Source organism: Pan troglodytes, chromosome 20 (assembly GCF_028858775.2).
Source record: "Pan troglodytes isolate AG18354 chromosome 20, NHGRI_mPanTro3-v2.0_pri, whole genome shotgun sequence".
Classification (NCBI taxonomy): Eukaryota; Metazoa; Chordata; class Mammalia; order Primates; family Hominidae; genus Pan; species Pan troglodytes.
In genome coordinates this window covers 8765139-8902941 of record NC_072418.2, presented here as the reverse complement: position 1 = coordinate 8902941, position 137803 = coordinate 8765139, and the positions used below count along the sequence as shown (strand labels likewise).

Sequence of the window (137803 nt, the reverse complement as noted above, 5' to 3'; positions counted from 1 at the left end):
ACTGCACTCCAGCCTGGGTGACGGAGGGAAACTCTGTCTCAAAAACAAAAAAAGTAAAATAAATGCACCTGGGTTGAATAGTGAGTTGAAGAGTGTCCCCACAAAATTCATGTCCTTCCTAAAATTTCAGAATATGACCTTATTTGGAAATAGCATCTTTGCCAATGTAATAAATGCATGATGACTGGGACTAGTAACATCAATAAATGCATATATGGTTATTGTTGCTATTATTGTAGAATTTCAGTTGCACGCATAGTCTTGGCTCTTGGGAACATCCTAGAACATTGTGGAGTCCAAGCATCCTTGCTGTGAGGCACACCCAGGCCCCACATAACCCCAAAAGCAGGGCAATCACTTGAAAGCCAAAGCCACCTGAGGGGACACTGAGGGACTTGAAGGCCTGAATGCTTAGGGGTTCTTGTCTTAGAGGTTATTTGGCTACAAATTTGGAACAAAATCCACCCCAGAAGAAAATTCATGGGAACACACTCAGACGTTTCATGGCCCCCAACATAATACTAGGCTGAGATGAACAGTGGTTCCTCACTATTTTTGCCCTTCTTGGAATTTCAGAATATGACTGTATTAGTCTGTTTTCACACTGCTATAAAGAACTACCTGAGACTGGGTAATTTACAAAGAAAAGAAGTTTGGCTGGGTGCAGTGATTCACACCTGTAATCCCAGCACTTTGGGAGGCCGAGGCGGGCAGATCACAAAGTCAGGAGATTAAGACCATCCTGGCTAACACAGTGAAACCCCAACTCTACTAAAAATACAAAAATTAGCCAGGCACAGTGGCGGGTGCCTGTAGTTCCAGCTACTTGGAGGCTGAGGCAGGAGAATGGCATGAACCTGGGAGGCAGAGCTTGCAGTGAGCCAAGATCGTGCCACTGCACTCCAGCCTGGGTGACAGAGCGAGACTCCGTCTCAAAAAAAAAAAAGAGTTTTAATGGACTCACAGTTCCATATGGCTGGGGAGGCCTCAGGAAACTTACAATCATGGCAGAAAATGAAGGGGAAGCAAGGCACATCTTACAAGGCAACAAGAAGGAAAGAGCAAAGGGGGAAGTGCCACACTTTAAAACCATCAGCTGTGAGGTGCGGTGGCTTATGCCTGTAATCCCAGCACTTTGGGAGGCCAAGACAGGAGGATCCCTTGAGGTCAGGAGTTCAAGATCAGCGTGGGCAACATGAGGAGACCCCGTCTTTACAAAATTAAATTAAATTAAATTAAAAACAAAGCCTCTAGAAGTTGGAAAAACAAGGAAAGCAATTCTCCTCTAGAGCCTCCAGAAGGAAAGCAATCCTTCAGTCACCTTGATTTTAGCTTAGGGGAGCTCAGAACCCCAAGGGGGCCAGGCACGGTGGCTCACGTCTGTAATCCCAGCACTTTGGGAGGCCAAGGCAGGCAGATCACTTGAGGTCAGGAGTTCGAGGCCAGCCTGGCCAACATGGCAAAACCCCAGCTCCACTAAAAATACAAAAAAAATAGCCAAGAGTGGTGGCCTGTACCTGTAATCCCAGCTACTCAGGGGGCTGAGGCAGGAGAATCCCTCAAACCCAAGAGGCAGAGGTTGCAGTGAGCCAAGACTGCGCCACTACACACCAGCCTGGGCAACAGATGAGAGTCTTTCTCAAAAAAAAAAAAGAAAAAAAAAAGGAGGTGTGGACACAGAGCCAAACTATATTAATGACCTTCTTTGGAAATAGGGTCTTTGCAGATGTAATTATTTAAATTAAGATGAGGTCATATTGGAAGAGGATGGGCCCTGAATCCAGCATGACTGGTGTCCTTATAAAAAGGGGAGATTTCGGGCCTGGTGCCTTACACCTGTAATCCTGGCACTTTGGGAGTCTGAGGCAGGAGGGTTGCTCGGAGTTCAAGACCAGCCTAGGCAACATAGCAAGACCCTGTCTCTACAAAAAAATCCAATACATAAAAAGGAAGAGGCCGGGCATAGAGGCTCATGCTTGTAATCCCAGCACTTCGGTAGGCCAAGGCGGGTGGATTGCTTGAGGTCAGGAGAAGTTCAAGACCAGCCTGGCCAACATGGTGAAACCCGGTCTCTACTAAAAATAGAAAAATTAGCTGGGTGTGGTGGCATGCGCCTGTAATCCCAGCTATTCGGGAGACTGAGGCAGGAGAATTGATTGAACCTGGGAGGTGGAGGTTGCAGTGAGCCGAGATGGCGCCACTGCACTCCAGCCTGGGTGACAGAGTGAGACTCCTTCCATCTCAAAGAAAAAAAAGAGGAAGAAGAGACAAAGAAATGGAGTCACACAGAAAGAACACAGCCATGTGACCAACAGAGGCAGAGATTGGAGGATTGCTGGCAACCACCAGAACTTAGGAGGAGGCAACGAAGGCCTTTTCCCTGGAGCCTTTGAGAATGAGCATGGCCCTGTCAACACCTTGACTTTGGACTCTGGCCTCCAGAACCGAGCGAGAACAAATCTCGTTTGCTTTAAGCCACCCACTTTACGGTACTTTCTTATGGCAGCCCTAGAAAACTATTAGGTTGAGGCAAAAATTATTGCAGTTTTGCCATTAAAATGGCAACCCATGTCACCAGCAAGAGGCAAGGAAATCAAAGTAGCTCTGGTGTCTCTCTGGAACTCTGTGGTCACACCTGAGTCTTTGCACAACTTCCTCTTCTCCACTCTCTAGCCTCTGTGGTCCAGCCCACCCACATTTCTGGGGAGACCTGATTGGCCCAGCTCAAGTCACGTGTCGAACCTGACCCAATCAGCTGGGAAGAAAGAATTGAATCACCTGTTGCCAGGGGTCTTATTCAAAACAGGCAAACAACCCGGTAACAGACAGGCGGTGACCAATCAGATTTGACTAATCAGATTTGACACTGGCTCCTGGACCAGAGTTGGGGGGACCATCCTCCTCTCCCCACAAATCACATGTTAAGCCCTGGGTTGCAGAATCACAGGGCTATCTTAGCCAGCCAGAGGATGTGTCTAGTTATAGGGGTGGCCGTGAAAGATCTGTATGGTGGGGAAACTATGGGGCTGAAGAAACTGGCCAGCTCTGTAGAGCAGAGACGGACAGCGTGTGCTGGTAATTTAACAACCAACTCTCCAGAGGGAGGAAAAATGAGTGTTTATTATAAATTGTACTGGCATGTAAACAACCTTGGCAACATAGCAATACCGTCTCCGCAAAAAAATTAAAAAGTTAGCCAAGGGTGGTGGCACACAACTGTGGTCCCAGCTACTCGAGAGGCTGAGATGGGAGGATCACCTGAGCCTCGGGAGGTCGAGGCTGGAGGCTGCATTGACTCATGATTGCACCACTGCATTCTAGCCTGGTCAACAGAACAAGACCATCTCAAAAGAAAGAAAGAAAGAAAAAAGCTAGCCCCCAAGTATCACACAGGAGGTGGAGGCTGGGGATGAGTCTTTAAATTCCTCACGTATTACCATAACTCAGATTTTCTTTCAGTCTATTTCTGGATGTTTCTATAGCCCCCTAGCCTGGGCACAATGTTGGCACATTACAGATGCTCAATACACACAAATAAGCAAATAAGTACAATGAATTAATAGAAAGGATGAATCCCAGTTGCTTGGGAGGCTGAGGCAGGAGGATCGTCTAAGTCCAGGAGTTCAAGACCAGCCTCGGCAATGTCGAAGACCCCCCCCCCCACAAAACAACTCCTCTAAAAAAGTCCATTCACAAACTCAGGATCCTCTTTAAATAGAAATATATATATATATATAATATATATAATATATTATCTGAGCTCAAGCTCAGAATAAATATCAAGGTCCAACTTGGGGAAGGAGTGGGTGAGGAGGGTCCTCAAGGGGAGGTCAGCAGCAGGGACCCCTGCCAAGCCCCTTGAGGTAGAGAAAGCAGCAGGGACCCAGCACCAGGGGTCTCCATGAAGGATGGAGTAGGATTCGGACTCTGTCCAGGTGGGCTGCACCCAGGCTGGGCGTTATTCCGACCTCGGTGAGGGGAGTCCGGCTGGAATTTCGGGGGTCACCCGGAAGAGGCCCAAGACTGTGGCGCCCTGGGTAAGCTGCCAGGCATGGCGTGCCCTGGCCTCAGTGTGCAGATGGACGCCCAGGCGCTGGCCGGCACTCAGGTGCAGCAAGCGGCCCTGGAAACCGAAGGCCGAGTTCCGAGCCTCGGAGGAGGCGGGTGGCAGGTCCACGGTCAAAGCCAGGGCGGCGGCCCCAGCAGCAGAGCGCAGTGGCTGCAGGTGCAGCGCAAGTGAAACGGAGCCTGAGCCCTCGCCGGCCACCACGCGCTGCAGCTCTAGTTGAAAGAAGACATAGTAGACTCCAGCCTTGGCCACCACCAGCTCCTTCGTGTCCTCTTTGTAGCTCAGGCCCCCCGCCAGGGACACGCCTGCCAGGCCTGGGTCACTGTACCAGCTCAGGGGCCCATCGATCAGCAGAACTGTGGGAGGAAAGCATGCACTTAGCTTAGCTGAGCATGTCCCCGCACAGCTGAGCGTGGCTGAGCACCGAGCATGTCAGCGCAGCCCTGGGAGAAAAGAACGGGTCAGGGGCAGGGGGGCGGGGAATGGCGGGGAATGGGGGGGCAGGGAGCGGGACAGAGGAGCAGAGGGGGGAGCCTGGGCGGGGGGTGCTGATTGAAGAGAACTGAGGTTGTGGGGGGCGGGACTCTGAGCAGGGGTAGAGCTAGGGGAGGAAAAGACGGGGATAGAACAGAGGAAGGGAATCCAGGGAGAAGGACAAGAGTCAGGACAGGGCAGAACTCCAAGAGGTTGGGTGGGGAAGGAGTGATGCGGGTGCGGGGAAAGACATGCAGGAAGAGGAAGAGGGGGTGAAAAGCAAAAGGCCAGGCGAGTCTGGCTGGAAGAGGCCTCGGGGAGGGGTAAGGGGACTCCTGGAGAGGGCGGTGAGGGGGTTGGAGGGAGCAGCAGATCTCGGGCAGGATGGAGATGGGGGGAGGAGAAGGGAGAGAAGGAAGGAAAGGGGAGAGGAGAGGTGGACAGGGAGCTAGGAGGGAGAGGGAAGGCTGTTAGGAAAGGAGGAAGTTCTAGAGGAAGGATCCATCAGGGAATCAAGGGAACTTTAAGAGGGGTGGACAGGGGACCTGGTAAGAGAGGACTTCGAAGAAAGGCAAAGGGAGCAGGAAGGGGTGGGGGAGGGGTTAGGGAGAAGGAAGCACCAAGGAGAGAAGATGGCAGGGAGAGGAGTCTTAGGCAGGGGGAGGGAAGGGGGAAGGGGTCTCTGGAGGGGGAGAAGGGAGAAGGTGTCTCTGGAGGGGGAGGGGGAAGGGGGAAGGGGCCTCTGGAGGGGAAGGGGACTCTGGAGGGGGCAGGGAAGGGGGAAGGGGTCTCTGGAGAGGGAGGGGAAGGAGGAAGGGGTCTTTGGAGGGGGAAGGGGAAGGGGTCTCTGGAAGGGGAGGGAAGGGGAAAGGGGTCTCTGGAGGGGGAAGGAAGAGGGAAGGGGTCTTTGGAGGGGGAAGGGGTCTCTGGAGGGGAGAGGGAAGGGGGAAGGGGTTTCTGGAGGGGGAGGGGAAAGGGGGAAGTGATCTCTAGATGGAGAGGGGAAAGGGGAAGGGGGTCTCTGGCAGGGGAAGGGGGAAGAGGTCTCGAGTGGAGAGGGAGTCTCTGGACGGGGAGGGAAGGTGCTGGGAGGAGTGTCTTGGAAACTGGGAGAGCATGGGGCTGGGGAGGGTTTGGGGAAGGGGCGGGGAGGAGGGTCTAGGGGAAGGGAAGGGGACAGGAGGAGGGCCTGGGTATGGGAAGAGAATGGGAGTAAGGAGGAGGCTCTGGGCGAGGGTAAGAGGTAGGGAAGAGAGGCTGGGGGAGTGGGGAAGGGGCAGGAAAGAGGGAAGAAAAGCAGCGAGGAAGAGGGTTTCGAAAAGAAGGAGGCCAGAGACACAAAACCAGGCTGGGGGTTGGGGGTGTCAAGCCCCAGCTCTGAGAGGGCAGGGGTCCCAGGTGGGCCCAGATGGGGGTCTGATGGGGAGGCCATGGCATCCAGAGAGTCAGAGCAAGTCAGAAAGAGGGATCGGTGGCGTTCAAAGAGGGGAAGTAGCAGCTTTCACAGACAGCAGCGGTCAAGGGTCAAAGCCAGTGTGCGGCAGAGCCTCACTCTCCAGGTTCCCCCTTCTTCGTATCCCGGGGTGGGGATGGTGGGGGGCCAGGGACCGGAAGTGGCGGAGGATACTTACCATTTTGGGCCACCAGCTGCGCAAACATGCCCTGTTAAAAGTAGAAAGGAGGAAAGTGGATGGGGGTTCCCCTAGAAAATGGAGGTTCTGTCCCCACTCACTTCAGCTGTCAGGGTCCCAGAGTCTGTGCCGACCTGAAGCCTACGCTTCCCTTCCCTCCCAACTAAAGAACAGAGAACGCGCACACACACACACAAACACACACACACAAACACACGAACACAAACACACACACGAACACACAAACACACACGAACACAAACACACACACGAACACACAAACACACACGAACACCCACATTAACAGACACACGAACAAACACGAACACACACACGAACGCAAACACAAACACACACACACCCACACGAACACACACACACGAACACAAATATCCAAACACACCCACATGAACACACACAAACACCCACACGAACGCACAAACACAAACACCCACACACACCCACACGAACACACACACACACGAACACAAATATCCAAACACACCCACATGAACACACACAAACACCCACACGAACGCACAAACACCCACACACACCCACACGAACACAAACACACACGCACCCCCACACGAACACACACACACCCACACGAACACAAACACCCACACGAACACACACACACACACACACACACGAAGCTGGTGGCTCAACCTGCCCCAAGGACAGATCTCCGAGAATTCAGGAAGGAAAAGAGATCCCTCTTCTTTCCAGCCCCCTTGGGGGTATTCCCCTGGGGGTCTTGAAAGGGAGAGGGGTACCTCAGATGTTGGGGATAAGGCTCTTTGGGAGTTAGCAAAGGAACTGGGGGTCTCCTTGGCGGTCCCAGATAAAGAGGAAGTGCCCCCCTCGGATCGGGGATGGAAAAAAGGTTCCCCCCAGAGATGCAGAGCTTGTGGGGGTGCGGGGTAAAAAGAGGTGCCCTCAATGTCCTAAGTCCTACATAGAGAAAGGAAGCCGTCGAGGGTTGGAGAACCGCGGAGGGTCCCCCGTCCAGGGTGCAGATGGGGTGCCTTGGGAATGCGGAATGAAGAGGGGTGCCCCCACCCACTGCCACATGGAGGGAAGCCAGCCTTTCTCCGACCCGGGGTGCAGAAGACGTATCCCTGGGGGGTTGAGGACTGTGGGGGTCTCCTCCTCCTGGCCTGGGGTGCTGATGGGGTCTCGGGATGCGGAATGAAAGGGGTGCCCTCCCGTGCAAGACGGAGAAGGAGAGCCCTTGGAGGTCCAAAAAGAACTTGTGGGGGTCTCCTCTCCCCCTCCCGGGATACAGATAGGGTCTCGTAGCCGGCGCAGGATGAAAGGGGTGCCCCCCGGACTAGAAGAAGGAGACCCTTGGGGGGTCCAAAAAGAACTGTTGGGCGGTCTCCTCCCCGCCCCTGGCCTGGGGTACAGATGAGGTGTCGTAGGGGTGCGGGATGAAAGGTGTGCCCCCCCCCGGCCTCGGTGCTAGATGGAGAATGGGAGCCCCGGTGGGTCTCCTCTCCCCGGCCGGGAGTGTAGAACAGGTGTCCCTGGGGGTGCGGGAGGGAGAAGGGAGTCCCAGAGGGGCGGTAGGGGTCTCCCACGAGACCAGCTACCGAGGGTCGGGGCACGTCTCACCTGCCGCAGGTCCAAGAGGCCGGCGGGATCGTCGGGCGAAAGCTCGGGACCCTCGCGGAGTCTCGGGCTGGCCGCGGAGCCGGGCGAGGCGCGAGCCCCGGACACGGCCCAGGGGCAGGCGAGGAAGACGGCGCAGGCGGCAGCGAGCAGCAGCAGCAGCAGCCCCGCGACCAGGGCCCAAGGCAGTACGCGGCAGGCGCGAGCGCGGGGCGCGGGAGGCCACGGGGCTTCGGGGTCCAGTGCAGCGTCAGAGGCGTATTCCATGACGAGAGACTGCGGGAAGACACAGCGCGCCGCTTTTTATAGCTGCTTGGCTATAAAAGGAGGCCACGCCCCTCCGCCCGCGGCCACGCCCCTCCGCCCGCGGCCACGCCCCTTCCCAGCCCAGAGCCTTTCCCCTTGTCCCCGTGACTCTGCGGAATTTTCTCCACTCGGATCTCTCTCCGCTTTTCGCTCTCCTTTCCGTTTCCGGCCTTCCAAGCTCGGCTCCAGGTTCCTTTCTCCCTGCTGTCTCTCCATCGCCCTGGTTCTCCCTCTCTGCCGCTCTTTCCCGGTATCTCTGTGGGTCTCTTGCTGACTCAGTCTCCTTTGCTCTGTGTGTCTCCCCGTTAACGTCTTTCTCTGTCTCTGTTGATTGTCTCTGCAGTGAGTGGAAGGAGATCTTTCTCTCTGCCAATTTATGTCTATGCGTGCCTCTGTGCCTGTATTATCTCTGTCTCTGTCTCTCTCTATCTCTGTCTCTAATTCTCTCTCCCTGTCTCTGGCTCTGTTATCTCTGTCTCTGTATCTCTGTGTCTAACTCTGTCTCTGGCTGTTATCTCTGTCTCTCATTGTATCTCTCTCTGACTCTCTCTCCCTGTCTCTGGCTCTGTTATCACTGCCTCTGTCTCTCTATCTCTCTTCTCTATCTCTCTGCCTCTGACTCTCTCTCCCCATGTCTGGCTCTGTTATCTCTGTCTATATATCTCTCTCTGTCTCTGACTCTCTCTCCCTATCTCTGGCTCTGTTATCTCTGTCTCTGTCTCTGTCTCTGGCTCTGTTATCTCTGTCTGTCTATCTCTGTCTCTGACTCTCTGTCTCTGGCTCTGTTATCTTTCTTCCTCTCTCTGCTTCTGTTATCTCTGTCGCTGTCTCTGGCTGTGACTCTCTCTCTCTCTGTCTCTGTCTCTGGCTCTCTCTGTCTCTGTCTCTGACTCTATCTCTGTCTCTGACTCTGTCTCTGGCTCTGTTATCTCTGTCCCTATGTCTCTGTCTCTGTGTCTCTCTCCCTGTCTCTGGCTCTTTTATCTATGTCTGTCTGTCTCTTTCTGTCTGTCTCTGACTCTCCCTATCTCTGGCTCTGTTATCTCTGTGTCTGTCTCTGACACTCTCTCCCTGTCTCTGGCTCTGTTATCTCTGTCTCTGTATCTCTCTTTGTCTCTGCCTTTCCCTGTCTCTGGCTCTTTTATCTATGTCTGTCTGTGTGTCTCTTTCTCTCTGTCTCTGACTCTCCCTATCTCTGGCTCTGTTATCTCTATCTCTGACTCCCTGTCTCTGGCTCTGTTATCTCTGTCTCTCTGTGTCTCTGACTCCCTCTCTTTATGCATCTCTGTGTCTCTCCCTGTCTCTGTATGTCTCTGGCTCTCACTCTTTCTGTCTCTCTCCCTGTTTCTCTCTGTCTCTGATTCCCTCTGTCTCTCTCTGACTCTCTGTCTCTCCCTGTCTCTCTCCTTTTCCTTCTTAGTCTCTCTTTGTCTCCTTCCCCTCCTCTCAGCACCCCCTAGCCCCCCATCACTAGGACTCCCCCAGGTTCCCCCACATCCAGCACTTCCCAAGAAGGGTCAGGCTTCAGCCAAGCCTCAACCACCCTCACTCCTGGAGCATCTGCCCCCCGATCCCCAACCCCCCAGTGGAACCCTGAGTGTCATGCTCAGCCCTCCTGGCCACCTTCCCCGGGACCCCTGGGCCTTCCCTGGCCTGCCCCCACCCACCCACTGGATGGTTCCCGGCAGGAGCCCCTCGGGACCCTACAAGCAGAAGCTCGGAGAGTCCAGGTGGAGAAATTCCCCTTGCAAGAAAGGGACAGTGTTGAGCGAGTTGGAGGAAACACATTTCCCATCTGCTCTGGCCTGCTGGAGGCGGCCAATCCGGGGCTGGGAGGATGGGCCAAGAAGCGGTGAAAACTTGGCCCCAAAAGAGGAAGCACTCCCAGATGGAGAGGGACGTGACCTGGGGAAAGCCCTTGGCTGGTGTTGAAGTCCTGGTCTGCCCAGACCAGTGTGGGTCCACAATGGCCAACTCCCTTCCCATCTCCCAGCCCCATGGGAGATGGGAGGGTAGACCACGCCTTTCATCCCTCTGCTAGCAGAAGTCAACAGCCCATAAAATAAAGGGACTTTTGTTTTGCTTTCAGATACAAGGTCTTGCTCTGTTGCCCAAGCTGGAGTGCAGTGGCACGATCATAGCCCACTGCAGCCTCCAATCCTGGGTTCAAGCCATCCTCCTGTCTTAGACTCCTGAATAGCTGGAACTACAGGCACATACCACCATGCCTACCAATTTTTTTTTAATTTTTTACTTTTTATAGAGACAGGGTCTTGCTATGTTGCTCAGCTGGTCTCAAACTCCTGGACTCAAGCAATGCTCCTGTCTTGGCCTCTCAGCACTGTGATGCCAGTCATGCGTTACCGTGCCCAGTCATAAGGTAGACTTCTCATTCAACAGAACAAGTGTCTTCCAGGTCAGCACTGTGTCTGATCCTGTATTGGGCCTCCCTGGGGGATTACAGAGAAAACAGTAATGTTACTGGCTAGTGTTGAAGGGGCGTTACCAAATGCTAAACACTTCCTATATACGGTTTGGGTACTCCACGTGTGAGGCCCGACCCAGCAACAGGGCCACTATCAATTAGCTATGCAAATTCTAGCACCCCGCCTAAACCTCCGGAAACTCTCAGAGGGGGTGTCCTCCAGAAGATTCCGACGGCCCCGCAAGTTTGAGAATGCCACTTGTGCCCACGTTTTTCCTTCGCATCTGCTATTCCTCGGCCTGGAACATTCTTTCCCCAGAACTGCAACTGCCAGACACTTTCTCACCACTCATGTCTCCCTTTACACCATCCCTTCCGGGTCAAGATGACAAACTCAACCAGCCTCTGTTTTCACTGTCTCCTGAAACTTCACTGTAGTGACACTTGAGCAATCGTTCGCAAACCAAAAAAAAAAAATTACAAGCCAGCAGAATGGAAAGGTGAGTTTCCTTAGATTTCCACCACCGCTAAGACCTACTCATTGGTGAATCCCCTCAACTATGAATAATGTGGTGGATGGCGGCTAAAATACAGAAGTTTGCCATAGATAAATTTGCAGAAGAAGGCCGGGCGCGGTGGCTCACGCCTGTAATCCCAGCACTCTGGGAGGCTGAGGCAGGTGGATCACCTGAGGTCAGGAGTTCAAGACCAGCCTGACTAACATGGTGAACCCCATCTCTACTAAAAATACTAAAATTAGCCAGACGCTAATTAGTGTGATGGCAGACGCCTGTAATCCCAGTTACTCGGGAGGTTGAGGCAAGAGAATCCTTGAACCCAGGAGGCGGAGGTTGCAGTGAGCCAAGATCGTGCCACTGCACTCCAGCCTGGGTGACAAAGTGAGACTCTATCTCAAAAAAAAAAAAAAAAAAAAAATTACAGAAGGGACACCAACTCCTCTCCACTTTCCATAAGAGAGAATCAGAGAAGCAATTTTTTGTTTTAAGATAGCTTCTCAGCCCAGCATGGTGGCTCACGTCTGTAATCCCAGCACGTTGGGAGGCTGAGGCAGGTGGATCACTTAAGTTCAGGAGTTCAAAACCAGCCTGGGCAACATGGTGAAGCCCTGTCTCTACTAAAAAAAAAAAAAAAAAAAAACTACAAAAATTAGCCAGGCGTGGTGGCGCTAGCTTGTAGTTCCAGCTACTTGGGAGGCTGAGGCGGGAGGATCACTTGAATCTGGGAGGTGGAGGTCACAGTGAGCCAAGATTGTACCACTGCACTGCAGCCTGGGTGACAGAGCAAGACTCCGTCTCAAAAAAAAAAAAATAGACAGCATCTCACTCTGTTGCCCAGGCTGGAGTGCAGTGGTGTCATCATGGTTCATTGCAACCTCGAACTCCTGGGCTTAAGTGACTCTCCCACCTCAGACTCCCCAAAGTGCTGGGACTACAGGTATGAGCCACCTCACCTGGCCCTTTCTAAATAACTTTTATTTTTTTGAGGCAGGATTTCACACTGTCACCGAGGCTGGAGTGCAGTGGGTAATGACAGCTTATAGCAACCTCAACCGCCAGGCTCAAGCAATCCTCTCACCTCAGCTTCCCGAGTAGCTAGGACTATAGGCATGCACCACGATGCTCAGCTAATTTAGTATTATTTGAAGAGATGGGGTTTCACCATATTGCCCAGTCCACCTCCTTGGCTCAAGTGATCCGCTCACCTCCTTGGCTCAAGTGATCCGTGAGCTACCTCGGTGGGCTACTGAGTCACCAGGCCCTTTTTCATTCTTATTTTTTATTTTATTTTATTGTATTTTTTCCTAAGTGAATGCACACAGGATATTTTATTTTATATTTTAATTGAAACGGAGTCTCTCCATGTTGCCCTGGCTGGTCTCTAACTCCTGGGCTGAATGGATCCTCCTGCCCTGGCCTCCGAAAGTACTGAGATTACAGGTGTGAGCCACCACGTGCAGCCTTTTTTTTTTTTTTTTTTTCCTTAAGAGAAAGGAATGGCCAGGGGCGGTGGCTCATGCCTGTAATCCCAGCACTTTGGGAGGCCAAGGCGGGTGGATCACAAGGTCAAGAGATCGAGACCATCCTGGCCAACATGGTGAAACCCGTCTCTACTAAAAATACAAAAAATTACATGGGCGTGGTGGTGCGCACTGTAGTCCCAGCCACTCGGGAGGCTGAAGCAGGAGAATCGCTGGAATCCAGGAGGCGGAGGTTGCAGTAAGCCGAGATCACCCCACTGCACTCCAGCCTGGCGACAGAGCAAGACTCCGTTTCAAAAAAAAAAAAAAGCAGAAAGGAAAACGGGCTGGGCGCAGTGGCTCACACCTGTAATCCCAGCACTTTGGGAGGCCGAGGTGAGTGAATCACCTGAGGTTAGGAGTTCAAGACCAGCCTGGCCAACATGGTGAAACCCCGCCTCTACTAAAAATACAAAAAAAAATTAGCCAGCGTGGTGGCACATACCTGTAATCCCAGCTACTCAGGAGGCTGAGGCAGGAGAATTGCTTGAACCCGGGAGGCAGAGGTTGCAGTGAGCCAAGATCGCACCTTTGCACTCCAACCTGGGCGACAAGAGTGAAACTCCATCTCAAAAAAAAGCAAAAAAAAAAAAAAAAAAAAAGAGAGAGAGAGAGAGAAAGGAAAATGGCAGAGTTTCTGGAAAGAGAAAAAAAAATGGCAGGTAGTGGGAAACAGGAGTGTTCATTGAACCTGGAATGTGAATGTTGAAATTAAGACACACACATGCCCTCAGCGCTTGCCTCTACTCCCTCCACATCCAGGATCCAGAAGATGCATAGGTAGAAGGTCGCTCTCCAAGGAAGCTGACCAACCAGGAATAAAGATTTTTTTTTTTCTTGAGACAGTTTTGCTCCGTCATCCAGGCCAGAGTGCAGTGGCACCATCTCGGCTCACTGCAACCTCTGCCTCCTTTTAGTAGAGACAAGGTTTCTCCATGTTGGCCAGGCTGGTCTTGAACTCCTAACCTCAAGTGACCCACCCGCCTCAGCCTCCCAAAATGCTGGGATTACACACATGAGCCACTGCGCCAGGCCAGGAATAAAGATTTAAAGATACTGATGCCGCTGAGCATGGTGCCTCATGCCTGTATTCCCAGCTACTCAAGAGGCTGAGGTGGGAGGACTACTTGAGCCCAGGAGGTCAAGGCTGCAGTGAGGTATGATTGTCCCACTGCACTCCAGCCTGGGCAACAGAGCGAGATCCTATCTTTAAAAAATAAATAAAATAAATTAAAAAAGGAAAAGAGAAAGAAATATAGCATAAAGGTTAAGAGCACTCTAGGCCGGGCGTGATGGCTCACGCGTGTAATCCCTACACATTGGGAGGCTGAGGCAGGAGGATCACTTAAGGCCAGGAGTTCGAGAGCAGCCTGGCCAACATGGTGAAACCCCGTCTCTACTAAAAATACAAAAATTAGATGGGCGTGGTGGTGCATGCCTGTAATCCCAGCTACTCGGGAGGCTGAGGCAGGAGAATCGCTTGAACCTGGGAGGCGGAGGTTGCGGTGAGCCGAGATCACACCACTGCTCACCAGCCTGGGCAACAGAGCAAGGCTCTGTCTCAAAAAAAAAAAAAAAACACTTAATTAATTTTAAAAAGATTTAAAGATCCTGATGCCACTGGGCATGGTGGCTCATGCCTGTAGTCCCAGCTACTTAGGAGGCTGAGTTGGAAGATCACTTGAAACCAGAAGGTTGCGGCTGCAGTGAGCTAGGATCGCACCACTGCACTCCAGCCTGGGTGACAGAGTGAGACCCTATCTCAAAAAAAAAAAAAAAAAATGAAAAGAGAAATAATTATAGCATAAAGGTTAAGAACACTCCAGAGCCAGGATCAGCAAACTCCAGCCAAAAGCTAAATATGGCCCACTGCCAGTTTTTGTACAGCCTTGCAAATGAAGATCCTTTCACTTAATTGTTTTTGTTTTTGAATGTCTGGAAAAATGTCAAAAGAAAAATAACATTTCCTGACATGTGCAAATGATATGAATTTCCCATTTACTGTCCATAAATAAAGTGTGCCTGGCACACAGCCACACTCATTCATTCCATATTGTCTTTTCTGGTTTTGTTTTTGTTTTTGTTTTGAGATGGAGTCTCGCCCTGTCGCCCAGGCTGGAGTGCCATGGCATGATCTCGGCTCACTGAAAACTCTGCCTCCCAGGTTCAAGCAATTCTCTGCCTTAGCCTCCTGAGTAGCTGGGATTACAGGCACCCGCATCCATGCCTAATTTTTATGTTTTTAGTAGAGACAGGGTTTACACCGTCTTTGCCAGGCCGGTTTTGATCTCCTGACCTCCTGATCCACCTCTATTGGCCTCCCAAAGTGCTGGGATTACAGGCCTGAGCCACCGCACCTGGCCTTCATTCATTCGAACTCCCAGGCTCAAGTGATCCTCCCTTCATTCCGTATTGTCTATGGTGGCTTTCCTGACACTATGGTGGAGTTGAAGAGTTGTGACAAGGGACCGACTAGCTCACAAAGCCCAAAATATTTACTGTCTGGTCCTTTCCAGAAAAATGTTTGCTGCCTCTGGAGTCTTCAATTCCAGCTCTTCAGAGTTCTGGCTGTGTGGGATGGGCACAGTGGCTCATGCCTGTAATCCGAACACTTTGGGAATCCAAGGTAGGAGGATCGCTTGAACCCAGGAGTTCAAGACCAGCCTGGGCAGTATAGCAAGATCCCATCTCTACAAGAAAAAAAAAACAAGGCCGGGCCAACATACTGAAACCCCGTCTCTACTAAAAATACAAAAATCAGCCAGGCATGGTGGCACACACCTGTAGTCCCAGCTACTTGGCGGACTAAGGCAGGAGAATCTCCTGAACCCGGGAGGCGGAGGTTGTGGTGAGCCAAGATCACGCCACTGCACTCCAGCCTGGGCAACAGAGGGAGACTCCATCTCAAAAAAAAAGAAAAGAAAAGTAATTAGCCAGGTGTCATGGCACACACCTGTGGTCCCAGCTACTCAGAGAGGCTGAGGTGGGAGGATCGCTTGACCTGGGGAGGCAGAGGTTCCAGTGAGCTGTGGTCATACCACTGCACTCCAGCCTGGGCAAAAAAGAGCAAAACCTTGTCTTTAAAATAAAAACAAAAATAAAAAAAGAAAGACAGGCTGGGCATGGTGGCTCATGCCTGTAATCCCAGCACTTTGGGAGGCCAAGGCAGGTGGATCACCTGAGATCGGGAGTTCGAGACCAGCCTGATTAACATGGTGAAATTCCGTCTCTACTAAAAATACAAAAAATTAGTTGGGCATGGTGGCACATGCCTGTAATCCCAGTTACTCGGGGGGCTGAGGCAGGAGAATCGCTTGAATGTGGGAGGCAGAGGTTGCAGTGAGCGGGGATTGTGCCACTGCACTCCAGCCTGGACAACAGAGCAAGACTCTGTCTCAAAAAAAAAAAAGAAAAAAGAAAAAGAGAGAGAGAAAGAGTGGGAGTTTTTGCTCTGTGATCTTGGGCAAGCTGCTTCACTTCTCTGATTCAGCTCATTGTTCAGATGTGTTAAATGGGAATCATAGTGGATCTCAAAGAATGGTGGAAAGCTTGCTCTGAGCACCGTGCCGAGCACATAGTAAATGTTCAATAAAGGCAACCTGTCATTGTGATGGTCACTGACGTTTCTCTACAGCTCTGTGGTACAACATCATCCCTAAAACGTGGGCACAGAAATTAAAACTCCAGAAAGTGAGGTCTCTTGGCCGAGGTCTCACTGTGACTGGTCTGAACTCCTATCTGTGCTGGGGGGCTTGGCAGAGCTCTGAACATGCCCCCCAGGGAAGGGAAACAAGACCTCAACGCCTGGGGAAGACTCAGGCCGCAGTCAGGGAGCGCCGTGACGCACTGTGGTCGGGACATCTGAGCCAGGCGGCCCCGCCCACCGTGGAGCACTCAACGTCACCCTCTTAGCACCTCACGTTTGCTGGAGTCACACCTCTGTGCTCAGCTGTCTCCTCGAAGTAAGCGTGGGCCCTGGTTTTCCTCACCCACTGGGGAAGGGCCTCACTCTCCACCCTCACCATCACAGGCCTTGAGGGAGGGATTGCACAGGAAGTAGTTGGAAGGGACAGCACCCCAGGCTGTGCCAGGGGGGCCCTCCTTCTTCTGCCTCTGAGGTTGAGTGAAAGACTCCTCCCCCAGGAAGTCCACCTTGATTGTTTCCCAGCAACAATCTTCTCCTCTCAGGGTCCTTGTAGTTTGTCTCCCATCACGTAGCCAGTGACCTCTTCGAGTGTTAACTTTTACCTGGCCTGGGCCCTCTATCTACCCCAGGGCAGAGTGAAGCCTCACAGAGCATTAGTGGTGTGAGCGGAGCAATTTGCATGAGTCAGACAGCTACGGAGTGAGCTAGGGGCCAGATGGAACTGAAGAAAAGAGGAAAGGAAAGTGTGGAGTGAAGTGCATCTTATTGTTTTTTGAGACAGGGTCTCGCTCTATTGGCCAGGCTGGAGTGCAGTGGCATAATCATGACTCACTGCAGCCCTTGAACTCCCAGGCTCAAGTGATCCTCCCACCTCAGTCTCCTGAGTAGCTGGGACTACAGGCACGTGCCACCACACTCAGCTATTTTATTATTCTTATTATTATTTCTTGTAGAGATGGGGTCTCACTATGTTGCCCAGGCTGGTCTGGAACTCCTGGGCTCAACCAATCCTCCTGCCCCAGCCTCCCATGTATTAATAGCTGGGACTATAGGTGCACACTACACACCCTGCTATTTTTTTTTTTTTTTTTGAGATGGAGTCTCGCACTGTCGCCCAGGCTGGAGTGCAGTGGCGTGATCTCAAGTCGCTGCAACCTCCGCCTCCCAGCTTCAAACAATTGTCCTGCCTCAGCCTCCCAAGCAGCTGGGATTACAGGCACCCACCACCACACCCAGCTAATTTTTTGTATTTTTAGTAGAGACAGGGATCCCCTATGTTAGCCAGGCTGGTCTCAAACTCCTGACCTCGTGATCTTCCCGCCTCGGCCTCCAAAGTGCTGGGATTACAGGCATGAGCCACAGCACCAGGCCTTTTTTTTTTTTTTTTTTTTTTTTTAAAGATGGGGTCTCGCTATATTCCCCAGGCTGGTCTCCAACTCCTGAACTCAAGTGATCCTCCTGCCTTGGCCTCCCAAAAATGCTGGGATTACAGGCATGAACACCCAGCCTGAGATTGATCTAGAGCCATAAAGGAGTGTTTACACATGTTGAAGGAGAAAAGAGACACAGAGAGGGGAATTACATCATCCAAATGAGTCGAGTAGCTGGAAAAGCTACATCCAGGTCTCCAGAAAACACGGACTGGCACCCGAGTGTGTGCACCTGAGGTTTTGTGTAAGAGTTGCAAGGTACAGGCCAGGCATGGTGGCTCACGCCTGTAATCCCAGCACTTTGGGAGGCCTAGGCAGGCAGATCACCTGAGGTCAGGAGTTCGAGACTGGCCTGGCCAACATGGTGAAACCCCCGTCTCTACTAAAAATACAAAAAAATTAGCTGGGCACAGTGGCGGGCGCCTGTCATCCCAGCTACTTGGGAGGCTGAGGCAGGAGAATCACTTGAACCCACGAGGCGGAGGTTGCAGTGAGCCGAGATTGTGCCACTGCACTCCAGCCTGGGCATCAGAGCAAAACTCCGTCTCAAAAAAAAAAAAAAAAAGAGTTGCAAGGTACAATCTCGCTTAGACTGGTCTGGAACTCCTGAAGTTGAGGAAACGACCACAACATTTCCTCAAGAGATCCTCCCGTCTCAGCCTCCCAGGGTGCTGGGATTAGAGGCAGGAACCACCACTCCCAGCTTGCAAGGTATGATTGTGCAAAGCAATTGAGCTTTGTGAAGTTGAGGCACACATCCTGCTACTCTGGGACTGAGTGTCTCTGATGTGATACTGTGTACTCAGGAGGATGCATGCGGGCATTGATGTGTTTCCAGTTGAGCAGCAGCATAGCATAGGATTTGACTCACTTGGCTTCAAATCCCAGCTCTGCCTCTGCTAGCTACATGACCTTGAAATCTCTCCATCTCTCTGTGCCTCAGTTTCCCCATATATGAAATGAGACTAACACCAGTGACCACCTTGTGGGACTGTTGTCCAGAATCAGGGAGCCAGAATAGTGCCTGGCATACAGCAGGTGCTCAATAGGACCAGCCATCATTGCTGCCAGTGGGCTGAGAGTGCGGTGCCTCCACGTGACTGTGTACACGGGTTGATCTTGTTTGGGCAAAAAGGCAGGCACGGCCGGGGGCTCACGCCTGTAATCCCAGCACTTTGGGAGGCTGAGGGGGGCGAATCACTTGAGCTCAGGAGTTCAAAACTAGCCTGGGCAATATAGTGAGACCCCGTCTCTACTAAAAATACAAAAATTAGCCAGGCGTGGTGGTCCACACCTGTAATGCCAGTTACTCGGGAGTCTGAGGCAGGAGAATCCCTTAAACCCGGAAGGTGGAAGTTGCAGTGAGCCGAGGTCACGCCATTGCACTCCAGCCTGGGTGACAGGGCAAGACTTGTCTAAAAAAAAGGCCAGGTGCAGTGGGTCATGCCAGCCTGGCTAACATGGTGAAACCTTGTCTCTACTAAAAATACAACAAAAATTAGCTGGGCGTGGTGGTGGGCGCCTGTAATCCCAGCTACTCGGGAGGCTGAGGCACGAGAATCGCTTGAACCCGGGAGGCAGAGGTTGCAGTGAGCTGAGATCATGCCACTGCACTCCAGCCTGGGTGACAGAGAGAGACTCAGTCTCAAAACAAAACAAAACAAACAAAAAAACAAATAAATAAATAAAAACAACAGGCAGGCAGGAATATGTGGTGCAAAATTGTTGAAGATGAAAATAACTGCATTGGTCATCAGAAGGAAAAGTGCCAGGTTATTACTCACAGAATCGGTTTAAAAATTAAAAACATGTCTGAGTCATCTCTTGATAGAGATCTCCAAGGGCTAAGAGAACAAGGCACTCAGACTTTGCCTCCTCTGCTCTTTCAAAGATTAAGGTTTTTAGTGTGAAATGGGCCTTACCCATCAGGTTAAGTCTCTGTCCCGTTTGAACTTTAGGTTGAAAATTTGGCGTGATTATTCTATGTAATTGCTTTTTTGGGCAGATGGTTTACAAAACCTTTAAAGGGGCCTAGGCGGCCAGGCGCGGTGCTTCACGCCTGTAATCCCAGCACTTCGGGAGGCGGGGGCGGGCAGATACGAAGTCAAGAGATCGAGACCATCCTGGCCAACATAATGAAACCCCGTCTCCACTAAAAATACAAAAATTAGCTGGGCATGGTGTCGGGCCCCTGTAGTCCCAGCTACTCGGGAGGCTGCGGCAGGAGAATCGCTTAAACCGGGGAGGTGGAGGTTGCAGTAAGCCGAGATCACACCACTGCCCTCCAGCCTGACAACAGAGTGAGACTCCATCTCAAAAAAAAAAAAAAAGAGGCTGGGCATGGTGGCTCACGCCTGTAATCCCTGCACTTTGGGAGGTCCAGGCAGGTGGATCACGAGGTCAGGAGTTCGAAACCAGCCTGGCCAACATGGGGAAACCCCATCTCTACTAAAAATACAAAAATTAGTCAGGTGTGGTGGCGCATGCCTGTAATCCCAGCTACTCAGGAGGCTGAGGCAGGAGAATCACTTGAACCCAGGAGGCAGAGGTTGCAGTGAGCCGAGATCATCATGCCACTGCACTCCAGCCCAGGCAACAGAGTGAGATTCTGTCCCGGGGAAAAAAAAAAAAAAACCTTTAAAAGAATAACCAAGTGAGGAAAAAAAGAAACGAAAGCAAGGTGCAGGCTGCTATGTGCAGAATGCACGCTTTGGGTTTCAGAGCAGAAATAGGTTTGTATAAAACATTTCAGAAAGATGTGCAAAAATTGAGGGTATTGGGGTGAGAAGATGTGGATGTTTCATGGTGTATGATTTTGCATGCTTGCATTTTCCATGGGTTCGTTTTGTTTGCTTTGTTTTATTCTTTTTGTTTTAACATTAAGCACAGAATCATGGCCAGCTTTCACACACGCAGAAAGAAACCAGTGGCCAGAGCCACTTGGAGGAAGGAAACTTTTTGTACCTAGTGACATCAAAGGCAGGAAATGGTGTTTCCCTGTTGAGGGCAGTGGAAGGAGGAGTCAGGGTTGGGGAAGACCCAGGCAGACTTGGGGCAGACCCAGCGACCCCTTCCAAGAGCATGAAGAGGCAGCTCACGGTGCTGGGAAGTCAACCCGCTTTGGAAAGGGAATCCCAGCAGGGTAACTACCTGGAAAGGACTTTCCAACTCCCCTGGGGGAGGGACACAATTAGACACACACAGACACCAGAATACAAAGGGCACAACCATTCTGGACATATACAATCACACAAAACAAGACAGACATACAGACACACCATGCAGACATACACACAATCACACACACACACACACCTGGACACACAATCATAGATACACAACAACCATCAAAGCTAGCCACAGACCGGGTGCAGTGTCTCACGCCTGTAATCCCAGCACCTTGGGATGCCACGGCAGGCGGATCACTTGAGGTCAGGAGTCCGAGACCAACCTGGCCAACATGGTGAAACCCTGTCTCTACCAAAAATACAAAAAAAAAAAAAAAAAAAATAGCCGGGCGTGGTGGTGAGTGCCTGTAGTCCCAGCTACTAAGGAGGCTGAGATGGGAGACTCACTTGGATCCGGGAGGCAGAGGTTGCAGTGAGCCAAGATGGCGCCGCTGTACTCCAGCCTGGATGACAGAGTAAGATTCTGCCTCAAAAAAAAAAAAAAAAGCTAGCAACAGACACACACAAGGACACAAGAGACATATATTCAGGGCATATAACCAAACACACCGAGACTAGAACACACCAACACAGACACACCATCACACACATACCAAAAGAGACATGGAGGTACACAACACACACGTACACGATTACACACTGAGACAGACACCCAAAGACACAATCGTAGATACACATGGCAGGCACCATGGCTAGTCATAGACATAACGCAAGAACACACGTTATGGGCATGCACAATCACACACACAGAGGTCCAGGTCCAATCCTACGACCATCCAAGGTCTGCCCCTCTCCCAGAGGAGTCCCCAGGGACTACCCCTCAGAACACCCAAGTTCCACCGTCTACCCACAGAGGACCACCCAAGATCCACTCCCGCCAGGGAACCCAGGACTCACCCCTCAGACCACCTAGGATCCATCCCCCAAGAGGAAACTCAGGCCCTTCCCTCTGGGGACCTCCCCCTCCCTCCCCTGAGGAATAATCACTCTGGGCCCCTTTTCTCCGCAGCGATACCCAGCTTGGGCAGCGGGCGCCCCCTGGTGGACCTGGAGCCCTAGTCCAGGACTGCACGGAGCTGGGGCCCAAGAGCCAAGGCGCGCGGGGAGTTCCGGTGCTCTCGGACTTGGGAACATTCACGGCAGAGCCGGGGAAGGAAAGAGCGTGGAGACGCGGGAAGGGGAGATGGGAGGCCGGAACTGGATCGGGCAGGGCATCGAGCGCGGGAACAGAACGTCGGAAGCAGGAATGGGTTGGAGGGGGTTGGACCGAAGACCTCCTACTCCCGCACCCCAGCCAGCCCCGCGTCTCCACCCAGCAGGTGCGGCTCCTGGACCGCGGAAGACCCCGGAGGCGGATTCCCAACGAGGCACAGCGAGGGCAGGGTCGGGGAGGTTAGAGTGCTGAGGGTGGGAGGTCTTCGGTCCCACGGCCGAAGCTCGCCTAGTCATGGCTCTCAGCCTGGAAGTAACGCCAAGAAATCGCCCGAGACTGGGAATGCCCAGCGCTCAGCCTGGATGATCACCAGCACCAACGTGGCTTTGGCTCGCGGGTTCAAGAGAAAGATGGGCCCGCGTCTTCCACGACTGATCCCTGTCAGTCTACCGAAGCCCCATTCCGCTGTCATCCGCCTCCCACCTCCCTAGCTTCTCCCCAGGCCCCGCCCTCGTACCCATCCGTTTGCCTCTCAGGCTCTGCCCACTCCTCAGTCCTTCCCACTTTCCTGTCATTCTCTCGAGGACCGTCCACTTCCCCAGCAGACTCCCAGGCCCAGCCCACTCCTCAGTTCCCCTACCCCACTGTCATTCTCCCTAGACTCCGCCCACTTCATAGTCATTTGTCTCCCAGCCCTTGCTAACTCCTTAGTCCCTCCCACTTCCCTGTCATTCTCCCCAGGCCCCGCCCACTTCCCCTGCTGTCCGCTCCAGGCCCTTCCCACGCCACAGTTCCCCCAATATTATCTCCGGGCCCCGCCCACTTCCCCTGTTATCAGCCTCCCAGACCCTGCCCACTCCTCAGTCCCTCACACCTCCCTGTCATTCTCCCAGGCCCCGCCCATTTCCCAATCATTAGTGACCTGGGAATAGGGCCTGGAGACTCTTGCTGCCCCACTCTGTTTTCTGCTTTTTTTTTTTTTTTTTTTTTGGAGACGGAGTTTTGCTCTTGTCGTCCAGGCTGCAGTGCAATGGTGCGATCTCGGCTCACTGCAACCTCCGACTGCCGGGTTCAAGTGATCCTCCTGCCTCAGGCTCCCGTGTAGCTGGGATTACAGGCATGCACCACCACACCCGTCTAATTTTTTTTTTTTTTTTTTTTTTTTGTATTATTAGTAAGGACAGGGTTTCACCATGTTGGTCAGGCTGGTCTCGAACTCCTGACCTCAGGTGATTCACTCACCTTGGCCTCCCAAAGTTGTGGGATTACAGGTGTGAGCCACCGCGCCTGGCACTTTTCTGCTTTTCTTAGTCCATACCACCCTCTCCTCAGGCTCGGCACCTCTCCCCCTTTGAGGTTTTGTCCTGTCTCAACCCCTAGCCCCTTTTCTGGGTTCTGCCTTTCCGGAGTCCTGCACCCTCTTCCCACTCCAGGTTTTCAAGCCATGCTCATCCCTCACCAATTTCGCTGGGACTTGCAGCCGCCCTTTGATTCCTTTAGGCCTTGCCCCATTCGTTCTGCCCTCCAAACATGCAGGCTCTGCCCTCACCCATAATCCGAATGTACATCCACCAAGACCCCACCCCAGACTTGCCACGCCCCTGGTGTGGGGTGGGGGCTGTGTCTTAAATCACTAACAGGAGCTACGGAGGCCTTGGTTTCTCCGCCCCACCCTTCCTCCATGAGGCCTGGTCTGAGTGGGTGAACCCATCCCAAAGCCCTCTGCTCCCCTGACGTGGAAGAGGTCACCACGTGGGGTGATGGCCCCACCCCAGCAGGAATCCTTTCTCAGCGCCAGTGGCCTGGGGACTCGCACAGAATGCCCCCCAGCCACTCCACTGTCACCAGAACTCCGGCACCACCAAGATGTTGGATGCAGCTGGACACAGTGGCTCACGCCTGTAATCCAAGCACTTTTGGAGGCCAAGGTGGATCACCTGAGGTCAGGAGTTCCAGACCAGCCTGGCTAACGTGGTGAAAACTGTCTCTACTAGAACTACAAAAAAGTTAGCTGGGCGTGGTGGCACATGCCTGTAATCCCAGCAACTCAGGAGGCTGAGGCAGAAGAATCGAACCCGGGAGGCAGAGGTTGCAGTGAGCCAAGGTCACGCCATTGTACACCAGCCTGGGCAGCAAAAGTGAAAATCCATCTCAAAAAAAGAAAAGAAAAAAGGCCGGGCGCAGTGGCTCACACCTGTAATCCCAGCATTCTGGGAGGCTGAGGCAGGCAGATCGCCTGAGGTCAGGAGTTCGAGACCAGCCTGGCCAACATGGTAAAACCTCGTCTGTACTAAAAATGTGAAAAAATTAGTCAGGCATGGTGGCCAGCACCTGTAATCCCAACTACTCTGGAGGCAGGAGAATTGCTTGAACCCAGGAGGTGGAGGTTGCAGTGAGCCGAGATGGTGCCACTGCATTCCAGCCTGGGCAACACAGCGAGACTCTGTCTCAAAAAAAAAATGTTGGATGCTTCTGACTTTTTCTATCTGATGCTGGGTAAGCCCCTCCATACCAGCCTTGAGCACCCCCAGCCTGAAATTCAAGGGCCCATGTTGGGGTCTGTCTGCTTGTCTGTCTTTATCTGAGGGTCGCTAGACTTGGGGGATGGCAGTCTGCCCTGGCTTGTGGACTGCGGTCGTGTGTATGTCCATCCCTGTGTGTCCTTGTGTGGGGGCGTCTGGGTCAATGTGTGTTTGAGTGAATGAGAGAAAAAACTCCCTACAGTGTGGCTTTTGTGTCCAAAGCACCCAGCGTGTATGCCCATGTGTTGCCAGCTCCCTGGGTCTGCGTGCTGGCTTTTTTTTTTTTTTTTTTTTTTTTGAGTTGTGTATCCAGGTCTGTCTGTAGGGCTGTGCAGGTGCATTGCATATCTCTGCGTATGTTTGATTGCATGTATGTAGTATATGTGTACCCAAGTCTGTATTGTGTTTTTTGTTTTTTGGGGTTTTTTATGGAGACAGAGTCTTGCTCTGTCACCCAGGCTGGAGTGCAATGGCACAATCTTGGCTCACTGCAACCTCCGCTTCCTGGGTTCAAGTGATTCTCCTGCCTCCGCCTCCTGAGTAGCTGGGATTACAGGCGCGCACCACCACCCCCGGCTAATTTTTGTATTTTTAGTAGAGACAGGGTTTCACCATATTGGCCAGGCTGGTCTCGAACTCCTGACCTCAGGTGATCCACTCACCTTGGCCTCCCAAAGTGCTGGGATTACAGTCGTGAGCTACCACGCCCGACATGTGTTGTGTTTATAACCATGTATAATAGTCTGGCTATGTCTTAGGAGACTCCATTTTGTTCTGTACTAAGAAAAATTCTTCTGCCTTGGGATGCTGTTAATCTATAACCTTACCCCAACCCCGTGCTCTCTGAAACATGTGCTGTGTCCACTCAAGGTTAAATGGATTAAGGGTGGTGCAAGATGTGCTTTGTTAAACAGATGCTTGAAGGCAGCATGCTCCTTAAGAGTCGTCACCACTCCCTAATCTCAAGTACCCAGGGACACAAACACTGCGGAAGGCCTCAGGGTCCTCTGCCTAGGAAAACCAGAGACCTTTGTTCACATGTTTATCTGCTGACCTTCCCTCCACTATTGTCCTATGACCCTGCCAAATCCCCCTCTCCGAGAAACACCCAAAAATGATCAATAAATACTAAAAAAATAAAAATAGTCTGGCTATGTCTGTCCTGGGGTCTGATTCTAGGGCTATGTATCTGTGTGTATCTCATTTGTGTGTGTGTGTGTGTGTGTGTGTGTGTGTGTCTTTTTTTTTTTTTTTTTTGAGACGGAATCTCGCTCTATCACCCAGGCTGGAGTGCAGTGGTGCCATCTGGGCTCACTGCCAGCTCCGCCTCCCGGGTTCATGCCATTCTCCTGCCTCAGCCTCCCCAGCAGCTGGGACTACAGGCGCATGCCGCCATGCCTGGCTAATTTTTTTTTTTTTTTTGTATTTTTATTTTTAGTAGAGAGGGGGTTTCACCGTGTTAGCTAGGATGGTCTCGATCTCCTGACCTTGTGAACTGCCCGCCTCGGCCTCCCAAAGTGCTGGGATTACAGGCGTGAGCCACTGCACCCATCTGCTCTCTCTCTCTTTTTTTTTTATTTAAAAAAAAAAAAAGGAGTCTCACTCAGGCTGGAGTGCAGTGGCACAATCTCGGCTCGCTGCAACCTCCACCTCCTGGGTTCAAGTGATTCTCATGCCTCAGCCTCCAGAGTAGCGGGACCACAGACATAAGCCACACACGCTACCTAGGAGGCTGAGGTGGGAGGATCACTTAAGCCAGGGAGTTGGAGTCTGCAGTAACCTATGATCCTGCCACTGCACTCCAGCCTGGGCAATAGAGCAAGAACTTAACTCAAGATAGATGGATAGATACATTAATTAATTAATTAAAATAAAACTCCAGTCTCCCGTTCATCCAGCTCTGCATGAATTAAACTCTTTGTTGCAGTTCTCCTGTCTTGATACATCCATTCTATCTGGGCAGGGGACAAAGTGAACCCACTGGGCAGTTACAGAGCCCTGCAGATCAGCCTGGGAGAGATGATTCATGTCCATGTGAACCCCAAATATCAGAGGCGGGTCTCAGTGAATTTCGTTTTTTATTTTTTACTTTTTTTTTTTTGAGACAGAGTCTCACTCTATTGCCCAGGCTAGAGTGCAGTGGCGCGATCTCAGCTCACTGCAACCTCCGCCTCTTGAATTCAAGCAATTCTCCTGCCTCAGCCTCCTGAGCAGATGGGATTACAGGCATGTGCCACCACGCCTGGCTAATTTTTGTATTTTTAGTAGAGATGAGGTTTTGCCATGTTGGCCAGGCTGGTCTCTAACCCCTGACCTCAGGTGATTCACCCGCCTCAGCCTCCCAAAGTGCTGGGATTACAGGCGTGAGCCACTGCGCCCGGCCATCAGTTAATTCAGAAAGTTTATTTTGCCAAGGTTGAGAACACGTATATGTGACACAGTCTCAGGAGATCCTGATGACATATGCCCAGGGTGGTCAGAGCACAGCTTGGTTTTATACATTTTAGGGAGACGTGAGACATCGATCAACATATGCAAGCTGAACATTGGTTCGGTCTGGAAAGGAGGGACAACTGGAAACAGGGAAGGGTCTTCCAGGTCATAGGTAGATAAGAGACAAATGCTTGAATTCTTTTGAGTTTCTGATTAGCCTCTCCAAAGGAGCCAATCAGATATGCAGGTATCTCAGTGAGCAGGTGGGGACTTTGTTCTTGTTGTTTTTTGTTTTTTGTAGGGTTTTTTTTTTTTTTTTGAGACGGAGTCTTACTCTGTCGCCCAGGCTGGAGTGCAGTGGCGTGATCTCTGCTCACTGCAAGCTCCGCCTCCTGGGTTCACGCCATTCTCTTGCCTCAGCCTCCCAAGTAGCTGGGACTACAGGCGCCCGCCACCACGCCTGGCTAATTTTTTTGTACTTTTAGTAGAGACGGGGTTTCACCATGTTGGCCAAGATGATCTCAATCTCCTGACCTCATGATCTGCCCACCTCGGCCTCCCAAAGTGCTAGGATTATAGGCATGAGCCACCACGCCCGGCCCTTGTTTTTTGTTTTTTGAGAGGGACTTTCCCTCTTGTCACCCAGGCTGGAGTGTAATGGCATGATCTTGGCTCACTGCAGCCTCCACCTCCCGGGTTCAAGTGATTCTCCTGCCTCAGCCTCCCAAGTAGCTGAGATTACAGGCATGCACCACCAGGCCCGGCTAACCACCAGCCTCAGCCTCCCAAAGTGCTGGGATTACAGGCATGAGCCACTACGCTGCCTGGCCAGAGGGGTGACTTTGAATAGAATGGGAGGCAGGTTTGCCCTAAGCAGTTCCCAACTTGACTTTTTCCTTTAGTTTAGTGATTTAGGAGCCCCAAGATTGATTTTTTCTTTCACAATCAGAACCTGCAGCGGAGCTTGCCGGCCTTCAAGGGCAAAATCTACAGGGTCATGGTTTACGAGCAGTGGGGCACCTTCATCTCTGGTGACATGGCCAGCTCCTCCCTGACCAGAATCTCCAAGATGACCATGGATAGCCTGCAGCTCCACTTTCTGACCATGTGCCTGCCACATCCGGCCTCCTTAAACTGTGAGAGCAGCTGCACACCAGCTACACCTGCACCGGGTGCCCAGACGAGGTCCTCACTGCCAGGCAATGGGGTGGGTAGGGAAGAGGAGTTCAGGAAGTGTCCCCTCCCCATTCCAGCCCCAGCCCTAGCTGATCTCAACACTCCTCCCTCCCCATCTCCCAGGAAATCCTTCTATTATTATTTCTTTTCTTTTTCTTTTTCTTTTGAGATGGAGTCTTGCTCTGTCTCCCAAGCTGGAGTGCAGTGGTGCAATCTTGGCTCACTACAACTTCCCCTGCCTGGGTCCAAGTGATTCTCAAGCCTCAGCCTCCCAAGTACCTGGGACTACAGGTGCCTGCCACCATGCCCAGCTAATTTTTTGCATTTTTAGTAGAGACGGGGTTTCACTGTGTTGGCCAAGCTGGTCTCGAACTCCTGACCTCAGGTGATCCGCCCACTTCGCCCTCCCAAAGTGCTGGGATTACAGGTGTGAGCCACGGCACCTGGCCCTATTTTTTTATGGTTTTTGTTGTTGTTGTTGTTGTTTGTTTGTTTGTTTGTTTTAATAGAGATGGTATCTGGCTTTGTTGCCCAGGCTGGTCTTGAACTCCTGGCCTCAAGTGATCCTCCTGCCTCAGTCTCCCAAAGTGCTGGGATTACAGACATAAGCCAACACACCTGGCTCAGGAAATCCTTCTAGTTTATTTACTTAATTATTTTAAATTAGAGACAGAGTCTCACTTTGTTGCCCAGGCTGGTCTTGAACTCCTGGCCTCAAGCGATCTTCCCTGCTTGGCCTCTTAAAGTGATTACCCGCGTGAGCCACTAGGAAATCCTTCTATTCTGAACACGCCTTCTTCGGGATGTACTGCATGGGGTATCTGGTGGCGGCAGGCCCAGCAAGGCCAGAGAATGCTCCATTGTCCCCCTCCCCACCCCTTCCAGCACCCCCCACCCCATAATTGGTCCCAACAGTGCCAGGCACGGCTTCCACAGAGCTTGTGTGTGTCCCTGGAGTTCGGAGGGCTTCTCTTAAGACTCATTCAGCATCCCTGTCTCAGAACAGTAACCGTTCCAACCCTCTGTCTCCCGCTGCCTCTAGCTGGAGAGGGCCCATGCTGGCTGTGTCAATGCCCAGGGCTGGGCTCCACCCTGGCAGAGGAAAAGGAAATCAGACTCTACCGTCTGGGTGGGGAGGTGGAAGGAGGGGCCGGGGAGAAGGGGCGGCGAGGACCTTGGGAAAAGGGCCAGTGACCCACAGGCCAAGAACACAAAGACAGCATAGATTCCGATGCTGGAAGCTGACAGCACACATCAGAGCCAGCCGGGAACACCGGGCACCGTGGTGGGCAGACACATGACATGGAGAGGCCCAGGCCACAGAGCACGTGACAGTCACACGGCTGCCTCAACACCAGCAACATTTTCCTCCTGAAAGACAACTCACTGGATTGCCAGCCTTTTGGGTTTTTTTGGGTTTTTTTTTCTTTTGACACAGAGTCTCGCTCTGACACCCAGACTGGAGTGCAGTGGCGCAATCTCAGCTCACTGCAACCTCCGCCTCACGGGTTAAAGCAATTCTCCTGCCTCAGCCTCCCTAGTAGCTAGGATTACAGGCACCTGCCATCACGCCCGGCTAATTCTTGTATTTTTAGTACAGACGGGGTTTCACCATGTTGGGCAGGCTGGTCTCAAACTCCTGGGCTCAAGCAATCCACGTACCTTGGCCTCCCGAAGTGCTTGGATTACAGGCATGAGCCACTGTACCCCGCCTCTTTTTTTTTTTTAAGATCAAATAACTGGATGGGCATGGTGGCTCACGTCTGTAATCCCAGTAATTTGGGAGGCCAAGGTGGGCAGATCACCTGAGGTGAGGAGTTTGAGACTAGCCCGGTGTGATGGCCAACACGGTGAAACCCCGTCTCTACTAAAAATACAAAAATGAGCCGGGTGTGGTAGTGTGCATCTGTAATCCCAGGTACTCAGGAGGCTGAGGCAGGAGAATCACTTGAACCCAGAGGCAGAGGTTGTAGTGAGCCGAGATCATGCCACTGCACTCCAGCCTTGGTGACAGAGCAAGACTCTGCCTCAAAACAAAAAACAAAACAAAAAAAGTCAAATAACAAAGTAACTCCAACATCCTGTAGCGATAAAGAGCAGGGTCTTTGGACCTGGAATGCGGGGCTCTTTTGACTCTATTCCCAGCCTCAACAGTATGGGACAGTCAGGTGAGATACTCAACTTCCTTAGGCCTCCATTTTCTCATCTGTAGAATAGGCATAGAACAGCAACTACCTCCTAGGTTGTGGTTTCATCAGCTAAAAATATAAACAAGCTGGCCATGTGCCATGGCTCACGCTTGTAATCCCAGCACACTGGGAGACCAGCCTGGCCAATATGGCGAAGCCCCATCTCTACTAAGAATACAAAAATTAGCCGGGCGTGGTAGTGGGCGCCTGTAGTTCCAGCTACTCAGGAGGCTGAGGCAGGAGAACCACTTGAACCCGGGAGGTGGAGGTTGTGATGAGCCGAGATCAGGCCACTGCACTCCAGCCTGGGTGACACAGTGAGACTCTGTCTCAAAAAGTAAATAAATAAGTAAAATATAAACAAGGCCAGGTGCAGTGGCTCATGCCTGTAATCCCAGCACTGGGAGGCCAAGGTGGAGGTTGCAATAAGCTGAGATAGGGCCACTGCACTGCACCCTGGGAGACAGAGTGAGACTCCACCTAAAAAAATAATTATATATATATACACACACACACATATATATACACACATATATATATACACACACATATATATATACACACACACATATATATACACACACACATATATATATACACATATATACACACACATATATATACACACACATATACACACACACACACATATATATACACACACACACACACACAAGCTGACACAGCAAGCACTTGAAAACAAGATCTGGCCATAGATCTGGTCTACACAGCACTATTATTATTAATAATAGGCAGAGTGGGCTTTCTCTGTCCCCTCAGGGTGGATGAGGAGCTGGGGTGTATGTCAACAATTTCTCGAGGCTCACAGAGAGGGTGGAAACGTTGCCCCAGCCCCAGATGACAGGCAGATCACACCAACAAGGAGGCAGGCCTTTTCCTGGTTTTATGGACCTCAGAAAGAGAGATCAATTTTTTTTTTCTTTTTAGAGAGATGGTCTCTCTGTCACCCAGGCTGGAGTGCAGTGGTACAATCTCAGCTCATTGTAACCTCTGCCTTCTGGGTTCAAGTGATTCTCGTGCCTCAGCCTCCTGAGTAGCTGGGACTGCAAGTGTGCGCACCATCATGCCCAGCTACTTTTTGTATTTTTAGTAAAGACAGGGGTTTCGCCATGTTGGCCAGGGCAGCCTTAAACACCTGGTCTTCAGTGATCTACCTGCCTCAACCTCCCAAAGTGCTGGGATTACAGGCATGAGCCACCACGCCCAGCCCACATAACTGCTTTTAAAGCTGGAAGAATCTTCAAACTTTCAGATATTCGTGAGCAAGATAAGAAGCACAGGGGCCGCGGCCGGGCGCGGTGGCTCACGCCTGAAATCCCAGCACTCTGGGAGGCTGAGGCTAGTGGATCACCTGAGGTTGGGAGTTCGAGACCACCCTGACCAACATGGAGAAACCCCGTCTCTACTAAAAATACAAAATTAGCCAGGTGTGTTGGCACATGCCTGTAATCCCAGCTACTCAGGAGGCTGAGGCAAGAGAATCCCTTGAACCTGGGAGGCAGAGGTTGTGGTGAGCCGGAGATCGCTCCATTACGCTCCAGCCTGGGCAACAAGAGCGAAACTCCGTCTCAAAAAAATAAAAAAGAAGCATAGGTGCCAGGCGTGGTGGCTCACGCCTGTAATCCCAACACTTTGGGAGGCCGAGGCGAGTGGATCACCTGAGGTCAGGAGCTTGAGATCAGCCTGGCCAACATGGTGAAACCCTGTCCCTACTAATAATACAAAAATTTGCTGAGGGTGGTGGTGCACACCTGTAATCTCAGCTACTCAGGAGGCTGAGGCAGGAGAATCACTTGAACCCGGGAGTTAGAGGTTGCAGTGAGCTGAGATCGTGCCACTGCACTCCAGCCTGGACAACAAGAGCAAAACTCCGTCTCCAAAAAAAAAAGAAGTATAGGTGGGGAGGGGTTTTGGAGGGTTTTTTTTTTTTTTTTGAGATGGTGTCTCACTCTGTCGCCCAGGCTGGAGTGCAGTGGCGCAATCTCGGCTCACTGCAAGCTCCGCCTCCTGGGTTCACGCCATTCTCCTGCCTCAGCCTCCTGAGTAGCTGGGACTACAGGCGCCCACCACCACGCCCAGCTAATTTTTTTTTTTTTTTTTTTTTTTTTAGTAGAGATGGGGTTTCACCGTGTTAGCCAGGATGGTCTCAATCTCCCGACCTCGTGATCTGCCCGACTCGGCCTCCCAAAGTGCTGGGATTACAGGCGTGAGCCACCGCGCCCGGCCGTTTTTTAAAGCCACTGTTAGGTGTGGGTCAGAGAAACCTTAGGATGCCTTCAAGATTGTGCTGGAGCTGTAAAGAGTGCTAAGCCAAATTACTTTCCTATTGGAGCTATACTATGCGAGTAAATAGAAAACCATTTGCTGGCCAGGCGCAGTGGCTCACACCTATAATCCCAGCACCTTGGAAGGCCAAGGCAGTGTCTCACGTGTCCGTGTGAAGAGGCCACCAAACAAGCTTTGTGTGAGCAACAAGGCTGTTTATTTCACCTGGGTGCAGGCGGGCTGAGTCGGAAAAAGGAGTCAGCAAAGGGTGGTGGGATTATCATTGGTTCTTATAGGTTTTGGGATAGGCGGTGGAGTTAAGAGCAATGTGTTGGGGGCAGGGGTGGATCTCACAAAGTACATTCTTGAGGGTAGGGAGAATTAAAAAGAACCTTCTTAAGGGTGGGGGAGATTACAAAGTACATTGATCAGTTAGGGTGGGGCCGCAACAAATCACAATGGTGGAATGTCATCAGTTAAGGCTATTTTCACTTTGTTTGTGGATCTTCAGTTGCTTCGGGCCATCTGGATGTATACGAGCAGGTCATAGGGGTTACGATGGCTTAGCTTGGGCTCAGAGGCCTGACAGGAAGGAGGACCACTTGAGCCCAGGAGTTTGAGACCAGCCTGGGCAACATAGCGAGACCCTGTCTCTACAAAAAATGCAAAAATTAGCCAGGCCTGGTGGTGCCCACCTGTAGTCCCAGCTACTTGGGAGGCTGACTTGGGAGGATCACCAGAGCCTGGGAGGTCAAGGCTGCAGTGAGATATGATCACACCACTGTACTCCAGCCTGTGCAACGGCGTGAAACTGTCTCAAAAAAAAAATAAAAATGGTGGCCGGGTGCAGTGGCTCACGCCTGTAATCTCAGCACTTTGGGAGGCTGAGGTGAGGGGAATCACCTGAGGTCGGGAGTTCAAGACCAGCCTGACCAACATGGAGAAACCCTGTCTCTACTAAAAATACAAAATTAGCCGGGCGTGGCAGTGCATGCCTGTAATCCCAGCTACTCGGGAGGCCGAGGCAGGAGAATCACTTGAACCCAAGAGGCGGAGGTTGAGATGAGCAGAGATTGCACCACTGCACTCCAGCCTGGGCAAGAAGAGCGAAACTCCATCTCAAAAAAAAAAAATGGCTTGCTAAAAAGATAAAAACATACATACACACATACTAACTGAGTTGAGGGAGAGAGAGTATATAAGTCACAGAAGCTAAGGGATAGCTTATATACCAAACCCATATAAGGTCTAGCCCCTCTGGAATTTATTCTGGCATCTAGTGTGAGCAAAGGGGCTAACACAAATATTTTCCCAAAATAATTAACACAGGATTTCTCAGCCTCAACCATGTTGACATTGGGCCTGCATCATTCTCTGGGGTGGGGCCGTCCTGTGCACTGAAGGGCTTTCTGCAGCATCTCTGGCCTCCACCCACTAGATGCCAGTAGTGCACACATAGTCACACACACACACCCACCCCCATCTGGGTACGACAACCAAAAATGTCTTCAGATATTGCCAAGTGTTCCCTGGGAAGGCAATATCACCGCCCCCCCTCCCGACACACACAAACACACACACACACACACACACACACACTCACACACACGCTGTTGAGAACCACTGGTCAAATTTAGTGGTCATTGGGCAGGGCACGATGGCTCACATGTGTAAACCCAGCACTTTGGGAGGCTGAGGTGGGAGGATTGCTTGAGCTCAGGCGTCGGAGACCAGCCTGGGCAACATAGCAAGACCCCCATCTCCACAAAAAAATACAAAAATTACCCAGGCATATTGGTGCATGCCTGTAGTCCCAGCTACTCGGGAGGCTGAGGTGGGAGAATCACTTGAGCCCAGGAGTTCGAGGCTGCAGTGAGCCATGGCCATGCCACTGCACCCCAGCCTGGATGACAGGGCAAGAAATTTAAAAAAAAAGAATTTGCTGGGCGCGGTGGCTCACGCCTGTAATCCCAGCACTTTGGGAGGCCAAGGTGGGCAAATCACGAGGTCAGGAGTTCGAGACCAGCCTGACTAACATGGTGAAAGCCCGTCTCTACTAAAAATACAAAAAGTAGCTGGTCATGGTGGTACGCACCTGTAATCTCAGCTACTGGGGCGGCTGAGCCAGGAGAATAGCTTGAACCCAGGAGGCAGATGTTGCACTGAGCCGAGATGGCGCCACTGCACTCCAGCCTGGGTGACAGAGCAAGACTCTGTCTAAAAAAAAAAAAAAAAAAAAAAAAAAAATTAGTGGCCATGGCAAATGTGAGGTCCCAACAACATGGCCAAGATGGCTTACCCCACCTCCCACCAGCAATACACCAAAGTCCTTGAATGGGAAAGTCAAGGATGGGAGGTGAGGAGGAGACTTCCTGGGAGGGCGGGACTGGAGGCTGTCCAAGGAAGCAGCCCCAGGAGGCCTGACCTTCACATGAGGGGCAGCACAGGAAGTCCAGTCCAGCCTCTGATAATACTTAGACTTGAGAAAGATACAATTTATTGTTGACTCTGCAGGAGGGGAGACTAGCGCCACCTTGTTAACTGGGTCATCGCATAATCAGACCCTGGAGGGTGGGCCTTCTTCACCACCCCAACTTGCAAATGTGAAATTCAGACGCAGAGAGGAGCACCAGGGCAAGGTCATATACCTAAAGCTACAGGAAATGCAGATGCAAGGGAGATGGTGGGTAATAAATTATAATACTGAGCTGGGTGCAGCGGCTCATGCCTGGAATCCCAGCACTTTGGGAGGCTGAGGCAGGAGGATCTCTTGAGCTCAGAAGTTGGAGAGCAGCCTGGACAACATAGCGAGACCCCATCTCTACAAAAAATCTTGAAAATTAGCCAGGCGTGATGGCATGCACCTGCAGTCCCAGCTACTTGGGAGGCTGAGGTGAGAGGATTGCTTGAGCCCAGGACATTGAGGCTGCAGTGAGCTATGAGCATGCCACTGCACTACAGCCTGAGGGACAGAGCAAGACCCTGTCTCAAAATATATATATATAGGCCGGGCGCGTTGGCTCACGCCTGTAATCCCAGCACTTTGGGAGGCAGAGGTGGGCAGATGGCCTGAGGTCAGGAGTCTGAGACCAGCCTGAACAACATGGAGAAACTTTGTCTCTACTAAAAATACAAAAAAATTAGGCGGGCGTGGTGGCACATGCCTGTAATCCCAGCTACTCGGGAGGCTGAGGCAGGAGAATCGCTTGGACCTGGGAGGCTGAGGTTGTAGTGAGCCTAGATTGGGCCATTGCACTCCAGCCTGGGCACCAAGAGCGAAACTCTGTCTCAAAAAAAAAAAAAAAAAAAAAGGGTATAGATATAGATAAAGATAAATTACAATACTGGAGAGGAGGCGTGTTATTTTGGGAAAACGAGGCAGCCCTGGGGACTCACTGTCCCCCTCCCAATATGAACCCAGCTGTCTTACTCCTCCACTCTCCTCCTTAGGCCAGGCTGGGGGTGACCCCACCTGGGACGAGCTCAATGCCCAGTAGAGGTGTACCAGGGGAGCCCACCAGCATCTGCACCCAACCATGGGAGGAAAATCGTGGTTTTACTATGCAGCTTCAGGACAAGCCCTCCGGGAACCTACCGCCCCCCACCCGCAAACCAGATCGCCGCTCCGGAGCCCCCAGCCCACTGGGAGGCCTCGCGGTTACTGCAAGGATTCTGGCGAATGCGGTCTAAATAGAATGAGAAGGGGGGCTGCGGACCGAGAAACTGAGGCAAGGCCTGGGGCGGGAGGGTGGAGGCTAAGGGGGAGGGGCAGGACTTCTCAGATGCCTGTTTACCAGGCGCTCCCCTCCCTTCCTCCGCCCAATTTCTGCGGGTGGCCAAGCCTGGCTGGGGGCTGGGACGGGGGAGACGGCACTGGTGGCTCCCTAAGGGGCCTCACCCCCAAGGCAGGGGTCGGAGCACGTGGCGTCCCGGACTTCTCTGGGAGGCCCCCTGGGAAGGGAGGTCCCTGCACCACCTCCCCCCACCCCAGCCCCCTCCATCATCCCGGGGCGGGACCAAGGGGCGGAGCGGGAGGGTGACCGGCCGTGACGCGTGCCCCGCCCGCTCATATAGCGGCTCCCGGGGGCGCAGGGACCGTGCTCCGCCGTCTCCGCCGCATCTTCCACCCGCGCCGCCGCCGCAGCTCCCCGCGCTCGCGCCACCGCCGCCGCGTCCACCCTCAGCGCCACCGCCATGCGGGAGATCGTGCACCTGCAGGCCGGCCAGTGCGGCAACCAGATCGGGGCCAAGGTGCTCGGGGGACGGGGCCCGGGGAGGCAGTGGCGGCCCCGGGGAGCAGCGCGGGGTCGGTCCCCGGAGCACCCCGCAACCTGGGAGTCTTTGGAAAGGAATGAGGTCCCCAGGAGGCCAGCGCGCCCCAGGGGCCTTGGGGGAAGGGTCGCGGGGTGGGGGTGGCAGGGCCAGGCTGGGAACAAAGAGGCTGCGGAGAGTGGGAGCCAGCCTTCTGTCCGCCTGTCACAGCTGGGCCCACAGCTGGGCCACTGTCCCCTCCTCACGCACAAAGAGCCCCCGTGCCTCCCCCGGGCTGCAGCCTGGGTGCGCTGGCACCAGCCGGCCCCGCTGGGTGCTGACTCGGCTGCACCCCGCCCCCACCGCTCCTTCTTGCTGCCTCATCCTCGCCCCGACACCATGCCTCTAGGTCCCCCGTTCACCTTGCTGGGGGAGAGGTGGCAGCTAGGGAGCTAGTTGGGGGCTGGGGGCAGTCCTCGTCTTGGCCACCGGCTTCCCCTCTCTCAACTCTTCCGACCACCTCTCTCTCTAGTTTTGGGAGGTTATCAGTGACGAACATGGCATCGACCCCACAGGCACATACCATGGGGACAGTGACCTGCAACTGGAGAGGATCAACGTGTACTACAACGAGGCCACAGGTAGGGCGAAGGAGGCACCTTCCAGGTGGGAAGGGGCAGCTGGGAGGGAACAGGATGCTACCGGGCGCCTATGGTTCCTGGCACGCACCAAACTGCCCTCCATCTGTTTCCCTGCAGGAGGAAATTACGTCCCCAGAGCGGTGCTGGTGGACCTGGAACCCGGCACCATGGACTCTGTCCGTTCCGGCCCCTTCGGTCAGATCTTTCGGCCGGACAACTTCGTGTTTGGTGAGTCCCCCAGCAGGGAGCCAGAGGCTGGAAAACCTCCTTATTCCTGCTAACACCACAGAGTCAACAGCCACCACCGGGGCCCACAGACCAGAGATGGGGTGGACAGGGCACCAGGCACCAGCCCTGCATCCAGGGCTGTGAGGAGGGGATGCTCAGGCCACTGTGAGAGCCCTGAGGAGGGCGGATACAGAGAAGGATTCGGGGAAGTCTTCCTGGCGGAGGTGGCATTTTAATTCAATGGTCTGAACCGGAACCAGACTGCCTGGGTGCACATCCCAATTCTGCCACTTCATGCATTCAACAAACAGTGAGCACTCACTGCATACCAGGCCCTGTTCTAGAAGCTGGAGATGCAGGTAAGAATCAAACAGCCGGAGCTCCCTCTCTGCCCCAGTGCAGCTCACATTCTGGTAGAAGGTGATAGGCCACAAAGGAGATAAATAAGTAAAGCTCTGCCAGGGGTTGATTCAGATGGATAACTTAGGATGGGCTCCTCAGCCTTTCTGGGCCTCAAAAATCCTCTTTTTTTTTTTTTTTTTTTTTTTTCAGACAGGGTCTGTCTGTCCTGCTGTCACCCAGGCTAGAGTGCAGTGGCATGATCACGGCTCACTGCCACCTCCACCTCTGGGCACACGTGATCCTCTTGCCTCAGTCTCCCAAGTAGCTGGACCTACAGGCATGCACCACCACACCCAGCTAATTTTTTAGTTTTCTTTGTAGAGAGGCGGGTCTCTCTATGTTGCCCAGGCTGGTCTCAAACTCTGGAACTCAAACGATCCACCCAACTCAGCTCCCAAAGTGCCGGATTACAAGCATGAGCCACCTTGCCCGGCCTCCTCGTCTTTAAAACAGGGATTTCACTGGGCATGCTGGTTCATGCCTGTAAACCCAGGACTTTGGGAGGCTGAGTCAGGAAGAGAGCTTGAGGTCAGGAGTTCGAGGCCAGCCTGGGCACCACGGTGAGACCCTGTCTCTACAAAAAGAAAAAAATTTTAATTAGCTGAGTGAGGTGGTGTGCACCTGTAGTCACAGCTACTCGTGAGGCTAAGGTAGGAGAATCACTTGAGCCTGGGAGGTTGAGGCTGCCATGAGCTATGATGGTGCCACTGCACTCCAGCCTGAGCGATGGCGTGAGACCCCATCTCTAAAAAAGATCAAATAAAACAGGGATTCTAAAATGCTAACTATTAGAATTGTGAGGCTCAGGGTGGGCACAATGGCTCACACCTATAATCCCAGCACTTTGGGAGGCCGAGGCAGGTGGATCACCTGAGGTCGGGAGTTTGAGACCAGCCTGACTAACATGGAGAAACCCCATCTCTACTAAAAATAAAAAATTAGCCAGGCATGGTGGCACATGCCTGTAATCCCAGCTACTCGGGAGGCTGAGGCAGGAGAATTGCTTGAACGGCAGAGGTTGTGGTGAGCCAAGATCATGACACTGCACTCCAGCGTGGGCAACAAGAGTGAAACTTCGTCTCCAAAAAAAAAAAAAAAAATTGTGAGGCTTAAAGTCATGAATATGTGTAAAGAGTTTAGAACAATGCCTGACACAGAGAAAGAGGTAAATAAGCATTTGTCGTTGTTTTCATTACTATCTGCAGTCTAGAATGTGAGTAGGATTTGGACTGGCTAAAGGGCATGGAAGGGAGGAAAGATGTTTAAGACGGAGGGAACAGCATATGTGAAGATAGTGGGGTGTCCACACCCTGGGACAATCCTTCCGGGAAAGCTTTCCTGGCTCCAGCTGGCTGCATGCCCCCACCCTGGCCTCAGGCCCTGGCTCCACCGGCCTCCAATACTCCTAGCATGTAAGACGTGCTAAATGCAGGACCTGTCCTACCTCTCTGAATCTTTTCCGCAACTCGCCTCTTACTTCCATTTTACAGGTGAGAAAACAGAGGCACAGAGACGTTAGTTAGGTCACTTGCAGAAAGTCACACCGCAAGCCACTGGGGCTGTCAGGAGCCAGAGGGTCTGACTACCAGGTCCACGCTTTTTTTTTTTTTTTTGAGACAGAGTCTCCGTTGCCCAGGCTGGAGTGCAGTGACACAATCTCCACCTCCCGGATTCAAGCGATTCTCCTGCCTCACGAGTAGCTGGGACTACAGGCATGCATCACCACACCTAGCTAATTTTTTGTATTTTTAATAGTGACGGGGTTTCGCCATGTTGGCCAGGCTGGTCTCCTATTCCTGACCTCTCAGGTGATCTGCCTGCCTCTGCTTCCCAAAGTGCTGGGATTACAGGCATGAGCAACCGCGCCTAGTCTGAGCCCACACTTTTAATGCTCCTCCCACCCCCTGGCCACCCAGAGGCCATAGAATCTCTTGGCCCAACTGTAAGCCCTCTGTGGTCCTCCTGAAATCACTCATACCATTTGGCCAATCTCATTTCATCTTGATTTCACCCAGCCATTTCCCAAGGACCTATGATGGGCCACGGCCACAAAACTGCATTATGTTTTGAAATCTTCCAACAGATCAGAAAGGGGAAGTCACTTGTCCAAGGTCACACAGTTTGTCTTGTCAGTCCCGAGAATCTGCAGTCTAAACCACCAGGCTCGGGAGGAGGAGGGAGGGGGTGACCAGAGGTGGCTTCTCTGAGGATGTGGCATTGAGCTGAGACCTGAAGGAAGTGAGGGAAAAGTCAGGTGAATACCTGGGGGGAAAGCATTCTAAGCAGCCAAGCCACTAGTGCAAAGGCCCCAGGGCAGGACCACACCTGGAAAGCTGGAGTAACAGCTGCGGCTGAAGCAGAGTGAGGGAGGGGATGGGGCAGGTCCGGCAGGGCCTTGTGGCCTGCAGGGAGGATTTGGGCTTTGACCCCAAGGTAGGTGGGAGCCATGGAGGGCTGTAGGCAGAGGAGGGACGGGACCTGACTTACTTGCTCTCAGGTGTCCTCTCGTGGGTACTGTGGAGAGGACAGACTGGGTGATAAGGGTAGGAGCCAGGGGACCAGGACAGAGGGAATTGAACTTATCCAGGAGGGTGATGCTGGAGCTGAACTAAGGTGGAGACAGATGAGGGGTGAAAGAAAACGTTAGCTGTTCACAGTAATACCGGCCAATATTCTTTTTTTTATTCAATTTTTTTTTTTTTTTTTTGAGACGAAGTCTCACTCTGTCGCCCAGGCTGGAGTGCAGTGGCGCGATCTCGGCTCACTGCAAGCTCCACCTCCTGGGTTCATGCCATTCTCCTGCCTCAGCCTCCCGAGTAGCTGAGACTACAGGCACCCACCACCACATCCAGCTAATTTTTTCTATTTTTAGTAGAGACGGGTTTCACCGTGTTAGCCGGGATAGTCTTGATCTCCTGACCTCGCTATCCGCCCACCTCGGCCTCCCAAAGTGCTGGGTTTACAAGCGTGAGCCACCACGCCTGGCCAATATTCTTCTTTTTTTTTTTTTTTTTTTTGAGATGGAGTCTTGCTGTCGCCCAGGCTGGAGTGCAGTGGCACGATCTCGGCTCACTGCAGGCTCAGCCTCCCGAGTAGCTGGGACTACAGGCGCCCGTCACCTCACCCGGCTAATTTTTTGTATTTTCAGTAGAGACAGGGTTTCACTGTGTTAGCCAGGATGGTCTCGATCTCCTAACCTCGCAATCTGCCCGCCTCGGCCTCCCTAAGTGCTGGATTACAGGCGTGAGCCACCGCGCCTGGCCAATATTCTAATACTGATTCTTTTCCTCCGGGAGCTTGCATTCCACAGTGAGCTTGCAGACAATAAATATGATTAACAAGAAAACACAGGCCAAGCATGGTGGCTCACGCCTGTAATCCCAGCACTTTAGGAGGCCATGGCAGGTGGATTGCTCCAGCTCAGGAGTTCAAGACCAGCCTAGGCAACATGATGAAACCCCACCTCTACAAAAAAAAAAATACAAAAATTAGCCAGATCTGGTAGCATAAGCCTGTAGTCCCAGCTACTCAAAAGGCTGGGGCAGGAGGATCACTTGAACCTGGGAAGTCAAGGCTGCAGTGAGCCATGATTGCACCTCTGTACTCCAGCCTGGGCAACATACCAAGACCCTGCCTGAAAATGATAATAATAATAATGATGTTAAATATTAATCTTTTTATTGTTAATATTTATTTGTTTTAGAGACAGGGTCTTGCTCTGTCTCCCAGGCTGCAATGGTGTGATCATAGCTCACTGCAGCCTCCAACTCCTGGGCTCAAGCAATCTCCCACCTGAGCCCCCCTAGTAACTGGTACTACAGGTGTGCCACCACCATGACTGGCTAATTTATTTATATTTTTATATATATATATATATATATATTTTTTTTTTTTTTTTTTTGTAGAGACATGGCCTCACTATGTTGCCCAGGCTAGTCTTGAACTGCTGGGCTCAAGCAATCCTCCCACCTCTGCCTCCCAAAGTGTTAGGATTACAGGCATGAGCCACCGTGCCCAGTCTTGGTTTTTTTTTAGGCAAGGGGCGGGGGAGTGTTTTGTGTGTGCGTGTGTTTTTGAGATGGAGTCTCACTCCGTCACCCAGGCTGGAGTGCAGTGGCTCAATCTTGGCTCCCTGCAGCCTCCTCCTCCCAGGTTCAAGCAATTCTCTTGCCTCAGCCTCCCGAGTAGCCAGGGACTACGATCGCCCACCAGCACACCTGGCTATAATTGTTATTATTTATTATTATTATTATTATTATTTTGAGACGGAGTCTCGCTCTGTTGCCCAGGCTGCAGTGCAGTGGCACGATCTCAGCTCACTGCAAGTTCCGCCTCCTGGGTTCACGCCATTCTCCTGCCTCAGCCTCCCGAGTAGCTAGGACTACAGGCGCCCGCCACCACGCCCGGCTAATTTTTTTTGTAATTTTAGTAGAGACGGGGTTTCACCGTGTTAGCCAGGATGGTCTTGATCTCCTGACCTCGTGATCCGCCCACCTCGGCCTCCCAAAGTGCTGGGATTACAGGTGTGAGCCACCGCACCCAGCTATTTGTTATTATTTTTGATAGTTACTAGTATTCAACTACTAGAGGCCCTCCAGGTGGTGGAGAGACAGAGTCAAGGGTTGGGGCTCCCCATAACTGCATGTGTGTCCCCTCCCCTTCCCTCTCTAGGCCAATCCGGAGCCGGCAACAACTGGGCAAAGGGGCACTACACGGAGGGCGCAGAGCTGGTGGATGCTGTCCTGGACGTAGTCCGGAAGGAGGCCGAGAGCTGCGACTGCCTTCAGGGCTTCCAGCTGACCCACTCGCTGGGGGGTGGCACGGGGTCCGGAATGGGCACGCTGCTCATCAGTAAGATCCGCGAGGAGTTCCCAGACCGCATCATGAACACCTTCAGCGTGGTACCCTCGCCCAAAGTGTCAGACACGGTGGTGGAGCCCTACAACGCCACGCTGTCTGTGCACCAGCTGGTGGAGAATACGGATGAGACCTACTGCATCGACAACGAGGCACTCTACGACATCTGTTTCCGCACCCTCAAGCTGACCACCCCCACCTACGGGGACCTCAACCACCTGGTGTCGGCCACCATGAGCGGGGTCACCACCTGCCTGCGCTTCCCGGGCCAGCTGAACGCCGACCTGCGCAAGCTGGCCGTCAACATGGTCCCCTTTCCTCGCCTGCACTTCTTCATGCCCGGCTTCGCACCCCTGACCAGCCGGGGCAGCCAGCAGTACCGGGCCCTCACGGTGCCCGAGCTCACCCAGCAGATGTTCGATGCCAAGAACATGATGGCGGCGTGCGACCCGCGCCACGGCCGCTACCTGACCGTGGCCGCCGTGTTCCGGGGCCGCATGTCCATGAAGGAGGTGGACGAGCAGATGCTGAGCGTGCAGAGCAAGAACAGCAGCTACTTCGTGGAGTGGATCCCCAACAACGTGAAGACGGCCGTGTGCGACATCCCGCCCCGCGGCCTGAAGATGGCCGCGACCTTCATCGGCAACAGCACGGCCATCCAGGAGCTGTTCAAGCGCATCTCCGAGCAGTTCACGGCCATGTTCCGGCGCAAGGCCTTCTTGCACTGGTACACGGGCGAGGGCATGGACGAGATGGAGTTCACCGAGGCCGAGAGCAACATGAATGACCTGGTATCTGAGTACCAGCAGTACCAGGACGCCACGGCCGAGGAGGGCGAGTTCGAGGAGGAGGCGGAGGAGGAGGTGGCCTAGGCTGCTCCCATCGCTTCCCACCTGTCCCCTCGAGGCTTCTGACCTTTGATCCGCTAGGCCCCCCATCTCTGACCCCTAGAGCCCCGCTTTCCCTCCAAGGCTGACTCCTCCCTGACCCTAACAATACCTTTGGAGCTCGCTTTACCTCTGGCTACTTCATCTCTGACCCTGGCTCCCCTTTGAGCCCTAATTTATCTTTAACCCCCTTGAGCTCTTCCAACCTTGACATTCCCAGGAGGAGCCCCGCTTCACCCCTTCTGACTCTGGAAACCGCACCTTTCACTTTGCAGACCCTCCTTCACCCCAACTTCTGCTTCACCTTTGACCTCTGCCCCCCATGAATCCCATTTTACCTCTAGACCTATAAGTTCTGGTTTATGTTTGACCCCTCCCTCTGAGCTGCACTTCACCTCTGACCTTGCCTCACCTTTAACCCCCCACCTGAGCCCCAGCTCCTACCTCTGACCCCAACTTCTCTTTGATCTCTGAATCCCCTCTGACTCCAACTTCTCTTTCACCCTCTATGAGTCCCATTTTACTTCTACACCTGTAAGTCCTGGTTTATATTGGACCCCTCCCTCCGAGCTGCAGTTCACCTTTGACCTTGCCTCACCTTTCACCCCCCACAGCGTCAGCTCCTACCTCTGACCCCAGCTTCTCTCTGGTTCCCACAGGCCCCATGCATCCTCCCTGCCTCACTCCCCTCAGCCCCTGCCGACCTTAGCTTATCTGGGAGAGAAACAAGGCCTGGTGCCTGTGAGGAAGAGAGGTCACCCCCGCCCTCCCTCCCCACTTCCCTGCCTCACTCTCAATAAATAAATTAATTGTTGTCATGGATGTTTCTGCCGAATTCCTCTTTCCTCTCTTACAGCAAGTGCGGGCTTTTCTCTACAGGATGGAGGAGGGTACCGATGACATCTCATCTCTGGATGGGGGGCGTGCTGGGGAGGGATCAGACGGGCCAGGCTAGGCCACCCACTAACCCTGAGGTTTTGACTAAGCCATTTGCCCTCTCTCAGCCTCGGTCTTCCCACCTGTAAAATGGGATCATATGTTTTCCCCCAGGATCCCCCCACAACTGTTACAGGAATGGGGTCCCAATCCAGACCCCAAGAGAGGGTTCTTGGATCTCACTCAAGAAAGAATTCAGGGCAAGTCCATAAAGTAAAACCACGTTTATTAAGAAAGTAAAGGGGTGGGGCACGGTGGCTCACACCTGTAATCCCAACACTGGGAGGCTGAGGTGGGTGGATCACCTGAGGCCAGGAGAGACCAGCCTGGTCAACATGGCGAAATCCCATCTCTACTAAAAATAAAAAAATTCGCAGGGCGTGGTGGTGGGCGCCTGTAGTCCCAGGTACTCCGGAGGCTGAGGCAGGAGAATCGCTTCAACCTGGGAGGCAGAGGTTGCAGTGAGCCAAGATCACGCCACTGCACACCAGCCTGGCAACAGAGTGACACTCCGTCTCAAAAAATAATAATAAATAAATAAATAAATAAAGGAGCCAGGTGCAGTGGCTCATGCCTGTAATCCCAACACTTTGGGAGGCTGAGGTGGATGGATCACCTGAGGCCAGGAGAGACCAGCCTGACCAACATGGTGAAACCCCAACTCTACTAAAAATGCAACAATTACCTGGGCGTGGTGGCAGGCGCCTGTAGTTCCAGCTACTTGGGAGGCTGAGGCAGGAGAATCACTTGAACCTGGGAGGCAGAGGTTGCAGTCAGCTGAGATGGCGCCACTGCACTCCAGCCTGGGTGACAGAGCGAGACTCCATATCAAAAAAAAAAAAAAAAAAGAATGGCTACTCCACAGACAAGAGCTGCTGGTTGCCCATTTTTATGGTTTTTTTCTTGATGATATGCTAGACAAGGGGTGGATTTTTCATGCCTCCCCTTTTTAGACCATGTAGGGTAACTTCCTGACATTGCCGTGGCATCTGTAAACTGTCATGGCGCTGGTGGGAGTGTAGCAGTGAGGACAACCAGAGGTCACTCATAATCATCTTGGTTTTGGTGGGTTTTGACCAGCTTCCTTACTGCAACCTGTTTTTTGTTTGTTTGTTTGTTTTGTTTTGTTTTGTTTTGTTGTCGTTTTTGAGACAGAGTCTTGCTCTGTCGCCCAGGCTGGAGTGCAGTGGCACAATCTTGGCTCACTGCAAGCTCCGCCTCTCGGGTTCACGCCATTCTCCTGCCTCAGCCTCCTGAGTAGCTGGGACTACAGGTACCCACCACCACGCCTGGCTAGTTTTTTTGTATTTTTAGTAGAGACGGGGTTTCACCATGTTAGCCAGGATGGTCTCGATCTCCTGACCTTGTGATCCACCCACCTCGGCCTCCCAAAGTGCCGGGATTATAGGCATGAGCCACCGCACCCGGCCTACTGCAACCTATTTTATCAGCAAGGTCTTTATGACCTGTATCTTATGCCGATCTCATCCCGTGAGTTAGAATGCCTTAACCATCTGGGAATGCAGCCCAGTAGGTCTCAGGTCTCAGCCTCATTTTACCCAGCTCCTATTCAAGATGGAGTTGTTCTGGTTCACACGTCTCTGACACACCCACCTCAGAATTGTTCATGAGGATCTGAGGAGATCTCAGGAGCACAGAGTGGGTGCTTGGTGGCAGAGGTGCTGCTGTTCTCTGTGCAGCACCTTGCAAATATGGAAGGCAGGAAGGGGAATCTCTAGGGTAGGGTGCCAGGAAGATGGCAGCCTGAGCTGGCACCCAAGTGGCAATCTTGCCAGAGTAACAACACAGCTCACCCACATGAAACTTTTCTGTGTGCATGACTCATGCCTTATTTCATGCAAGCCTCACACCAACCCTGGAAGGCCTAAGCTTCTATCCCCTTCCAAGCCAAGGTTTAGAAAGAGAAGAGCGTTATCAGTTAGCTTTTGCTGTGTAACAAACAATCCCCCAAAACTTAGTGGCTTAAGACAAAAACAGGTATTTATTTTGCTCTGAAATCTGTAATTTGAGCAAGGATTGGCATGGCAGTTCATTTAGGCTCCCTATGACACCAGCCAGAGCATCTTAGCCGGAGGCAGAGGGATCTACTTCCAAGGTGGCTCACAACTGACTGGCCAGGTGGTGCCAATTATCAGCTGGGGGCTCAGCAGGAGTAAGGAGAACAAAGACCTTAGTGTCTCTCCATGTGGCTCTCTCCATAGTCCCCTAGGGCTTCCTCACAACATGGCTGCCGGGTTCCCCCAGAGCAAACACCCCAAGAGAGCAGGACAGAAGTAAATGCAAAAGAAAAATGGATTGCATTTTTATGACCTAACTTCAGTGTCACTTATTCAGGACTCACCAACGAGGCAATCACTAAGCCTTGTTCAGATTCAAGGGGATGAAGTACAGACTCCAGCTCTTTTCTTTTTGAGACAGGATCTCACTCTGTCACCCAGGATAGAGTGCAGTGGTGTGATCATGGTTCATTGAAACCTCAAACTCCTGGGCTCAAGCAATCCTCCCACCTCAGCCTCCAGAGTAACTAGGACTATAGGCACATGCCACCACATCTGGTTAATTTTTTTGTATTGTTAGTAGACATTAGAGATAGGGTCTCACTATGTCACCCAGGCTGGTCTCCTGCCTCAGCCTCCCAAAGTGCTGGATTAGAGGCATGAGCCACCACACTTGGTCCATCCTCCAGCTCTTTTGTTTTGTTTTGTTTTGTTTTGTTTTGTTTTGTTTTGTTAGAGTTTCACCCTTGTCGCCCAGGCTGGAGTACAATGGCATGATCTTGGTTCACTGCAACCTCCGCCTCCTGGGTTCAAGCAATTATCTTGCCTCAGCCTCCTGAGTAGCTGGGATTACAGGCACCCACCAGCACACCCAGCTAATTTTTGTATTTTTAGTAGAGATGGGGTTTCACCATGTTGACCAGGCTGGTCTCAAACTCCTGACATCAGGTGATCCACCCGCCTTCACCTCCCAAAATGCTGGGATTACAGGCATGTTCCACCATGCCCAACCCACACTCCAGCTCTTGATGGTAGAGTGGCAAGATTCTAGAAGAGCACGTAGGGTGAGCAATAGAGCCATGGCCATCTTTAGAAATTACAAATTTTTGGCCAGGTGCGGTGGCTCACTCCTGTAATCCCAAAATTTTGGGAGGCCAAGGCGGGCAGATTACTTGAGTCCAGGAGTCTGAGTCCAGCTTGGGCAACATGGCAAAACCCTGTCTCTAAAAAAATACAAAATAATAATAGTAATAATAATAACTGGCTGTGGTGGTGCACACCTGTAGCCTCAGCTACTCAGCAGGCCAAGGTGGGAGAATCACCCAGGCCAAGGAGGTCAAGGCTGCAGTGAGCTGAGCTGTAATTGCACCACTGTACTACAGCCTGGGTGACACAGTGAGAAACTGTGGGAGAAAAGAAAGGGAAGGGAAGGGGAGGGGAGGGGAGGGGAGGGGAATGTGCTGGACACGGTGGCTCACACCTGTAATCCCAGCACTTTGAGAGGCTGAGGCGGGTGGATCACGAGGTCAGGAGTTCAGTACCAGCCTGGCCAACATGGTGAAACCCCGTCTCTACTAGAGGCACAAAAAATTAGCTGGGTATGGTGGCACGCACCTGTAATCCCAGCTACTCAAGAGGCTGAGGCACTTGAACCTGGGAGGCAGAGGTTAAAGTGAGCTGAGATCGTGCCATTGCACTTCAGCCTGGGCAACAGAGTGAGACTGTCTCAAAAAAAAGAAGGAAAGAAAGAAAAGAAAGAGAGAGAGAAAAGAAATGAGGGAAGGAAGGAAGGAAGGAAAGAAGAAGGCAAGAAGACAGGAAGACAGGAAGGAGGGAAGGGAGGGAGGGAGGGACAGAAGAGGGAGGAAGGAAGGAAAGAAGGGAGGGAGGGAGCGAGGAAGGAAGGAGGGAAGGAAGGAAGGAAAGAAGGAAGGAAGGAAAAAAGGAAGGAAGGAAAAAAGGAGGGAAGGAAAAAATGAAGGAATAAATTACAATTTGCCACACAAAGTCACTTGCCCATGGTCACATGGCTACTAAACAGTGAGCTGGAATTCAAACCCTGCTAGTTGAACCCTAGAATCCTGACACGGGCAGCCAGAGTTCCGTGTGGGGACCATTCTAGGTATATTAAGCAGACAGGAACTTAATACAAGAATCAATGGTGCTTGCAAAATCACTGGAAGACGCTGAGAGAGTGGGCTGTGTAGGCTTCTCAAATTTTACCGTGCAAAAGAATCAGCAGAACAACTTGCTAACGCACAGTTTCTTCAGTCCCACCCCCTCACAGTTGCAGATTCAGTAAGTAGGTCCGGGGTGGGGCTCAAGACTCTGCATTTTTAACAAGTTCTCAGGAGATGCTAAAGATGTGTGAATAAGACCACAGATTGAGCAGCCCCGGAATAGGTAGGACCCTCGTGACACCACAGAGCTGGGTCACCAAGGAGCAGCTCCTTTGTATAGGGAGAAAGGTGGAGAACAAAGAGGCAGTTACCAGAACTATGACCTGGAAATGGGTCCAACAAAGAACACGAATTCATGAAAATAAAATGTATAGCTCCACAACCCTGCTTCTCAGCAAGATATACACACAAGCCCACACTGCCTCACTTCCACTTTCTGAATCTCTCATGAGCATTTCTCATTGGTAGAACCAATTCTGCATCCAGAAACGGAGCAGCAAAGGCATCTGGGAAATGTAGGGTTTGGAGGAGTTTTTTGCAGCGTCTGCATTAGGAAGACGAGCCAGGGGCAAGGGTAGGTGAGAGGGGGACACGTGGAGAGCCAAGCAGTAACGTCCACCACTCTATGCTAGACACCAGACACCCAGGCTGGAGCCTCAGTCTTCTTGCTACGTCCCCCTGCAGCCAGGAGTAAGGAGAGGCATGAGGGAAGCAGCGTGGACATCAGCCCACAGCAACTTCAGCAGGCCCAGCACAGCACAGCAGAGTGGTAGACCAGCAATACAAAGGATGTAGGTAGCCGCGTAATGGATAGATCTGGGTTGGGTTCCCCACTCAGCATCCTCCTTCCTTGCACAAGGCACTTAACTACTCAGAAGTGTACGGACTTTTTATTTGTTTTTTTGTTTTTTGTTTTTAGTTTATTTATTATTTATTTATTTATTTATTTATTTATTTTTGAGATGGAGTCTCGCTCTGTCGCCCAGGCTGGAATGCAGTGGCGCAATCTCGGCTCACTGCAAGCCCCGCCTCCCGGGTTCACGCCATTCTCCTGCCTCAGCCTCCCGAGTAGCTGGGACTACAGGCGCCCGCCACCACGCCCGGCTAATTTTTTGTATATTTAGTAGAGATGGGGTTTCACCGTGTTAGCCAGGATGGTCTTGATCTCCTGACCTTGTGATCCACCCACCTCGGCCTCCCAAAGTGCTGGGATTACAGGCGTGAGCCACCGCGCCCGGCCTATTTATTTATTTTTGAGACAGAGTTTCGCTCTTGTTGCCCAGGCTGCAGTGCAGTGGTGCGATCTTGGCTCACTGCAATCTCCACCTCCCAGGTTCAAATGATTCTCCTGCCTCAGCCTCCCAAGTAGCTGGGATTACAGGCACCCACTGCCACACCCGGCTAATTTTTTTTGTATTTTTAGTAGAGACGGGGTTTCACCATGTTGGCCAGGGGCTGGTCTCGAACTCCTGACCTCAGGTGATCGGCCCGCCTTAGCCTCCCAAAATGCTGAGATTAGGTGTGAGCCACCACACCCAGCCTGGTTTTGTTTGTTTGTTTGTTTCTTTTCTTTTTTTTTTTTTTAAGTATTTCCCCAAACTTTGATGAGGCAGTTGCTTTGGGGGGTTCAACTTTTTTTTTTTAGTCTCCTTCTGTCACCCAAGCTGGAGCGCAGTGGCACAATCATGGCTTACTGCAGCCTCGACTTCCTGGGCTCAAGTGATCCTCCTACCTTAGCCTCCCAAGTAGCTGGGACTACAGGCATGTGTCACCATGCCAGCTAGTTTTTCTGTAGAGATGGTGTTTCACCATGATACCCAGGCTGGTCAGAGGCTGAGGTGGGAGGATCCCTGAGCTCAAGCAATCCACCCACCTCGGCCTCCCAAAGTGCTGGGATTACAAGAGCAAGCAACCGCGTCCGGCCAGGTGTAGGTTTTTTTGTGTTTGTTTTTGAGACAGAGTCTCACTCTATTGCCTGGAGAGCAGTGGCGTGATCACGATTCACTGCAGCCTCGACCTTCTGGGCTCAAGTAATCCTCCCACCTCAGCCTCCTGATTCGGAACTACAGGCGTGTACCACCACACCCAGCTAATTTTTAATTTTTTTTTTTTTTTGAGGTGGAGTCTGACTCTGTCGCCCAGGCTGGAGTGCCATGGCATGATCTCAGCTCACTGCAACCTCCACCTCCCAGGTTCAAGCGATTCTCCTGCCTCAACCTCCCGAGTAGCTGAGATTATAGGCATGCGCCACCACATGTGGCTAATTTCCATATTTTTAGTAGAGATGGGGTTTCACCATGTTCGCCAGGCTGGTCTTGAACTGCTGACCTCAGGTGATCCACCCACCTCAGCCTCCCAAAGTGCTGGGATTACAGGCGTGAGCCACCACAGCTGGCCTGCACCCAGCTATTTTTTTAGATTTTTTTATAGAGACGGGATCTTGATATATTGCCCAGGCTGGTCTTGAACTTCTGGCCTCAGGCGATCCTCAGGCTTCAGCCTCCCAAAGTGCTGGGATTACAGGCGTCAGCCACCATGCCTGGCAAAGTTAAGGATTTTAAGATAACAGGATTATGGCAAATTATTTGGGTGGGTCCAATACAATCACAAGGGTCTTTATAAGAGGGAGACAGAGGATCCTAGTCAGAGAAGAAGTGAGGACAAAAGCAGGAGTCCCAGCAAGTGAGAGAGATTTGAAGATAAATGCTACTGGCTCGGCCAGGCACTGTGGCTCACACCTGTAATCCCAGGACTTTGGGAGGCTGAAGCACAAAGATCTCTTGAGGCCAGGAGTTTGAGGCCACCCTAGGCAACATAGCAAGACCCTGTCTCTATGAAAATTGTTCCAATAAGTTAGCTGGGTGTGGTGGCACACTGCTGTAGTCCTAGCTCCTTGGGAGGCTGGGATGGGAGGATAACATGAGCCCAGGAGTTCGAGACTATAGCGAGCTATGATGGCACCACTGCACTCCAGCCAGGGCAACAGATGGAGACCCTGTCTCTAAAAAAAATTAAAAATAAAAATAAAAAGGCTAGGCGCAGTGGCTCACACCTGTAATCCCAGCACTTCAGGAGGCTGAGGCAGATGGATCACCTGAGGTCAGGAGTTCCAGACCAGCCTGGCCACATGCTGAAACCCCGTCTCTACTAAAAATACAAAACTAAGCCAGGCGTGGTGACGGGTGCCTGTAATCCCAGCTACTTGGGAGGCTGAGGCAGGAGAATCACTTGAACCTGGGAAGCGGAGGTTGCAGTGAGCCAAGATCGTGCCATTGCACTCAGCCTGGGCAACAAGAGTGAAACTCCGTCTCAAAAACAACAAAAAAATTAACGATGTGTGGTGGCTGTGCCTATAATCCTAGTTGCTCAAGAGGCTGAGGTGGGAGGATCACTTGAGCCAAGGAGTTAGAGGTTGCATTGAGCTATAATGGTACCACTGCACTCCAGCCTAGGAGACACAGAGAGGGAGACCCCATCTCTTAAAATAATTTAAAAAGTAAAAACAGGCGGCCAGGCGCGGTGGTTCACGCCTGTAATCCCAGCACTTTGGGAGGCCGAGGCAGGTGAATCACTAAGTCAGGAGATCCAGACCACCTTGGCTAACATGGTGAAACCCCGTCTCTACTAAAAATACAAAAAAATTAGCCGGGCGTGGTGGCGGGCACCTGTAGTCCCAGCTACTCGGGAGGCTGAGGCAGGAGAATGCCATAAATCTGGGAAGTGGAGCTTGCAGTGAGCCAAGATCACGCCACTGCACTCCAGCCTGGGCGACAGAGTGAGACTTCGTCTCAAAAAATAAATAAATAAATAAAATAAAAATAAAAACAGGCTGGGCACAGTGGCTCGTGCTTGTAATCCCATTCACTTTGGAAGACCGAGGCCTGGGGATTGCTGGAGGCCAGAAGTTCAAGACCAGACCAGGCAATAAAGCGAAACCCCATCTCTACGAAAATATTTTTTAAAATTAGCTGAGCTGACCAGGCACGGTGGCTCATACCTGTAATCCCAGCACTTTGGGAGGCCAAGGCGGGCAGATCACTTGAGGTCAGGAGTTCAAGACCAGCCTGGCCAACATGGGGAAACCAGATCTCTACTAAAAACACACACAAAAATTAGCCGGGCGTGGTGGCGGTCACCTGTAATCCCAGCTATTCGGGAGGCTGAGGCAGGAGAATTGCTTGAATCCAGGAGGCAGAGGTTGCAGTGATTGCGCCACTGTACTCCAGCCAGCCTGGGTGACAAAGCAAGGCTCCGTCTCACAAAAAAAAAAAAAAAAGGGCCAGGCGTGGTGGCTCATGGCTGTAATCCCAGTACTTTTGGAGGCCGAGGCGGGTGGATCAGTGGATCACGAGGTCAGGAGTCCAAGACCAGCTTGGCCAAGATGGTGAAACCCCACCTCTACTAAAAATACAAAAATTAGCTGGGTGCGGTGGCAGACGCCTATAATCCCAGCTACTTGGGAGGCTGAGTCAGGAGAATCGCTTGAACCCGGGAGGCAGAGGTTGCAATGAGTGAAGATCGTGCCACTGCACTCCAGCCTGGGTGACAGAGTGAGACCCTGTCTCAAAAATAAAATTAAATTAAATTAAAAAAAAAAACAGTTGTGTGTACAGTAGCACACAGCTGTAGTCCCAGCTACTCAGGGGGCTGAGGTGGGAGGATCACTTGAGCCCAGGAGGTCAAGGCTACAGTGAGCTATGATGGCGCCACTGCACGTCGGCCTGGGTGACAGAGTGTGACCCCATCTCTCTTTTTTTTGGGTAGGGGGATGGAGTTTCGCTCTTATCACCCAGGCTGGAGTACAATAGCACGATCTTGGCTCACTACAACTCCCAGGTTCAAGCGATGCTCCTGCCTCAGCCTCCCAAGTAGCTAGCTACATAGCCGCGCATGGTAGTACAGACCTGTAGTCCCAGCTACTTGGGAAGCTGAGTCAGGAGAATCGCTTGAACCTGGGAGGCAGAGGTTGCAGACATTTTGTCATAGCAGCCTTAATTTTTTTTTTTAAAAACATAGAGTCTTGCTCTGTCACCCGCTGGAATGCAGTGGTGCAATCAAAGTTCACTGTAGGCTTGAACTCCTGGGCTCAAGTGATCCTCCCGCCTTAGCCTCCCAAGTAGCCGGGACTACAGGCGCTATCACCACACCTAGCTCAAACCTCTTTTTATTTATTTATTTATTTATTTTTATTTTTTTATTTTTTATTTTCCCGAGACAGAGTCTCTCTCTGCTGCCCATGCTGCAGTGCAGTGGTGCAATCTTGACTCACTGCAACCTCTGCCTCCCGGATTCAAGTGATTCTCCTGCTTCAGCCTCCCAAGCAGCTGGGATTACAGGCACATGCCACCATGCCCAGCTAATTTTTTGTTTGTTTGTTTGTTTTTGATTTTTTGAGACAGAGTCCTGCTCTGTCGCCCAGCCTAGAGTACAGCGGCGCGATATCGGCTCACTGCAAACTCCGCCTCCCAGGTTCAAATAATTCTGCCTCAGCCTCCTGAGTAGCTGGGATTACAGACGCCCACCACTGTGCCTGGCTAATCTTTGTATTTTTAGTAGAGACTGGGTTTCACCATCTTGGCCAGGCTGGTCTCGAACTCCTGACCTCGTGATCCACCTGCCTCAGCCTCCCAAAGTGCTGGGATTACAGATGTGAGCCACCGCACCTGGCCTGTATTTTTTTTAAATTAGAGACAGGGTTTCACCATGTTGGCCAGGCTGGTTGCAAACTCCTGACCTCAAGTGATCCGACTACCTTGTCTTTCTGCGCACAATGGGTGTGTAACTATGACTAAGTTGTTTTGTTTTGTTTTGTTTTTTTTGAGACAGGATCTCACTTTGTTGCTCAGGCTGGAGTACAGTAGTGCAATCTTGGTTCACTATGGCCTCAAACTCCCCAGGCTCAGGCGATCCTCCTGACTCAGCCTCCTGAGTAAGCTGGGACTACAGGTGCGTGCCACCACCGCCAGCTATAATTTTTGTAGCTTTTGATAGACACGGGGTTTCGCCATGTTTCCCAGGCTGGTCTTGAACTCCTGGGCTCAAGCGGTCCTCCCACCTTGGCCTCTCAAAGTGCTGGGATTATAGGCGTGAGCCACTGTGCCCGGCCTGGGACTATGATCCAGCTGTAGGACTCCCGATCTCTCCATGTCTGTCGTCTCTGGCTCTTCTGCACTCGGTTTGTCTGTGCTGATGACTTCCTGAGTGTGTAACTGTCTGTGTCTGTGTCTGTCTGTCCGTCCCTGTGCCTGTACTTCGTGCTCTTTGTCCCCATCCCTGGCCCCCCTACCGTCCACTTTACAGGTGGCTCCCTCTGGTGGTCCACCAGTGACCGTCCAGGCCAAATGGACCAAGGGAAAGAGACGGGGAGGCATTTTATTAATAGACAGACTGTGAATCTTGGCTGCTGCGGAGCGGGGAAGGAGAGATGAGGGCCCAGGCACGATGGGGGGAACCAGACACAGTCCAGCCTGGCGGGGACGGAGCTGGGGGTCTGCCTTCCTAGGCTGACCACTTATTGCCCACCCATCCCCAACATAATTAGCAGGCAGGATGCCTGGGTTTCTCACGGGGGTGGGGGCAGGGCCTCTGTCCGGGGACGTCACCCGTTAAACTTCCTCTCTCAGCCACACAGGAAGCTGAGCCGGCTTGGGGCCCAGCATACACAGGCCCCCAGGACCCCTGGGGAGAGGGCCCCGCTGGGCTGGCCCTGCAGGGACCATGGAATCCAGAGCTGAGTAAGAGCCACCCCATCCCTCATTCTCTGGTACAAGATTCCCGGGCCAGGCCTGAGCCGGGGCAGAGGGGAGCTGGGGCTGGAGCAGGCCCGGGAGGTGCAGTGACCTGCCGGGGCAGGTGGCTGGAATCAGATACTCCATGGGCCTCCGCTAGGACCTCCACTCTGGGACAGGCCACTCTCGGTCCCCTCCTCTCTCTCTCTCTCTCTCTCTCTCTCTCTATCCAGCTCCTGTGATTATGTCTATAGCTCTGTGAATGCATGTACCCCTCTGAGCTTTGTCCTTGGTATGTCTGAGTGATGGCTTCAGGGGGTCCACAGGGCGGATGATCAGGGCAGAGGGGAGGCTGGGTGTTGGTATGAGTGGGTGATCGTGTGTGACTTGTGTCGGCGTGAGGGTGAAGTGCTGGGGTACCCATGGTGGGGACTGTGTGTGCAACTGGGCGGGACAGTGTGTGTGCAGCTGATCTCCCTCTAGATCTCCCTGTCTCTCTCCTTGAGCCCAAGGCTGCCTCTTCTGCTTGATATGGGGGCAGAGGAGGAAAGCAGAGATTGCAGGGCTTACAGTAAGTACCTAGGTATCCTGCCCTCCTTTCTCTGATGAGGCATGTGGGACCAGCCACGAGGGTTCTATGGGGTCTCACACACAGAGGCACACAGACAGCCCACGAGGATCCCACGCGGTTACCCAGTGACACTCACAGCTGTACAGGAAAATATAGATGTCATTCACTTGCTCGGGCACACACACTCACATCTACACAAGAAAATATAGATGGCATGGCTAGATGCAGTGACTCAAGCCTGTAATCCCAGCAATTTGGGAGGCTGAGGCGGGCAGATCACCTGAGGTCAGGAGTTTGAGAACAGCCTGGCCAGTATGTGAAACCCTGTCTCTACTGAAAATATGAAAATTAGCTGGGCGTGGTGGCGGGCACCTGTAATCCCAGCTACAGGGAGGCTGAGGCAGGAGAATCGCTTGAACCTGTGGGGTGGAGGTTGCAGTGAGCCAAGATCGTGCCACTGTACTCCAGCCTGGGTGACAAAGCAAAACTCCATCTCAAAAAAATAGATAGATAGATAGGTGGGTGGGTGGGTGGATGGATGGATAGGTGGGTGGGTGGGTGGGTGGATGGATGGATGGATGGATAGACAGAGACAGACAGACAGATAGATAGATGGATATATATATATAGAGAGAGAGATGTAATTCACTTAGCTTGGGACTGCACGGGCTGTCCTTCATACTGTGCAGTCTCACACCACAGATATAGGGGACAGTCTCATCTTTTCAGGCAGACAGCAGACAGGATCACACACACACTGCCTGCTCACAAAAGCCATGCACTCAGCCACACACAATCATACACAGCCACACACACACAGTCACACTTTCTCACTCCATCCTGTACTTGTGTGTTCAATTAACACTGCTGCACACACAGCCTCACACAACCACACACAGCCACAAACCCCCAGAGTCATGCACATGCCGACGCACCTTGTGGCACACGCACACACAACCACACTTGTGTGCAAAGTGGCAGACACAACCACACATGCATAGAAGCAAGTCTCTGGACCCCTTCTGCATCCCACAGAGGGGGCTCCCCTGCCGTGTTTGATTGGTTCTTCGAAGCGGCCTGCCCTGCTTCCCTGCAGGAGGGTGAGTTGGGAGCCTGGGAGTGAGGGAGTGGGAGGGGAGGGTGGGCCTGGGTCGCTGAACTTAGAGGCGTGCTCTCTTCTACAGATCCCCCCATCCTGCGGCAGTTCCCTCCAGACTTCAGGGACCAGGTATTCAGGCTGGCTCCTTGCTCCCCCAGGGCGAGGGCCAGTCTCCCAGGGGGAGGGGACTTGGTTTCTTGGACCTGGAGCCCAGGGAGGTGGTGCCCGACCTCAGTGGCCAAGCAGTCTGCGCTTTTCTTCACCTCCAGGAAGCTATGCAGATGGTGCCTAAATTCTGCTTCCCTTTTGATGTGGAAAGGTACAGAAGGGTGGGGAGATCCAAGGACTCAGGGACTCAGATCTCTCAGGGGCCCCAAGGACTCAACACCTAGAGACTCAGACATCTGGAAACCCATACACTCGAGGACCCTGAGACTCAGAGACTCAGACACTCAGGGGCCCTGAGAACTAGGGACCTATATACATTAGCATCCAGGGACTCAGACACTCAGGGACCCAGAGATCTAGGGACTCAGGAACCCAGGGACCCAGGAACTCAGGGACACAGGGACACGGGGACCCAGGGACCCAGGGACTCAGGAACCCAGGGACCCAGGGACACAGGGACTCAGGGACCCAGGGACACAGGGACACAGGGACTCAGGAACCCAGGGACACAGGGACACAGGGACCCAGGGACTCAGGAACTCAGGGACACAGGGACTCAGGGACACAGGGACATAGGGACTCAGGGACTCAGGGACCCAGGGACTCAGGGACACAGGGACCCAGGGACCCAGGGACTCAGGGACTCAGGGACTCAGGGATCCAGGGACTCAGGAACTCAGGGACACAGGGACTCAGGGACACAGGGACTCAGGGACCCAGGGACTCAGGAACTCAGGGACCCAGGGACTCAGGGACTCAGGGACACAGGGACACAGGGACTCAGGGACACAGGGACTCAGGGACCCAGGGACTCAGGAACTCAGGGACACAGGGACACAGGAACTCAGGGACACAGGGACTCAGGGACACAGGGACTCAGGGACACAGGGACACAGGGACCCAGGGACTCAGGGACACAGGGACACAGGGACCCAGGGACTCAGGAACTCAGGGACACAGGGACTCAGGGACACAGGGACATAGGGACTCAGGGACTCAGGGACCCAGGGACTCAGGAACTCAGGGACACAGGGACTCAGGGACACAGGGACTCAGGGACCCAGGGACACAGGGACACAGGGACACAGGGACATAGGGACACAGGGATTCAGGGACTCAGGAATGCAGGGACTCAGGAACACAGGGAGTCAGGGACACAGAGATTCAGGGACTCAGGAATGCAGGGACTCAGGGATACAGGGACATAGGGACTCAGGGACTCAGGAACTCAGGGACCCAGGGACTCAGGGACTCAGGGACTCAGAGACTCAAGGACTCAGGGACACAGGGACCCAGGGACTCAGAAACCCAGGGACCCAGGGACACAGGGACACAAGGATTCAGGGACTTAGGAACCCAGAGACTCAGAAACTCAGGGACATAGGGACTCAGGGACACAGGGACCAGGGACTCAGGGACTCAGGGACTCAGGAACCCAGGGACTCAGGGATTCAAGGACCCAGAGATCCAGAAACCCAGAGATCCAGGGACTGAGGAACCCAGGGACCTAGGGACTCAAGGACCCAGGGACTCAGGGACCCAGAGATTCAGGGACTCAGGGACTCAGGGACCCAGGGACCCAGGGACCCAGGGACTCAGGGACTCAGGGACTCAGGAACCCAGGGACCTAGGGACTCAAGGACCCAGAGATCCAGGGACCCAGAGATCCAGGGACCCAGAGATTCAGGAACCCAGGGATTCTGAGACCCAGGGATCCAGACATTCAAGGATCCTGACAACTAGAGACCCATACACTCAGGGTCCTAGGAGCTTTGTTGGGGAGGGGGGACATCCTCAGACAGCTGGGATGTCCAGGTCTCTCTAACAGCCCTTCCCACTCCAGGGAGCCCCCCAGCCCCGCCGTGCAGCATTTCACCTTCGCCCTCACAGACCTTGCCGGCAACCGCAGATTTGGTTTCTGCCGCCTGCGGGCGGGTACCCAGAGCTGTCTCTGCATCCTCAGGTGCGGGATATGGGGGTTGGAGGGGGGGGATGGGAAAGGCCGAGGCCTAGGGACACTTCGTGGAACCTGTCTCCTCTCTCCACAGCCACCTGCCTTGGTTCGAGGTGTTTTACAAGCTATTGAACACAGTGGGAGACCTCCTAGCCCAGGGCCAAGTGAGACCAGCCCCTCTCTCACTCCTGTGGGAGTCCCAGCCCCCACTCCCCTCAACCTCCCAACCCCTCCCTCTCAGATCTCCCAGGCTTGGCAGGGGACACTGTGTCACACCTGTAGTCCCAGCATTTTGGGAGGCCAAGGTGGGAGGATCCCTTGAGCCCTGGAGTTCGAGACCAGCTGGGCAACATAGTGAGACCCCCGTCTCTACAAAATATAAAAAATAATTGGCCAAGTGCTGTGGCTCACGCCTGTAATCCCAGCACTTTGGGAGGACAAGGCAAGCGGATCACCTGAGGTCAGGAGTTTGAGACCGGCCTGACCGACATGGTGAAGCCCCGTCTCTACTAAAAATACAAAAAAAAAAAAAAAAAAAAAAAAAATTAGCCGGCCGTCGGGGCACACGCCTGTAATCCCAGCTGCTCAGAGGCTGCGGCAGGAGAATCGCTTGAACCCGGGAGGCGGAAGTGGCAGTGAGCCAAGATCGCGCCATTGCACTCCAGCTTGGGCAACAGGAGCGAAACTCCGTCTCAAAAAATAAAAATAAAAAATTAGCCAGGCGTGGTGGCGCACACCTGTGGTCCCAGCTACTCAGGAGAGCAATATGGGAGGATCAACTGAGCCCAGGAGTTCGAAGCTATAGTGAGCTATGATCGCAGCACTGCACTCCAGCCTGGGGGACAGAGCAAGACCCTGTCTCAAGAAAAAAAAATTTCTTTTAGATGGAGTCTTCCTCTGTCGCCCAGGCTGGAGTGCGGTGGTGCGATCCCGCCTCACTGCAACCTCCGCATTCCGGGTTCAGGCGATTCTTCCGCCTCAGTCTCCCAAGTAGCTGGGACTATAGGCGCGGCCCACCAGCCCGGCTAATTTTTTTTTTTTTGTACTTTTAACAGAGACGTGTTTTCACTATGTTGGCCAGGCTGGTCACGGACTCCTGGCCTCAGGTGATCCGCACGCCTCAGCCTCCCAAAGGGTTGGGATTACAGGCGCGAGCCACTGCGCCCGGCCTACAAGGAAAAATTTAAATTAAAAAGTTAAAAAAGCCGGGCGCGGTGGCTCACGCCTGTAATTGTAGCCCTTTGGGAGGCCGAAGCAGGAGGATCCCTTGAGCCCAGGAGTTCAAGACCAGCCTGGGCAACATAGGGAGACCTTGTCTCTATTATTATTATTATTGTTATTATTATTATTATTATTTTCTTTTAAAGAAAGAAAGAAAAAAAGACTCCCAGGACTGACCTGAGCCCTTGGCTCCTCCCAGACCACTCAAGCTTAGTCATAGCCCTCGGAATCCCCAATTCCCACATCTGGCTCAGCCACCCCCGCCCCTCCACGTCCCACCCAGGTCACCGAGGCAGAGGAACTTCTTCAAAATCTGTTTCAGCAGTCCCTGTCTGGGCCCCAGGCCTCAGTGGGGCTTGAGCTGGTGAGTAGCTCCCATACCCTGGGCGCTCGACCATAGGTGGATGGGAAGGCTGCGTCCCAGCCATGATGACCACAGAGTCGTGCCTCTTCCCCAGGGCAGCGGAGTGACGGTCTCCAGCGGGCAGGGTATCCCACCCCCTACCCGGGGGAATAGCAAGCCGGTGAGCGGGGCTCGGGGACCCTGGAAGGTCGGGGGTCCAGGTGAGGCCAGCCTCCTGACTGATTGATCCCCCTGCCAATACCCCCACCAGCTTTCCTGCTTCGTGGCCCCGGACTCCGGCCGCCTGCCATCCATCCCTGAGAACGTGAGTGGGGAGGGGTCTCTGGGGGTGAGAACAGGTCCCGAAACCCGGACCAGGGATGCAAGATCCAGGGGCCCGTCCACGCCCAGCGCGACTCTCTGATCCTCAGAGGAACCTAACGGAGCTGGTGGTGGCCGTGACTGACGAGAACATCGTGGGGCTGTTCGCGGCGCTCCTGGCCGAGAGAAGAGTCCTGCTCACCGCCAGCAAACTCAGCACCGTGAGGCGGGGTCCGCCGGGCCGGGGTGGGAGCAGGGCCTGGCTCCGCCCCGGGGGGCGGGACAACGGGGCTGATTCCTGGCTCTAACCCTACTGCGCGAGACCTGAGGGCGAAGTCCTGGCCCCGCCCCTTCGAAGGTCTTGGAGAGTTGAATTCTGGCCCCGCCCTCGTGGGAGGGGGCTGCGCTGCAGCTCCTCCTTTTTGGGAGTACTGTGCTCAGGCTCCACCCACTATGGGCCGCAACACGTCTGGCTCCACCCCTCCGGACTCTCAGGGACACTGAGAACTAGGGACTTATACACATGGGAATCCAGGGACCCAGGGACTCAGGGACTCAGAGATCTGAGGACCCAGGGACCCGAATACCCAGGGACCTAGGAACACAGGGACTCAGATAACAAGGGGCCCAAAGAACTAGAGACCCATACTCCCAGGGACCCTGAAACCCAGGGTCAAAGGCATAGGTGGAGACTGGCTCCACCCCTAGGGGCGGGGCCAAATGATTGCATTCCGGCTCCACCTCTTTGGGTGGGGTTACGTCTTGGCTCCACCCCTAGGGGCGGGACAAGGGCGGTTACGTCATATCTCCACCTCTTTCGGGGTGGAGTCAGTGGAGGCTCGGTCCTTGCTCTACCTGCATGGGGGAAGACTCAGGGGTGTTGCCTATTGACTGCGCCCCTTACAGAGAGGGATCAGGACGGTATGAGTCCTGGCTTCACCCGCTTAAAGCACTGTAAGTGGCCAAATTCCTGGTCCCCACATGATTTCTAAAGGGGTTCGAGTTGTCACTCATTATCCAGCAGTGGATGGGGAGGGGGAACAGGAGACTGGGGACGTGGGAAATGCAGCTGGAAGAGACCCTCGCGCTAGAGGGTCCAGGCCCTGACTCCACGCCCCGCCATCGCTCCCCAGCTGACCTCGTGCGTCCACGCGTCCTGCGCGCTCCTGTACCCCATGCGCTGGGAGCACGTGCTGATCCCCACGCTGCCCCCACACCTGCTGGACTACTGCTGGTGAGCGAGGGCAGCTGGGAGGGGCAGGGCCTGGGGGCAGGCCCTGGGGGCGGTGCCTGCATGACCCCGTCCCCTCGGTCCGCAGCGCGCCCATGCCCTACCTCATTGGAGTGCACGCCAGTCTCGCCGAGGTGAGCGTGGATCTACCCAGACGACGGGGACGTGAGGGTTCCCCCTCCCTCTACATCCCCAGATGCCCTCCTCTGCCAAGGACTCCCGGGCTCTGAGCGGCCGGCCCCGCTTTTCCGCAGAGAGTACGAGAAAAAGCCCTGGAGGACGTCGTGGTGCTGAACGTGGACGCCAATACCTTGGAGACGACCTTTAACGACGTGCAGGCGCTGCCTCCAGACGTGGTCAGTGTCGCGCCTCCCACCTTCCTGCCCCGGGAGGCGAGGGCCCCACACCTGCCCACTCAGGGCCACTCCCTTGTGCTTCAGGTGTCCCTGCTGAGGCTCCGGCTCAGGAAGGTCGCCCTGGCTCCCGGGGAAGGGGTGTCCCGTCTCTTCCTCAAAGCCCAGGCCCTGCTCTTCGGGGGGTACCGCGACGCACTCGTCTGCAGCCCGGTGAGCAGCGGGGACGCTGCGGGAGAGGTCTCGTGGGTTGCTGAATGAATCACAATATAACGATAGGTACAGTAGATGGCCGGACGCAGTGGCTCACGCCTGTAATCCCAACACTTTGGGAGGCCGAGATGGGAGAATTGCTTGAGCCCAGAAGTTCAAGACCAGCCTGGGCAACACAGTGAGACCCCTCCCGTTTGTTGTTGTTGTTGTTTGTTTGTTTGTTTGTTTGTTTTTGAGACAGAGTTTCACTCTGTTGCCCAGGCTGGAGTGCCTCCCGGGTTCAAGAGATTCTCCTGCCTCAGACTCCCAAGTAGCTGGGACTGCAGGTGCACACCACCATGCCCAGCTAATTTTTGTAGTTTTAGTAAAAACGGGGTTTCTCCATGTTGGCCAGGCTGGTCTCGAACTCCTGACCTCAGGTGATCTGCCCGCATCAGGTTCCCAAAGTTCTGGGATTACAGGTGTGAGCCACCATGCCCGGCCACCGTCTCTATTTTTTTTTTAATTAAAAAATAATAATGATAGGTAGCATTAATGGAGTGCTTACTTTGTGCTTGTTTGCCCCTCTGTAAAATGGGACCCCAATAGTGCCACCCAAAAGGATATTAGAATCAGTGAATCAGCATCTTCCCAGCACTTTGAATCATACCTGACATACAGCAAGCACTCAATAAATGCTAGCTCCTACTACTGCGATTATCTCATTTAATGCTCATAACATTTTGAGATGGATACTGTGATCGTCCCATTTTCCATATGAGGAAACCAAGGCTTTGGAGAAGTCCCACAGTGGGTGAATATTGAAGCCAGGGCCTTGATCTCTGAAGCCCCCTCCCCTGTTTTTCACAACCAATCTGTAAAATCATTGGGGGGTTCCAGTATCACTTGAGCATCTGACGTTTTTGTCATCTCTGCATCCTGAATCTGCACACAGACCACCCACTTCCTCTGTCTCCATCCTGGCCTGGACCCTCTCATTGTTTGCCTAAAATTAATGCACTGATCTCTCCCAAAAACTGGGACTCCCCCGCAAGCAGTCTTCTTCTTCTTCTTCTTCTTTTTTTTTTTTTTCTTGAGACAGAGTCTCGCTCTCTTGCCCAGGCTGGAGTGCAGTGGCACAATCTCGGCTCACTGCAACCTCCACCTCCCGGGTTCAAGCAATTCTCCTGCCTCAGCCTCCTGAATAGCTGGGATTACAGGCATGCACCACCACACTGGCTAATTTTTTGTATTTTTAGTACAGACGGGGTTTCACCATGTTAGCCAGGCTGGTCTCAAACTCCAGACCTCAGGTGATCCATCCACCTCCTCTTCCCAGAGTGCTGAAATTACAGGTGTGATCCACCGCGCCCGGCCTCCTGCAAGCAGCCTTCTGCTTTATCCCCCAGAGTCTGTCCTCCCTGCAGTGGCCAGAGGTCACCTGTGAACACCCGAGTCAGATCATTTCCCACCCCCCACCCCCCCACCCACACCCCTCCCAGGCTTCCACCTTACTCGAGATAAATGCTTAAATCAGCCGGGTCGGTGACTCACACCTTTGAGAGGCCAAGGTGTGTGGATTGCTTGAGCCCAGGAGTTTGGACCAGCCTGGGAAACATAGCGAGACCCCGTCTCTACAAAAACTACAAAAATTAGCCGGGCATAGTGGCGTGCACCTGTGGTCCCAGCTACTTGAGAGGCTGAGGTGGGAGGATCACTTGAGCTCAGGAGGCAGAGGTTGCAGTGAACCAAGATCACACCACTGCACTCCAGCACGGGTGACAGAGTGAGACCCTGACTCAAAAAAAGAAATGAAAAAAAAAAAAAAAAAAAAAAAAACAGGGCTGGGCGCTGTGGCTCACACCTGTAATCCCAGCACTTTGGGAGGCCGAGGTGGGTGGATCACGAGGTCAAGAGATGGAGACCAACCTGGCCAACATGGGGAAACCCAGTCTCTACTAAAAATACAAAAATTAGCTGGACATGGTGGCACGTGCCTGTAGTCCCAGCTACTCAAGAGGCTGAGGCAGGAGAATCGCTTGAACCCTGGAGGCAGAGGTTGCAGTGAGCTGAGATCACGCCACTGCATTCCAGCCTGGCGACAGAGCCAGACTCCGTCTCAAAAAACAAAACAAACAAACAAACAAAAAACAGCTTAAGTCCTCCCTGCCATCCATGAGGCCCCACACAGGATCAGACACACAGCAAGTGCCTAATCAATGTTTGCTACATAAATATATAGTAGAATGAGGGAGGGCCAGGAGCACCCCAGGGAGCTCAGAACTCCAACGCTTCTTCCAGGGCCAGCCAGTGACCTTCAGTGAGGAAGCCTTCTTGGCCCAGAAGCCTGGGGCACCTCTTCAGGCCTTCCACCGGCGGGCTGTGCACCTGCAGCTGTTCAAACAGGTATGCCAGAGCCCTGAGGGTCCAGCTGGGACTGGAGGTGGACTGCTGAGTCCCCGAGGGCTTGTCTGAACTGGCAGGGTTGAGGGCAGACTCCTGGGTCCCTGAGGGTATAGCTGGAGACAGTCCAGCAGGATCCCCTACTCCAGGGTTCCCAAGTGGGGAAGGACTGAACTCCTGGATTCCTAAAGATGGGAGCCCCCGGCCGGGCACAGTGGCTCATGCCTGTAATCCCAGCACTTTGGGAGGCCGAGGCAGGCGGATCACGAGGTCAGGAGTTCAAGACCAGCCCTACCAATATGGTGAAACCCCATCTCTACTAAAAATACGAAAATTAGCTGGGCATGGTGGCGTGCGCCTATAATCCCAGCTACTCAGGAGGCTGAGGCAGGAGAATCGTTTGAACCCAGGAGGCAGACGTTGCAGTGAGCTGAGATCACACCACTGCACTCCAGCCTGGATAATAGAGCGAGACTCCGTCTCAAACAAAACAAAACAAAACAAAAACATGGGAGCCCCCAACTCCTGGGTTCCTGGGGGACAAGACCTACTCCTAGGTCCCTGAGGGAAATCAGGGTGGGACCAAATTCGCAGGTCCCTAAGCAGGTGTCTTTCTGGGACTGGGGTGGCGGTCCGAGCTGGACTCCAGAGGGGACGGGTCCTGACTGTGAAATCCCAGGATTTCCTGAGTCCTAGGGATATGGGTGGGGGGGGTGGGGGGGCACATAGGGCTGGACTTCTAGGCCCCTGGGAGAAGGTAGCTTGGACCACACGATCCCTAAAGATGGGGTCCACCTACTGTTGATTCAATGAGAGCAGGTGGGTAGTTCTAGAGGGGGCAGAAATCAATTTCTGGGTCCCTGAAAGGGGCAGGGCTTGGTCCCTGGGGACAGGTCCTGACTCGGGGAGGGAGGAGAAGGTAGGATCTCTGGTTTCTAAAGTGGGCTCCGGGCCGGGGACAGTGGCTCACGCCTGTAATCCCAGCATTTTGGGAGCCCAAGGCAGACGGATCACCTGAGGTCAGGAGTTCGAAACCAGCCTGGCCAACATGGGGAGACCCTGTCTCTACAAACAATATAAAAGTTAGCTGGGCATGGTGGTGCATGCCTGTAATCCCAGCTACTTGGGAGGCTGAGGCAGGAGAATCACTTAAACCCGGGAGGCGGAGGTTGCAGTGAGCCGAGATCACGCCACTGCACTCCAGCCTGGGTGACAGAGCGACTCCATCTCAAAAAATAAAAATAAAAAATAAAGTGGGCTCTAGTTTCCCAGGTGCTTGGGGGTGGGCAGGTTGGAGGCCAGAGATGGCTTCTACATCTTGACAGCAGGCAGGCTTCGAAGTGCTGGCATTCAGATGTGTCTCCTGCTGTTTCTGATTTACTGTCCCCCACCCCAGTTCATCGAAGCCCGGCTGGAGAAGCTCAACAAGGGGGAGGGCTTCTCAGATCAATTCGAGCAGGAGATCACTGGCTGCGGGGCCTCCTCAGGTGAGCCCTGAGTCCAGCCCCTGGGTCCCCCACTACCCACCACCAGCACCCCCAGCCTCAGCCAGCCTTCGGTGACCACCACACTCTCTCCTTACCCCAGGGGCCCTTCGATCCTATCAGCTCTGGGCCGACAATCTAAAGGTAAGACCACCAGAACAATAGGCCGTGGGCGTTGGCTTAGGCCTGTAATCCCAACACATTAGGAGGTGGAGATAGAAGGATTGCTGAGACCAGAAGTTTGAGACCGGCTAGGGCAACATGACGAAACCCCATCTCTACTGAAAAAAAAAAAATTCGCTAGGTGTAGCTGTAGTCCCAGCTACTCGGGAGGCTAAGGTGGAAGGATGGCTTGAGCCCCAGGAGGTGGAAGTTGTAGTGAGCTGAGATCATGCCACTGCACTCCAGCCTGGGTGACAGAGCAAGACCCTGTCTCAAAAATCACTTTGTTGCCTGGGCACGGTGGCTCATGCCTGTAATCCCAGCACTTTGGGAGGCTGAGGCAGGCGAATTGCCTGAGGTCAGGAGTTTGAGGCTGAGGCGGGCGGATCACAAGGTCAGGAGATCGAGACCATCCTGGCCAACATGGTGAAACTCTATCTCTACTAAAAATACAAAAATTAGCCGGGTGTGATGGCAGGTGCCTATAGTCCCAGCTACTCGGGAAGCTGAGGCAGGAGAATCGCTTGAACCAGGGAGGTGGAGGTTGCAGTGAGCCGAGATGGCACCACTACATTCCAGCCTGGGTAACAGAGCGAGACTGCATCTCAGCAAAAAAAAAAAAAAAAAAAAAAAAAAAAAAACTCTGTTCTTTGAGACTCCATCTCAAAAGTAACAAAAACTAAAACTAAACACTTAAGTGTGTCTCATTGGATTAATTTAATTCCGCAAGTCACCAGGTAGGGTCATGACTACGATCATGTTCATTTATAGAGGTGAAAAAATGGAGACTCAGAGAGGGAAAGGGGCTTGATTGGCATCACACAACCTGGGATGGGGAGGTGGGATCTGGCCCTAGCCTCTCCCCCTTGGAATCTTCTCTCCCGCAGAAAGGTGGTGGTGCCCTCCTGCACTCAGTCAAGGCCAAGACCCAACCAGCCGTCAAGAACATGTACCGCTCGGTGAGGCTGAGCTGGACAGGCCACTCTTGCTGGGGTGACGAGGGGGAGGGGACAGAGGACACTTTGACCTCCCAAGGATGGAGTATTTTGACCCTGGCAGACACTTTAAACACAAATGATTTAATCACAACTGAACCAGCAGTTAATCCATTAACAACTCTTCCCCCTTTTATTTTTTATTTATTATACTCATTTTTGTTGGAATCCTACCCCTACCCCCCCACCCCTGCCCCTTTAAAATTGACAGCCAAGATTCGCTGGCAAACATTCTTTGTCCTTGGATGCTACAATTCCAGGTTCTGCCTTTTTTCTCCCAAGCTCAGAAGTTTCCTGGGGCCAATTTTTGCAGCTCAAAATTGTCCGTGCGATTTTGTTCTTCACCGCTTTGAAACAGGAACGCCTTGCCCTGTTGCTTTGCCACTCCCCGTTTTCCTTGAGGATGGCTTCCTCCAGGAACACTCATTTTATATTAGTCAGAGGGGTGAAAGTTTGCATTGACTTCTTAGGTGGTGTACGGGGGGTGGTGAACATATTTGAGATGTGCAGATGGCAAAAAAAAGCTATCTTAGGGGACAGAAGGCTGAGCTCTCAAATGCCCAGGATCCCACCACCCTTGGGTAATTCTCTCTCCACTCCTTTATAGGCCAAGAGTGGCTTGAAGGGGGTGCAGAGCCTTCTAATGTATAAGGTAAGATCAACTGGCCGGGTGCAGTGGCTCACCCCTGTAATCCCAGCACTTTGGGAGGCCGAGGCAGGAGGATTGCTTGAGCCCAGGAGTTTGAGACCAGCTTGGGCAATATAGTGGGGCCTTGTCTCTACAAAAAAATATTTAAAAATTATCTGAATATGGATTGCTTGAGTCTAGAAGGCGGAGGTTGCAGTAAGCTGAGATAGTGCCACTGTACACCAGCCTGGGTGACAGAGAGACCCTGTCTCAAAAAAAAGAAGACTGTGGCTGGGCACGGTGGCTCACGCCTGTAACCCCAGCACTTTGGGAGGCCGAGGAGGGTGGATCACTTGAGGTCAGGAGTTTGAGACCAGCCTGGCCAACATGGGGATACCCCGTCTCTACGACAAAAAATACAAAAATTAGCCGGGTGTGGTGGTGGGCACCTGTAATCCTAGCTACTCGGGAGGCTGAGGCACGAATATTGCTGGAACCCAGGAGGTGGAGGGCAGTGAGCCGGGATCGTGCCACTGCACTCCAGCCTGGGTGACAGAGGGAGACTCTGTCTCAAAAAAAAAAAAAAAAAAAAGAAGACTGGCTGGGTGTGGTGACTCATGCCTGCATGACTGTAATCCCACCACTTTGGGAGGCCGAGGCAGATGGATCACTTGAGGTCAGGAGTTCTAGACCAGCCTGACCAACATGGTGAAACCCCATCTCTACTAAAAATACAGAATTAGCTGGGTATGGTGGCGCACGCCTGTAATCCCAGCTACTTGGGAAGCTGAGGCACGAGAATCGCTTGAACCTGGGAGTCAGAGGTTGCAGTGAGCCGAGATGGCACCACTGCACTCCAGCCTGGGCAACATGAGTGAAGCTTCATTTCAAAAAAAAAAAAAAAGACTAACTAAAGACCAATGGTAGGGGGTGGTGGGGAGACTCTGTGGCAGAGGTTCCCAGTTCACTCTTCTCTTCCTAGGATGGGGACTCTGTCCTGCAGAGGGGGGGCTCTCTGAGGGCCCCAGCCCTCACCAGCCGCTCAGACCGCCTGCAGCAACGCCTCCCAATCACTCAGCACTTTGGAAAGGTGAGAGCGCCCCTCCCGCCATGCACACACCTGGAATTATCACTGAATCCTCCACCCATCCCAGTCCCCATCCAGACATCTCACCTCCTTCTTCAACTCCCCTAATATGTGGCACCCACTTCACACTCACCCTTCTCCAGCAAGCCTCAGCCCCCCGATTCTGCAGTCTCCTGAGGTCCTATCACCCCCACCCTTTGCAGAACCGGCCCCTTCGCCCCAGCAGGAGACGCCAGCTGGAAGAGGGAACTTCCGAGCCCCCAGGGGCGGGGTAAGGCAAAAAGGGAACAGCAGTGTTGAAAGTGGGAGGCCAGGAATGATGGGGAGGAGGGTTCCCAAACTCCAGAGCAGCCTGACCAGAGCTGGGGGTCTTGGGCAAATATCTGAGGCTGCCCATCCTCACCCAGGACACCCCCGCTGAGCCCTGAGGATGAGGGGTGCCCGTGGGCAGAAGAAGCTCTGGACAGCAGCTTCTTGGGGTCTGGAGAAGAACTGGATTTGTTGAGCGAGATTCTGGACAGTCTTAGCGTGGGAGCCAAGAGCGCAGGCAGCCTGAGACCGAGCCAGAGTTTAGACTGCTGTCACAGAGGAGACCTGGACAGCTGCTTCAGCCTGGTGAGAGCCTCGCCCACTCCCCCAACCCTGCCCCAAGTCTTCCCCTAATGGTCCATCCAACTTGCCAGCCCCTCTGCCATCTAAAAGCCACAACTTCCCTATCCATCTCACCTAGCCCAACATACCAAGATGGCAACCAGACGATAAGAAACTACCAGAGCCGGAGCCCCAGCCCCTGTCCCTGCCATCCCTGCAAAATGCCTCGTCTTTGGATGCCACCAGCTCTTCAAAGGACCCCAGGTCCCAGCTGATACCCTCAGAGTCCGACCAAGAAGTCACGTCTCCATCCCAGTCCTCAACAGCTTCTGCAGACCCAAGCATCTGGGGGGACCCCGAACCCTCTCCTCTCACAGAGCCCCTAATTCTTCATCTCACCCCTTCCCACAAGGCACCTGAAGATTCTATAGCCCAGGAAAACCCCACTCCCTGGCTCTCCACTGCACCCACTGAGCCCAGCCCTCCAGAAAGCCCCCAAATTCTGGCCCCCACAAAGCCCAACTTTGATATAGCCTGGACGTCCCAGCCCCTTGATCCTTCCTCAGACCCCAGTTCTCTGAAGGACCCCAGAGCCCAGCCTCCCAAAGCCCTGCTGGCAGAGCACGCTCACCTCCAGCCACGGGAGGAACCAGGAGCCCTGAATTCCCCTGCTACACCCACCAGCAACTGGCAAAAGCCCCAGCCCAGTAGCCGGCCCAGAGTCGCTGATCTTAAGAAGTGCTTTGAGGGTTAAGAATCAGGGGTCCAGGAGAGACCCCAGTCCCTCAATAAAGCCACAAGAGCCCAAAAAAGCTGGTTTTTTTCCTGGTGAATTTCTCTGGTGCCCTCACTCTGCTCGGAAATCCATCCCACCCACCTCTGTCCCTCCAAGGGCAGCCTCTCTAACTGGCTCCTAGCAGGGAATTCCAGGAAGCCTCCTGGTCCTCTACAATCCTGGCAACCTTACAATTCCTCTCGGCATTTGTCACTTCCATCTCAGCTAATGCACCCACCAGCTCAAACACACCAATAAAGCTTTTGTTACATCTCACTACTAATTTTATATAAATATATAAAAGTAAATAGCCCCATCTTCTCTTGACCTCAGGGGCAGAGTCTTTGAAGTACCTTCTTCCCTGCTATTAAGCACTGGGTGGATCTGACTGCCCAGAGAGGGCACTGCCTTTCCCCAAGGTCACACAGCAATGAAGGGAGACAGATGCAGGAGAGGGGAACTAGATGGGCAGGCAGCCCTGCACCGTCTCCTTGGAGTCCTGAGGGGCCCGGGCCTCGGCTGCATGGGAGAACTGAAAGAAAGGAGAGGGGGTTGTGGGGCCTGCTGGACACACAGAGAAAAGTTGGTTCCGCAAGCAGGGGGGTGGGTCCCGAGCCCCAGCACCCTGAGCTGCAGGCACAGCCAAGCAGAGGCAACATGCTGCACAGAGCCCACCAGGTGGGTGCCCCCAGCCTCTCCCCACAAGTCCTCCTGAGCCATCAGAGGCTGGTGTCTCGGTGGCAGCTGCGGTGTACAAGCCAGCAACCCGCAGTCCTGGGCAGTGTTGGTGGCTGCAGCAGGCCCCAGCATTCAGATGAGCCGCTCTTCCGGCGGCAACTTGAGGTTGGGGGTCGGTGGCACGCGGGCACCCACCTGCTCCTCGCTACTCGGCCGGTAGGTGCCCTCCGTCTGCCGCTTCTCCCGAAGCTTCCGCACCAACAGTGCCAGCCCCACAGCCAGGAGCAAGGCGGCCAAGAGGGAGAAGACCACGATGATAGCAGTGATGGCTTCCGGACGCTGCAGAGAGGGGACAGGTGTGAATCACCTGAGCCTGGGTAGCCTGTCCACCTCCACCTGAATGGCATCCCCCTCATCACCCCCTACCCCACAACACACACACACACACACACACACACACACACACACACATACACACATCTGCCACTTTTGGTGATCTGATCCCCACACTGGGGCTTCCTGGATCCCTACCTACCTTGTCTGGGGTGCAAAGGCTCCCCACCACCTGCCATGTCCGGGACACCCCTCGCAAGCACCTGCCATGTCTGGGACTCCGGCTTTTTTTTTTTTCTTTTTTTTTTTTGAGACAGAGTCTTGCTCTGTTGCCCAGGCTGGAGTGCAGTGTCACAATCTCGGTTCACTGCAACCTCCGCCTCCTGGGCTCAAGCGATTCTCCCTGCCTCAGCCTCCCAAGTAGCTGGGATTACAGGTATGTGCCACCCCGCCTGGCTAATTTTTTGTATTTTTAGTAGAGACAGGGTTTCACCATGTTGGCCGTGCTGGTTTCAAACTCCTGACCTCATGATTTGCCTGACTCGGCCTCTCAAGATGTTAGGATTACAGGCGTGAGCCACCGCGCCCGGCCGGGACTCCTGCTTTCATCACATCTACCAAGTCTGAGCTCCTTGCTCCCCCACCCACCTGAGAGGCATATGGAATTCCTGAGCCCACACATCTGACAGCTACGGTATTCCTGCCCACTCCCTCCAGGGTCTCCTAGTCTTCTTGGTCTAAGACTTCAGGTCTCTCCTACTTAGAGCTCTCCAAAGCCACCCTGACCTGCCACCTCTGGGGGAAGGGGGTGTCTAGTCCTCTCTACATGCTATATGTGTGACCCCTGGATAACATCCTTGCTGCCATCTTCCCACATATACCTCCAACTCACCAGGTTGCCATCGGAGCTGGAGCTGGTGGATGAAGGCAAAACAGTGCTATTCTCATTTGCAGAAGCGGTCTGTACTGTGGAGGGTGAAGGCAGAGCATAACTCAGTCCCCATCTTTCTCTTCCATCCCCACCCATCTGCACCTGCTTTGGGCATTCCCCTTCACCTCCCCCTAGCAGGTCCCAATTCAAACTCTGCCTTTCATTCGCACAGAGATGGTGGGTGCCTTGCAGGTAAGACCTGTCCCTTGGGTGTTTGCTCCCCAGGACACCCCCCCCCCCACCCAGTCCCACAGAGCCCAGTAGGGTGTCCGGAAGTCCAACCCTCCCCTACTCACCTCTCGGCCCTGGGCCCTTAAGGATCTGGGCGGGCCTAGCTTTTCCCTGGAGTGTCTGACTCACACCTCCCCACAGGCTCCCAAAACAAATCTAAGACTGAATGGCTGGGGTCTACACCTTCAGCCAACCGGGTCGACCCAGCTCGGCAGGCCTCCTCCCAGCTCCCAGTTCACCCAAAAACACCTGCACTATACCAAGACTCAGGTACGCAGCCCTTACCTCCCCGCAAGTCCTACTTAGGAGCCCCCACTCCAACACACAATTCCACCTCGCTGGGGAACTCAGGTCTCCTAGACCAACTCCCAGTGTCCAAGGAAGAAACCAGAAATCTTAATCCCCCCGAGCCCTAACCCTGTAGACCCCTCCCCAAGGTATTTCTTCCCCGCTCCCCAATTCTTGACCCTCTCTGCGCCCCAGATACCCAGCGCTTCTAAGCCACGTCCCCAGCAGAGATCCAGGAATCCAGACCCCTCCCCCCCAGCGCTCTCAGCTGGTACTTACTTTGCCCCCAGGCTCGGCCCCAGCGGGCCAGCAGGAACGGCAGGCCCAGCGCCAGAAGCAGCCCCAGCCCGGGGTTCGCCATGGGCTGGGTGGCGGGTTGGCAGCGCCGAGGAAGGGGCTTCTCGCGCTCGCCCCTCCTACCGCATCTCCGGCCAGGGGCACCTGCGACGGGGCACCTGGGGACAGGAGAAGGAGAGGCCCAGGCGTTGGGATCGGGGTCGGGACCCCGGCGCAGGCCCACAGGAGAGACAACTGGCGCCAGGGCACCCATGAGTCCTGCCCCGCCCCAGCCGCCAGAGGTCAGCGATTAAAGATTAACTCCCAGGAGCGCGTTCCTGGGCTGGGGAAAGGAAGGGGACGGGACGGGACGGGACGGGCAGGGTGGAAGGGCGAGGGGGCAGGCCTAGCGGTGCGTCCTGCCTTCCTACCTGGCGCGGGCGTCTTTGACCTAGCTCAGGTTCCTGGTCCGTGTCCCTCCCTCGAACCCTCGGTCCGTCGGTCGTTCTGTGGGTCCGACCCCACCGGCTCCGCCCGCTCACGTGACCCGGAAAGTTTAGTCACTCACCTGGGAGAGCGCACTTCCGGCTTGTGCACCTGAGCCTCGCTGAGAGGGCGGAGTCAAGAAGGGGGCGGGGCCGCGCTGTGGGCGCACCTGTAACGGGACCCCAGTCCCTTAATGGGGATGCGGGGAGGGAGACCGCGGAAGCGCGCAGGTGTGAGGGGGACCTTACACCTGCATTGCGAGCATATCTGTGGGAGCGCACAGGTGTGGAGACGCACGGGGTATGTATGTACCCGTGCACTAGGCACTCCTGCCTAGGGCAGACTTGGATGGGGAGCGCTTAATGAGAAAAAATACCTGCCCAGGCGCAATGGCTCACGCCTGTAATCCCAACACTTTGAGAGGCCGAGGCAAGAGGATTGCTTGAGGCCAGGAGTCCGAGACCAGCCTGGGCAACACAGCGAGGCCTCATTCTCTACAAAAAATAAATAAATAAATAAACAAATAAATAAAAAGAAGAAAATAAGCCGGGGGCGGTGGCGTGATCCTGTAATCCCAGCGCTTTGAAAGGCCGAAGTAAGAGAATCACTTGAGGCCAGGAGTTCGAGATCAGCCTGGCCCACCGACGGAGGCCCCATATTTACAAAAAATAAGAAAATTAGCCAGATGTGATGGCACGCACCTGTAGCCCCAGCTACTTGGGAGGCTGAGGTGGGAGGATCGATTGGGCCCAGGAGTGGAGGTAACAGTGAGTGAGCTATGATTGTACCACTGTACTCCAGCCTGGGTGACAAAGTGAGACCCTGTCTCTAAAAAAATTTTAAAAACAAAAAAACACCTGTATGGTAAACACCTGTGTGGAACCAAACCTGTACAGAAGACAACTGCACAGGTGTTCACATATAAGAACATACAGAAAACAGATGGCCGGGTGCGGCGGCTCACGCCTGTAATCCCAGTACTTTGGGAGGCCTAGGCAGGAGGATCACCTGACGTCAGGAGTTCGAAACCAGACCAGCCTGCCCAACATGGTGAAACCTTGTCTCTACTAAAAATACAAAAATTAGCCGGGTGTGGTGGCAGGTGCCTGTAATCTCAGCTACTCCGGGGGCGCTGAGGCAGGAGAATTGCTTGAACTCAGGAGACAGAGGTTGCAGTGAGCCGAGATTGCACCATTGCACTCCACCCTGGGTGACAAGAGTGAAACTCCATCTCATAAAAAAAAAAAATCTGCATTGAATCACAGCTATACGAAATTTAGCCAAGGCTGGGCATGGTGGCCCACGCCTGTAATCCTAGCACTTTGGGAGGCCGAGGCAGGTGGATCACGAGGTCACGAGTTCGAGACCAGCCTAGCCAAGATGGTGAAATCCCCGCCTCTACTAAAAAATATACAAAAATTAGCTGGCGTAGTGGTGGGCGCCTGTAATCCTAGCTACTTAGGAGGCTGAGGCAGGAGAATCGCTTGAACCCTGGAGGCGGAGGTTGCAGTGAACCGAGATCACGCCACTGCACTCTAGCCTGGGTGACAGAGCAAGACTCTGTCAAAAAAAGAAAAGAAATATAACCAAATGGATACATACCACCAGGGTGGACAATATCTCTATAGAACACGCCTGCATTATCATCACAAACAGCTAACTAAGGCGCTCTGATGTGGAATAGACCTGTTTTAGGAACATATCTGCATGGCTCACCTATGAAATGTATGGCACTTGCATTGGGGGAATTCCTGGGTGTCATTGTCTTGTAAATACCTGTATGAGACACACCTGCATTTACGTAAACCTGTATGGGACTCGGTTGTATGGAAACATACCCAGATGGGTGTATACTTAACTGAAACACACCTACGGGGCGGGAGACTGTAGAATGCATTCATGGGTGGAGGGAAACCTGTTCAGAAACATACCTGTGAGGTAAGAGAAAGCACCTTGTAGGAGGAACACCTGTATGGAATTGAGCTCAAGTGAGGGGAAGAACTTGGAACATCTGCACGGGGTACACTCACATTGACACACAACTGTGGGTAAAACCATCAGGGCAGGGGCTCACATATACTGAGGCCCACCTGTCAAGAATGTATCTGTGAGAAAACACCTATTTAGGGGCACTTACATGGAAAAAAACCTCTGTATCACTCCATGCTGTATGGCACCTGCAAGGAACAACTGTAAATGAAAACCTCTGCTGGGGAGCCTCTTAGAAGAGACTGTCTGGGGCACACCTGTTCCAGCACACCTGTCTAGGCAGAGGCTGGGTGTGAACTAAATATGCCCTCACGACTGTATCTTTGTTTTCTTTCCTTTTTAAAAAAATTAATTATTATTATTATTATTTGTAGAGTTGGCGGTCTTGCTATATTGCCCAGGCCTGTCTCAAACTCCTGACCCCAAGCGATCCTCCCATCTCGGCCTCTCAAATTGCTAGAATTAGAGGCCTAAGCCACCGAGACCGGCCAATGCTGTATCTTTGGATAAAGGATGATGATAATAACAAGACCCCCTCCTGAGGACCCTTGAGTGACGAGTGATGATTAAAGAATAATTAGGCCAGGCCGGGCACGGTGACTCACGCCTGTAATCCCAGCACTTTGGGAGGCTGAAGCAGGAGGATAATCTGAGGTCAGGTGTTCGAGACCAGCCTGGTCCACAGGTGAAACCCCCCCGTCTCTAATAAAAATACAAAACTCACGGCTGCGGTCGGGCATGGTGGCTCATGCCTGTAATCCCAGCACTTTGGGAGGCCGAGGCGGGCGGATCACGAGGTCAGGAGTTTGAGACCAGCCTAACCAACATGGTGAAACCCCGTCTCTACTAAAAATACAAAAATTAGCCGGGCGTGGTGGTGTGCGCCTGTAATCTCAGCTACTTGGGAGGCTGAGGCGGGAGCATTGCTTGAACCCGGGAGGCAGAGGTTGTGGTGAGCTGAGATCGTGCCATTGCACTCCAGCCTGGGCAATAAGAGCGAAACTCCGTCTCAAAAAAAAAAAAAAAAAAAAAAAAAAACTCACTGCTGCGTGCGGTGGCTCACGCCTATAATCCCAGCACTTTGGGAGGCCGAGGCGGGCGGATCACGAGGTCAGGAGTTCGAGACCAGCCTGGCCAACATGGTGAAACCCCGTCTCCACTAAAAATACAAAAATTAGCTGGGTTTGGTGGCGGGCGCCTGTAATCCCAGCTACTCGGGAGGCTGAGGCAAAAGAATCGTTTGAATCCGGGAGGCGGAGGTTGCAGTGAGCCAAGATCGCGCCATTGCACTCCAGCCTGAGCAACAACAGCGAAACTCCGTTTCAAAAAAAAAAAAAAAAAGATAATTAATTCTTTCTAGGGTATAGAGTGATGGTTAAGGATCCCAGATCTCTTTAAACCCTGTTTTGCCCCTTAGTGGTCATCAGGACTGGGGAGAATGACTTAACCTCCGCTTCCTTATCTGCAAAGTGCGAACGCCAGTACCACCTACCTTATAGGGTTTTGGCAAAGACGACTCGAGAGGTGAGTAAAAGCCCTGGCATGTGCAAAGCACTGAATCAAAGTGAGATTTGTTATGATTATCCGCTGTCAAGTGGTCTGGGCTCCCTTCCCCCTAATGGTGGATCGAGAAACTGCGCCTGAAACTAGCAGTAGGGACATTCCGCAGGTGCAGCGAGTGCGACAGGCTGGGGCCCTGCCTCCAGCGCTCGACCACTGGGATCCTCAACCCCGCGCCCGGGTCACTGAGCCACCCCCTCCCCAAGCCGCTCAGCGTCTGATTGCGGCCGCGGCCCCTTTAAGATCTCCTGGCAGGCGGTGGGACTGCGGGCTGAAGGCAGTCGGGGGTCCGCGGGGAGGCCCCGCCTAGGTGGGAGAAGAGGCGGGGCGGGCGGGCTCAGCCCAGGAGGCGCTGACCAATAGGAAACCGACTTTGCAGCCGCGCCGCGCGTTGATTTTCTGTTTCCCAGTCAGAGTGGGAACCGAGAAAGGAAGCGCGCGGGCGGGAGGAAGGGACAGTGGGAGAGCATCGCGCCTGGATCTTCTGTTTCTGCGGCCGAGCGGAGAAGGTGTAAGGTGCGGGCGGGCAGAGAGCGAGCGAGATGGTGCAGGGTTCTTGCGTGCGTCTGGGAAAAGCGAGAACTTGAGTTCCTGAAGATTAGTGGGTGTGGCGGGGAGGTCAAGTGGAAGGGGATTATGAAACCCAATCCCCGACAGCGCTCTACCTTGCCCCCTTGGGCAAAGGGGGAAAGGGTAAACTGAGGCACGCAGAGGCGGAACTCTGAAACCAGACCTGAGACCACTGAGCTCCCTAGCCCGTCTTCCCAGAAGGAACTCTGGTGTTCCTCGGCTGTGCAATACCAGACCATCCCAGACATTCCCTCCCCACGCCCCCAGCTCCGCCCTCGGTCCCCTCCCCCCAATGCGGGTCGGGGGAGGAGACGCAAGTTCTGGCGCCGGCGGCGACGGCTAGCCGTCACCACCTCCCGCAAGTGCCAGAGCCGAGCGGGCTGCGCGGAGGCTGCGGAGCCGGCGGCCGCGGGAGCTGACCCTGCGGGGTCCCGGGGGGGGAGGGGGAGCCGCGAAGCCCCCACTGAGGCCGCCGCTACCGGGCCTCCCCTCCCCCCCGGGCGGGCGCCATGCGGGGGAGCCCGGGCGACGCGGAGCGGCGGCAGCGCTGGGGTCGCCTGTTCGAGGAGCTGGACAGTAACAAGGATGGCCGCGTGGACGTGCACGAGTTGCGCCAGGGGCTGGCCAGGCTGGGCGGGGGCAACCCAGACCCTGGCGCCCAACAGGTACCCCCACCCCCAGGGACCTCCTCCCCTCCCGGCCCCGCCCGCTCCCGGTTACCCAGGCCCCTGAATTGGGCGGCCGGAGCCACCAGGGACTACCTGTGGCTGGACTCCAGAACCTGTGTCTCTGTCTCCTTCCCCCTACCCACTCGTGTTTGGCCTAACGGGATCGCTCAAGACAGGGACGCCGAGGCCCCAAGCCTGCAGTTCCGCGGCCAAAACCCGATCCCCCTGCTGCGGGGCAGGGGGCGTCTGCCTGGGAAGAGATGGGGGCGCTTTCCTGCCCACTGCCCGGGACACACCCTCCCCCGGACTGCACAGCCCATGACGTGCCCTGCTCTCACCTCCAGGAGACACACCCTCCATCCTCTGGGCACCTACTGCCCTGGCCTGCAGCTGCCCCGATCCCTGTGTTTACATTCCCTGGCCTGCCCTTTCATGGGCCGTTCACGGGCCTGGCTCACTGTCCCGGGCTGCCCCAGCCAGGGACCCAATCCTGTCTGCGGTCACCCGCAGCTGGGAATGCACCTATAACAAGACTTTCCTCCCGCCGCCCCCACCTCCACTTTGCAGGCCCTTCCCACACCTGTAGCCCCAGATCGCTCTAAGAGAACCACAGCATCCCTGAGAGCGGTCCAACCTCCCACTTCCCAAATGGGAAAAACCAAGGCCTCAGCCACTCCGCTTGGTTCTCTCCTGCCCCACATCGCCCAGGGCTTCCTCCAAAGGGAACCCCTGGGTCCCCCATGTGGACAGGGTTTTTTAAGAGGCAGCTGGGTTCAACAGGAATGAGATACCTAAAAAAATAACAAAAAATAAAAACAAGAGACAGCTGGAAGGACAGGCTTTACAGATGAGAACTGAGGTTACCATTTCCTGGTTCTGTGACCTTGAACTGGTGACTTGACCTTGCAGAGCCTCAGTTTGCTCACCAGGAAAACTAGACCACTCACACCCACCACACAGACCTGTGGTGGCTGTAGGGATCTGGCTGAGAAGTTAGCTGACTGAGGGAGAAGTGGGGTGACGTCTTCTATCCCCTTCCTCAAGGCGCTGGGGGCTCTGGGTTCCTAAGGCATAAGGTGACATGCGTCCCCTCCAGATCAGGAGCAGGTTCCTGGAGCCACCTCTATCCCCTTTCCCTCTGTCAGGGTATCTCCTCTGAGGGTGATGCTGACCCAGATGGCGGGCTCGACCTGGAGGAATTTTCCCGCTATCTGCAGGAGCGAGAACAGCGTCTGCTGCTCATGTTTCACAGTCTTGACCGGAACCAGGATGGTAAGGTCGGGCGACCTGCCTGCAGGCCCCAAGGGATAGGGCTGTGGGGGCCCTAGAGACATCAGTGGGGTTAGAACTGGCAGCGCTAGGAGGAGAGGGGGAGGGCCGCTTCTCCCCGATGACTCATAGGCTATTTCAGGAGCGCTCCTCACCCCCTAGCTAGGTGGTTCGAGGCCCAGCCAGCCCATCCCACCTCCTTTCCCTACTGGGGCAGAACCCCGATAATTATCCTTAGATTTTTCTAGGGGGCAAAGATACCCCATGCTGTTCCTGGGTCCCCTGTGGGACAGAGATCCCTTCATAGCAGCATCTGGGTTGTGGATATTGCCTCTCAATCCCCCATGGCATAGAGACCCCTACAATTACCCCTGGATTCCTTCATTCATTCACAGAACAGAGAAGCCCCCCCAGTATTTCCCAGTTCCACCTCTCTGACCCCAGTGAGTCAGGGGTCCCCCCACAGCCCTACTGCAAACCTCCTCCTAGGTTTCTGGAGCCCCTGATCTTGCTAGACCACCTCCATTCCAAGCTGTTCTGATCCTTGGTCCTGGGGTTCCCCAGGTGTCCTCACACGCACATCCTTCCCCACCTCCGGCCCCCTCCCCAGGTCACATTGATGTCTCTGAGATCCAACAGAGTTTCCGAGCTCTGGGCATTTCCATCTCGCTGGAGCAGGCTGAGAAAATTTTGCACAGGTGAGTCGCTGGGGGTCTGGAATCCAAAGTAACTCAGGACGCAGTGACCCCTTGGCCATCTCTGTCTTCTGGGCTCCAGACCCAGTCCCAGGGAGGATACAGCTGAGAGGTTGGGGCTTTGAAGTCAGACAGATCTGGCCAGGCGCAGTGGCTCACATCTGTAACCCCAGCACTTTGGGAGGCTGAGGCAGGTGGATCACCTGAGGTCAGGAGTTGGGGACCAGCCTGGCCAACATGGTAAAACCCCATCTCTACTAAAAATACAAACATTGGCCATGCGTGGTGGTGCATGCCTGTAACTCCAGCTACTTGGGGAGGCTGAGGCACGGGAATCCCTTAAACCCAAGAGGCGGAGGTTGCAGTGAGCCAAGATCAGGCCAGGACACTCTAACCGGGGTGACGGAGTGAGACTCCGTCTGGAAAAAAAAAAAAAAAAAGAAAGAAAAATTCAAATTGAAGCCAGATAGATCTGGGACCAGTTGCCTCTCTCAGCCCCAGTTTCCCCCTCTAGAAAATGAGGGTAATATGGCCGGGCATGGTGGCTCACGCCTGCAATCCTGGCACTTTGGAAGGCCGAGGCAGGTGGATCACGAGGTCAAGAGATCGAGACCATCCTGGCCAATATGGTGAAACCCTGTCTCTACTAAAAATACAAAAATTTGCTGGGCATGGTGGTGTGCACCTGTAGTCCCAGCTACATGGGAGGCTGAGGCAGGAGAATCTCTTGAACCCAGGAGGCAGAGGTTGCAGTGAGCTGAGATCGCACCATTGCTCTCTAGCCTGGGCAACAGAGCAAGACTCCGTCTCAAAAAAAAAAAAAAGAAAAAAGAAAATGATGGTAATACTGCTACGTCTCTAATAGGGTTGATATGAGGACTTGAACCTCCCAAACTGCAAAACCTAGCAGAACTTCACCCCAGCCTAGCCCACCCCCGGGCACTGAACCTGTCCTCCTCCACCCCCTTTCTTCCCCCCAGCATGGACCGAGACGGCACAATGACCATTGACTGGCAAGAATGGCGCGACCACTTCCTGTTGCATTCGCTGGAAAATGTGGAGGACGTGCTGTATTTCTGGAAGCATTCCACGGTGAGGTGGGGGTGGCTTTCCCCGGCTGAAGGCTGTGCCCTCTTCCCCAGGGGGGCCTTGCTCCGATCTCCCCAGGGCTTGGATGGGCTGGGCCAGGACTTTCCAGAAGGAGAAGGCACTGGCAGCAGCTGACGGATGAGGGTCTGTTCCTCTCTTCCTCCACTTAGGGTTCAAGGGTCCCATTTGGGACATCTCTGCTGTCTGATTGAAGCGCAGCCCTTGAGACTTACATCGGGGCCTCTGGGGACAGCATGTGGGGGTTGCGGGTGCAGGGAAGAAAGAGCTCACCAGATGGGGTACAAGGCCTCCCACCTTCCACCCACACAGCTCCCTTCTGCTGGGTTCTCTGCCTGGATAAAAGATTCTACTGCTGAACAGAATCGTTCAAAAACCACGGTCTTGGCCAGGCGCAGTGGCTCACGCCTAAAATCCCAGCACTTTGGGAGGCCGAAGTGGGCGGATCACGAGGTCAGGCGATCGCGACCATCCTGGCTAACATGGTGAAACCCCTCCTCTACAAAAATATTTTAAAAATGAGCCGGGCGTAGTGGCAGGCACCTGTAGTCCCAGCTACTAGGGAGGCTAAGGCAGGAGAATGGCGTGAACCCAGGAGGCGGGAGCTTGCAGTGAGCCGAGATCGTGCCACTGCACTCCAGCCTGGGTGACAGAGCCAGACTCCGTCTCAAAAAAAAAAAAAAAAAAACCACGGTCTTCAGAGGATCCAGTGGGAGCCACTAGAGAGGGTAGTGGGGGTTTGCTCTAGATCCCTAGTTCCTGGGTGAAATATCTATGAGCAATGTGTCTGGTAGGATCTGATGGCATCTGGAGGGGGATCCGTCTGTGGGATCTGGTGAGAACCTCTGTGGAGATCCAGAAACTCCCATCCCAGAGGATTCATGGGGACCTCGGTTAGAAATTCTAGACAGGAAATGATTCCTGCACGGGGACTCCATGTGGAGGAGATCCCTGTGAGATTTCGTGGGTCCCTGAGAAGGATCTGCTGGGGTCCTTATAGGGGAGGTGCCTGGTAAGATCTTGTATGGCCCTGAAGGGATCTTTTGGAATCATTATATGGAAAACCCTTGAGTGGGATCCTTCAGTAGAATCTCATTTGCCCTGGAGGGATCTTTTTTTGCTGTTACAGACAAGGTCTTACTCTGTTTCCCAGGCTGAAATGCAGTGGTGTGATCATAGCTCGTTGTAGCCTCAAACTCCTGGGCTCAAGCAATCCTCCCATCTTGGCCTCCTGAGTAGCTGGGACTACAGGCACATGCCCGGCCAATTTTTGTAGAGAGGGGATCTTGCTATGTTGCCCAGGCTGGTCTTGAACTCCTGGCCCCAAGGGATTCTCCCACTTGGGCCTCCCAAAGTGCTGGGACTACAGATGTGAGGCATCACATCTAGCCTGGAGGGATCTTTATGTGGCAGATACTTGAATAGGATCCTTTAGTGGAATTTGGCAGATCCTTTGGTGGGATTTAGTAGGATATTGGGATCTTCTAAGGAGGCTGCTAGGTTAGATGCTTTGGTGACACCTGGTAGGACCCAACAGGACTCTTCTGGGGTCTCCAAGCAAGAGTCATTGGCAGACTCTAGGGTATCCTAGGATTCATAGAGGAGACTCCCCTATTTAGGACTGAGTCACATCTCCCTGTCCCCACCATGGCATGACACCCCCAACACCTGTATCTTCAGGTCCTGGACATTGGCGAGTGCCTGACGGTGCCGGACGAGTTCTCAAAGCAAGAGAAGCTGACGGGCATGTGGTGGAAGCAGCTGGTGGCCGGCGCAGTGGCAGGTGCCGTGTCACGGACAGGCACGGCCCCTCTGGACCGCCTCAAGGTCTTCATGCAGGTGAGGGGCTCTGGAGAGACCTGCCCCCTCCCCCAGGCCTGACACCTGGGAGGGGACCTCCAAGCTGTTGTCACCCCATTCAGGTCCATGCCTCAAAGACCAACCGGCTGAACATCCTTGGGGGGCTTCGAAGCATGGTCCTTGAGGGAGGCATCCGCTCCCTGTGGCGCGGCAATGGTATTAATGTACTCAAGATTGCCCCTGAGTCAGCTATCAAGTTCATGGCCTATGAACAGGTGAGGGCAGGTACAGGGAGGAATGTGCTTGCCATAGGGAAGACTGGGCTGTACATAAAGATTTACGGGATTGGCTTGGGGGTGGGTGGTGAACACAGGTCCCCAGGATCAGGCATCTGCTCCTCTGCATGAATGCCCGCAGCGGGCCAGTTCTTTGGAAGCCAGGAGAACAGTGGAGTGCAAGGAAGGTTCAACCCCCATGGTCCTACCCATCCCTGTGTCTCCCCGCCTCAGATCAAGAGGGCCATCCTGGGGCAGCAGGAGACACTGCATGTGCAGGAGCGCTTCGTGGCTGGCTCCCTGGCTGGTGCCACAGCCCAAACCATCATTTACCCTATGGAGGTGAGAAGGAGGGACCCCAGCGGAGGCCCCATGGCAGGGTGGGGGGCCTGCTGTACCCATCTCACTCTGCATTTCACAATATCCATTGGGATTTTACCTTTGTCTCTCTCTGATTTGGAGTATAGCTCATCAGAGTAATGTAATTTCATGTGTAGCCTGTCTGGGTATTACAACTGAGATATAATTTCTGGGGAAGGTAGTGTCGGTTATCCTTGTTTGGATGGTAGTCATAGGAGCCAGCTGTTTATAAATCTGCATCTTCTAAGGATAGGGTGCAAGTTCCCAGGGACGTCGTGTCTAGGTGTCACCAACTGTTTATGAATATGCCTCTTCTAAGGATAGACTGTGCTAGCTACATGTTTTCAGATAAATTATTTCAGGTTTCAGGTTATGAAGTGTATTGTTTGGATTCTGAAAGTGACAGAAAACTTAAATCATGTCAGCTGGGTGCGATGTCTAGCACCTGTAATCCCAGCACTTTGGGAGGCCGAGGCAGGTGGATCACCTGAGGTCAGGAGTTCGAGACCAGCCTGACCAACATGGTGAAATACCGTCTCTACTAAAAATACAAAAATTAGCTGGGGATGGTGGTGGGCACCTGTAATCCCAGACACTCAGGAAGCTGAGGCAGGAGAATGGCTTGAACCTGGGAGGCGGTGGTTGCAGTGAGCCAAGATCGTGTCACTGCACTCAGTCTGGGCAACAAAGCAAGACTCCAGCTCAAAAAAAAAAAAAAAACTTCAATCACATCAACAAAGTCTACAGATGAGCATTTCAGGCTGGGATGGTAGCTTCAGAGTGTCAGCGATGCAGGTTCTTTCTGTCTATCTTGTTGTTACACAACCTCATGGACCAATGTGGCTGCTTGTGCTCTGTTCATCACATTCCACACTCCAGCCAAGAAGGAAGAAGCAATAAAAAAGGAAACACCTCCCCACCTCTAAGGATGCTTTCTGAACCTTATGTGTACCTCTTTCTCTTCCTTCTATTTCTTTGGCTAGGACATAGTGACATAGCCACATACCCAGGGCATCTGGGAAATGTCATTTTTCTTTCTAGTGGCTATGTGCTTGCTGAAAGTTACAGTTTCTGATATGAAAGCAGAAGGGAACAAGATACTGGAGGTCTGGGCATGATGGCTCATGCCTGTAACCCCAGTCCTTTGGGAGATGGAGAGGGGAGGATCACTTGAGCCCAGGAGTTCAAGACCAGCATAGGCAACGTAGCGAGTCCCCATCTCTACAGAAATGACCAAAAAATAAAAGAAAGATATCAGGAGACAGTTACTGGTGGTGCCACATGTGTGCACTTTGGTAGGTGTAACTATTTCTAGGTATAGGGATTTGGGGATAGCAGAAGATTCTAGAGTAGGTGGTTTTTAAAATTCGGTTGTTCTCAGGGCATCTGTTTTCAGGAGTAGCTATTTCTAGGTGTCTTCATTCCTGGATGTAGCGATTTGGTGGGACAGCTTTTCCAGGGATAACCAGGTTCTCCCCAGGTGCTGAAGACGCGGCTGACCTTGCGCCGGACGGGCCAGTATAAGGGGCTGCTGGACTGCGCCAGGCGGATCCTGGAGAGGGAGGGGCCCCGTGCCTTCTACCGCGGCTACCTCCCCAACGTGCTGGGCATCATCCCCTATGCGGGCATCGACCTGGCCGTCTACGAGGTCTGTGAGCAGCGTGCCCCTCTTTCCCTGCTCCCCTCTGGGATTTACCCACAGGACACCCCTTCCCCTTCCCCTGGGGCTGGCTCAGTTGACCTGCTATAGTTAGAGAAAGGCAGTTATGAGGTGAGGAGCACCTTGGCCCTGGGAATCCTGGGGAACCCTTCCAGGTATTGGACTCTCCCACTTCTCCACTTACTTTTGATTAGCAGCTCAGCCTTCCGGGGTCACCTGAAAGTCAGGGACCACTCTAGCTGACAAACATAAGATCAGGCAAAGATTACAAAAATTAGCCGGGCATGGTGATGTGTGCTTGTAATCCCAGCTACTCCAAAAGGCCGAGGCATGAGAATTGCTTGAGCCTGGGAGGCGGAGGTTGCAGTGAGCCAACATCCCGCTACTGCATTCCAGCCTGGTGACAGAGCTACTGCACTGCAGCCTGGGCAACAGAGCGAGACTCCTTCTCAAAAAAAAAGAAAAAGAAAAAGAAAAAAGGCAGGCAAAGATGAGTCTCAAAGACACCCAACTTCCCCGAAGCAAGTATCAGACCCAGCCGCTGTCTCTAAGCCAATGTCATCTTCAGGGCCTGCCCATTTGAGCATCTGCTGTTACCATAAGAACCACACCTAATCACCAGCATCTTGAGACCTTTATCAACACAGGCAGGTGCAGACAGTTCTTGGCTGTTTCTCTTCCAGGGACCTCATCTGTTGCTTTTACCTTCTAGTGGGATCACCAGGTCTCCCCCAATTAGCATGGTCCTGGATGTCCCCAAGCGTTCCCCCCAAAATCTTTGTATGCAAGACAGGGCCTGCTTCATGGGCATGTGACCTGTGAAGTCGCAGAGAGCCCCATGCTCGGAAGGGCCCTGTGCTTGGTGTAACGCTCTGCTGCTGCTGTCTTGAAATTATTTTTATTTATTTTTTTTTTTTTGAGACGGAGTCTCGCTCCTGTCGCCCAGGCTGGAGTGCAATGGCGCGATCTCGGCTCACTGCAACCTACATCTCCTGGGTTCAAGCAATTCTCCTGCCTCAGTCTCCCGAGCAGCTGGGATTACAGGCATGCATCACCATGCCCGGCTAATTTTTGTATTTTTAGTAGAGACAGGGTTTCACCATGTTGGCCAGGCTGGTCTCAAACTCCTGACCTTAAGTGATCCACCCGCCTTGGCCTCCCAAAGTGCTGGATTACAGGTGTGAACTACCATGCCAGGCCTGAAATTCTTAATTTTTTTTTTTTCCCCCGAGACAGAGTCTCACTCTGTCGCCCAGGCTGGAATGCAGTGGCGCAATCTCGGCCCACTGCAGCCTCCACCTCCCAGGTTCAAGGAATTCTCCTGCCTCAGCCTCCCGAGTAGCTGAGATTACAGGTGCCTGCCACCACGCCTGGCTAATTTTTGTATGTTTAGTAGACAGGGTTTCACCATGTTGCCCAGGCTGGTCTCAAACTCCTGACCTTAGGGGATCCCCCCACCTCAGCCTCCCAAAGTGCTGGGATGACAGGTGTGAGCCACCACGCCTGGCCAATAATTTTTGAACAAGGGACCCCCACCCTTTTACATTGTGCACGGATCCTGCAAATTATGTAGCTGATTCTGATCTAATAGACTCTGTTCCTGCCATCCTTACCTGCCCTCCCCAGCACCTGGCATGTAGACAACCAAATGAGACAAGACCGTTGCTCACTCATTCATTTGTTCCTTCATTTTGTTGTTCACTCATTCGCTTAGTGACTATTTACTGACCATCTACTCTGTGCTAGGCACTGTGCGGATTGTGGCAGTTGTGGTGTTGAATGAGACCAGCATGGTCCCTGCCACCCTGGAATGCCCATTCCCATAAACAAGGCAGGCAATCAACCAGCAAATAAGATAGTTTCAGCTCCTAGAAAAGCTCTCAGAAGATCACAAGACAGGATTTGTCATCTTCAGTAACAGTGGGCGGGAGGGGGGTTGAGGAACACCTCCAAGAAGGTGACATTGAAGCCATGGGTTGGGCGTATTATCACAAGGGAGCATGCACAAATCTAGTACCCAGGTCCGGAAGCAGGAACAAATACGGCCTTTTGGAGGAGTGGAAGTCTTAGGTGTCTGGGGGGGACTGATCAGGGCAGGGTACAGGGTCGTCTAAGTAAAATAGGAAGCCATTAAGAGGTATGAGTAGAGGCCGGTCACGGTGGCTCACACCTATAATCCCAGCACGTTGGGAAGCCGAGGCCAGTGGATCACCTGAGGTCAGGAGTTCAAGACCAGCCTGGCCAACATGGTGAAACCCCAGCTCTGCTAAAAATACAAAAATTAGCCGAGCGTGGTGGCGGGCACTTATAATCCCAGCTACTCAGGAGGCTGACGTAGGAGAATCGCTTGAACCCAGGGCGGGGCGTGGGGGTTGCAGTGAGCCGAGTTCTTGCCACTGCACAGGTGACAGAGTGAAACTCCATCTCAAAAAAAAAAAAAAAAAAAAGAGTTGTGAGTAGAAATAAGATGCGGCCAGGAGCAGTGGCTTGTGCCTGTAATCCCAGCACTTTGGGAGGCCGAGGTGGGAGGATTGCTTGAGCCCAGGAGTTCGAGACCAGTCTCTGTAAAACAATTTAAAAATTAGCCAGGTGGCCAGGCACGGTGGCTCACACTTGTAATCCCAGCACTTTGGGAGGCCGAGGCAGGTGGATCACAAGGTCAGGAGATCGAGACCATCCTGGCCAACAAGGTGAAACCCCATCTCTACTAAAAATACAAAAAATTAGCCAGGCATGGTGGCGGGCACCTGTAATCCCAGCTGCTCGGGAGGCTGAGGCAGGAGAATGGCATGAACCTGGGAAGCGGAGCTTGCAGTGAGCTGAGATCGTGCCACTGCACTCCAGCCTGGGTGACAGAGCAAGACTCTGTCTCAAAAAAAAAAAAAAAAAAAAAAATAGCCAGGTGTGGTGGTGCACACCTGTAGTGCCAGCTACTCAGGAGGCTGAGATAGGAGAATTGCTTGAGCCCAGTACGCAGAGGTTTCAGTGAGCTGTGATCATGCCAATGCACTCCAGCTTCAGCAACAGAGCAAGATCCTGTCTCAAAAAAAAAAAAAAAGAAAGAAAGAAAGAAAGAAGACACAGTCTTATTATTTAATGCATTCTTTACCCAAAAAGGGACTTTAGAAGTCTAAGAGGTTTTAGAAACGTTTTATCCTCTTGGAGTTTCAAAATCTGTGTTTGTCCCTTAAAGGCTCCGAGAAGTCTCTCAGTAAAGTGATTTAACTTTTTTTGTTTCTAACCCACTGCTGGCCACATTAATCTAGTCTTTAGAACTTTTTTTTTATTTTTTATTTTTGAGACAGAGTCTCACTCTGTCACCCAGGCTGGAGTGCAGTGGTGCGATCTCAGCTCACTCCAACCTCTGCCTCCCAGATTCAAGCAATTCTCCTGCCTCAGCCTGCCGAGTAGCTGGGATTACAGGTGTGCGCCACCACGCCAGGCTAATTTTTGTATTTTTAGTAGAGACGGGGTTTCACTATGTTGGCCAGGCTGGTCTTGAACTCCTGACCTCAAGTGATCCGACCACCTCGGCCTCCCAAAATGCTGGAATTGCCAGGCGCAGTGGCTCACACCTGTAATCCCAGCACTTTGGGAGACTGAGGGGGGTGGATCACAAGATCAAGAGATCAAGACCATCCTGGCCAACATGGTGAAACCCCATCTCTACTAAAAATACAAAAAATAGCTGGGCGTGGTGGTGGGCACCTGTAATCCCAGCTACTCGGGAGGCTGAGACAGGAGAATCGCTTGAACCCAGGAGGCGGAGTTTGCTGTGAGCCAAGATCGCGCCACTGCCCTCCACCCTGGGTGAGAGAGCGAGATTTCATCTCAAAAAAAAAAAAAAATGCTGGGATTACAGGCATGAGCCACCACACCCGGCCGTCTTTAGAACTTCTTTTCAACAGATTGATCTTAATAATAACCCATTAAACATCTATTTGGCAAGTGCTGTTCTAGACCCAAAAGAAGGCTTCTAAAATTGCAAAGGCAATAATGTTAAGTACTTGCCTATTTTACCCAGTCTGTGCCTGGGCTAGGCATTACTAATACATCATAGCACTGAGTCCCGCTCAACACAATTCCAGTTTCAGGCAGCAATTTCTGGTGGATTAGAATTGGCATAGGAAATGAAACCTGTAAGCCTCTCCCAGCCGCAAAGCAAAGAAGTTCTTGTTCTTACAGTCACCTTGGCAGAAGGCTTCAGAAGGGATTAGCCACCCTAAAGTCTTCAGGTGCACAGTTCTAGATTCACATGCAGCTGTGAATGTTGGTTTTCATCTTTATTTTGTAGCTTTGGGCAAGTAACTTCCCCTGAGCCTCAGTTTCTTTTCTATAAAATAGAGATAATAGGGCCGGGCATGGTGGCTCACTCCTGTAATCCCAGCACTTTGGGAGGGAGAGGCAGGCGGATCACTTGAGGTCAGGAGTTGGAGACCAGCCTGGCCAACATGGTTAAACCCTGTCTTTACTAAAAATACAAAAATCAGCCGGGCGTGGTTGTGTGTGCCTGCAATCCCAGCTACCTGGGAGGCTGAGACAGGAGAATTTCTTGAACCCAGGAGGTGGAGGTTGCAGTGAGCTGAGATTGTGCCGCTGCACTCCAGCCTGGGCGACAGAACGAGACTCCGTCTCAAAAAAAAGCAAAAAATTAGCCAAGCCTGGTGGCACATGCCTGTAATCCCAGTGGCATAAGCCTGTAATCCCAGCTACACAGGAGACTGATGCAGGAGAATCACTTGAACCTGGGAGGTAGGGTTGCAGTGAGCCGAGATGGTGCCATTGCACTCCAACCCGGGCGACAGAGTGAGACTGTGTCTCAAAAAATAATAGTAAAATAAAAATAAAGATAATTAGCCGGGTGTGGTGGTGCACAGCTGTAATCCTGGCTACTCGGGAGGTTGAAGTAGGGAGGATCACCTGAGCCCAGGAGGCGGAGGTTGCAGTGAGCCAAGATTTCACCACTGCACTCCAGCCTGGGTGACAGAGTGAGACCCTGTCTCAATAATAATAATAATAGTTTTGGTCTTAGTTTGAGATCCTTCCAAAACAGACCCTGAAACTGGGACGTGAGGGCAAGTGATTTATTGGGGAGGTAATGAGACAGGGAGTCAATGCACACAGTATGAGTATGTTAGTTTCCTAGGACTGCTGTAACAAAGTATCACAAACTGGTTGGCTTAAAACAACAGAAAGTTATTGTCTCACAGTTCCAGAGGCCAGAAGTGCAAAATCAAGGTGTCAGCAGAGCCATACTCCCTCTCAAACGTGTAGGGGAGAATCCTTCCTTCCTTCTTTCAGTTTCTGCTTGTTCCCAGCAACCCTGGACATTCTTTGGCTTGTAGATACATTCACTCAAATCTCTGCCTCCGCTGTCACCTGGCTGTCTTTCTCTGTGTGTGTCTCTGTCTTTCTCCTCTACGGACACCAGTCATACTGGACTAAGGGTCTACCCTGTTACCCTACTCATCTTAACTAATTAGATCTGCAAAGACCCTATTTCCAAAGAATGTCACCTTCTAAGATACTGGGGGTTAGGACATCAACATGTTCCCCCCCAAAGGAGGGACATGATTCAACCCGTAACAGTACGTTATCAAGCAAGTTATTATTCCTAGCAAATGGAGTTCCAGCCCTCTAGAGATCTGTGGGAGGCAGCATAGGACATGCTGCACCAGAGAGATGAGGGAGCTGGGGTATTGATCCACCAGGTCAGTCTTTTGAAGGTTGTATCTGGAGATGCTAATTTCCCAGGGCTTCCTGCCCATTCCTAAGTGGTCAGAGCCGGCTGGCCTGCGTTCAGAGAAAGTCCACAAGCAAAGTCTTTGGGTAAATGTTGGCAGTAAGAAGTCAGCAGGTCTGAATTGGAGTGGGAAGGGATGAAGGTGGTGTACTCACAGCATCTGCCACAGGCAGTGTCGTTGGAGAGTGTTTTTTTGTTCGTTTGTTTGTTTTTGAGACAGTCTTGCTCTTATTGCCCAGGCTGGAGTGCAGTGGTGTGATCTTGCCTCGCTGCAACCTCCGCCTCCCCGGTTCAGGCGATTCTCCTGCCTCAGCTTCCTGAGTAGCTGGGATTACAGGTGCCTGCCACCACACCGGCTAATTTTTGTATTTTTAGTAGAGACGGAGTTTCGCCATATTGGCCAGGCTGGTCTCGAACTCCTAACCTCAAGTGATCCACCCATCTCAGCCTCCCAAAGCACTGGGATTACAGGTGTGAGATGCCAGGCCCGACCTTTTTTTTTTGATACTGAGTCTCACTCTTGTCGCCCAGGCTGGAGTGCATCACGGCTCACTACAGCCTTGAATTCCTGGGTTCAAGCAATCCTCCCACTTCAGCCTCCTGAGTAGCTGGGACCACAGGCATGCACCATCACATCCAGTTTTTTTTGTTTGTTTGTTTGTGTGTTTGTTTGTTTTTGTAGAGACAGAGTCTTGCTATGTTTCCGAGGCTGGTCTCAGGCTCCTGGGCTCAAACGATCCTCTTGCCTCGGCCTCCCAAAGTGCTGGGATTACAGGCGTGAGTCACCATGCCCGGCCTTTTGTTGCTGTTGCTGTTTTTAATTTATTCTTTACCCTTCTTGCAAGCAAACAAGTTATAAACTTAGTGTCTTAGAACAACACTATCCTTACAGTTCTGGAGGTCAGAAATCCAAAATGGGGGTCTTACTGGGCTTTATAAAATCGAGATGTTGGTAGGGCTGCGTTCCTTCTGGAGGCTCCAGGAGAAAATCTGTTTCGTTGCCTTGAAAAAGCTTCTAGAGGCCGCCTGCACTCCTTGGCTTGTGGTCCCTTCTTCCATCTTCAAAGCCAGCAGCATAGCATCTTCCAATCTCTCTCTTGCTTCTGCTTCTGTCTTTACACCTACTTTTCTAACTCTTAGAAGGGCCCTTGTGCCGGGCATGGTGACTCATGCCTGTAATCCCAGCACTTTGGGAGACCGAGGCAGGTGGATCACCTGAAGTCAGGAGTTTGAGACCACTCTGGCCAACATGGTGAAACCCCATCTCTACTAATAATACAAAAATTAGCCGGGCGTGATGGCACACGCTTGTAATCCTAGCTACTTCAAGGCTGAGGCAGGAGAATCGCTTGAAGCCAGGAGGCGGAGGTTGCAGTCAGCCGAGACTGCACCATTGCACTCCTGCCTGGGCAACAAGAACGAAACTCCGTCTCTGAAAAAAAAAAAGAAGGGGCCTTGTGCCAGGCATGGTGGCTCATGCCTGTAATCCCGGCACTTTGGGAGGCCGAGGGGGAAGGATCGCTTGAGCCCAGGAGTTCAAGACCAGCCTGGGCAACATAGTGACACTCCATCTCTGTAAAAAGAAAAATAATTAGGCCAGGTACGGTGGCTCATTCAGGTACGGTGGCTCATTCCTGTAATCCCAGCACTTTGAGAGGCTGAGCCAGGCGGATCACAAGGTCAGGAGATTGAGACCATCCTGGGCAACACGGTGAAACCCTGTCTCTACTAAAAATACAAAAAATTAGCCAGGTGTGGTGGCACGCACCTGTAGTCCCAGCTACCCGGGAGGCTGAGGCAAGAGAATCGCTTGAACCCGGGAGGTGGAGATTGCAGTGAGCCAAGATCACACCACTGCACTCCAGCCTGGGCAACAGAGCAAGACTTCATCTCAAAATAATAATAATAATTTTTTAAAAAAGAAGGACCCGTGTGATGGCATTGGGCCACTCAGATAATCCAAAATAATCTCATCTCAAGATCCTTAATTGAATCCCGTCTGCAAAGTCCTTTGTGTCATCTTGGGTAACATATGCAGAGGTTCCAGAGATTAGGGCATAGTCAGTACAGGGGACCCTTATTCCACCTACCAGAGAGGGTCCAGATGAGGACTGGGTGAGGGGACGCAGGGAAAGGGCTGGCCCGGCCCCTAGGAGGTACCAAGTGCTCAGCTAGTAGCACCTGTCATGGGATACAGAACCGGCCAGCAGGCCTTTGAAGCCAGGGTCCTAGGGTCACCCACCCCAACCCTCCCTACTCCCTTCTCCACTCCAGACTCTGAAGAACTGGTGGCTTCAGCAGTACAGCCACGACTCGGCAGACCCAGGCATCCTCGTGCTCCTGGCCTGCGGTACCATATCCAGCACCTGCGGCCAGATAGCCAGTTACCCCCTGGCCCTGGTCCGGACCCGCATGCAGGCACAAGGTGAGGCCTGGGCGGGAGGATGGGGCAGGGGGAGTCTCATCGCTTGGGCCCCAGCTTCTCCCAAGTACAGCCCTGGGCTGGGACCCTCCTGGATTTCGATGGGCTTCTCTGGGCCTCCGTTTCCCCATTTGTGACGTTGAAATGGGAGTCCTTTACTTTCATGGAGCTGAGGATTAACTAGGATAACAGGTGCAGTGGGTACAGGAAGGGTACATCCCTTGCAGACTTAGTTGGGATGTCGTTGCTGGCAAATGTCTAGCATTTCCAGGCTGGTAACTTGAACTCTTAATTTGTAAGCCTGGGTTATCGTGAGCGGGAGGCTAGGAACAGGTAGGGAGCAGTCAGGGCCAGAGTGGTTATTGTTTTTGTCTGTATTTTTCTTTTATGAATTATTTCCCCCGTCCCCTCCACCACTACCCTCCCATTCTCCCTGAATCTGTTTTGAGAATTTTCTTGAGAATTTTAGTGTTTGTGTTTTGTGATTTTCACTGGAGATGTGTCAGTGTACAAGACGGACACGGTCCCCACCCTCATAGAGCTCACAGGCCGGAGAGGAAGGAAGATGCTAAATAAATCATTCTGGAATTAAGTATTGATTTAGGGTTGTATAAAGGGGAGAAGGAGGCCGGGCACAGTGGCTCACATCTGTAATCCCAGCACTTTAGGAGGCCAAAGAGGAAGGATCATTTGAGTCCAGGAGTTTGAGACCAGCCCGGGCAACATAGCAAGACCCCATCTTTTTTTAAAAAATGAAGAAATAAATTAGCCAGGCGTGGTGGCAGGTGCCTGTAGTCCAAACTACTTGGGAGGCTGAGGCCGGAGGATCACTTGAGGCTGCAGTGAGCTATGATTATGCCACCACACTCCAGCCTGGGTGACAGAGTGAGACCCTGTCTCAAAAAAGTGGGTGGGAGCCAGGGGTAGTGGCTCACGCCTGCCATCCCAGCACCTTGGGAGGCCTAGGTGGGTGGATCACCTGAGGTCAGGAGTTCGAGACTAGCCTGACCAACATGGCTAAATCCCGTCTCTACTGAAAATACAAAAATTAGCCGGGTGTGATAGCAGGCGCCTGTAATCTTAGCTACTCGAGAGGCTGAGGCAGGAGAATCACTTGAACCCAGCAGGCATAGGTTGCAGTGAGCCAAGTTCGTGCCATCGCACTCCAGCCTGGGCAACAGGAGTGAAAACTCTGTCTCAAAAAAAAAAAAAAAAAAAAAAAAAAAAAAAAGGGCTGGGCATGGTGGCACACCCCTGTAATCCCAGCACTTTGGGAGGCCGAGGTGGGCGGATCACCTGAGGTTAAGAGTTCAAGGGCCGGGTGAGGTGGCTCACGCCTGTAATCCCAGCACTTTGGGAGGCCGAGGCGGATGGATCACCTGAGGTTGGGAGTTGGAGACCAGCCTGACCAACATGGAGAAACCCCGTCTCTACTAAAAATACAAAAAAATTAGCCGGGCAAGGTGGCGCATGCCTGTAATCCCAGCTACTTGGCAGGCTGAGGCAGGAGAATTGCTTGAACCCGGGAGGCGGAGGTTGCAGTGAGCCGAGATTGCACCATTGCACTCCAGCCTGGGCAACGAGCGAAACTCCGTCTAAAAAACAAAAAGTGGGTGGAGGGCAGGGAGGAGCCTGACTTAGACTGGAGCACCAAGGAGGAGTCCCCTGGGGAGCTGGCTCTGGGATAGGGGTTGGGAATATGAGTAGGAGTCAGCTGGGAAAGGAGGGAGGGAACCTGGCTCCAGGAGGAGGACATTTCTGTCCTTTCTCACCTTGCACACCCATACCTGCTCCATTTCTAATTGTCCCCAAACTTGGGGCAAAAAGGTGAGCAGCCAGTTCCAAGGTCAATACAAGTCTCGACTCTGAGTGGTAGGTCCCACTGTTAGTCTAACCTCCTTCCCTCCTGCTGCAATGACACCACCTGGCCCAACCCTGGGGGTAGGAGGGGGAAGTGAAAGGGGAACGTTGGGCTTACCTGGTGCCCCCCCCGCCCCCTCCCAGCCTCCATCGAGGGTGGCCCCCAGCTGTCCATGCTGGGTCTGCTACGTCACATCCTGTCCCAGGAGGGCATGCGGGGCCTCTACCGGGGGATCGCCCCCAACTTCATGAAGGTTATTCCAGCTGTAAGCATCTCCTATGTGGTCTACGAGAACATGAAGCAGGCCTTGGGGGTCACGTCCAGGTGAGGGACCCGGAGCCCGTCCTCCCAATCCCTCACCCCCCACACCTCTGCCACTGGAGACTGATGATCCAACCACAGGATCCCTACTCTTTGGCCACGAGATCCCAGTACCCAGATCCTGGATCCTAGACTCCTATGCCCCAACCATTGGGTCATGGGATCCCAGCACCCAGATCCTGGATCCTAGACTCCTATGCCCCAACCACTGGGTCATGCGATCCCCACCCTTCAGCCACTAGATCCCAGATCCCCCTGTAACCATAACTGTGGATCCCTTACTTCAGCAACTCAAGTCTGCTACCCTAACCACAAGATTCAAGATTATCCACACCCCAGCCCTTAATCCCCATCCCCCAAATCACTGGATCCTGCAGCCCCACATCCTAAGGTGGATCCCACGCTTCCCTGTGCCCCCTACTGGATCCTGGACCTCTACGTCTTAACCACTGGATCCCACACAAATCAGTGAATGGATCCCAACACCCCAACCACAGGAGCACGGATTCCCTGTACCTCAACACCCAGACCCTGCCTCCCTCAGGCACCAGATCCAGTGTCCTAGTGAAACGCTGGATCCTAGATCCCCAACCCCAGATCCCCATGCCTCGAGCCCTGGATCTCCAAGCTCAGCTGCTGGATTCTGGATGTCAACAAACCTCACCACTGGATCCTGACAACCACAATGCCTGGATCCTGGGGCCCCCATCACTGGATCCCAGATCCCCTCACTCCACCCACTGGATTCCTGCATTGGTTTTTGGGTTTTGTTTTTTTTTTAACCTCGACACTGGGTCTCAGATCCTTCTGCTGACTGCCAGATCCCTGCATTTCAAGCACTACGCCTTCCACCCCCAGGCACTGGATCCCAGATTCCCAAGCCTTCACCCACCAGATTCTGGCTTCTAAAACAAGTGTGGGGGCCCCAGTGGCACAGCAAGTGGATCCTGGCAACTGCAGCTGCTGGATTCCAGATTCTGGGTCCCCAATCCCTCTGCCCAGTCCCTCAATGTTGAAACCTCATCTCTTGAAGGCAGACCCTGATATTCCAAGGCACTGAATCCCAAGCCCTTAATCCCTGGTTTCTGATCTGAATCTTCCAGGCGGCGGGTCCCAAATGTTCAGGCCCCAAGTCTAGATCCTGGCAGCCCAGTCACAGAGTATCCCACACACACTGGTGCCCAGAGCCGGCTTCTCATGACATGAAATTGCATGGTCGAGGGAGTCTGTGGGGAAGGAAGCTCAGGTCCTGGGTGCAGCCTGCACGGATGCTGGATTCCCCCTCACCCCACCTCTGCATGGCCAGCCCTGTGGGGAAACTGTTCCCTGGAACCACTCCACTCCCTGCATCCCCACACTTCACTGCGTCTTCCATCCCCCTCCCACCTTCTAGGCGAATAGTCCCCAGAGCTGTGTTCCTCCAAGGGGTCCGAGGAATCACTCACTCCTGGAGGCTGGCAAGGAGACAGTCTGAGGCCAGGGACACATGAAGGGATGTCCCCACCCCAGCACTATCAGGGCCTCCCCAGGCTTCCAGAGTTGAAAGCCAGGAGAAAATCGGCAAAGACCACCCTTCCCTAAACCCAAGCACCCAATGATGCAAAAAACAAAAACAAAAAAAACCCGCCAAATCCCCAAATTCATTCCAGATCTATTTTTCTACCAGAGAGAGGAGCAAAGTCCTCCTCCCCTACGCCCTTACATTCTGCACTTCATAGTTGGATTCTGAGCTTAGGATCATCTGGAGACCCCGTGGAGGGACTTGGAAAGGGGAACTGGGATTTGGGGAGGGGCTGGAGGACTTCCGCACGCTTCCACCTCCTTCGACCTCCACTGCGCCCCACCTCCCTGCCTGTGTGTGTTATTTCAAAGGAAAAGAACAAAAGGAATAAATTTTCTAAGCTCTTTTATTGTGGTTTTTACTGAAAAGGGGGTGGGTGGCTATGGGACCACCTTAGTCTACCCCTAGGGAAGGGACAAGGGGCTGCTTCCCAACACCCATGGTTCCAAGAGCCGGGAAATGATTCCCTCTTTGAGCCTCAGTTTACACATCTATCAAATGGGAGCAGGGGAGGGAGTCCCTGTTTATAACCCCTTCTAAATTTTCTGGGCTTTATTATTTGTATTTATTTATTTATTTTTGAGATGGAGTCTCACTCTGTTGCGCAGGCTGCAGGGCAGTGGCACGGTCTCAGCTCACTGCAACCTCTGCCTCCCGGGTTCAAGCAATTCTCCTACCTCAGCCTCCTGAGTAGCTGGGATTACAGGCACCCACCACCACGCCCGGCTAATTTTTTGTATTTTTAGGAGAGACAGGGTTTTACCATGTTGGCCAGGCTAGTCTCGAACTCCTGACCTCAAGTGATCCACCCGCCTCAGCCTCCCAAAATGCTGGGATTACAGGCGTGAGCCACCACGCCCGGCCTCTGTATTTTTTTTCAAATTACAAATTTCAATTTTTTTTCAAATTATCCTTTTCCTAGGGCTGCCAGACCAAATTATCACAAACAGAATGGCTTAAAACAATTTGTGTGTCTGTGTGTGTGTGTGTGTGTGTGTGAGAGAGAGAGATAGGATCTCACTCTGCAGCCCAGGTTAGAGGATAGTGGTACAATCGTACCTGACTGCAGCCTCGAATTCCTGTGCTCAAGCGATCCTCCCACCACAGCCTCCTGAGTATCTGGGACCACAGGGACCGCAGGCACATGCACCATTATGTCCAGCTAATTTATTTTTGAGACAGGGTCTTGCTCTGTCGCCCAGGCTGGAGTGCAGTGGTGCGATCTCGGCTCACTGCAGCTTACACCTCCTGGGCTCAAGTGATCCTCCCACCTCAGCCTCCCAAGTAGCTAGGACTATAGGCAACCGCCACCATGCCCAACTAACTTTTTGTTTGTTTCTGTGCTTGCTTGTTTGTTTGTGATGCAGTCTCGCTCTGTCGCCCAGGCTGGAGTGCAGTGACACGATCTCGGCTCACTGCCACCTCTGCCTCCCAGGTTCAAGCAATTCTCCCACCTCAGCCTCCCAAGCAGCTAGAACCACAGGCATATGCCACCATGCCTGGCTAATTTTTTGTTTGGTTGGTTGGTTTTTTGTTTTTGTTATTTTTGAGATGGGAGTCTTGCTCTTGTTTCCCAGGCTGGAGTACAGTGGCTCGATTTCGGATCACTGCAACCTCTGCCTCCCAGGTTCAAGCGATTCTCCTGCTTCAGCCTCCAGAGTAGCTGGTATTACAGGTGTGCACCACCACACCCGGCTAATTTTTATATTTTTAGTAGAGACCAGGTATTCCCATGTTGGCCAGGCTGGTCTCGAACTCCTGACCTCAGGTGATCTGCCCACCTCAGCCTCCCAAAGTGCTGGGATTACAGGTGTGAGCCACCGTGCCTGGCCTAATTATTATTACTTCTTTTTTGTGGAAATAGGATTTCATCATGTTGCCCAGGCTCATCTCGAACTCGTGGGGTCAAGCAATTCGCCAGCCTTCAGCCTCCCAACGTGCTGGGATTACAGGTGTGAGCCACATGGTCCTTGGTGTTCCTTGGTTTATGATAGACTCATCACTCCACTGCCTGCCTATCTTCATACTGTATGCTCCCTTATGTGTGTCTGTGTCTCTCTGCCCAAATTTCCATCCTTTTTTTGAGATGGAGTTTCACTCTGTTTCCCAGGCTGGAGTGCAATGACGTGATCTCGGCTCACTGCAACCTCCGCTTCCCGGGTTCAAGTGATCCTCCTGCCTCAGCCTCCAGAATAGCTGGGATTACAGGTGCACACCACCACAACTGGCTAATTTTTGTATTTTTAGTAGAGATGAGGTTTCACTATGCTGGTCTTGAACTCCTGACCTCAAGTGATCCACCCACCTCGGCCTCCCAAAGTGCAAATTCCAGGTTTTTTTTTTTTTTTTTTTTTTTTTTTGGAGTGCAGTGGCACGATCTCGGCTCACTGCAAGCTCCGCCTCCCGGGTTCATGCCATTCTCTTGCCTTGGCCTCCCAAGTAGCTGGGACTACAGGCACCCGCCACCACACCCAGCTAATTTTTTTTTTTTGTATTTTTAGTAGAGATGGGGTTTCACCGTGTTAGCCAGGATGCCTCCCAAAGTGCTGGGATTATAGGCATGAGCCACCGCGCCCGGCCTTTTTTTTTTCTGAGATGGAGTCTTGCTCTGTCGCCTAGGCTGGAGTGCACTGGCGCGATCTTGGCTCACTGCAAGCTCTGCCTCCTGGGTTCATGCCATTCTCCTGCCTCAGCCTCCCGAGTAGCTGGGACTACAGGCACCCGCCACCATGCCCAGCTAATTTTTTGTATTTTTAGTAGAGACGGGGTTTCACCATGTTAGCCAGGATGGTCTTGAACTCCTGACCTCGTGATCCGCCTGCCTCAGCCTCCCAAAGTGCTGGGATTACAGGCGTGAGCCACTGCGCCTGGCCGATTCCATGTCTTGTAAGGACAGCAGTCATCGGATTAGGGCACCCCCCCCCAATCCAGTGTAACCTCATTTTAATTTGATTATATCTACAAAGACCGTATTTCCAAATAAGGTCACATTTGCAGGTTACTGGGGTTAGGGCTTGAACACATCTTTTTGGGGGACAAAGTTCAACCCACAATGAGTAATTCAAATTTATTGTAGAAAAAATAGAAAATTCAGGGTGGGTGGGGTAGCTCATATCTGTAAACCCAGCACTTTGGGAGGTCGGGGTGGGAGGATCGCTTGAGGCCAGGAGTTTGAGACCAGCCTGGGCAACACAGTGAGACCCCATTTCTACAAAAAATTTTTCAATTAGCTGGGCATGATGGCATATACCTGTAGTTCCAGCTGCTCAGGAGGCTGAGATGGGAGGATGACTTGAGCCCAGGAGTTTGAGACCAGCCTGGCCAACATGGTGAAACCCCGTCTCTACTAAAAATACAAAAATTAGCCGGGCATGGTGGCGCATGCCTGTGATCCCAGCTACTCGGAAGGCTGAGGCAGGACAATCACTTGAACCCGGGAGGTGGAGGTTGCAATGAGCCAAGATTGGTCCATTGCACTCCAGCCTGGGTAACAGAGCAAGACTCCATCTCAAAAAATAAAAAAATAAAAGGCTGGGTGCAGTGGCTCACGTCTATAATCCTAGCATTTTGGGAGGCCGAGGCGGGTGAATCACCTGAGGTCAGGAGTTCGAGACCAGCCTGGCCAACATGGCAACCCCGTCTCTACTAGAAGTACAAAAATTAGCCGGACGTGGTGGCGGGCACCTATAATCCCAGCTACTCAGGAGGCTGAGGCAGGAGAATTGCTTGAACCTGGGTGGCAGAGGTTGCAGTGAGTCGAGATTGTGCCACTGCACTCCAGCCTGGGCAACAAGAGCAAAACTATGTCTCAAAGAAAAAAAAAAAAAGACACTGTCGCTGCCATCCTGGTTATTGGTTATATGCTCTCTCTCTCTCTCTCCCCCTTTCTCATAACATTTGCTCTGGAGGAAGCCGGTGGTCATGCCATGAGCAGCCTTATGGAGAGGACCATGTGGTAAGGAACTCAGCCAATAGCCATGTAACTGAGCTTGGAAGAGGATCTTGCTGTCCTGGCCAACATCTCACTGCAATTCTCTCAGTTGAATTCCCTGGATAGTCCAAGCTTTGTGGATCCCTCCACCGGAACAACTGGATCCCAGTACCTGAATCCTGAATCTTAGACTCTTATACTTCAAACACTGATCACGGGAACACCCGGCTCAGCGGCTCCTGAGTTCCTAATGCTCAGAACATGGGTGAGATGATAAATGTTTGTTGTGTTAAGCTGCCAACCTTTGGCGGGGGGGGGTAATTCGTCACATGGGAACAGCTGGCTAATACATATATACCTACGTGTATATGATTTTGTCAGGTTTTTTTTTTTTTTTTTTTGGTTTGGTTTTGGTTTTGGTTTTGGTTTTTGAAACAGGGTCTCACTCTGTCCCCTCCCCAGGCTGGAATGCAGGGGTGCAATCATGGCTCACTGCAGCTTCAAACTCCCAGGCTCAGGTGATGCTCCCATCTCAGCCTCCGGAGTAGCTGGGACCACAGGCACACACCACCATGCCTGACTACTTTTTTTGTTTTTTACAGACTGGGTCTTACTCTGTCACCCAGGCTGGAGTGCAGTGGCACAATCATAGCTCACTGCAGCCTCTAATTCCTGTGCTCAAGGGAGCCTCCCCCTTCAGCCTCCCAAGTAGCTGGGACTACAGGTGCACATGACCACACCTGGCTAATTTTTTAAAATTTTTGTAGAAAAATTTCTTACTTTGCTGCCCAGGCTGGTCTTGAACTCCTGGACTCAAGTGATCCTCTCGCCTCAGCCTCCTGAGTAGCTGGGATTACAGGTATGCACCACCACACCCAGCTAATTTTCGTTATTTTTAGTAGACACGGGGTTTTATCATGTTGGCCAGGCTGGTCTCAAACTCCTGACCTCAGGTGATCCGCCTGCCTTGGCCTCCCAAAGTGCTAGAATTACAGGTGTGAGCCACCACGCCCAGCCAAAAATAATTTTTAAAAGTTAGCCGGGCGTGGTGTCCGCACCTGTGTTCCTAGCCACTCGGGTGGCTGAGGTGGGAGAACCACCTGAACAGAGAGGTCAAGGGGATTGACCTTAAGTGTGCCACTATACTCCAGCCTGGGTGACAGAGTGAGACCATCTTCCCATCAGCTGTTTAGCAACCTTAATTCTTTTTTTTTTTTTTTTTGAGACAGGGTCTCGCTCTGTCACCCAGGCTGGAGTTCAGTGGCAAGATCTCAGCTCACTGCAGCCTCTACCTCCCAAGCTCAAGCAACCCTCCCACCTCAGCCTCCTGAGTAGCTGGGACCACAGGCATGGACCACCATGCCCAGCTAATTTTTGTATTTTTTATAGAGACAGGGGTCTGGCCATGTTGCCCAGGGTGGTCTTGAACTCCTGGGCTCAAGTGATCCACCTGCCTTGACCTCCCAAAGTGCTGGTATTATAGGAATGAGCCACGGCGCCCAGCCTAGCAAAGTTTTGTTGTTGTTTGTTTGAGATGGAGTCTCGCTCTGTTGCCCAGGCTGCAGTGCAATGGCTCAATCTCGGGCCACTGCAACCTCTGTCTCCTGGGTTCAAGCAATTCTCCTGTCTCAGCCTCCAGAGTAGCTGAGATTACAGGGGCATACCACCAAACCTGGCTAATTTTTGTATTTTTAGGAGAGACTGGGTTTCACTATGTCGGTCAGGCTGGTCTCAAACTCCTGACCTCAGATGATCTGCCAACCTCGGCCTCCCAAAGTGTTGGGATTACAGGCGTGAGCCACCACATCAGGCCTAGCAACCTTATTTGTATCTGCAAACTTAATTCCCCTTTGCCATGTAACAAATGTAAGTCAGCCCAGGCTGCTATAAGGAAACACTAAAGAGCGGGGTCTGAAACTGCAGACATTTATTTCTGGAGGCTGGGAAATCCAAGGTTAAGGTGGCTGGCTAGCTCAGTTCCTGCTGAGGGATTTCTTCCTGCCATGCCTTCTTGCTGCGCCCTCCCATGGCAGACAGAGAGAGAGAAAGAGCTCTGGTTTGTCTTTTCCTTATAGGGAACTAATTCCATCTTGCAGGGGCCATCCTCATGAGTTCACCTAACCCTGAGGACCTCCCAAAGGCCCTGTCTCCAAATTCCAACCCACTGGGAAATAGGGCTTCAACATAAGAATTTTGCGGCCGGAAGCAGTGGCTCACGCCTGTAATCCCAGCACTTTGGGAGGCTGAGGTGGGCAGATCACGAGGTCAGGAGATCGAGACCATCCTGGCTAACACGGTGAAACCCCGTCTCTACTAAAGAATACAAAAAATTAGCCGGGCGTGGTGGCGGGCGCCTGTAGTCCCAGCTACTCGGGAGGCTGAGGCAGGAGAATGGTGTGAACCCCAGAGGCGGAGCTTGCAGTGAGCCGAGATCGCGCCACTGCACTCCAGCCTGGGAGACTGAGCGAGACTCCGTCTCAAAAAAAACGATAATAATAGTAATTTTGACAGGACACAATTCAATTTATAACGATAACATATTTATTGGTTTGGGGGATCGGGAGGTGGATACTTGGGGGAAAGGGGCCATCACGCTGCCCACCACACCCAGGAAGGTCACAGGGGCGTTTGTGACTTCATCCTCCTCTTGGTCCCCCACACGATCCTCCCACTAGACACTCCCGCATGGTAGCTGGAGCAGCAAACAACTGCTTAGGGATTTGAAGCCAGGTGTCCTAACTTCCTCCATGGGCGCTCAGCCTGGGGAACCTCAGAACACTTGCTCTAGTACCCAGACACTGTTTAGGAGGGTCAAGACCTTACTCATCAAAGCCCCGCCTCCCCCCCAACCTCCGCCTCCACCCCCATCCTGGAACCCTGGCCGTACACACGTGTATGGGTACGCGTTTGGCCACATGCATGACAACAACCTTGAACATCTCCCGTCACAGCAGGTGAGTTTAGGAAACACCAGTGTCCCGGCACCTCTGGTCAGGACTACAGGGAGAGGCCAGGCTACCCACGCCCTCTACAGGCCCACTCCCCTGCTAGCAGACCTAGAATTCCACCTTGAAGCAGGGCGGGGCAGGGAGGCAGGGCGCGATGGCTCCACGCATGTAATCCCAGCACTTTGGGAGGTTGAGGTGGATGGGTCACTTGAGGACAGGAGTTCAAGACCAACCTGGCCAACATGCCGAAACCCTATCTCTACTAAAATTACAAAACTTAGCCAGGCATGGTGGTTGGCGCCTGTAGTACCAGCTACTCAGGAGGCTGAGGCAGGAGAATCGCTTGAACTCAGGAGGTAGAGGTTGCAGTGAGCCCAGATCTCATCACTGCACTCAAGCCAGAGCAACACAGCGAGATTCTGTCTCAAAAAATAAGAATAAATTAAGAGTCTAGATATAGTCCTAATTACATTTGTATTCCTCCTTGGATCCTCCATGAGTAACTTAGAGAGTCTATATTACATTGGCTGGGTGTGGTGGCTCACACCTGTAATCCCAGCACTTTGGGAGGCTGAGGCAGGTGGATCACCTGAGGTCAGGAGTTCAAGACCAGCCTGGCCAACATGGTGAAACCCTGCCTCTATTAAAATAATACAAAAATTTGCTCGGCACGTTGGCACTGTAACCCCAGCTACTGGGGAGGCTGAGGCAAGAGAATCACTTGAACCCAGGAGGCGGAGGTTGCAGTGAGCCGAGATCACACCATTGTCCCTACTTGGGAAGCTGAGACACGAGAATCGCTTGAACCAGGGGGACAGCGGTTGCAGTGAGCCAAGATCACACCACTGTACTCCAGCTTGGGCGATAGAGTGAGACTCTGTCTAAAAAAAAAACAAAAACAAAACAAAAAAAAACCAGGGGGGAGGGTCGAATCACTTGAGGTCAGGAGTTAGAGACCAGCCTGGCCAACATAGTGAAACCCATCTCTACTAAAAAGAAAAAATTAGTCAGGTGTGGTGGTGCATGCCTATAATCTCAGCTACTCAGGAGGCTGCGGCAGGAACTGCTTGAACCTGGGAGGTGGAGGTTGCAACGAGCTGAGATTGTGCCACTGCACTCTAACCTGGGCAGCAGAGCAAGACTCCGTCTCAAAAAAAAAAAAATGCAGACTTGGGGGAACAGGGTGGGTCTTTCACCAGGTGGGTGCCCTAGATGTGTGTCTGGGGAAGGTGCCCCAACCTGGCTGAGGATGAGGGAGGGCCGGGTCTGCCCTGCAGGTGCTGGACACAGGAGAGCAGCTGATGGTCCCCGTGGAAGTTCTGGAAGTGGATAACAAGGAGGCCTTGTGGAAGTTTCTACTCTCAGGAGCTATGGCCGGGGCGGTGTCTCGCACGGGCACGGCACCTCTGGACAGAGCCAAGGTGTACATGCAGGTTTGTGTGGCTTGGGGGGAGGACGGGACCCAGCGCTGGAGCCACTGGGGAGAATGTGGGGTGAGGACAGATGGAGTTGACGTGGATGGAGTTCAGGATAGGAGTGCTGGCTGGAGTTGGGCTCTCCTGGACTAGCTGAGATTGAGGTTGTGGATGGTGATGGAGCTGATGTGGACACGGCTTGGAGTCAAGTTTGAGGAGTTGAGAGAACTTGCCAGGGACAGGGACCAATGCTGGGCCAAGGTGGGGGTTGGAGGTCAGGGAATTGGGGATGGGGTCTTTGGACGAGTTTAAAGACAAGGTAGGGGCCAGGCGCAGTGGCTCATGCCTCTAATGCCAGCACTTTGGGAGGCCCAGGGGAGGTAGATCATCTGGGGTCAGGAGTTTGAGACCAGCCTGGCCAACATGGCGAAACCCTGTCTCTACTAAAAATACAAAAAAATTAGTCGGGCATGGTGGTGCGTGCCTGTAGTCCCAGCTACATAGGAGGCTGAGGCAGGAGAATTGCTTGAACCCAGAAGATGGAGGTTGCAGTAAGCCGAGATTGCATCACTGCACTCCAGCCTGGGCAACAGAGTGAGACTCTGTCTCAAAAAAGAAAAAAAAAAAAAAAAGGCAACATAGGACTGGAGCTACCTCAAGCAGGATATCTCACACCCATAGTCTCAGCTGCTCAGGAGGCTGAGGCAGGAGGATTGCTTGAGCCCAGGAGTTGGAGGCTGCAGTGAGCCATGATCATGCCACAAACTCCAGCCTGGGTGACAGAGCGAGATCCCTGGCTGAAAAAATTAACGGGTGCAGTGGCTCACTTTGGGAGGCCAAGGAGGGAGGATTACTTGAGCTTAGGAGTTTGAGACCAGCTGGGCAATATAGTCAGACCACGTCTCTACAAAATAATAATTAATTAATTAATTAAATAAAAATTTAAAAAGGAGTCCGGCATGGTGACTCACACCTGTAATCCCAGCACTTTGGGAGGCCAAAGTGGGAAGATCGCTTGAGCCCAAGAGTTTGAGACCAGCCTGGGAAACATAGTAAGACCCCATCTATACAAAAAATTTTTACAAAATTAGCCTGCCATGGTAGCACGCACCTGTAGTCCCAGCTACTTGGAAGGCTGAGGTGGGAGGATCACTTGAGCCTAGGAGTTTGGGGCTGCAGTGAGCTGTGATTGCACCACTGCATTCCGGCCTGGGCAACAGAACAAGATCCTGTCTCGAAAACATAAACAAACAAAAAAACAAGAAAGAAAAGAAAAAGAAGGCCAGGCGCGGTGGCTGATGCCTGTAATCCCAGCAATTTGGGAGGCCAAGGTGGGCGGATCACCTGAGGTCAGGAGTTCCAGACCAGCCTGGCCAACATGGCAAACCCCCATCTCTACTAAAAATACAAAAATAAGCCAGGCGTGGTGACACGAGCCTGTAATCCCAGCTACTCGGGAGGCTGAGGCAGGAGAATCGCCTGAACCTGGGAGGCGGAGGTTGCAGTGAGCTGAGATCCCCCGACCGCACTCCAGCCTGGGCGACAGAGTGAGACTCCGTCAAAAAAAAAAAAAAGGAAGGAAGGGAGGAAGGAAGGGAGGAACGGAGGAAGGGAGGAACGGAGGAAGGGAGGGAGGGAGGGAACAAAAAGGGAGAAAGAAAGGAAAGGATGGAAGGAAGAAAGAGAGAGAGAAAAAGACTGAGGAGATGAAGAGGAGGGGTGAGGTGGGAATGTAGGTTGATGTTGGCTTTGGGTCAGGGTTGCGTGCGATTCTAGAACTGGCCGGGGAAGGAGCTGAAGAAGGAATGGGGATGGGATGGGGATGGGTTGGGGTTGGGTGGCTTGGGAGGTCCCGGTGGGGCTGCGCTTGGGGCAGGGATGGGGACGGAGACAGAGGCGAGCAGGGGCTCCTCCAGGGTCCTCCCTCCACCCAGGTCTACTCCTCCAAGACGAACTTCACCAACCTGCTGGGGGGGCTACAGAGCATGGTCCAGGAGGGCGGCTTCCGCTCCCTGTGGCGGGGCAACGGCATCAACGTGCTCAAGATTGCTCCTGAGTATGCCATCAAGTTCTCCGTATTCGAGCAGGTGGGGAATGAGGGGTCTGCTTCCCCCAGCTCAAGCCCAAACCCCTCCCATGCCCCCAAAACTCCAGGCCCTTGTTCAAGCACACACTCACCCTCCAGAACCCAGGCCTCTTCCCTGCGCGGGTTTTGTGTCGGAGGGTGGCTGACTTCTCTCTCACCCTCCTCTCTCCTCTCCCAGTGCAAGAATTACTTCTGTGGAATACAAGGGTCCCCGCCCTTCCAGGAACGTCTCCTTGCTGGCTCCCTGGCTGTGGCCATCTCCCAGACCCTCATCAACCCCATGGAGGTAAGAGAACATGTGCCCCGCAGGTGAGGAAACGCCGTGGAAATTAGTTCCCCACGTTGCTGGGGCTACTTCCTCTTCCTCCTTTCTCCCTCCTCCTCTCTCCTCCTCCTCCTTTCTCCCTCCTCCTCTCTCCTCCTCCTCCTCTCTCCTCCTCCTCCTTTCTCCCTCCTCCTCTCTCCTCCTCCTCCTTTCTCCCTCCTCCTCTCTCCTCCTCCTCCTTTCTCCCTCCTCCTCTCCTCCTCCTCCTTTCTCCCTCCTCCTCTCTCCTTCTCCTTTCTCCCTCCTCCTCTCTCCTCCTCCTCCTTTCTCCCTCCTCCTCCCCTCCTCCTCCTTTCTCCCTCCTCCTCCCCTCCTCCTCCTTTCTCCCTCCTCCTCCCCTCCTCCTCCTTTCTCCCTCCTCCTCTCTCCTCCTCCTCCTTTCTCCTTCCTCCTCTCTCCTCCTCCTTTCTCCTTCCTCCTCTCTCCTCCTCCTCCTTTCTCCCTCCTCCTCTCTCCTCCTCCTCCTTTCTTCCTCCTCTCTCCTCCTCCTCCTTTCTCCCTCCTCCTCTCCTCCTCCTCCTTTCTCCCTCCTCCTCTCTCCTCCTCCTTTCTCCCTCCTCCTCTCTCCTCCTCCTCCTTTCTCCCTCCTCCTCTCTCCTCCTCCTCCTTTCTCCCTCCTCCTCTCTCCTCCTCCTTTCTCCCTCCTCCTCTCTCCTCCTCCTTTCTTCCTCCTCTCTCCTCCTCCTCCTTTCTCCCTCCTCCTCTCTCCTCCTCCTCCTTTCTCCCTCCTCCTCTCTCCTCCTCCTTTCTCCCTCCTCCTCTCTTCCTCCTTTCTCCCTCCTCCTCTCTCCTCCTCCTCCTTTCTCCCTCCTCCTCTCTCCTCCTTTCTCCCTCCTCCTCTCTCCTCCTCCTCCTTTCTCCCTCCTCCTCTCCTCCTCCTCCTTTCTCCCTCCTCCTCTCCTCCTCCTTTCTCCCTCCTCCTCCCCTCCTCTTCCCTCTCCTCCTCCTCCCCTCCTTTCTCCCTCCTCCTCCCCGCCTCTTTCCTCTCCTCCTCCTCCCCCTCCTTCCTCCTTTCTGCCTCCTCCTCCCCTCTTCCTTCCTCTCCTCCTCCCCTCTTCTCTCCTCCTCCCCTCTTCTCTCCTCCTCCCCTCCTCTTTCCTCTCCTCCTCCCCTCCTCTCTCCTCCTCCCCTCCTCTTCTCTCCTCCTCCTCCCCTCCTTTCTCCCTCCTCCCCCCTCCTTTCTCCCTCCTCCTCCCCTCCTTTCTCCCTCCTCCTCCCCTCCTTTCTCCCTCCTCCTCCCCTCCTTTCTCCCTCCTCCCCCCTCCTTTCTCCCTCCTCCTCCCCTCCTTTCTCCCTCCTCCTCCCCTCCTTTCTCCCTCCTCCTCCCCTCCTTTCTCCCTCCTCCCCCCTCCTTTCTCCCTCCTCCCCCCTCCTTTCTCCCTCCTCCCCCCTCCTTTCTCCCTCCTCCCCTCCTTTCTCCCTCCTCCTCCCTTCCTTTCTCCCTCCTCCTCTCCTCCTCTTTTCTCCCTGCTCTCCCTCCTCCCTTTCACCTTTTCCTCCTCCTCCCCTCCTCCTTTCTCCCTACTCCTCCCCTCCTCCTTTCTCCCTCCCTCCCCTCATCTTTTCTCCCTCCTCCCCCCTTTCTCCCTCCTCCCCCCTCCTTTCTCCCTCCTCCCCCCTCCTTTCTCCCTCCTCCCCTCCTTTCTCCCTCCTCCCCCCTCCTTTCTCCCTCCTCCCCCCTCCTTTCTCCCTCCTCCCCCCTCCTTTCTCCCTCCTCCCCCCTCCTTTCTCCCTCCTCCCCCCTCCTTTCTCCCTCCTCCTCCCCTCCTTTCTCCCTCCTCCCCCCTCCTTTCTCCCTCCTCCTCCCCCCTCCTTTCTCCCTCCTCCTCCCCCCTCCTTTCTCCCTCCTCCCCCCTCCTTTCTCCCTCCTCCTCCCCTCCTTTCTCCCTCCTCCTCCCCTCCTTTCTCCCTCCTCCTCCCCTCCTTTCTCCCTCCTCCTCCCCTCCTTTCTCCCTCCTCCCCCCTCCTTTCTCCCTCCTCCTCCCTTCCTTTCTCCCTCCTCCTCTCCTCTTTTCTCCCTGCTCTCCCTCCTCCCTTTCACCTTTTCCTCCTCCTCCCCTCCTCCTTTCTCCCTCCCTCCCCTCATCTTTTCTCCCTCCTCCTCCTCTCCTTTCTCCTCCTCTATTCTCCCTCCTCTCCCTTCTCCCCCTTCACTTCTTCCTTCTCCTTCTTTCCTTCCTCCTTCTCCTCTCTTTTCTCCCTCCACCTCCCTTCCTCCTTTCTCCCTCCTCCTTTCTCCCTCTTCTCCCTCTTGCCCCTTTACCTCTTTCTCCTCCTCTCCAATCTCCTCCTCCTTTCTATAAATTTATATATGAATATATTATATATAACATATATACATATATAACATTTTCATAAATTTGTATATGTATATATTATATACAACATATATTATATATAACATATATAATATATATTATATATAACATATATATGATACATCATATATAACATATATATGATACATCATATATAACATATATATGATACATCATATATAACATATATATGATACATCATATATAACATATATATGATACATATATCATATATAACATATATATGATACATATATCATATATAACATATATATGATACATATATCATATATAACATATATATGATACATATATCATATATAACATATATATGATACATATATCATATATAACATATATATGATACATATATCATATATAACATATACATGATACATATATCATATATAACATATACATGATACATATATCATATATATCATATACATGATATATATATCATATATATCATATACATATATATATAAATTTTCAGGCCAGACACCTTGGCTCATGCCTGTAATCCCAACACTTTGGGAGACTGAGCTGGGAGGACTGCTTGCTTGAGCCCAGGAGTTTGAGACCAGCCTGGGCAATATAGCAAGACCCCATCTTTACTGAAAACAAAAATCAGCCAGGTGTGGTGGTGCATGCCTGTAGTCCCAGCTACTCAGGAGGCTGAGGTGGGAGGAGCACTTGAGCCCAGAAGGTCGATGCTGCAGTGAGCTATGATGGGACACAACTGCACTCCAGCCTGGGTGACAGAGGGAGACCCTGTCTCAAAAAAATATATATAATATATGTTTTATATATAATATACACATATATTATATACCTTACTTATTATGTAAATATATATTGTACATATAACATGTATATATTATATATAATTAAATAATTTAATGTATCTAATTATATAATTACATTTATTATATACTATGTAATATAAAAATATATAATGTCTATGCATGTTATGTATAATATATGCATAATGTATAATAATACATATATAATATGTATATATACTATATATATGTATACATATATATTTTCATTTCTCATCTGTGGACCGGAAACCCTCCTTTTTTTCTTTCTTTTTCTTTTTTTTTTTTTTTGAGAGTCTCACTCTGTCACCCAGGCTGGAGTGCAGTGGCACGATCTTGACTCACTGCTCACTGCGACCTCCACCTTCCGGGTTCAAGCGATTCTCCTGCTGGGATTACAGCTGCCTGCCACCACACCCAGCTAATTTTTGTATTTTTAGTAGAGACAGGGTTTCGCCATGTTGCCCAGGATGGTCTCAAACTCCTGACCTCAAGTGTTCCACCCACCTTGGCCTCCCAAAGTGCTGGGATTACAGGCATGAGCTACCGCACCCGACCTAGGGTTCACTCTTAATCTAACAGTTCTATGGGTTTTGAGGAATGTATAATGACTTGTATCCACCATTGTAGTATCTTACGGAGTAGTTTCACTGCCCTAGGAAGGCCCTGTTTTCTACCTATTCACTCTCTTTCTTTCCCCCCAATGTTTGATCTTTTTGCCATAAAGTTTTGCCAGCTGTCTTCAATTTTTGAGGCTTGAGGGCATGTTTTCTCGCCTCCCTTCCCTGTTATTCTTAATCAGTTTTCCAGGCTGTTCTCCCATGTTGATGTTTCCATATACATCTTATTTTTATTTTACTGATTTTTTTGTAAAGATGGGGTCTCGCTATGTTGCCCAGGCTGGTCTCGAACTCCCGGCCTCAAGCGATCCTCCCGCCTCAGCCTCCCAAAGGGCTGGGAAGACAGACGTGAGCCTTCTTCCCTCACTCTCTTGGCCTTTGCCAGCATTTGTGCTTCAGAACTCAAAATTCAGAGAGCATTCCATGGAATCTGACAGATCTGGGTCTGAAACCCAGCTCTTTGCCTTCCTGAGCCTCATTTTCCTTGTTTGTAGGGTGGGGACAATGGCTACCCCGAGGGTCATTGACAGGATTCAATCAAATGAGCTGCCTTGTTCCCCGCCATCCCCAGGTGCTGAAGACGCGGCTGACCTTGCGTCGGACGGGCCAGTACAAGGGGCTGCTGGACTGCGCCAGGCAGATCTTGCAGCGAGAGGGCACCCGCGCCCTTTACCGCGGCTACCTGCCCAATATGCTCGGCATCATCCCCTATGCCTGCGCCGACCTGGCTGTCTATGAGGTATGGGTCCTGCAGAGGGGGTGGCAGGGGTGGCCGGAGCCCAGGCTCCTAGTGAGCTTTCTCCTGGCCCCCTTCTCTTGCAGATGCTCCAGTGCTTCTGGCTGAAGTCAGGCACGGATATGGGGGACCCCAGTGGCCTGGTCAGTCTGTCGTCTGTGACGCTATCCACGACCTGTGGCCAGATGGCCAGCTACCCACTGACTCTGGTGCGCACAAGGATGCAGGCCCAAGGTCAGCCTGTCCCCAGAGGCCACCATGCATGCCCCTTCCCCGCCCCACCCTGGCTGTCTCAATTTTCTCATACCCCAAAACTGAGTCCGGCACCCTCTGTGTCTGATCCCAGCCCACTTTTGATAACTTTCGAGACTGCGTCTCAAAAATATATACATATAAATTAGCCAGGCATGGTAGTATGGACCTGTGGTCCCAGCTACTTGGGAGGCTGAGGCTGGAGGATCCCTTGAGCTCTGGAGGTCGAGGCTGCAGTGAGCTATGATCGTGCCTCCGCACTCCAGCCTGCGCAACAGAGAGAGACCCTATCTCCACTCCCACCCCTCAAGAAAATTTCCTAAAATTAATCCTGATAACTCCTACTCAGAAACTCCCCCACTCCTCCTCAAACTGACCAATTTCCTCTAAGACTCTTCAAAACTCTTTTCCTACTGACCCCTGGGGCCCCTACCCGTGGCTTCAGCACCTGTCCGCAACATTCCAGACTCCTAGGAGGCCCAGTCATCTCTGGCCTAGTCCTGATCTTGCCTGTGTCCCTGCAGATACCGTGGAGGGCTCAAATCCCACCATGCGCGGAGTCCTCCAGCGGATCCTGGCCCAGCAGGGCTGGCTAGGGCTGTACCGAGGCATGACCCCCACGCTACTGAAGGTCTTACCAGCAGGTGGCATCAGCTATGTGGTGTACGAAGCCATGAAGAAAACCCTGGGCATATAGGCTGTGAGCTGGACGACACAGCCTAGGCAGAAATGGGACAGGAGGACCTGATGACCCCTGGCCCCAAAGAGCCCTCGAGGCCTCAAGGTTCAGGCCCTGGGGCAGTTTTTGGTGGCAAAAGCAGGCTGGGGGTGGGGGTGGGGCTCTGGGTCAGAAGATTCCTGAAGCTGGGGTTGGTGGTGGGCGGAGGGGGGGCAGTGCTGGGTCAGAAGACTCCTGGGACTCCCTCCCCAGGGTGCAGCCTGAGACAAGAAACGTGGACTCCAGTCTGGCCCCTTGTAGGTCGTCCTGGCTCCAGGGCGAAATGGTGAACATGTCACACAACAAGGAATAAAGAGATGGTTTTTGCTGAACGTGTCTGGATACTTGGGCCTAGGAGTGGAACTGGGTGCATGAGATCCCTGGACCCAGTAGGGGAGCTGGGGACCTTGGGCCTCTGGGTCCTGAATGGGAATTTGTGTCCAGGAGAGGAAGTGAGGACCTAGGATAGGAGCTTGAGGCTTGGATCCCAGGGCCTTAGGCGAAGGGAGTGAGGGGTGTCAAGTGAGGGGTGTGATCGAGGCTATGATCCCTCGATCCCGGTTGTTGGAACGGTTCTGGACTCGTGAGTGGGGCTGGTTCCTTGAGTCCTGCAAGAGAACTGGACGCTCTAGATGGGGGGTCGAGAGAGAAGGCCCGGGGGATCCCGAGTTTCCTGCTTTCCGGCCTCCCCACCTCCGGAAGCGCTCGATCTCTAAGTCTTCAAGCGGGCCACGTGCCGGGCATACCCAACCAGGCTGCCGGTGAGCTAACCCAGACATCAGGCCTGAGTTCGGGCAGCCGATTGCCACCGCCCACGTCGGCTGCCATTCACTACAGTTCCCGCTAATCCCCTCGCTGTCTGGTGGCCGACTCCGCCCCAATGCAGCGGCGCTTCCACTGGCTCCCACCAAAACTGGGCGCTTTGATTTCCTTCATTCCCATTTGTCCAGACCAGTGTCAGTCACCGAACACCCACCCATGTCGCTCAGCCATTGGCTTAGAAGTCAGGGATAGAAAAGGATTCTGGTTAACAAGGGAAGCAATTAAAGTCCAAAGCCAACCTCATCACCCAGAACTCGTCAGGGATTGGATTAATTGACTGCCCATCTTTACAAGCACCACCTCTTACGTGCATTCATTGGCTTGTGTCCACGACGATCAAACCTAACGCCCACCCAGCCGGTCCATAGGAGTCTTCCACTAGGCCCGGCCTTACAGTCCACGTGACTCTTCAGAACCGTCAATCTAATTCTGAAGCCGCCCCGCGAATCTGGCACTCGCGTTTCATTGGGCCTCCTGCCTTCTCAGATCTCCTTCATTTGCCCGCCCAGACGGGAAGCTCGCAGCTATTGCCTCTGAGAGCTGTCAGTCACTCTGAGCCTCCCGCCCACTGCCCCTCATTGCACTCCGATTGGCCACCTCCTACAGAGCTCGCGATTGGTGTCCGGGGTGCGGCGGCTGCCTCCCATTGGCCCGCCGGAGTCGTCCGTCACGTCGGCGGCGGGAGGGGCGACTCCCTCCCCCCTCGTCGTCCTCCCAGCGGCTGGGTTCCCAGAGTGCTCCGCGGCCGTGTGGAGCGAGGCCTTGTTCCCGCGTTGAGCCGCCGCCGCCGCCGCCGCCTCCTCAGCTTCAGCCTCCGCGCCAGGCCCGGCCCCGCCGCGCCATGTCGGACTACAGCACGGGAGGACCCCCGCCCGGGCCACCGCCGCCCGCCGGCGGGGGCGGGGGAGCCGGAGGCGCCGGGGGAGGCCCTCCGCCGGGCCCGCCAGGCGCGGGGGACCGGGGCGGCGGCGGTCCCGGCGGCGGCGGCCCGGGCGGGGGGTCGGCCGGGGGCCCCTCTCAGCCACCCGGCGGAGGCGGCCCGGGAATCCGCAAGGACGCCTTCGCCGACGCCGTGCAGCGGGCCCGCCAGGTGAGGAGGCCGAGGGCCTGAGGGGCGCGCTCGCGCGCGCGCGCAGGCGGGGGAGGGGGCGGGGGTCACGTGCGCGCGCGCGCGCAGGGTCGCGGAGGGGGGCCGGGGCCGTCGCGGGGTCACGTGGGCGGTAGGCGGGGGCCTGGCCCTCCCGCTGCGCCTCGAGTGGGATCCCAGCGGGTGACCCCCCTGCAGGGGGTAGGGGCGCACCGGGGGTCACCAGGAGCGGCGCCTGGGTGTGCAGGCGCCCCGGAGCTCGGAGACGCACTTTTGGGACCCCCTTAGCCCCCCGCCTTAGGACATTCCTGGAGGCAGGGGTCCACCTTCCCGGGCGGAGGGCCTTTACTCTCTTCTCCGTATCAGGGCAAAGGGCAGTGTTTGCCCCCAACCCCGTCCCATTTCTGTCCCCTCTCTAGGAGAAAGGGACATTGTGGGGGTGGGAGAGACAGTCCTTCCTCTTCAGTCGGGAAAGTGGATGGGGACCTGTCCAGGGCTGAGCACTTGGGCGAAATGGGGAAGACGAGCGTGGGGACTGGCTCTTGGATGCTTTGGTGGCTTGAAAGCGTGGTCTGTCTCTTTGGGGGAAAGAAGGGAGGGTCTCCCACCACCGTGTATTGAGGCGTAATGACAAGGAAGTGTCACATGCTGCTAGGACTGACCTCTCCAGCTCCATTTGCAGCCTCCCCATTGCCTGGAGGGGTGGGGGTCGGTAGAATGGGAGGATTTTGTCGCCGACCGGCTCCTGGGCTGTCCCAATGCCTCCGGGGCTAGAGGCTGGCTCCTCCCAAGGTGGGAGGTCCCGTTAAGTGAACGCCGGTATTCTGGCCCTCTGTCGTCTCTCTCACCCTTGGAGTTGGGTGGGTTCTAGCGTGCATTTGGTCTTATTGCCCATGGAACCGTCTTGATTCTGGGGCAGCTTGAAGGGAGGAAGCTGGTGCTGTCAGTTGGTGGGGACAGGCCCCCTGTGGGCATCCCATGAGTTTTGGCTCTAGAGCAGCGTAGAAAAATGGAGACTGGTGGAAAGGGAGATTCTTAACATGGTTTGGGTTTCTAAACCCCAGACTCTGATCCTAAGTTTGCTGGGTTGAGGTTTCTTTAAAGTTGCTCTTCACGTGTCTGAGATGTAACTTGTGTCCCATAGAGTCTTGGTTTTTTGTTTGTTTGTTTGTTTGTTTTTTGGAAACAGTCTCACTATCACCCAGGCAGGGGTGCAGTGGCACGATCTCAGCTCACCACAGCCTCCACCTCTCCAGTTGAAGTGCTCCTCCTGCCTCAGCCTCCCGAGTAGCTGGGATTATAAGTGTGCACCACCACACCCAGCTAATTTTTGTATTTTTAGAAGAGATGGAGTTTCACCATGTCAGCCAGTTTGTCTCGAACTCCTGAGTTCAAGTGATCTGCCCGCCTCGGCCTCCCAAAATGCTGGGATTACAGGCATAAGCCACAGTGCCCAGCCATCCAAAGAGACTTCTGTTTTGGTCAAATGAGGATTTCATATTCCTTGAAGTGATCGCTTTGCTCAAATTTATTCAATAAATTGATAAAAGGATTTTGAGAGTGGGGGAGATAGGGGAAAGTTGAACTCTTCAGCATCCCAGGAAAACGGGGCTAAAAAAAAAACACACTTTCTGGTTCTCTGATCTGGGGCCACTGGCAGGAGGAAGTGTCTGAAAGCTCTTGGAGATGACCTGGGAACCCTCCCTGGCACCTGAGCCTCTGTTCCTTGTCACCCCTAGAACGAAGTCAGTGTGGATTGTGGGCTGGCCACAATTAAGACACAAATCCCAGGAGAAGGGAAGAGGGGAATTTTGATATTCCCAGATAACTGGTGAGAACCTTGAGGCCTAGGTTCAAAACTCCTAGGATGTCTGAACCAACTGACTCTTCCCTAAGTTGGAGGGCCAGACACCAAGACCTGATGGGCTTTCGTGTCCAGGAGATGTTCTGAGAAGTTGACCTGGGTGCCATGGAGGGTTGTTTTTGGTGGTAATTCTTCTGTGCTTACTACTTTATTCTAGATTGCAGCCAAAATTGGAGGCGATGCTGCCACGACAGTGAATAACAGCACTCCTGATTTTGGTTTTGGGGGCCAAAAGAGACAGTTGGAAGATGGAGGTAACTCCCTGCTGCTGCCTTTAGCTTAGGAGGAAGGGCTGGGGGCCTAAAGAGGTGCTTTTGTTTGAGTGTGGTTCAGAGGGGGTGGGTCACTGTTGTTTGGTCTTTTAAAACCTCAGCAATCCCGGCTTTGTTAATTCTTTTTGTTCCATCTGCCATCCTGAGGTATCAGGTGGCAGAGAGGAGGGCAGATTGATTGTGACTGGGTCGAAGTTGTAAGTTCCCAAGATGATTCCTCCCCTTCTGGGAGGCTGAGGCAACCTGGAGCAGTTACTGAGGCTTGATGTGAAGTTGGCCCAGCTCTGGGGTGCGTAGTGTGACCCCAAGTAGCGGATGATTAACCCTGACCAACTCCACTGTTATCCACGACACCCCTCCCTGCTAGAGGCAGGTCCTGTCCTAAACCGGGAGGACTCAGGTGCCTGGTGGTGGTTGCGTGTTCTGGAGGCTTTTTTACTCTGAGCGTTGGTGGCGGAATTGGCGGAGTCTGGCCTCCCTCAGGGGCCAATCTCTCCTGGGCTCCTGTCTCAGCTCCTGTTAAGGGTGGGGGCCGAGGGGCACTGTTTACCTTGGACATGTGGCACCAGCATCAGGTTTGAGGCGGCCGTGGGTGGGTGGGTGCTGCATCTGCCATCCTCTCTCTTTCCCAGATCAACCGGAGAGCAAGAAGCTGGCCTCCCAGGGAGACTGTAAGTCCAGGGGGTCTGGTGGCAGATATGTGGCTTCAGAGGGTTGAGGTTTTCAGGAGTCAGGAGCTGGAAGCACTGAGGAGGTGGCAGCTCTTTACAGAGGCCCCTGGTGCTTCATTCTGGGGCCCATACGTTTGAGGGATCCCAGGAACCCTGAAATTGAGGGAGATGAGCTCTGTGCTTTTATGGGGAGGAATCCACAGCATCCATGAGGCACTGGAGCAGGCTGGGGACCGTGGTGCCGGGCTCAGCTCCCACTGACCGGGGGCAGGCAGTGCCAAGTGCCCGAGGAGGAGCTAAGCCAGTCTTTGCTTTGGGTTTTCTCTCTACAGCAATCAGTTCTCAACTTGGACCCATCCATCCTCCCCCAAGGTAAGCCATGGTGGGGCCCACACTGCTTTCTTGTCTGTTGGCTAGCAGACTGGCCTTTCTGCTGACTTGGGAGGGCTCTGACTGGGGGCACATCTCTCAGGTTTTATCCCCCAGTGCCAGTTGACCAGAGTGCTCAGACGGGAATGAGGCAGAGGAGCTGTGTCCGTTCCTCATACCCCTTGTCTGAAGGGCTGTGGGAGGGAAGGGTCGTGGCAGTCACTGTAGTGATAGGGTGGTCTCCGCACCCTATGGCTTCCTCGGCTGGGGTGGGGACTCTGAGCAGCACAAATGTCGTCTTCCTGGAAGAGGCTAGGAGGGCCTTGCTTCCCTCCCTCACACATCTGCAAGTGCCCATCCCACTCAGTGCTGTGGAGCTCAGGGCTCTTTGCTACCTCTTTGCCCCACCAGATGGACTGAGGTGAACCTGACACAGGGCAGTTGTCAGGGGTCATTTTTTGTTTGTTTGTTTTTTAATGGGCCAGTAGTTTCATAAAATACTAGGAAAATAAGATGAAAAGGACATACAGCCGGCTTTTTAGAGCTGAGAGACAGAGTGACTGTCAGCTTGCTACTCAGTGCTCCCTCTCGCCCTGAATCAATGGGACGGCACCAGGCCACGGCCCACAATGCCCAGACCAAGCCTCTCGGGGCACAGATGGGGAAACTGAGGCCTTGTCAGTTTTGTGGCCTGTGTGGTCAGACTCTGCTTAGACCTATGGTGGCCTTGGCTTCAAGTAGACCTTCCAGAGCGGCTGTCCTCCTCCCTTCCCACTTGAGGACTGACCTTTGGCGTGTCTCTTTACAGGACCTCAATGACAGAAGAGTACAGGGTCCCAGACGGCATGGTGGGCCTGAGTGAGTGTGGGTCACCTTGGGTGGGGAGGCCCACTCTTCCCCAGGAGGAAGTGTCCTGTGAGCTCCTGCCAGCCCAGAAGCCCTGGTCTGAGAGGGCTCCTATGTGCTGTTCTCATTTGTCCCTCCTTCGTCCCCTCTGGGCAGAGGACAGGAGCTCTCTAGAGGACTGCTGCCCTCCTGAACGTCAGAGGGGCTGGGGCCCCGGCCACACAGTCTCCTGAGGCCCGGGCTCCCTTCCCTCATCACGCTTTGCTTTTCTCCTTCTTTCTCCATCCAGTCATTGGCAGAGGAGGTGAACAAATTAACAAAATCCAACAGGATTCAGGCTGCAAAGTACAGATTTCTCCAGGTACAAGAGCGTCAGGTTCCTGCCAGAGTGGGGGCCAGGGTTGGGCCCTTTGCACTTTCCTTTAATTACTTAATTTCCACGGGGACTGTGGACAGGAAGCGAGCTGGCGCTTGTTGGTGCTTACTACGGACCAGGCTCAGTGCAGTATCTCACTCCACTAGTACTGCCCACGGGGCACAGCTGTGACTTTTTTTATTTTCAGTGGGTGGGTATGGACTGAGGTGGCAGGGCTAGCATTTCGCAGAGGGGCCTGGTTCCAGACACCGAGCTTCGAAGCACTGCACTGACCTGCCGCGTGGGTGAAAGCACCCCGGCAAGACTGCGTGAGGCAGGGTGGTGCCTTGGACAGAGGGGTCACTCTGAGGTCAGGCCCGGGAGCAAATCCCGGTTCTGGCTGCACATCTGCTCTCAGGCAATGTAGTTACCTTTCGAATCTCAAGAGTCCTGAGCTACAGAAAGCCTGCTGAGTAGGGGGTTCTGAGGCTTCCTTGGGCGTGTAGCACGTGTTGTCTATAGAAGAGGCTCTGGTGATCATTGGTAGTGGGGGTGGCCGGCTCCTGGACCTTCTGGAATCTGCAACTCCCTCCACCTCATCCTTTTCCCTAAAAGTCCTACCTCCCTTCTGGGATCTCTTCCCAACCTTGGCCTTGCATCAAGCAGCCTCCCAGGTGTTTAGGGGAAGTAAACTGATCTGTCAGGCACTGAATGGGACAGAAGTGGCCCTTGGTTGTTCTGAAAGTTTCCTCGTGTCCAAGGCAGGCCTTTCTCTGCCTGTGGGCCAGGGAGGGCACTGACCCTATCTCCTCTTTCCAGACAGCGGTGGCCTACCCGAGCGCAGTGTGTCCTTGACAGGAGCCCCAGAATCTGTCCAGTAAGTCCCCACAGGGCCCTCATTGTGATGTGGGGGGCAGGCAGAAGCCCGCTCCGTCCGTTTGAATTGAAAGTTGGGAGCAACTTGCACGCCATGTCCTCTACTCTTGCCCCCATCTCCAGACAGCCATGTTAACATGAGGCTGATTCCCCGGCAGCCCAAGACCTGGGGAACCTGGAGCCTGAACAGCCCCTGTGACTGGCCCCTCTTCCCTGTCATCCTTGCACACTCTGGGGTCACCTTCCCTTTGAGCTGGGTGGGCCACCAGACCAGTACCTTTCTCCAGCGGTGGCACCCGCTCATCCCCCGCTCCTCCCCTTCCCAGGAAAGCCAAGATGATGCTGGACGACATTGTGTCTCGGGGTCGTGGGGGCCCCCCAGGACAGTTCCACGACAACGCCAACGGGGGCCAGAACGGCACCGTGCAGGAGATCATGATCCCCGCGGGCAAGGCCGGCCTGGTCATTGGCAAGGGCGGGGAGACCATTAAGCAGCTGCAGGTGAGGGCAGCACCTGGGCAGCTTCCTCTGTGTCCGTGTGCCACACCCCACCGCCACCACCACAGCAGCCCAGGAAGTCCTGGGAGAGCCCAGCACTAACGGTTAACCTTGTTTGTAAAGGAACGCGCTGGAGTGAAGATGATCTTAATTCAGGACGGATCTCAGAATACGAATGTGGACAAACCTCTCCGCATCATTGGGGATCCTTACAAAGTGCAGGTGAGCACGCCCTGGGGTGGTGGAGGGGGTTCTGGAGAGGCACGGGCAGGTGGGCAGGGCCAGCGGTCTCGGGGTCTGCATTACGCCGGAGAGATATGTGAACAGTCGGTCATAACACCGAGAGGCTTGCAAGAGCGTTGGCTCGTAGGATGGCCCTGAACTGACTCCCAGCTTTGTGTGTGTGAGGCACCGGCCTCACCTCTGACCTTCTGCTTTTTTATCTGGAAACGGGCTGCTGGCAGTGCCTCCCCATTAAAGTGGCAGGTAGAGAGCTCAGTAGGGTGCTGTGCTGGGCTCACCCAGGGTTCGTGGGTCCTTAGTTGAGGCTCGCACCCCCGAGGAGGTGGGGGGTGTGTGGGGCAGCAGGGCTCACCCATGGGGGCTGCTTCCTGTGTGTTTGCAGCAAGCCTGTGAGATGGTGATGGACATCCTCCGGGAACGTGACCAAGGCGGCTTTGGGGACCGGAATGAGTACGGATCTCGGATTGGCGGAGGCATCGATGTGAGTGTGGGCCCTGCCTTCACCCCCCTCTCCCCCACCGGTGGAGGGAGGGGCCGGGGTGAGTGGCTCCTTGTGGCCAGTGGGCAGCAGAGGGCAGCAGAGCTGCGGGCCGAGCTGACGCTGCTGCCTCCTTCCCCAGGTGCCAGTGCCCAGGCATTCTGTTGGCGTGGTCATTGGCCGGAGTGGAGAGATGATCAAGAAGATCCAGAATGATGCTGGCGTGCGGATACAGTTCAAGCAAGGTCAGGGCCTGGCCCACCCTGCCCCTGGCCAGTGCACCCCCACCCTCTTTGGGAGGCAGGCTCTGAGGGAGCTGGGCACCATGGTCAGCCAGGTGGCCTCCATAGCACCTCACGGCTCTTAGTCCAGCCGTCAGAACATGGCCAGTCCCTTCTCTTCTCTGGGACAGACACATGAGGGAGTGACGCATGAGGGCTTTCCACATCCAGGGGGAACGTGTGTTCCTATCCCTATCAGATCTCTTCTTCCTCCCCCTACGATGGAGCCTATCCTGACAGGACAGCCCTGGGTGCCCCGCAGGCTGGATCAGGGCACTCCACCTCAGCTCTGGGCTCTTGCCAGTCCTCAGGCAGTCTCTGAGCTGCCTGCCGTGGGGAGAAGGGCCCCTCTGTCTTTTTCAGAGATTTATTGTTCTGTAAAATCTCTCAGTGCTGGGGGTGCTGTGTGCTGGAAGAAGCTTGAGCCACCTCCTGGCTTGGCCGTGGGTTTCCTTCTCTGGGAATGTGGGCCGCCTCCCCCTCAATCCCTGAGCGAGTGGAGGCTGGGAGCGGCGCAGCGCGTCTGAGATCTCAGGCCGGCGTGGTGTCTGCGCTGGAGGCGGCGTTGCAGGGCTCTGGGGTGGGCTCTTCTTTTAAACTTGTCTCTCTGCTCTCTTGGTGCTGGCCTCAGATGACGGGACAGGGCCGGAGAAGATTGCTCATATAATGGGGCCCCCAGACAGGTGCGAGCACGCAGCCCGGATCATCAACGACCTCCTCCAGAGCCTCAGGGTAGGTGGCCCTGGGTGCTGAAGGGGCTGGCAGGGCCTCCAGGGGAGTGCAAGACCAGACCGGCTTCCAGGGTTCATCATCTTCCTCCTCCTCTTGTCTTGCAGAGTGGTCCCCCAGGTCCTCCAGGGGGTCCAGGCATGCCCCCGGGGGGCCGAGGCAGAGGAAGAGGCCAAGGCAATTGGGGTCCCCCTGGCGGGGAGATGACCTTCTCCATCCCCACTCACAAGTGTGGGCTGGTCATCGGCCGAGGTGAGTGTGGCCCCCTGCGCCCTGCCCCTTGCCCCCTCTTCCCTGGGCCATCACTGCAGGCCACCTTCACCTTCTGCGTTTCTGCAGGTGGCGAGAATGTGAAAGCCATAAACCAGCAGACGGGAGCCTTCGTAGAGATCTCCCGGCAGCTGCCACCCAACGGGGACCCCAACTTCAAGTTATTCATCATCCGGGGTTCACCCCAGCAGATTGACCACGCCAAGCAGCTTATCGAGGAAAAGATCGAGGTGGGTTGGGGCGGGCTCTGGGGATTTGGTCTCACAGCCCGGATCCCAGCCCACTTACCTTGGCTACTCTCCTTCCTTCTAGGGTCCTCTCTGCCCAGTTGGACCAGGCCCAGGTGGCCCAGGCCCTGCTGGCCCAATGGGGCCCTTCAATCCTGGGCCCTTCAACCAGGGGCCACCCGGGGCTCCCCCCCAGTGAGTATCCTTCTCTGCCTCCTGGGTTTTGAGGCCGGGGGGTTACTGAGCTGGCAAGAAGAATAGCAGACCCCATTTCCCTTTCCCTAGAAGTGCAGGTGGGGGGCCTCATCCAGCCCATTTTTGTGGATACCATCAACAGGCCCTCTCCTGTCTACTGGTAGAGCACGTGCCTTTCAGCATCCCTTCGCGCACGTGGAAGTTTCGGGGCTTCTTTCATGTCCTCGAGCTGACGCTGTGCGTCCTTCGAGTTGTTTCTTGTCTAGGCCTTTCCCAGGCGCCCCGTTGAGCCTGGTGGTCTGGGTCTCTGGCGCCTCCCCACTGAAAAACATCCCCACCCTAGGTGGTCTGGCTGCGGCCACCCCCGCACCACTGCTCAAGCATCCCTTTCTTCTCTCCTGCAGTGCCGGGGGGCCCCCTCCTCACCAGTACCCACCCCAGGGCTGGGGCAATACCTACCCCCAGTGGCAGCCGCCTGCTCCTCATGACCCAAGTAAGTGATGGGCCACCTGGTGGGCGGGGGGGGCGGGCCCTGTTCTGTGCTCACGTCTCACCCGGGGTATCTCCTGCAGGCAAAGCAGCTGCAGCGGCCGCGGACCCCAACGCCGCGTGGGCCGCCTACTACTCACACTACTACCAGCAGCCCCCGGGCCCCGTCCCCGGCCCCGCACCGGCCCCTGCGGCCCCACCGGCTCAGGGTGAGCCCCCTCAGCCCCCACCCACCGGCCAGTCGGACTACACTAAGGCCTGGGAAGAGTATTACAAAAAGATCGGTGAGTCTGCAGGGTGGCGGGGGGGCTCCAGCCCTGCCGGGGGAGTGGTTTCTGACCTGTCTCGGCGCCTGCACAGGCCAGCAGCCCCAGCAGCCCGGAGCGCCCCCACAGCAGGACTACACGAAGGCTTGGGAGGAGTACTACAAGAAGCAAGGTGAGTGGCCACCGTGCGGGGACAGGGGCAGGGGCAGCCCTCACCCACAGCCTCTCACCTGCCTTTGTCCACCCACAGCGCAAGTGGCCACCGGAGGGGGTCCAGGAGCTCCCCCAGGCTCCCAGCCAGACTACAGTGCCGCCTGGGCGGAATATTACAGACAGCAGGCCGCTTACTACGGACAGACCCCAGGTCCTGGCGGCCCCCAGCCGCCGCCCACGCAGCAGGGACAGCAGCAGGCAAGTGGGAATTGCCACCCTCCTCCTCCTCCTTTCTCCTTCCAACCCCCGGCCACCGTCCATCCTGCCTTAGTGGGTAGCGCCGGAAACCCCTTCCCCTGCGGGGTGTGCCCTTGATGCCTGCAGCGGGGGCCGTGTGGCCGGAGGTCTCCGGGAGTCCCCACGCACCGCCAGGGAAGCATTCGCTGGGTCCAGAGGTTAAACGAAGAGGCCTCCCTGCGCCGGCTGCTTGTTCCTGTGTGCCGCTGTCGTGATGCTGGGGAGCGCTGAGACTCGCAGGCGGGACTTCTGAACTGCTGGGGAGTCGGGGGGCAGGCAGACAGCGCGGACGGTGGGCACCGGCCCGGCCGCCACCTTGCTCACAATCTGGCCACTTGGGAAGAAAACGTCTATTTTTTCCCCTTCTCTGCATCACTTTTTTGGTTTTTGTTCTTTTTATTCTTTTATTTTTTAAACCCATGATCTTTTTTCCTGTGTCCAAGTGACTGTGTTGCAGGCGGCCCGGCTCTGGCAGGGACTGGTGGGGACGCGGGGAGCGGCCCAGGCCCCTGCCCCGCCGGGCTCAGCCTCCCATGCGCTCGCGCTTGCCTGTGTCCCGGGCTTGTCTGTGAAGTGGGCGTGAAGATCGTTGCCACCTTCCAACCTACCTCACAGGGGTGTTGTGGGGACACCATGATCTCTGAATTGTTCATGTCGTTGTGCTGCGCCGGGAGCCGCCGCCCTCCGGAGACAGGGCAGCTCCCCTACGACCCTAGCGCCTCCGCCCTCCGCGGCCCCGCTCCTCTCTTCCTGCTCTGTCCCTCCTTCTCCATCAGGGAGCAGCGTGACTTCAGCGAGTCCCGCGAGCACCTGGCTAGACAGTTAACAAGCACGTCCTTCCAGCCTGAGCCAGCGCAGGTTTGGGAGGGGGCTTCCTGGCCCCCCCCACGGTGTTCCAGCCCCTCCTCTCTTCCGCCCCCTAGTCTCCCACCCTTCCCTCCCCGTAGTGACCAATTCCTATCTCTTCCCTCTCCGCAGGCTCAATGAATCGAATGAATGTGAACTTCTTCATCTGTGAAAAATCTTTATTTTTTTTTCCATTTTGTTCTGTTTGGGGGCTTCTGTTTTGTTTGGCGAGAGAGCGATGGCTGCCGTGGGGAGTACTGGGGAGCCCTCGCGGCAAGCGGGGTGGGGGGGACTTGGGGGCATGCCGGGCCCTCACTCTCTCGCCTGTTCTGTGTCTCACATGCTTTTTCTTTCAAAATTGGGATCCTTCCATGTTGAGCCAGCCAGAGAAGATAGCGAGATCTAAATCTCTGCCAAAAAAAAAAAAACTTAAAAATTAAAAACACAAAGAGCAAAGCAGAACTTATAAAATTATATATATATATATTAAAAAGTCTCTATTCTTCACCCCCCAGCCTTCCTGAACCTGCCTCTCTGAGGATAAAGCAATTCATTTTCTCCCACCCTCGGCCCTCTTCTTGTTTTTAAAATAAACTTTTAAAAAGGAAAAAAAAAAGTCACTCTTGCTATTTCTTTTTTTTAGTTAGAGGTGGAACATTCCTTGGACCAGGTGTTGTATTGCAGGACCCCTTCCCCAGCAGCCAAGCCCCCTCTTCTCCTCTCCCTCCCGCCCTGGCTCAGCTCCCGCGGCCCCGCCCGTCCCCCATCCCAGGACTGGTCTGTTGTCTTCTCATCTGTTCAAGAGGAGATTGAAACTGAAAACAAAATGAGAACAACAAAAAAAATTGTATGGCAGTTTTTACTTTTTATCGCTCGTTTTTAACTTCACAAATAAATGATAACAAAACCTCCCCGTCTGCGGGTGCTGTCTGTCTCCCCCCCTTTCCTTCCCTCCCTGTAGTTTTGAAGCGGATGTTTGTTCTTTATAGATGTTGTTTAAAAAGCCTGATAATGGTGATTGAAAATTACAAACTTTGTGTTTTTTTTTTTTTTAAGAAAAATATAAGAGAAAATAGTTTTCTTCAGGCTCAATGTGCTTTCCTAACCCTGCCACCCCCCCTTTTTTTTTTTTGTTAAATAAAGTGCTTTTTGTTTAAAAAAGACTGCGTGCTGGCCGCAGTTGTGTTTGTGAGAGGAAACAAGTTGAGCAAGTCTCAGCCAATTAGAGTGGGGTGTGGCCCCCAAGACTTTCCCCTTCCGATGTGGGAAGGGGAGGCTGGCTGAGCCCAGCACTGCTGTCTTCCCCTACCCAGTTTCCCTCCAGCACCTTGGGGAGCAAGGCGCTCAGGAGGGCCTCAGGGACCGGCGTTCCCATGGACGGGCTGTTGCTACAGGAGGTCCTCTGGCCTGTTAACGTTCAGAGCCCTGAGGTGGGAGCCAGGCCCGCGTCAGTGCTCGGTGGGTGATGGGACCGGATGTGAGGTGGGAGAGGGCACTGAGGGGCCACCCAAGCTGTTTGGACCTGGGCAGGTGTCTTGCAGCCCCGCATGCAGCTGCAGGGTCTCTGAGGTTGTGGCTGAATGCCAGCGTTTAAAACTCGCTTCATCTCAGATGTCCTGGGCTCATGGGCCTGGTGATAGCCCCGGCAGGAGCCAGTAACAGCTGTGGTCTCTAGGGGGGGCTGTTTACAGTCCCCTGACCCATGCAGGTGTGCCAGGCACCTGGCCCAGTGGGGCATGTTCCTTGGTGGCCCCTGGCCAACCTGCCTGGTGGGGAAACAGACCCCGGGAAAGGGAACCTGTTGCTCTGGAATCACAGGGGGCATCGGTCCCCCTTTCTGGAGGTCTCACCTCGTAGATACGCACCCTTCCCACGTACTGCATGGGTTCCGGTGAGGGGCAAGGCCCACCCCCAGCCCCTGTGTCTCACTGCAGACTCTTCAATGACAGAGCAGCACTTGGCAAAGATGTTCTCTGGTGCTTCCTCTGCCGGGATCTAAGAAAGGGGAGCCGCAGGGGTCAGGTCTGGGCCCCACGGCAGGGACACCACCCTCTCCCACTCAGACCTTGGGAAAATCCCAGAGGCATGCACGTGAAGGGAGAGGGGACAGGGTCAGGAAAGCTTGTGTTGCTGACTGCTGTGTGAGGGCGTGCAGGGAGGCCCCACCAGTGTCCCATTGCCTTCCCACGTGAGCCAAGGCTGGGTTCTCAGGGCATTTCCTGGGGGAATGGGAATCCCCCAGGTTACCTGGTAGGAAAGCGAGGACCAGGCCCGGGTGACCCTGGACTGTTAAAGCCAGACTTGTTCCCTAGGGGTTGGGGTGCAGTGAGCCAGAAGCGGGGAGCACCTATGTTTTGGAGCAGGTTATTGCGCTGGTAGAAGGTCAAGACCAGCTCACACAAGGTATAGTGCGTGTCCAAGCGCTGGTGGATGGCCAGCTCCGAGTCGTGTGCTCGGTGCTCCACCTGGCCCCAGTGTAGCACTCGTCGGAGCATCGTCTCCATGGAGCAGTCAAACACGATGAGGACACTGGGGGCCCGGCCCACCTAGGAACCCGAACAAGGGGGCTGGGTGTGGAGGGACCAGGCACAGTGGCCCCAGAACCCCGGCTTCCCCAGAAACCAGGTATCGAGGATTACATGGGCAGGTAAGAAATAATCAGGCCACCCTGGTCTGTTTTATTTATTTATTTATTTATTTATTTATTTGGGCAGGTAAGGAATAATCAGGCCGCCCTGGTCTGTTTTATTTATTTATTTATTTATTTATTTATTTATTTATTTATTTATTTATTGAGATGGAGTCCCACTCTGTCGCACAGGCTGGAGTGCAATAGCACGATCTCCGCTCACGGCAACCACCACCTCCCAGGTTTAAGCGATTCTCCTGCCTCAGCCTCCCAAGTAGCTGGCATTACAGGTGCACACCACCACACCCAGCTGATTTTTGTACTTTTAGTAGAGACGGGGTTTTGCCATGTTGGTCAGGCTAGTCTCGAACTCCTAACCTCAGGTGATCCTCCCGTCTTGGCCTCCCAGAGTGCTGGGATTATAGGCGTGAGCCACCATGCCCGACCTTGTTTTATTTTTCTAGCTCAAGTTTTACGTATTTACTTTTTGGAGAGAGAGGACAGGACATTCACTGCCAAACACACACACACACAGTGAAGCATCTCGCCATCTCCAACCACCCAGGGTCACTCTCCCTGGAGGCAGCCTAGTTACCTGCTCCTGTGTCTCCTTCGAAAGCTATGAGGCATGCACACTGCAAGCAAATATGGTTCTAATACTTTTTTCCTCCTCTTTTTTTTTTTTTTTCCTTGAAACAGTCTTGCTCTGTCACCCAGGCTGGAGTGCAGTGGCGCGATCTCGGCTCACCGCAACCTCCGTCTCCCAGATTCAAGCAATTCTCCTGCCTCAGCTTCCCAAGTAGCTGGGATTACAGGCAGCCACCACCACACCCAGCTAATTTTTGTATTTTTAGTAGGAACAGGGTTTCGCCATGTTGGCCAGGGTAGTCTCGAACTCCTGACCTCAGGTGATCTGCCCACCTCAGCCTCCCAAAGTGCTGGGATTACAGGCATGAGCCACCGCGCCTGGCCTAAAAAGTAAAATATTCTTAAGTGACTCAAAAGGATACTTGCACAAAAGGATCAGATATATATTCTTGGATAGAAAGACTCAACATTATAAAGGAGCTGAGTCTTCCCAAACTAGTTTATAATTGTAATGTGATCCAAATGTGATGCAATGGCCGAGCATGGTGGCTTACGCCTGTAATCCCAGCACTTTGGGAGGCTGAGGTGGGTGGATCACTTGAGGTGAAGAGTTCCAGCCCAACCTGGCCAACATAGTGAAACCCCATCTCTACTAAAAATACGAAAATTAGCCGGGCGTGGTGGTTTACGCCTATAGTCCCAGCAACTCAGGAGGCTGAAGCAGGAGAATCGCTTGAACCCGGGAGGCAGAGGTTGCAGTGAGCAGAGATCACACCACTGCACTCCAGCCTGGGCAACAGAGCAAGACTCTGCCTCAAAGAAAAAAAGAAAAGAAAAGAAGAAAGGAAAAAGCCAACAACCTGTCAGAAAAAAATAGAGAGAGAGAGAGAGAGAGAGAGAGAGAGAAAGTTTACTGAAGAAGACAACAAAACACCTTTCAAACTTTTTGTATTTTTAGAGACAGGGTCTCACTCTGTTGCCTGGGCTGGAGTGTAGTGGCAAGATCATAGCTCACTGCAGCCCTGAACTCCTGGGCTCAAGCGATCTCCCACCTCAGCCTCCTGAATAGCTAGGACTACAGGTATGTGTCCCTGTGCCCAGCTTGGCCCTTAAACTTTGCAAAAGATATTAAAACTCAATTGTAGCCAGAGAAATGCTCATTACAACCACACTGAAATACCACTTCTCACCTACACAGGTTGACAAAAATCCAAAACCTTGGCAGCATGTTCTGTAGGTCTCACTGTAAATGTAAAATGAAGAGGAATCTGGTGATGGCTAGCAAAATTATGCATTTCTCTTTAATCCAGCAATTCCACTCCTAATCTATTTCAAGGATACTAGCAAAAAGGTGAAATGACATGCAAAGGTTATTATTTAATGTGGCATTGTCTGTAGTGGCAAAGGATTGAAAGTAATTTATTGCCCATAGGAGATTAGCTGAATATACAATGGTGTGGCCACACAATGGAATACTACACAGCTGTAAAAAAGAAACAAGGAATATCTCTTGACACTGATGTGAGACATTCTGGATGGATATATGGCAAAGTTAAAAAAACAAAAAAACGGGCTGGCATGGTGGCTCAGGCCTGTCATCCCAGCACTTAGGGAGGCCGAGGCGGGCAGATCGTTTGAGGTCACGAGTTTGAGACCAGCCTGGCCAACATGGTGAAACCCCGTCTCTATTAAAAATATAAAAATTAGCCTGGCATGGTGGTGCACGCCTGTAGACCCAGCTACTCAGGAGACTGAAGCAGGAGAATCGCTTGACCCAGGAAGCAGAGATTTCAGTGAGCCAAGATGACACCACTGCACTCCAGTCTGGACAACAGAGAAAAGAAGTTGATGTGATGAAATACTGCAAACGCACACAGAAGAGGAATAGCATGAGGAATCCCCAGACAGCCAGGTCTAACCATTGTTGTATCTGTGCCCAAACCTCTTGTGAATGCTGGTTATGGGTTTTTGGGTTTTTTTCAGACAGGGTCTACTTTTGTCACCCAGGCTAGATAGAGTGCAGTGGCGTGACCATAGCTCACTGGGGCCTTGAACTACCCAACTCAAGTGATCCTCCCACCTCAGCCTTCTGAGTGCGGGAAAAAAAAAGGATACAAGGTCATTTGAAATAATTATTTTCTGACTGGGCACGGTGGCTCACGCCTGTAATCCCAGCACTTTGGGAGGCCAAGATGGGCAGATCACTTGAGGTCAGGAGTTCAAGACCAGCCTAACCAACATGGTGAAACCCCATCTCTACTAAAAATACAAAATTAGCTGGGCGTGGTGGTGCGTGCCTTTAATCCCAGCTACTTGGGAGGCTGAGGCAGGAGAATCGCTTGAACCCAGGAGGCGGAGGTTGCAGTGAGCCGAGATCATGCCATTGCACTCCAGCCAGAGTGACAGAGCAAGACTCCATATAAAAAGATATATATATATTTTTTCTGTGTAATTAAGGAATGAAATAGATACGTAGTTGGGTCATTTGTTTCAGTTAGGTTTCATTATGTAGGGTTGCCTGGCCAATCTTGTATTTTTATTATGGTGCATCTATAGTGGGATAGAGTTGGTCCTCCATATGCGTGAGTCCTGCATCTGTGAATTCAACTAACCTCAGACTGAAAATATTTGGATGCCGGGCGCAGTAGCTCACGCTTGTAATCTCAGCACTTTGGGAGGACAAGGTGGGCAGATGACTTGAGGCCAGGAGTTCGAGACCAGCCTGGCCAACATGGTGAAACCCCGTCTCTACTAAAAACACAAAAAATTAGCCGGGTGTGGTAGTAATCTCAGCTACTCGGGATGCTGAGGCAGGAGAATCGCTTGAACCCGGGAGGCGGAGGTTGTAGTGAGCCAAGATCGCGCCATTGCGCTCCAGCCTGGGCAACAAAAGGGAAATTCTGTCTCAAAAAAGAAAAAAGAAAAGAAAATATTTGGAAAACAAGTTGCCTCTGTATTGAACATGTATAGACTTTTTTTTTTTTTAAGACAGGGTCTGGTTTTTTTCCCCATACCTCACAATGTCCAAAGTAAAATTCTTTTTTTTATTTGTTTGAGACAGAGTCTTGCTGAAGTACAGTGGCGCAATCATAGCTCACCGTAGCCTCGAACTCCTGGGCTCAAGCGATCTCACCTCACTCTTCTGAGTAGCTGGGACCACAGGCGTGGGCCACCTTGCCCAGCCCAGAATTTTTTCCTTGTCATTATTCCCTAAGCAATACACTATAACAACTATTTACATAACATTTACATTGTTTTAGGTATTACAAGTAATCTAGACATGACTTAGAGTATATGAGAGGGTGATCATAGGTTCTATGCAAATACTATGCTATTTTATTATTTAACTCTTTGAATATGTAATTTATTTAGAGATGGGGTCTCACTATGTTGCCCAGGCCGGCCTCAAACTCCTGAGCTCCCACTTCGGCCTCCCAAAGTGCTGGGATTACAGGTGTGATTACCGTACCTGGCCACTACTGTGTTATTGTATATCAGAAATGTGAGGAGCCAGGTGTGGTGCCTCACGCCTGTAATCCCAGCACTTTGGGAGGCCGAGGTGGGTGGATCGCCTGAGGTCAGGAGTTCAAGACCAGCCTGGCCAACATGGAGAAACCCTGTCTCTACTAAAAATACAAAATTAGCCGGGCATGGTGCCACATGCTTATAATCCCAGCTACTCAGGAGGCTGAGGCAGGAGAATTGCTTGAACCCGGGATGCGGAGGTTGTAGTGAGAAGAGATCACGCCACTACACTCCAGCCTGGCGACAGAGCGAGACTCTGTCTCAAAAACAAACAAACAAAAAAACTTCAGCATCCATGGATTTTGGTATCTGAGACAGATCCTGGAACCAATCCCCCATGGATACAGAGGACCTACATATTAAAGGAAAACGAGGCCAAGCACGGTGGCTCACGCCTGTAATCCCAGCACTTTGGGAGGCCAAGGCGGGTGGATCACCTGAGGTCAGGAGTTTGAGACCAGCCTGGCCAACATGACGAAATCCCATTTCTATTAAAAATACAAAAATTATCCAGAGATCGCTTGAACCTGGGAGGCAGAGGTTGCAGTGAGCCAAGATCATGCCACTGCACTCCAGCCTGGACAAAGGACAAGACTCTGTCTCAAAAAAGAAAACTAAAATAAATAAATAATAATAATAAAGGAAAATGAGAGCTATAAAGAAATCTTAAACTTCCTTTTCTAATTTTATTTTTTTATTTATTGTTTTGACCCAATAATTGTACATGTGTATAGGGTACATAGCGATGTTTCAACACATATAGTTTTATTCTTAGTAGTTAATGTTGGCATATTGTTTTCAAACTATTTGGTATCTAATGGTATGATGCAAATGAGTATGTTAGTGGTATTAAGAACCAAAATTTTTAGGGAAAGAGAAAAGGGAAGGAACAACACTGTAAGTGTCACGTGAACGTGAAATATCAGAATGAACTTGTGATTTCTTTTTCTCTTTCAAGAGTATGTGTTTCTTAGCTCTGTTCACTGGGAAGATCCAGAAACGATGACAACCCAATAGCAACGAGTATTCTTTGAACCCTAATTTTGCACCACGAAAAGGGCTTCTGGAAAAGACCCATTCCAGGACTGAGCAAGAAATGTAAAAAGTGGGAGTTTAGGCCGGGCATGGTGGCTCACACCTGTAATCCAAGCACTTTAAGAGGCCAAGGTGGGTGGATCACCTGAGGTCAGGAGTTCGAGACCAGCCTGGCCAACATGGTGAAACCCCATCTGTACTAAAAATATAAAATTTAGCCAGGCATGATGGTGGGCGCCTGTAATCTCAGCTACTCAGGAGGCTGAGGCAGGAGAATTGCTTGAACCTCGGAGGCAGAAGTTGCGGTGAGCTGAGATGGTGCCATTGCACTCCAGCCTGGGTGACAAAAAAAAATAAAAAATAAAAATAAAGCGGGAGTTTAAAGTCTTATACCAGAAAACAAGAAGCATTCGACCACGGCCAGGCACGGTGGCTCACGCCTGTAATCCCAGCACTTTGGGAGGCCAAGGCGGGTGGATCACCTGAGGTCAGTTTGAGACCATCCTGGCCAACATGGCGAAACCCCCTCTCTACTAAAATACAAAAATTAGCCAGGCATGGTGGCACATGCCTGTAGTCCCAGCTACTCGGGAGACTGAGGCAGGAGAATCGCTTGAACTCGGTAGGCGGAGGTTGCAGTGAGCTGAGATCGCACCACTGCACTCCAACCTGGGCGACAGGGTGCGATTCCATTTAAAAAAAAAAAGAAAAGGCCGGGCGCGGTGGCTCACACCTGTAATCCCAGCACTTTAGGAGGCCGAGGCGGGCAGATCACGAGGTCAGGAGATCGAGACCATCCTGGCTAACACGGTGAAACCCCGTCTCTACTAAAAATACAAAAAAATTAGCCAGGTGTGGTGGCGGGTGTCTGTAGTCCCAGCTGCTGGGGAGGCTGAGGCAGCAGAATGGCGTGAACCCAGGAGGCGGAGCTTGCAGTGAGCCAAGATCACACCACTGCACTCCAGCCTGGGTGACAGAGCGAGAATCTGTCTCAAAAAAAAAAAAAAAAAGACATCCTCATTGTGGGGGAGCTGGGCGGAGGGCATATGAGACCTCTCTACTATCTCAGCATTTCCTTGTGAGTCTATAATTAATAAAAAGGTTTTAAAAAATACATACTTTATGGCTGGGCACGGCGGCTCACACTTGTAATCCCAGCACTTTGGGAGGCCGAGACGGGCAGATCACCTGAGGTCAGGAGTTCGAGAACAGCCTGCCCAACATGGTGAAGCCCCATCTCTACAAAAAATACAAAAATTAGCCAGGCGTGGTGGCAGGTGCATTAATCCCAGCTACTTGGGAGGCAGAGGCAGAAGAATTGTTTGAACCCGGGAGGCGGAGGTTGCAGTGAGCCGAGATCAAGCCATTGCACTCAGACCTGGGGGCAAGAGCGAGACTTCTCTCAGAAAAAAAAAAAAAAAAAAAAAACACACTTATTTTATTTATTTATTTATTTTGAAACAGGGTTTCACTCCTATCGCTCTGGCTGGAGTGCTGTGGTGCATTCTCAGCTCACTGAACGCTCCTGGTTCTCAAGCAGTTCTCCCACCTCAGCCTCCCTAGTAGCTGGGACCACAGGTGCTTGCCACTGCACCTAGCTAATTTTTTTTGTATTTTGTTTTTTTTTTTTTTGTACAGATGGGGTTTTGTCGTGTTGCCCAGGCTGGTCTGGAACTCCTGGGCTCAAGCAATCCACCCGCGTCTGCCTCCCAAAATGCTGGGATTACAGGCATGAGCCACCTCACCCGGCCCTAAAAATTAAGAGGAGGCAACCCTTCCTCCTTGGGCCTTGGTTTCCCCATCTGTAAAATAGGGGCGAGAGTCTCCCTGGAATGCTGAGGCTGTGTCCAACCTTGGCTTCCCATGGATTTCAGTGGGTTGACCCAGGACGGCCCCCCATGGTGTCTGGAGTATACAGGACAGTGGGAATGATAAGGGGAATCACCACACCCTTCCTGCACATTGTGTTCTTGTGCATAGAGATCTCCATCCTGGGGATCCACCATCAAGCCAGACCTGGTTCACCAAAATGCACCAAACAAAGACGCATGAGCCAGCTGGGGTCCCAGATGGGGCTAGGCATGGTCTGTGTTTCAGGCTCCAGGGATGCTGTGCTACTAGGAACCTCTGGACAGACTCTAAGGCAGGGCCACTGCAGACTCAAATGCCTGTAGGAGTGACCATGACAAAGTCAATTGCACAGTAAAGGAATTAAAATTGGGGCCTTGGAGGCTGGGCGTGGTGGCTCACGCCTGTAATCCCAGAACTTTGGGAGGCTGAGGTGGGAGCTTGAGGCCAGGAGTTCAGGACCAGCCTGGGCAACACAGCAAGACCCTATTTATTTATTTATTTATTTATTTTTTGAGACAGAGTCTTGCTCTGTCACCCAGGCTGGAGTGCAGTGATGCGATCTCTGCTCACTGCAACCTCCGCCTCCCAGGTTCAAGAGATTCTCCTGCTTCAGCCTCCTGAGTAGCTGGGATTACAGGCTCGCGCCACCAAGCCCAGCTAATTTTTATTTTTATTTTTTTGAGAGGGAGTCTCGCTCTGTCGCCCAGGCTGGAGTGCAGTGGTGCGATCTCAGCTCACTACAACCTCTGCCTCCCGGGTTCAAGTGATTCTCCTGCCTTAGCCTCCGGAGTAGCTGGGATTACAGGCGCTCACCACCACGCCCGGCTAATTTTTGTATTTTAGTAGAGACGAGGTTTCACCATGTTGGCCATCACACCAGGCTGGTCTCAAACTCCTGACCTCAGGTGATCCACCCACCTGGGCCTCCCAAAGCGCTGGGATTACAGGCGTGAGCCACCACGTCTGGCCCCCATCTCTATACTAAAATAAAAAGTTAAAAAATATGGGCTCAAGGAGGGGGTTGCCTGGGCTTCTGCCCTGCCTTCCCCACCTACATTGTGTGACCCTATTGCAGCTCCCCGATTGCTCTGCAAAACATCGGGATGCTAATGCCTGGAACGTTCCGGAAGATGAGTTCATCCATGCAGAGTGTTGAGAACAGTGCTGGGCTCAATAAAAGCTCAGGAAGCGTTCACGCAGCTGTTGCCATGGGGACGTGCAGGCCCTGCGTTGCCAAGTCAGTCGGTTTTCAAGAGAAGCTGGGAGTTTTGATGTGGAAGCTCCCTGTTGTCGAATGTTGGCCGTGAACCCAAAAAGGAAAATGCAAAATGCTGTAAAGTCCAAACCGAACACTTTGGTGGACCCAAAGGGGCCCATGCCACGGTCTGTAGCCTCTGTTCTGAGACCTAGAAGCCACTGGTGGAGCTGGAGACCTGCTTTCTTCCGGGCACTGGCCTGAGGCTGGGGCAGGCATAGAAATGAATGAGCCCGACCT

General features: G+C 53.2%; 7 protein-coding genes across 32 annotated transcripts; 5 read left to right on the top strand and 2 right to left on the bottom strand.

Annotated features, from left to right (window-relative positions):
- Positions 1-3689: 3689 nt before the first annotated feature.
- Positions 3690-10368, bottom strand: TNFSF9 (TNF superfamily member 9). Its single transcript, XM_016934825.4, has 4 exons — positions 10352-10368; positions 7795-8067; positions 6175-6205; positions 3690-4425 (listed from the first exon to the last, which is right to left on the bottom strand). Exons 2-4 carry the CDS (start codon positions 8056-8058, stop codon positions 3959-3961), a joined length of 762 nt encoding a protein of 253 aa, XP_016790314.2. The 5' UTR covers positions 8059-8067; positions 10352-10368; the 3' UTR covers positions 3690-3958.
- A 26312-nt stretch (positions 10369-36680) lies between these two features.
- Positions 36681-44671, top strand: TUBB4A (tubulin beta 4A class IVa). Its single transcript, NM_001280428.1, is given in 4 exon segments — positions 36681-36834; positions 37367-37475; positions 37593-37703; positions 42777-44671. Coding segments are annotated over 4 exon segments (1335 nt in total). The 5' UTR covers positions 36681-36777; the 3' UTR covers positions 43835-44671.
- Positions 44672-55313: 10642 nt separating this feature from the next.
- On the top strand, positions 55314-71565 carry DENND1C (DENN domain containing 1C). Of its 7 annotated transcripts, none has more exons than XM_016934820.4 (23): positions 55323-55717; positions 57318-57382; positions 57467-57510; positions 57651-57700; positions 59393-59512; positions 59598-59667; positions 61008-61088; positions 61183-61248; positions 61339-61392; positions 61499-61609; positions 62522-62622; positions 62708-62753; positions 62874-62975; positions 63060-63185; positions 65466-65570; positions 66964-67054; positions 67155-67195; positions 68101-68172; positions 68816-68860; positions 69819-69926; positions 70127-70194; positions 70331-70538; positions 70654-71565. In XM_016934820.4, the coding sequence occupies exons 1-23, from the start codon at positions 55701-55703 to the stop codon at positions 71266-71268; spliced, it is 2406 nt and encodes an 801-aa protein (XP_016790309.2). In that variant the 5' UTR covers positions 55323-55700; the 3' UTR covers positions 71269-71565. The 7 variants fall into 7 exon arrangements, with proteins under 7 accessions (XP_054529221.1, XP_063657138.1, XP_063657139.1 ...); XM_063801066.1 differs by having other exon boundaries at positions 55345-55717; positions 70067-70194; XM_054673245.2 differs by lacking the exon at positions 63060-63185 and having other exon boundaries at positions 55345-55717.
- On the bottom strand, positions 71551-78354 carry CRB3 (crumbs cell polarity complex component 3). 5 transcript variants are annotated; one of them, XM_063801072.1, is made up of 6 exons: positions 77994-78354; positions 74458-74681; positions 74030-74205; positions 73193-73266; positions 72163-72306; positions 71551-71821 (listed from the first exon to the last, which is right to left on the bottom strand). In XM_063801072.1, exons 3-6 carry the CDS (start codon positions 74109-74111, stop codon positions 71750-71752), a joined length of 372 nt encoding a protein of 123 aa, XP_063657142.1. In that variant the 5' UTR covers positions 74112-74205; positions 74458-74681; positions 77994-78354; the 3' UTR covers positions 71551-71749. The 5 variants fall into 5 exon arrangements, with proteins under 5 accessions (XP_063657142.1, XP_003316080.2, XP_063657143.1 ...); XM_003316032.6 differs by lacking the exon at positions 77994-78354 and adding an exon at positions 74889-75006; XM_063801073.1 differs by having other exon boundaries at positions 71645-71821; positions 74595-74681; positions 77994-78066.
- Positions 78355-78976: 622 nt separating this feature from the next.
- Positions 78977-102671, top strand: SLC25A23 (solute carrier family 25 member 23). Of its 11 annotated transcripts, XM_054673251.2 has the most exons (12): positions 78995-79296; positions 80445-80571; positions 81179-81266; positions 82244-82355; positions 84051-84209; positions 84293-84445; positions 84680-84787; positions 86286-86453; positions 94483-94633; positions 100238-100325; positions 102286-102328; positions 102414-102671. In XM_054673251.2, exons 1-12 carry the CDS (start codon positions 79141-79143, stop codon positions 102492-102494), a joined length of 1434 nt encoding a protein of 477 aa, XP_054529226.1. In that variant the 5' UTR covers positions 78995-79140; the 3' UTR covers positions 102495-102671. The 11 variants fall into 11 exon arrangements, with proteins under 11 accessions (XP_016790297.2, XP_054529226.1, XP_016790302.2 ...); XM_016934813.4 differs by lacking the exon at positions 100238-100325 and having other exon boundaries at positions 102414-102432; XM_054673250.2 differs by having other exon boundaries at positions 102286-102431.
- Positions 102444-114878, top strand: SLC25A41 (solute carrier family 25 member 41). 3 transcript variants are annotated; one of them, XM_063801070.1, is made up of 8 exons: positions 104982-105258; positions 106530-106685; positions 108117-108214; positions 108602-108754; positions 108932-109039; positions 113412-113579; positions 113663-113810; positions 114353-114878. In XM_063801070.1, the coding sequence occupies exons 4-8, from the start codon at positions 108653-108655 to the stop codon at positions 114523-114525; spliced, it is 699 nt and encodes a 232-aa protein (XP_063657140.1). In that variant the 5' UTR covers positions 104982-105258; positions 106530-106685; positions 108117-108214; positions 108602-108652; the 3' UTR covers positions 114526-114878. The 3 variants fall into 3 exon arrangements, with proteins under 3 accessions (XP_009432748.2, XP_524070.3, XP_063657140.1); XM_009434473.2 differs by lacking the exons at positions 104982-105258; positions 108117-108214 and adding an exon at positions 102444-102569; XM_524070.7 differs by lacking the exon at positions 108117-108214 and having other exon boundaries at positions 104937-105258.
- A 1206-nt stretch (positions 114879-116084) lies between these two features.
- KHSRP (KH-type splicing regulatory protein) lies at positions 116085-127589 on the top strand. 4 transcript variants are annotated; one of them, XM_024351124.3, is made up of 19 exons: positions 116085-116458; positions 118477-118573; positions 119224-119262; positions 119595-119634; positions 120440-120489; positions 120767-120838; positions 121652-121709; positions 122035-122209; positions 122330-122428; positions 122832-122930; positions 123070-123172; positions 123840-123940; positions 124045-124189; positions 124277-124437; positions 124520-124629; positions 125034-125122; positions 125202-125402; positions 125479-125556; positions 125635-127589. In XM_024351124.3, the coding sequence occupies exons 1-19, from the start codon at positions 116210-116212 to the stop codon at positions 125910-125912; spliced, it is 2244 nt and encodes a 747-aa protein (XP_024206892.1). In that variant the 5' UTR covers positions 116085-116209; the 3' UTR covers positions 125913-127589. The 4 variants fall into 4 exon arrangements, with proteins under 4 accessions (XP_024206892.1, XP_054529224.1, XP_054529222.1 ...); XM_054673249.2 differs by having other exon boundaries at positions 116093-116458; positions 125202-125327; XM_054673247.2 differs by lacking the exon at positions 119224-119262 and having other exon boundaries at positions 116093-116458.
- Positions 127590-137803: the final 10214 nt, after the last annotated feature.

Bases quoted from the DNA above. Each gene is read 5' to 3' on its own strand.
- TNFSF9 (XM_016934825.4), bottom strand. From the start codon at position 8,058: ATGGAATACGCCTCTGACGCTGCACTGGACCCCGAAGCCCCGTGGCCT. The intron at 6,206-7,794 runs GTGAGACGTGCC...TACTTTTAACAG, and splicing joins GCCTCTTGGACCTGCGGCAG to GGCATGTTTGCGCAGCTGGT. The intron at 4,426-6,174 runs GTAAGTATCCTC...TTCCTCCCACAG, and splicing joins GCAGCTGGTGGCCCAAAATG to TTCTGCTGATCGATGGGCCC.
- DENND1C (XM_063801066.1), top strand. The intron at 61,089-61,182 runs GTGAGTAGCTCC...CCTCTTCCCCAG, and splicing joins CCTCAGTGGGGCTTGAGCTG to GGCAGCGGAGTGACGGTCTC. The intron at 70,195-70,330 runs GTAAGGCAAAAA...ATCCTCACCCAG, and splicing joins TCCGAGCCCCCAGGGGCGGG to GACACCCCCGCTGAGCCCTG.
- CRB3 (XM_016934823.4), bottom strand. From the start codon at position 74,300: ATGGGTGCCCTGGCGCCAGTTGTCTCTCCTGTGGGCCTGCGCCGGGGT. The intron at 73,267-74,029 runs GTAAGTACCAGC...CACCCTCCACAG, and splicing joins GGGCCGAGCCTGGGGGCAAA to TACAGACCGCTTCTGCAAAT. The intron at 71,822-72,162 runs GTGGGTGCCCGC...CCTTTCTTTCAG, and splicing joins GGCCGAGTAGCGAGGAGCAG to TTCTCCCATGCAGCCGAGGC.
- SLC25A23 (XM_054673250.2), top strand. From the start codon at position 79,141: ATGCGGGGGAGCCCGGGCGACGCGGAGCGGCGGCAGCGCTGGGGTCGC. The intron at 82,356-84,050 runs GTGAGGTGGGGG...CTGTATCTTCAG, and splicing joins ATTTCTGGAAGCATTCCACG to GTCCTGGACATTGGCGAGTG. The intron at 84,788-86,285 runs GTGAGAAGGAGG...GGTTCTCCCCAG, and splicing joins CCATCATTTACCCTATGGAG to GTGCTGAAGACGCGGCTGAC.
- SLC25A41 (XM_524070.7), top strand. From the start codon at position 105,052: ATGGGCGCTCAGCCTGGGGAACCTCAGAACACTTGCTCTAGTACCCAG. The intron at 109,040-113,411 runs GTAAGAGAACAT...CGCCATCCCCAG, and splicing joins CCCTCATCAACCCCATGGAG to GTGCTGAAGACGCGGCTGAC. The intron at 113,580-113,662 runs GTATGGGTCCTG...CTTCTCTTGCAG, and splicing joins CCGACCTGGCTGTCTATGAG to ATGCTCCAGTGCTTCTGGCT.
- KHSRP (XM_024351124.3), top strand. From the start codon at position 116,210: ATGTCGGACTACAGCACGGGAGGACCCCCGCCCGGGCCACCGCCGCCC. The intron at 116,459-118,476 runs GTGAGGAGGCCG...ACTTTATTCTAG, and splicing joins CCGTGCAGCGGGCCCGCCAG to ATTGCAGCCAAAATTGGAGG. The intron at 124,190-124,276 runs GTGAGTGTGGCC...GCGTTTCTGCAG, and splicing joins TGGGCTGGTCATCGGCCGAG to GTGGCGAGAATGTGAAAGCC.